The sequence below is a fragment of the Budorcas taxicolor genome, chromosome 2 (assembly GCF_023091745.1).
Source record: "Budorcas taxicolor isolate Tak-1 chromosome 2, Takin1.1, whole genome shotgun sequence".
NCBI lineage: Eukaryota > Metazoa > Chordata > Mammalia > Artiodactyla > Bovidae > Budorcas > Budorcas taxicolor.
The window spans coordinates 49,641,848-49,783,392 of NC_068911.1; the positions used below are offsets into that span (position 1 = coordinate 49,641,848).

The window sequence follows — 141,545 nt, forward strand, 5'->3', positions numbered from 1 at the left end:
AGGGCTGAGCAGGGCCACGGGGAGCTCACTTCTCCAAGGATCAGCTCCTTTCCTCTCTGGGGAATCCCATGAGCAGCCCTCAGGACCTTGGAGAGCAGCCTCCTCCTGCCCCAGGAAACCAGCCCTCCTCCATGCCTCCCCCAGAAGACCCTTGCCCCTGCTGGGGTCCCAGTTCCTTAACAGTGCAAGGATCGCCCAGTGGATGAATGAGGTGATGTTTGTGAGGCTTCCTAGGGTAGGACTTCAGGCCTGAGCCATGAAGGAGGGTTCCAGGAACGAGGCCAAGCTGAGACTAGTCTCACCAGCACACGGGGGTCCTGAAGAAAGCTTTCAGGACCAGAGGATATGTGTCATTGGAGCCGACCTTTTCTCCAAAGTCTCAAAAAGCTACCGCTTAAACTTTGGGCCACAAATCCAACGTCAGCGGATTCTTCAATCCCAATCAATACGAAAATTTTTATTATTATAAGCGGTTTGTAATAAAAATGGAGACTGGCTGAAGGTCTCAGAGGGGTTGTAGTGTGGATGCCCAGGGCTGCTGAAGCACAGCTTTGGTGTGTTTGGAGAGCATTACAGACTGTGGGGTGCACTGGGAGGCTGCGAGCAGAGCCGGGCAGGAACTGCAGGTGGTCTGATCACCACCCAGGCCCTGTCCCAGAGGCCATCTGGATGCCCACAGCCACCGTCTCTGTACCCTTGGGTCCTCTGCTGAAAGGATGATCCCACCAGCATGGTGACTTGGGCAGGAACACCTAATCAGCCAAGCTGAGTCTTGTAACCTCCCTTGGCCACCAGGAGTAGGAAAGGAGAGGGCTTGGCTCCCTCTTAGCACATGGTGGGAGGCAAAGCCTGGCTCCCACCAGAGAGATGGGAAAAGAGCTCTCCTGCTTGGGTAGCATCAAATATTGGGTGTCTTTATAGTGGCCAAGAAGCTGTGGTCTTTTCTCCATGTATTTGAAATTGTAAAAGAACTCTGTATTTTATATATATATATATATATATATATATATATATATATATACACATACATACATATATATATACAATGTTTTTATTTTGATTTGGTTTTGTTTTGGCCCCTCTGCAGGGCATGTGGGATCTTAGTTCCCTGACCAGGGATCAAACCTGCCTCACTTGCTTTGGATGTGTGGAATCTTAACCACTGGACTTCCAGGGAAGTCCTATAATATGTTTATTGAACTTAGTCTTTCAGGAGAAGGGGACAACAGAGGATGAGATGGTTGGACGGTGTCCGCAACTCAATGGACATGAGTCTGAGCAAGCTTTAGTATGGACAGGGAGGCCTGGTGTGCTGCAGTCCATGGGGTCACAAAGAGTCAGACACGACTGAGTGACTGAATTGAACTGAACTCACTCTGGTGGGGTTATGACTGAGCTATTCGGCCCACCGTTGGGATAGTTGGATACATAAGAATGCAGACCATTCATTTCAGCCCCATATTTGCACCTGTTTTAAGGTCTGTGCCAGGCACAGCTGACAGAAATGAGTGCTAACTTGGTTCTGTACCCAGGGAGGTAACAGTCGGTGGAGGAGACAACACAGAATTAGAATGTTTTAATGAGCTGTACTTCTTAGGAGTGTGTTGGTAGGTGTGAAATCCCAGAATAAACTCAGGGTATCTTTCTTGAGAGTTGATTTCATTCTACAGGAAATAATTTAAAATCAAATAAAGTTATAATAAAAACAGTTGGGGAGAAAACCCACTTGGATATATTGCAGGGTAGAACGTAAAATATGAAGTGGAAATTGGCAGATATTGACAAAATTCTGAAATTTCTCTCTGTAAGAGCAATGAGAAAATTGACCCCCAAAAGCCAGAATCAACCTTCTAGAAATTAGCCGCAGGTTTGCAGAAATCTGGGAAATACTTATTTTAAAAAATGGCTGAATCTTGGAAGGATAATGGACTTTGTGGCAGTTTTATTCTGTCCTAGTCCTATCCCTTATGATAGTCTTGAAAAATAGCTGCCCCATTTGAAGTGAATATCAGCAGCCTGGCAGCCACCTAAGGGAGCAGAATTGACCTGGAGCTCTTTCAAAATCCCATTATCAGAGAACTGTCATCATTTGACCTGCTGGTGGTACCCTGGAGACCCCTCTTTATAAAGCTATCTGTTTTTGACCAGACTTTGAGCACATACAGTGTGAAGAGCCTTTCCCCCAGGAACCTTCATTGAAAACAACTACAGGCAACTGATAACAGTTGGATTAAATAATAGACTAATAAAAAAATCCTAATAGGAAAATCCGGGAATGAAATGTCCATGGTAGTATTCAAACGCTCTAAAATATTCCTGGAAATCTAGAAGGCCACCTTCATGTGCTGGACTATGAGCATGGCCAGACCTGTATGCAGACTCAAGGAAGACCTGCGAAGGTTCTAAGCTCTCAACTCTGGCTGACCTTGAGGCTCTGTTAAAGTAGAAAGTGAAGGCTGTAAGAGTTGTAAGCTGCCTGACTGAGTGTGAAGGCCTATCCAACACACACACACACACACACACACACACACACACACACACACACACACACGCAGCCCCTCATCACAGACTGGCAGACTTACTGGTTCTAGGTGTTCAAGAAAGTCTCTGTCCAATCAATAAGAATCACTAGGTTAACTAAGCAGAAACTTCAGCAACCACATATAACAAAGGATCCTTACTATGCAGAACTTTTAGTCCCATAAAAGGCACTAAACAACGAAAGAAAAACTCAGCTATAACAAACAGCAGAAACAACAAATCCAGGAGACAGGGAGAACCTGTTTTTCAGAATTTCCATGGTATATTATTTGAAATGTCATTTTCCTCAAAAAATTATGAAACATGAAAAGGCAGAAAGTATAACCCGTTCATAGGAAAAAAAGCAATCAATAAAAACCGTCCCTGAGGAAATGTAGGTGATGGACTTGCTACATAAAGACTTTAAATTGGCTATTTTAACTATGCTGAAAGAACTAAAGAAAACCATATCATACTAAAAGAAAACATACGTTTAAATTATATATAATTTTTTATCTTTTTATTGATGCAGTATGCATATTATGAAATCATTCTCATACTTTCCTTTAGTATGACTTGTAGATAACTGTGGGCCTATATATGTGTATGTGTGTGTATATATATACAATAACCAATATGAAAACTTCACCAGAAGGGCTCAACAGTGTATTTGAGCAGAAGGAAGAAAAAAGTCAATGAATCTGAAGTAGATCAATTGAGATTATCCAGTCAGAGAAGTGAATTAAGCAGAAAGAAAAAAAAATGAAGAAGAAAACGAACAGAGCCTCAGAGACTATGGGCACAATCACATATACCAGCATATATATTAGATGAAAATGTCCCAAATTTGATGAAAAAATATCATATATATGCTTAACTAACTTCCAAGTGTTCAAAAACTTCAAATAGGGTAAATTCAAAGATATCCACACCTAGACCCATCATAATCAAACTCTCAAAAGACAAAGAATCTTGAAAACAGTGAGAGAAATGATTCATTATGTGCAAATGATCCTCAATAAGATTAAAAGCTGATTTTCAATTAGAAACAGTGGAAACCATGAAGCAGTGGATGATATATTCAAAGTGGTGGGAAAACCCTTCAAATAATTCTATATTCATCAAATTGTCCTTCAAAAATGAAGAATAGATTAAGATATTCCCATATAATCAAACACTGAGAGAATTTGTCGCTAGGAGACCTGTTTTAAAAGAAATTTAACATTAAGTCCTTTAGGCTAAAAGAAAAGACACACTGCAAGTAACCTGAAGCCAGTGAAGAAATTAAAAACACTGGTAAAATAACTACAGGGCTTCCCTGGTGGTTCAGTGGTAACGAATCTGCCTGCCAAAGCAGGAGATGCGGGTTTGATCTCTGCGTTGGTAAGATCCTCTGGAGAAGGAAATGGCAACCCACACCAGTTGGGAAATCCTATGGTCAGAGGAGCCTGGAGGGCTACAGTCCATGGGGTTGTAAAAAAGCCAGACATGACTTAGTGATTAAACAACAAAAGTAACTACATAGTTAGATATTAAAAAACAGTATAAATGTATGCCGGGGTCCAGCCCCGGTGGATCCAGGGAATCTGAAGCAGGGATGGAGTCGGCGAGGAAAAACTTATTTATTTAGAAATATAAAGAGAGATTAGAAAAGAATAGTGTAGTAGGAAAATTAGTGGAGAAAAGAGGCTGAATAACTTGGTTTACGCGGAGAACCAATAAAGTTCCAAGACAAGGAACTTGCACTGTCTACGTAGGCCACCGGCACCTGCTTGAATAGCGGAGGGTGCCCCCCACCCCGCCCGGTGCCCCCCCCCCGCCCCCGCCTTGGGCTCCCTCTCACGTGGGTCTTAGAAGCCAGGGCAAATAAGTAGACTCAGTGAGCCTCCACACTCCAGATGGGAATTCAGCCAGAAAAATGAGAAAAGAATGACATGGGGGAGCCAAGCATCGGTGCCAGACCCACAACTTTATTTTTAAAAGCAGCTTATATGCCCCAAGTTGTACATAAAGAAATAATGGAATATGCAGAGTTATGCAGGGGCAGCAGTCCTGACCCTTATTGAGACCAGGCTTTCTTTTTGCATACCTTTCCGTATACAAAAGGTCTCAGGTGGTTTACATTATCTTCTGGCCAAGAGGCCTATTAACATTTTTATGGCTATCTTCCTAGATAAATGTCTATCAACCAGAAAACTCTTTTTCCCTTGAGTGTTTTTTCTTTAATCTGCATCACCCTCAAAGTACTAAACAAAGCTACATTCCTGTAGAACAAAGGTGCAGTGGGTTATAACAAAGAAAGTGCTTAATTCAAAGATCTAACGTTGCTAATGCCAGGGCAACCACCTGTTTTTTTCTATATACCAACTATATCTATAAATAAAAGACATGAAAACTTGGCAGCAAGTATTGGCTCAACAAATGAAACCCTTAATCAGTCCTATTCTAATGATTTTGACTCCTCGGAAGCCCCTACATTCCTAGGATGTTTTAAGCTTCCCGTGCCTCTCGCGGTTGGGAGGCCACAAACAATCACATGTGCAGCTGTAAGAGTCTGGCAGGCAGGCTAGAAAGCCATCAGAGGGGTTTTTGGATTGAAACACTCTTATTATGCCCAGGAGACTTATTATCTAAAAGCTCTAAATTAACTTTTTCCAGAAAAAGGTGGTGGGGGAGACAGCCCCCTGTTAATGTCAGAAGAGTAGGTGGAAAGCATAACACAGTAAAGCAGGCAGACTCTGATTTTGGGGGTAGATGCTCGAGAATTTCCAGGGGGACCCCTGAGGCTCAATCCTGCCTTTGTGTATGCCGAACCTCCTTCCTCATGACCTTTGCCACAGGTGGGGTTCCTCACGCTGGCTCCCGGCAAATGTATATTGTTAGTAACTCTTTTCTCCCCATCTGAAATAAAAGACAATTGCATAAAGCAATAATTAGAAATATCTGTTAATGGTTACAAAACATATAAAGATGTAACTTGTATGAATATAGCACCACAAAGTAGAGGGGAGGGAATGGAGTTTTACTGGAAGAAAGTTTTGTGTAAGATTGAAACTACGTGCATGCTAAGTCACGTTAGTCATGTCCAACTCTTTGCGACCCCATGGACTGTAGCCAGCCGGCTCCTTTGCTCATGGGTTTATCCAGGCAAGAAAACTAGAGTGGATTGTCATGCCCTCCTCCAGGGGATTGTCCTGACCCAGGGATCGAACCTGCATCTCTTACATCTCCTGCATTGGCAGGTGGGGTTCTTTTCCACTAGAGCCACCTGGGAAGCCCCATGATTAAAACTATGTTGGTATTAATCTGACCTAGACTGATATAATGGAGAAGGAAATGGCAACCCACTCCAGTGTTCTTGCCTGGGAATCCCAGGGACGAGGGAGCCTGGTGGGCTGCCGTCTCTGGGGTCGCACAGAGTCGGACACGATTGAAGCGACTTAGCAGCAGCAGCAGCAGCAGCAGACTGATATAAATTAAGATGTTAATTCTAATCCCAAAGTAACCATTAAGAAAAAAATTTTTTGAAAATACATAGTAAAATAAACACTAAGCAAATAAAAATGTTACACTTAGGAAGTACCTATTTAATACCAAAGAAGGCAGTAGCGGAGGAACAGAGAAAAAAAATATATGAAATATAGAAAGCAAGAAATGAAAGGGCAGATGTAATTCCAACCATATCAATGATAATATTAAATGTAAATAGATCAAGTAATCCAATCAAAAGGCAGAATTATCAGACTGGATTGATAAAAAAATGAAACCCAACTACATGCTGTCTACAGGAGACATGCTTTAGATTCAAAGATACAAACTGACTAAAAGTAAAAGGGTGAAAAGAAAGTGATAGAAATAATAAAGAAAAGAAAGACAGAGTGACTATATATGGAACAAAATAAATTTAAAAAATGACACTGTAGAGATATTTTTACAATGATGAAAGTGTCAATTTATCAGCAAGGTGCACCACTTATAAACATATACGTGCCTAACAGGAGAGCCTCAAAATACATGCAGCATGACATGCATAGAGGGAGAAACAGACAATGCAACAGCAATCGTTGGATACTTCGTATGCCATATTCAGTGATGGACAGAACCAGACAAAAAAATCAACAAATAGAAGACTTGAATGTCACTATAAATCAACTGGAATTAATAGACATCTATAGAACTTTCCCCCCAACAATGGTAGAATATACATTCTTCTCAAGTGCACCTGTAGCATTCAGAAGAACAGACCATGAACTAGGCCATAAAATAAACCTAAACACATTTTATTAATAAAAGACAGAAATAATGCAAAGCATGTCTTCTGATCACAATAATTGAAATTGCCAATCAAGAACTGATGGCAATGTGAAAAACTCACAGATGTGGAAATTAACAACATACTTAATTACCCAATAGATAAAAAAAGAAATCACAAAGGAAATTGGAAAATACTTTGGGATAAATGAAGTGAAGATACAGTATATCAAACTTATAGGGTGTAAGTAAAGCAGAGTTTAGGAGAAATTGATAGTTGTCAATACCTATGTTAAAAAACAAGAAAGATCTAAAATCAGAGGCCTAAACTTCCACTTTAAGACACTAGAAAAAGAATAAACTAAACCTAAGGTAAGCAAAAGGAAGGGAATAATAAATGTTTAAATGGTATAAATGAATAGAGAATGGAAAAAATATTAGAGAAAAATCGATAAAACCAAAGGGAAAAGGGAAGTCACTCAGTCGTGTCCAACTCTTTGCGACCCCATGGACTGTGGCCTACCAGATCTAACTACTTTGACAAAGAAGAAACTCCAATAACTAAAATCATAAATTAAGTAGAGGATATTACTACTGATTTTATAGAAATAAAAAGGATTATAAAGGAGTACTATGAACAATGAATGAAGATAGATTAGGTAACAGATGAAATGGATACATTTTTAGGAAGACATAAACCATCAAAACTGACTCAAAAATAAATAGAGAATCTGAATATACTTAAAATAAGAAGAGATTGAATTAGTAGTCAAAAAACTATCCACAAAGAAAAACCCAGGCCCAGATGGCTTTATTGGTAAATTTCACCAAATGTCTAAGGGAAAAATAAAGCAAATTCTTCACAAACCTTTCCAAAAAATGGAAGAGGAAGGGCTGCTCAAATCATTCTGTAAGGCCGCTATTATCTGTGATATCAAAACAAGACAAGGAGATCACTAAAAAGAGAAAACTGCAATGTCTCTTATGAATGTGAATGCGAAAATTGTTAACAAAACGCTAACAAATCAAGTCCAGCAACACACGAACAGACTTATACACTGCAACCAAGTGAAATTAATTCCACAAACGCAAGATTGATTTATTATTCCAAAACAATTATTGTAATACACTATGTCAATATATTAAAAGCAAAACCCACATGGTTATCTTGGTAGAAAAGACAATACGAAAAACCATTTAACAAAATCCAGCATGCTTTCATGATAAGACACTCGTAAAAGTAGGAGCAGAAGGGAACTTCCTCAGCCTAATAAAGAACATCTACAAGAACACAACAAAAGCAACAACAGAAGCAAAACCCTAAACCCACAGTAACATCACGCTCAACAGTCAAAGAAGGTGCATTTCTCTTGAGACCAGGAACAAGATACGGCTGTCTGCTCTCACTATTTATTTTTTAATTAAATTTATTTATTTTAATTGAAGGATAATTGCTTCACAGTATTGTGTTTGTTTCTGCCAAACATCAACATGAATCTGTCACAGGTATGCATATGTCCCCTCCCTCTTGAACATCCCGCCCACCTCCCTCCCCATCCCACCCCTCTGGGCTGTTACAGAGCTCCGGTGGTTTGAGTTCCGAGTCATACAGCAAATTCCCAGTGGCTATCTATTTTACATATGACAATGTATAGTTAGTGTTAGTTGCTCAGTCGTTCCAACTCTGTGTGACCCCATGGACTGTCGTCTGCCAGGCTCCCCTGTCCATGGGATGCTCAAGGCAAGAACACTGGAGTGGGTTGCCGTGTCCTGCTCCAGGGCATGGTAATGTGTTTTTCGATGGTACCCACTCCATACATTCCTTCCTCTCCTTCCTCCCTCTGCTTTCACTATTCCTGTTCAACATTGTCCTGGAGGTGGTAGCCAGGGCAATTGGGCAAGAAAAGGAAATAAATGAAACCCAAATTGGAGAGAAAGGAGTAAAACTTGCTCAAGTTCACAGATGACATGGCCTTTTGAATAGAAAAATTCTAAGGAATCCACAAAAATTTATTAGAACTAATAAAGAAGTTCAGTAAAGTGGCAGGGTACAAGCTCAATACAAAAAAAATCAGTTGCATTTCTATACCTTAGGAACGAAAAATACAAAAATCAATTAAAACAATTCCACTTATAACAGCTTGAGGCAATGAAACACTGTAGAATAAATTTAACAAAAGATATATAATCCTTACACTTAGAAAACCACAAAATTGAGAAAAATTAAACTTAAATAAATAAGAAGACATGCCTTGTTTGTGGATTAGAAGACTTAGTGTTGTAAAGATGGCAATACTCCCAAAACAGATCTACAAATTCAATACAACCCTATAGGAATCTGAGCTGACTTCTTTGTAAAAATTAACAAGTTGATTGTAAAATTCATATGGAAACCCACAAAACCCAGAATAGCCAAAATAATCTTCAAGAAAATAATGTCAGACTACTGACAATTCCCAATTTCAAAACTTACTGCAAAGCTATGGTAATCAAGACAGTGTGTTACTGGCAAAAGGACAGGGATGTGGATGAATGGACTGGATGAAAATTTGGAAATAAACTGTCTCATTTATAGCCAATTGATTGTTGACAAAGGTGTCAAACCAACTCAGTGGGCAAAATACAGTCCTTTTGTCAAAAAGTGCCAGGAAAACTGGATCTCCACAGGCAAAAAGAATTTAGATCCCTACCTCACACTATATATAAAATTTAACTCAAAATACATGAAAGGTTAAAGGAAGAGTTAATGCTATACAAATTTTAGGAGAAGATAAAGGAGTGACCTTTTAACTTTGGATTTGATAATGGTTTCTTAAGTATGACATCAAAAGCACAAGAAACAAAATAAAAAGTAAGTAAAGTGAACTTCATCACAACTGAATAATTCTGTGCTTCAAAGGGAACTTTGAAGGCAAAGTCCAACCCACAAAATGAGAGAAAACATTTGCAAGTCACATATGTAGCAAGAGACTAGCATCTAGAATCTATCAATCAGAATTGAACAACTCAGTGATAAAGACATCATCCAACTAGAAATGGGCAGAGGATCTTAATAGATATTTTCCAGACAGCCAAATAGCCAAGAGGCGCATGAAGAGATATTCATCATCATTATAATAAGAAAGGCAGAAAACACCAAGTGTTGGTGAGGATGTGGAGAAACTGGGATCCTTACACACTGCTGGTGAGAATGTAAGATGGGGCAGCCTCTGGGAGAGACTCTGGCAGCTCAGGTGATTCAGGTGACCCCTCTGAACTAATCACTGGGGCTGAGAGAGGTCAGCGGAAGAGCAAATCCTTCAAAGAAGAAGGTGCCTTTCTTGGAGGAATGGAAGCAACATTGAGTAGAAGCACAAATGATGTCCATTCCATGGACCTTATTGGATTCTTTGATGCTGAAGCTGCTCCTGATGATAAATCCTGGAATAGTTGACAAGATTACCATTTTAGCCAACAATTTCATTACTAGGAATACATCCAAGAGAAATGAAAACATATGTCCAGATAAGGCTTGTACATAAATGTTCAGAGCAACAGGATGTATAGTATCTGAAAAGTAGAAACAACCCAAACATCTGTCAATGGTTGAATGAGATAAAATGTGGTATATTCATACAATGGAATATTGTCAGCCTTAAAAATGTACTGATTCATGCTATAAGATGGATGAGCCTTGAAAACATTCTCGGTGAAAGAAGACAGTTACAAAAGGGAACATATTGTACAATTCCATTTGTAGGAATAGAATGCCCAGCATAGTCAAACCTGTAGAGACCGAAAATAAATCAGGGCTGCCAGGGATGGGGCAGCTGGTGAGGGTCACAGCTTAAAAGGTGCAGTGTTGCTTTAGGGGACGATGGAAATGTTCTAAAATGGATTGTGGGGATGGTTGCACAATTATGTGACTATATAAAAACTACTGGGTAAATAGTGTGCTATGGGAAATGCATCTTAATAAGGCTGTTGAAAATGCATATGCATGTTTTAGGAGAAAACTTGAGACTCCAGGAAATCATGCCCTTGTGGAGTACTCTGTCAATCTACATTTCCTGGGCCTTTCAGCAGAGACTTTTGAGAATCTCTGTGAGTCCTGTAACCCTCACTGGAAGAGCGGTGCATCCAGGATCCCAGGTAAGGTTAGTGCGATGCTAGTGTTGATCAGCCCATGGGATCGGGGGTCCCTCCTAGCTGTCAGGAAGCAAGATCCCTTGGGCTTTACGAGACTTGTCAGATGGACACAGTGGACACACTTCCCACACAGGCGCTCTCAAGAGAGGTATCCCAGAGCCCTTGGCTCTCACCCCGCTTCAGCGTGAATCAAGTTCCCTCTGCTGAGCTCAGACGCCGAGTGGGGCAGCACAGCTGAGTGCCAGCTCATCTTTCCCCTAGGACGTGCAGCCGCAGGGCTTCTGAGCCCTTTCTGAACCACGGCAGGCTGCTAAGAATAGTGAGAGTGGAGCATGTGTGCTTCTGCGGTGGGCAGTATTTACAGCCGTTCCTGGAATAGAGATCTTCAGCCTGCAGAGCTGCTTTGAGAGTGACCTGTTGCTCTCTCAGTCAAAATCCAGCCTTAGATTTCTCTCCTTCAGAAAGCATATCTTACCAAACTTTGCGGGTTGAATTTCTCAAATGACTAAACTTGAATTTGGCTGAGGGATGGATCATGAGTAGGTGACATCTGTAGGGCTTTTTGAGGGACGACTCTGGCCCCGGCATTTTCTTTGGGGCCTCTTTATCTTCTTTGTGGATAAACTGATATATAGCATGAATGTTAGTTATAACTCTTTTTTAGGAGAGGGGCTGTGTAGCAAAGTCTGCAGAATTTTAGTTTCCCCACCAGGGCTTGCCTCAAGAGCACAGCGGTGGAAGTGCAGAGTCCTAAGCACCGGACCATCAGGGAATTCCCAGTTATAACTCTTTGATTGCAAGTGACAGAAACCCAGCCCAAACTTGGGTAATAGCTGGGGTGATGGAAACAGAAACAGCGCTCCTAGGGGAGGGGCAATCCTCAAATGAAGGAAGTGCCTTTTTTAGAGGAAGCAGTACTGGGCAGACAATGTCTGTTACACGATGCTAACTGGGTTAGCATGCTGATGATAAATGGCTGGGATAGACAGCAGACGGGACATTTGCCATTTTCTGCCTGCCCAGCACTCACTCCCCTTTTCCATGAAAGACTCCAGTTTCCTTTGTGGAATCACCCCACTCCTGCTCTCAGCCCATGTGCTGGGATGAAACTGAACGCTAGCTAGGACAGGGGCACGAGACCTAGACTGGTCAGTCACAGAGTCCATCGCCTGCAGCCCCCCTGATGGTCTGGGCACCTGACGGCAGCAGTTTCCCAACCTGGCTGATACACAGAACACCCAGGGGCCCCTCCCTAGATATACTGAACCTGCAGATCTGGGGCTGGTCCGGACCATCTATGTTTTTAATAAGTTCCCTAGGGAATGTGGATGATTAGGTTTAGGAATCACTGCCCCACTGTGTCTGTATACGGTAGGTGCTTTAGAGCCGCTGGTGTCATGGAAAGGGTGGGAGTCCATTTTCCGGTTGTGATCATACCAGCTGGCTTTGAGCTGCCCCTGGAAGTAGAGCAGCCAGGACTGTGTGTGCGGAGGTGGTCCTGCCGCTTTCAGATGGTGATCCTCGTCCTCCCTGTTTGGCGTGATGGCCCTTGCTAATGGGAACAAGGCCTGCCATTCCAGGAGCTGGCAGAGCTCTGGGGGTGAGACAGCTGAGAAGACAGCTTGAAACGGGTTCCTCCGACCAGTTCCAATCAGGCCACCTCAGGATGACTCAGACTGTCAGGCCTTCTAAAATTAATCTGTGTCCACATCTAAAATCAGCACCTTGCTTAGAGTTACTGGCTCCTCCTTGCCCCACTGAGGGTTTGTGACTCGGGGGGAGCTGGGGCTGGACCCAGACATTTTTCTGCCCCTCAGACATTTGTCTGAATTTAGACTTGCTAACAGACAGCTTTCCTTCTGCTTTTCTTTCTAAATTCTCTCTCCCCTAACTGCAAGCAAAGACTATTTTTATGACCAGGGGTTTCATTTGAGAAATGAAAGGAGGATGACAGTCGGCAAATCTTTTAGTATGTGTCCTTAGTTCATACTAATGCAATTTAGGTGCAAATTTAATCCAAAATATTCAGAGCTCTTCATTGTTAGAAAATTGTTTTCTGATTAAAAGGATTGAATATGATCATTGTAAAAATTTCAGCTAATACACAAAGTTCTGAAGAAGAAAGCAATAACTACTGGAAATCCCTCATCCACAGAGAAACACTTGGTGCTTTTACTACTAATGTCTTTTTAAAACAAATCTCTAAATCCCATGGAGTAAAACAAACTGAAATGCATAATTTACATATATGGAAATAAATATTAAGTCCAAGAAAGTCTGTGGATTCTTTGTGCAAGGCAGTCTCCTGGAGGGAAGAAATCAGATATTTGGAGTCCCAACATTCAGAAAACGAAGATCATGGCATCTGGTCCCATCACTTCATGGGAAATAGATGGGGAAACAGTGGAAACAGTGGCTGACTTTATTTTTGGGGGCTCCAAAATCACTGCAGATGGTGATTGCAGCCATGAAATTAAAAGACGCTTACTCCTTGGAAGAAAAGTTATGACCAACCTAGATAACATATTAAAAAACAGAGACATTACTTTGCCAACAAAGGTCCGTCTAGTCAAGGCTATGGTTTTTCCTGTGGTCACGTATGGATGTGAGAGTTGGACTGTGAAGAAAGCTGAGTGCCGAAGAATTGATGCTTTTGAACTGTGGTGTTGGAGAAGATTCTTGAGAGTCCCTTGGACTGCAAGGAGATCCAACCAGTCCATTCTGAAGGAGATCAGCCCTGGGATTTCTTTGGAAGGAGTGATGCTAAAGCTGAAACTCCAGTACTTTGGCCACCTTATGTGAAGAGTTGACTCATTGGAAAAGACTCTGATGCTGGGAGGGATTGAGGGCAGGAGGAGAAGGGGATGACAGAGGATGAGATGGCTGGATGGCATCACTGACTCGATGGACGTGAGTCTGAGTGAACTCCGGGAGTTGGTGATGGACAGGGAGGCCTGGCGTGCTGCGATTCATGGGGTTGCAAAGAGTCGGACACGACTGAGCGACTGAACTGAACTGAACTGAACTGAACTGAACTGACATTACTGTTAAATTGTCTTTCACTCTCACAATCTGTTGGTTAGATTACAAATGAAAAACTTCTGGAAGGCAATTTGGATTTATGGATGACAAACCAAGGGCTTCCCAGGTGGCCCTAGTGGTAAAAAACCCGCCTTCCAATGCCGGAGACAGAGGAGATGTGAGTTTGATCCCTGGGTCGGGAAGATCCCTTGGAGGAGGGCATGGCAACCCGCTCCATTTTCTTGCCTGGAGAATCCCATGGACAGAGGGGCCTGGCAGGGCTCAGGGTCCATAGGGTCACAAAGAGTTGGACATGATTGACTCGACTTAGCATGCAAACACGGCAAACCAAACCTGCTTATTTTTCCCCCTCTTGCCTACCTTTTGACATAACAAATGCAATTATAGGAATTTATTTTAGAGCAGAGCTTCCCAAACTTTCTCACTTCTTGGTCCTTTCAGTGTCTCAGAAATTCTTTCACAGCTCCTTCTAGGCCAAAAGAAGCACCTGATAGTTAGGTCCAAATAACTTGAGTACTTTCATCTTAACAATTGACACATGATTTGAAAAAAAAATTAAATTTCAGATGGAAGTAACATCAGACAGCAACATTGGTAAGTAGAAGACAGCAAAGGAACAATGTCTTCAAAATTCTGGGGGAAAATAATTTGCAACCTGGAATTCTGTGTCTTGTCTGGTTCATCTCTATTAGATTCTCACTGAGTCTGTACTGAATAAATGAATGAACGAGGAAATGAATGAATGAATTTATAGGCCCTGCCAGTTTCCAAGTTTTCTTCAAAGTCCTTGGAGATAAAGGAATCTATCACTGAAGTCCAAGCCTTAGAAAGGTGAGTGGACGTCAGAGGCCAGGTGGAGGGGATGTGGGGGAGAAGATATGCAGACAGCCCAGGATGTGCCCTATGACCCTAGGGGAGGGGGCGAGGGGAAGGAGGGGGCCGATGGCACAGGTATAGGAAACCAGCTGCTCTTTGCTTTCAAAGCCTGATTTAGAAGAGAGCATGATTCAGTGGGGGCTTCCCTGGTAGCTCAGCTGGTAAAGAATCTGCCTGCAATGCAGGAGGCCCCCAGGTTTGATTCCTAGGTCTGGAAGATCCCCTGGAGAAGGGATAGGCGACACACTCTGGTATTCTTGGGTTTCCCTGGTAGCTCAGACGATAAAGAATCTGCCTGCAATGTGGGAGACCTGGGTTCAATCCCTGGGTTGGGAAGATCCCCTGGAGGAGGGCATGGCAACCCACTCCAGTATTCTTGCCTGGAGAACCCCCATGGACAGAGCAGCCTGGTGGGCCACAGTCCACGGGGTTGCAGAGTTGGACACGACTGACAGACTAACCACAGAACAGCACAGCACGATTCCACAGACGCAAGAGACTAACAGACCCAGCGTCAGAGCCTCCCTCACTGGCTCAGTTAAATCCTCTGCAACACAAGATTATTAGTAGTTATTTTCATAATCAGAATTAAATGAATTCAGTAGCATTGTGAAATATGATTAACCCTCCATAAATAACAGCTGTTAGCATCAGTGGTTACTCTCTTAGAACCACTTTCTCGACTCTAACATGGAATTATTGTCTGGTTGATAGCGAGGATGAGACCCTGGGGGAAGGGCAGGCTCCGGGCTCACTGTTGTCCCCAGGGGAGAGCAAGCGTGTGCCCGCACACCAGTCTGTTGTGGGAGCCTTGGTGTGTTCCCCTTTTGCTCCTTCTCGTCCCTTCCCTATCTCCTTTCTTACTTTCTCTCCCAACCCTCCTACTTTCCACACCAAAGAGGAACGGGAAGTGAAAGCAATAAAAGTAGAAAAAGAAAAGGACCTTTTCCTGTAAATTACGGATGTTTCCTCCCACTGTGGGGTTCCTCAGTCCTAATCTCAAATTTGGGCTCTTTGAGGGCAGCCATCAGGCCTTTCTGTGAATTCCATGTAGAATTATTGGGATGATGCTAAGCTAAGTCACTTCAGTCGTGTCCGACTCTGTGCGACCCCATAGACGGCAGCCCACCAGGCTCCCCCGTCCCTGGGATTCTCCAGACAAGAACACTGGAGTGGGTTGCCATTTCCTTCTCCAATGCATGAAAGTGAAAAGTGAAAGTGAAGTTGCTCAGTCGTGTCCGACCCTCAGCGACCCCATGGACTGCAGCCTACCAGGCTCCTCCGTCCATGGAATTTTCCAGGCAGCAGTACTGGAGTGGGGTGCCATTAGGCTTAAGCTAATTCTCGCAAGATTCTGGTCCCTGTCAGCCGTGTTCACTCTGGTGCGGAGGAGTCTGACTCTCCCTCTCCCTCCAACACCCCACTCTGCTCACTCCTGGAAATCTCACCTGTCCAGGCGTCCTCTAGCGGTGGGAGGGCTTTGGGAGGACCTCAGGGATGGTAACGGGAGAGCTAGCGACCGTGGATTCCAACTAGCGTGGAGCTGGCTCTATTTTGGGACATCCTCTGGACGCTGGGCTCAGACAGACTGGTTCCTTTAGGGAATGCTTGAAGTGGACCAAGGGTTCCCTTCATACTAAGCAGGACTCCTAGGAGAGAAAGCAGTGAATGATAAACAGCATGCAGCTGCTGTGAATTTAGCACCTACTGTGAACGAAGAACCGTACCTGGCTTTTTCTGTACCTTATCTCATTAATAACTAAAAATACCGAGTGCAATATATGTCATGTAATTCACTCTGCAAATGAGGAAACTGAGACTCAAAGCAGTTAACATTTGTCCAAGGTGGCAAAACTAACATTAGCACAGTCTGGCTGGCTTGAGGATTAGTATCATGAGATATGAGAATATTAATTGGAGGGCTGGTGTATGATTGTGAAAAACTGGAAATCAGCCTTGATTTCCAGCAAGAAAATGGCAATTAAATAACGTGTAATACATCTATAAAAATGGTTAAGATTGATGTTATAGTATTCATTGACTTGGGAGTATTTGCATATATGTATATTCTTAAAAAGGCATAGTCTATATAATGTGTTAACTCTTTTAAGATAAAGCAAAAGTTGTAGGACCTCACAAACATTGTTAAGAAAAAATTATGTATACCTAGATGTATGTCTAGAATGATACCAGCCAATGTCTTGGGCTTTTGCAAGGTGAGATTATGGGTGATTTTCACTCCCTTCTTGATTGCTGACTTGAATTTTCTACTTTTCCACAATGTATTACTTACTTTAAAAGTGCAGAGGAAAGGGGGTGCTGGTCTGGGAGTAAGGAAGTCCTCTAATGCCAGCCCTGCCTCTGACTTGTGACCTTGGGCAAATTCTTTTCCTTCCAGGTTTTGACATCTTTATCTGTAACATGAGCTATTTGCCTAGTAGACAGAAAGGCTTGTGAAGGTTGAGACCATGCCTAGCTTGTTTCAGAAGTGTCTGTACTCAGTAAATAGTGAATTAATGAATAAATAAATGAGGGGTAAAGATTCAAGATTAGGACTTGTGGTGGGTGGTAGAGTTTCAGAGACATGACCTATAGCAGTGGTCTTCAAATGGGGTCCAGAAGCAGAAAACCTGGAGGCCATGGACCTTTTATGGATACTATGACTGATCATGAGACTAGTCTCTTGTTCTGTTCAGCTCACCAGCACTGGAAGCTGGTTTATAACCCTGGGCTTAGCGTTGAACAGACTTGGATTACAGTCACAATGTTGCTCTTTGCCAGTTGTGAAATCTTGAGCAAATTATATGTTTTTTCTAAGCTTGTTTTCTCACCTGTAAAATGAGAATAACATTTGAACAATCTGTTTAGAAATTAGTTCAAAATGGTAGACTGGATTTCATGCAAAGATGGGCACAATAAAGGACAGAAATGGTATGGACCTAACAGAAGCAGAAGATATTAAGAAGAGGTGGCAAGAATACACAGAAAAACTATACAGAAAAGATCTTCATGACCCAGATAACCACAATGATGTGATCACTCACCCAGACCCAGACATCCTGGAATGCCTTAGGAAGCATCACTACAAACAAAGCTAGTGGAGGTAGTATAATTCCAGTTGAGCTATTTCAAATCCTAAAAGATGACGCTGTGAAAGTGCTGCACTCAATATGCCAGCAAATCTAGAAAACTCAGCAGTGGCCACAGGACTGGAAAAGGTCAGTTTTCATTCTAATCTCAAAGAAAGGCAATGCCAAAGAATGCTCAAACTACCGCACAATTGCACTCGTCTCACACGCTAGTAAAGTAATGCTCAAAATTGTCCAAGCCAGGCTTCAGCAATATGTGAACCGTGAACTTCCTGATGTTCAAGCTGGTTTTAGAAAAGGCATAGGAACCAGAGATCAAATTGCCAACATCCGCTGGATCATGGAAAAAGCAAGAGAGTTTCAGAAAAACATCTACTTCTGCTTCATTGACTATACCAAAGCCTTTGACTGTGTGGATCACAATAAACTGTGGAAAATTCTGAAAGAGATGGGAATACCAGACCACCTGTGCCTCTTGAGAAACCTATATGCAGGTCAGGAAGCAACAGTTAGAACTGGACATGGAACAACAGACCGGTTCCAAATAGGAAAAGGAGTACTTCAAGGCTGTATATTGTCACCCTGCTTATTTAACTTAATATGCAGAGTACATCATGTGAAATGTTGGGCTGGATGAAGCACAAGCTTGAATCAAGATTGCCAGAAGAAATATCAATAACCTCAGGTATGCAGATGATACCACCCTTATGGCAGAAAGTGAAGAAGAACTAAAGAGTCTCTTGATGAAAGTGAAAGAGGAGAGTGAAAAAGTTGGCTTAAAACTCAACATGCAGAAAATGAAGATCATGACATCTGGTCCCATCACTTCACGGCAAATTGATGGGGAAACAGGGACAGCCTATGTTGGGGGGCTCCAAAATCACTGCAGCCATGAAATTGAAAGACACTTGCTCCTTGGAAGAAAAGCTATGACCAACCTGCTGCTGCTGCTGCTGCTGCTGCTAAGTCGCTTCAGTCGTGTCCGACTCTGTGCGACCCCATAGACGGCAGCCCACTAGGCTCCTCCATCCCTGGGATTCTCCAGGCAAGAACACTGGAGTGGGTTGCCGTTGTCTTCTCCAATGCATGAAAGTGAAAAGTGAAAGTGAAGTCGCTCAGTCGTGTCCGACTCTTAGTGACCCCACGGACTGCAGCCCACCAGGCTCCTCCATCCAAGGGATTTTCCAGGCAAGAGTACTGGAGTGGGGTGCCACTGCCTTGACAGCATATTAAAAAGCAGTGACATTGCTTTGCCAACAAAGGTCCATCTAGCAAGGCAATGGTTTTTCCAGTAGTCGTGTATGGATGTGAGAGTTGGAGTATAAAGAAAGCCGAGCAACAAAGAATTGATGCTTTTTAACTGTGGTGTTGGAGACTCTTGAGAGTCCTTTGGACTTCAAGGAGATCCAACCAGTCCATCCTAAAGGAAATCAGTCCTGAATATTCACTGGAAGGACTGATGCTGAAGCTGAAACTCCAGTACTTTGGCCACCTGATTGATGTGAAGAACTGACCCATTTGAACCCTGATGCTGGGAAAGAGTGACGGTGGGAGAAGAGGGGGATGACAGAGGATGAGATGGCTGGATGGCATCACCAATGCAATAGACATGAGTTTGAGTGAACTCCAGGAGTTGGTGATGGACAGGGAGGCCTGGCTTGCTGCAGTCCATGGGGTGAAAAGAGTCAGACACGACTAAGTGACTGAACTGAACTGAAGCTTGTTTTCTCACCTGTAAAATGAGAATAACATTTGAACAATCTGTTTAGAAATTAGTTCAAAATGGTAGACTGAATTCCAGCCACTTTTCCCTATCCCAAATCTTTAGAAACATCAGAAAAGATCATTACATATAATCCATAAGTGTTCTGGCAAACAAGAAGCAGTAACCTCAGTGGATTTGAAACTGTAGGGAATTCCTGAAAGAAGAGCGATAGTGGAGTTGGAAGAAAGAAACTATTGCCTAAAATGTGGGTAGGAGAGACCTACTAACAACGTGTGATGGCTTTGAAGGTGTTTCAAGCTTGAAAACAGTGGATGGGGCTGGTGGTAACTGATAGGGTAATGGCTTAAGACGTTGCAGTCGGGAAAACCAAGAAAACCAGCAACCTACTCCTCCCAGCCCATCTTCCCCTTAGCCAAGCAGCAGCAGAAATGTCTCCCTCCAGCATGCAGACATGGGCACTTGGGCTAGAGAGACAAGGCAACAGGAATTGGGTAAGGGCACACTTCCCATCAGCTTTTTCTCTACCCACTGTCATGCCTCCCACACCATGCTGGGAAACATTATCCATAAACTGGGTAAAAGGTACCCCAAATTCAAGATAAGCACACAACCAAGAGTCATTAAACATGGAGGAAAAACACAACCGTGAAAGCGGCACAGAGCAGAATGAACAGAAGAATTGACACTCGAAGAAACAGAGCTTAACAGAGCAGACGGAGTAAACGTTTAGAATAAGCATGAATGTCCTCAGAAAGTTATGAGAAGAAACAGTCTGAGAACCCAGAAATAAAAAGTGACTTAAAAACATATTCAATAAATGGGCTGCAAAGAGGTTGGATACATATGAGTAACAGCATATAAATGAGCTGGAAAATCAAGTTGAGAACTTCTAGGATGCAGTGGAGAGAATGAGAGAAGAAGAGAAAAACAAGTTAGGACATATGAACGATAGATTTAGAAAGCCAGTGTCCATGAAGCAGAAGTTTCAGAAAGAGGGACTACAGAAAGTGGAAATGAAGAGTACTGGAATAAATACAGGAGGAAATTTCCCAAATTAATGAAGACAAAAGTTCTCATAAGGAAAGGGCCCATCACATGACCACAGAACAGAAAATAAGATAACAAATAGGTATGTCATGATGACATTTAGAACATGAAGGACAGAAAGGAGGAAAGCGGATTAATATCGGATTCAACGGCAACACTGCATGATGGCTTAGCTTTAGAAGTCCGAGGGACATTTACTTGAACCAGTCAAGCTATCATTCAAGAGTAAGGGCAAAATATATAAAGACAATTTCAGGCATCCAAGAACGATAATGGGAAATCCCATGGACAGAGGGGTCTGGCGGGCTACAGTCCATGGAGGGGCAAAAGAGTTGGATATGAACAACAACATGTCTTGACTATTGTAAACAGTGCTGCTATGAACATTGGGGAGCATGTATCTTTTTGAATTAAAGTTCAAGACAAAACTGTTGTTGGCAGATAGTACAACCTTCTACCTAGGTAACCCAAGAGAGTTATTTGGCAAATGATTAAAATCCAGCAAGCTAGCCAGATTATAATATCTTTAAGTAACATAGACCTTCCCTGTGTGCCATCAATAATCAAGTTGAAAATGCCACCACCACCACTGCACCATCACAAAACATTGTTAGTGATTTTATGTTCTTCACACGCTGCCCTTTTAAAAGTAAAGCCTCCAGGAAAGCCATCTTTAATCCCTAACCTCTCAAGTTGAATGTCTTTTCTGCAGAGTAGAGGTAGCAGATGGGAAGAAGGGTGCAAACAGCAAAGAGGCAAACGTGACACCGCCTGGAATCTTCTTTTTTCTGGAAGAACTGCTATTTCAGGCAAGGCCAGAACTGGCAGAACAAAAGAGCACTTGGCCAGCAGTAAGAGGGCTGGGAAGCCAGAGAGAGAAAGTGATGAGATTAAATAGTGACCAGCGGAGGTGCAGTCAGAGACCAGGCCCCTTGGACCAGGTTTCCATGGGGGGAAGCACCTCTCCTCTGGACCTCTGCCTCCAGGGCTCACATTCCTAGAAGGCTCACAGCCCAGCATAGGGCAAAGTCTGAGGAACAGAAGGGTTAATGCCTAAGCCAGTGGTTCTCAACCTTTGGTACTCCCAGAACCACTGGGTGTAGAGGAACACCAAATGCAGGTGCCAGAGCACCCCGCTTTCTGGAGCCCACCTCAGGGAGCTCCCGGGGGGGCTCGCTGTGCAGCAAAGCAAGGAAACACTGCCCCAGAGTAATGCGCAAGCAGGGCCTGAGCTCCTGCTGCTGCTCTCAGGAAAGGGCTGGCAGCTGCCCTGACCACGGCAGGGTCCTGCTGCTTGACCTACAGACTGGGAAATGTGTGACGTCATCTCCCCACTCCCGGCCCCCATCGTCTGCCTCCTGCACCCATCTCCTGACTTGTTTTTTCATCATCTTCTCATTTTCACCATTAATGATGATAACAATCAATTTTCAATTGCCCCCACCAGCAGCCCAGGCCAATTAAATAGAAATATCTGGGGCATGACCCTGGGCTCAGGGTTTCCTGAGGCTCCCCAGGTGGCCCAATGTGCAGCCCAGACAGCCACCATCTAAGGGTGACCCATCGGCCTTGCCAGTGATTGGTTCAGAGACAGGCACGTGACCCAGTTCTGCCCAGTGAGATGCAAGAAGTCCTGGGGGTGAGGCTTTTGAAATTCTGTCAGTTCTGGAGGATTCTTAAGTCCCAACTGATCCATGATACAACATGGACACACCCAAAAAATATGACTCAGAGTTTAAAAAGCTGGTCAAAAAGAAAACATTCTGTATTATTCTATGCACATGAAATGTCCAGAAGTGGTAAACCTATAGGAACAGAAAGCAGATGCGTGGTTACCTAAGCTTGGGGAGAGGAAGAGCGTGGGGGAGTGACTGCTCGGTGGTTACGGGGTCTCCTGGGCTGATGGCACTGATGTGAAACTGGGGCCCGATGGTGGTTGCATAGTGTTGTGTGTGAGATGCTACTGAGGATAATCATTGTGTGTCTTCTACCACAGAGATACAAAGTATAGCTCTCCTCTGAGAGAATTCCTGGGAGAGACGGCACCTCTCCATATCAGGGGAAGCCGAGGTGAATCCCCAGATCCTGCAAGCAGTCTGATCCTTTGAGAGGGACCCCTGTACTCCAGACGCTTCCCATAGGTGGCCAGCACTGTGGGACCACCTGGAGAAAGTGTGTGTCGCCAGAGGCATGGTCAGAAAGGGGAGATCAGCCATCAGGCTCTGGCCTGGGGTCATGGGGAGCCTTGGCCTACAAGCCTGCCCTCCTGGTCCTTGTGGCAGGGCCACACTCGAGAGGGGAACCCGGTGATACAAGGATGGGGCCCATTGAATTTGGCCAGCCATTTCCCTTTGCACTAAGCCAGTGTCACCCAGAACTTCTGGGAAGACCGTGGGCTTCCCACAGCAATGCCCCTATCAGGCGGGGAAGTGCCAGCCTCAGGGAGGGGTGCTGAGGCTCTTGGCAGCTGTTTTCACTGTCAGTTCAAGCACTGGTGTCTGTGACGGCTCCACTGGGCCTGTCCCCAGTGTTGACTGACAGGAAAACGCATGTGTAAAAATGGTGAGTTTTGAGTTTAATTTGGGGAACTTACTGAGGACTACAGCCTGGGAGACAGCTCTCAGCATCTCTGAGGACCTGCTCCCAAGAGGCAAGGGAGGAGCCAGGATATGGATGAACTTTTTCTGCTGGGGAGACATGTAGTCAACAAAAGATTACTGCTAATCACCAAGAACAGACATCTTAAGGTGATGACTTTAGCCCTTTTCTTTGTATGAAAAGGGCTTCCCGTACAGAGAAAGTGGCTCAGTGGTAAAGAATCCGCGGCCAAAGCAGGAAACGCAGGAGACGTGGGTGTGATCCTCACGCTGGACAGAGGAGCCCGGCAGGCGGCAGTCCCTGGGGTCGCAGAGCTGGACATGACTGAGCGACTGAGCACGCACGCACGCATCTCAACTGTCGAGGAGTCAGTATAACTGAAGCGGGGAAAGTTCCCCTTTTTCTCCATCCTGAGTCCCCCTCAGGGCATGCTGTAGGTGGGCAGCTGCAGTGGCTGATGACCTCATCCCTCTAGGACTGGAATGGCTGGCAACATTTTTTCCTTGCACTTGGGACTGGGTGACACTGGGTGGCCTCTAGGCCACCTGGCTGAGACCACGTCCACACGGTGTGTTCACCAGCTCCCCGGCCACTCGAGCCCTTCCAGCTCCCTAAGGCTCAGGTCTCTGTTCTACAAGAGCTCTGCAAAAGGATCATTCATCTTTGGCCCTTGAACCGAGGGGCAGGTGCCTTCTCAAACTGCCTCTTGTTTTTCTGGAAGGAGAGCAGCCTCAGTCTGATTCTGCAGGAAGAGGTGATACATCCAAGACCAAAGGGAAAATTGCCTCAGGACTATCTTCCATTCAAACTGAGCCTCGCGAGTGAGCCAGGCATTCAGGGAGATGCAAGGTGGCTTCCGGGCATTGCCAACACCGTCAGAGCTTTCAGACCAGGGGAGCTACCGGGCTCATCCTGGCAGTTAGCTATGCCCACCCCCTGGCAGGTGACATCTTTCAACCTTCTGCCTCCCACTCCCCTCCACACTGGGTGAGCAGTGCCCAAACCCTGCCAGGCTCCTCTCTGCCTATCTTCCCCAACAAGCCTTCTCCCTCCCCTGGGGGTGCTAACACGCCCCCTCCTCTCAGTTCCTGTTCTCTTGCTAAGATGTGCCTACACCATTAACCTTGGGTTAACTTCCGTCCCTTCCTCCCCACAATGGATGGATCTCAAGGCTCCAGCTCCCAGCCCTGCGTCACCCCTCCCCCACCTCTCTGCACAGAGTCCATCAGATCCCCTTTCAGGCCCTTTCTCCTCCTTCCTCATCCATTCCCCTCACCTCTCCTCCTCCACTGCTCCTCTCCTCCCAAGGCCCCTTCCTCTCTCTGTCTACCCTGTTTTCCAAACTCAAGCCCTTCTCTGTTCACTGACACCTTGGTCGCTCTGGTTAAACCTGTGCCAACACGGGGGACACGTCAGGGATCTGCTCACCTCACCATTCTGGACTCCCCACCTTCTGGGGCTGACTTGTAACTGGGCAATGGGCAGGGCCAGGCACCTGCCTGCCTTATCTCACCTTATCGTCACAACAGACTCACGAGCGGGTGCTGTTTGTCTGTGTGCTCGCACAACTGCATGTGTGAACGCACATCTGCCTTCCTGTGGGTCTGGGCTGCTCCAGGGCGTCTGCCCAGGCTCTGGCACACAGTGAGGCTGCCGCAGGAACGCCCGGAAGAGGGGCACACCATTCCATGGTAGTGGGACGATTAGTGCCTGGGTTTCAGGGAAGAGGGGATGAAAACACAGGCTGACTTGTTATGACAAACCTTCTGGGTGGGGGGAAGTGGTTGACAGGATGCTGGGCCATTGTCCATGGATACTTTTTGGGCAGGCAGCTCAGAGGCACTGAGACCTTCCCTTCTCTCTCCCTCCCTCCCTCCCTCCGTCCATCAATCACTCCCTCCCTCCGTCATCCATCCCTCCTTCCCTCTAACCATCCATCCACCCCTCCATCCCTCCATCCCTCCATCCATCCATCAATCCCTCCTTCCCTCTAACCATCCATCCATCCCTCCATCCCTCCATCCCTCCATCCCTCCTTCCCTCTAACCATCCGTCCCTCCATCCATCCTTCCTTCCTTCTGTCCATCCACCCATGTAGCTTGCTGTAGCTGTCCACAGGACATGTAGTGGAACAGATCAGGAGGAGGACCATGGGCTTTGATGAGGATTGAGCGAATATAGGCAGCAGGATCTGATACAGAAGAGTCAGCTCAGCCAATTATTGCCACGGGGAAATGTGGTCCTGGGGTGGGTGAGATATCCTAATTTTTCTAGAGAACCCAGAAATGTGAGTTTTTAAATAAACTTTCCTGATTATTAAATGTTGACAACTAATCACATTTAAAACACTGTGCAGGCCCCAGTTGTGTGAGTCAAACAAAATGTATACAGGCTGGAATCAGCCCAGGGGGCCACCAGTGTGCAGCTTCTGACATGGGGTCCAAAACACAGACTTTGGATTCAGATGTAGAGCCTGCTCTTCCACTGGCTGAGATGTGGGGCAAGGCACTCAACCACTCGGAACCTCAGTCTCCCTCTTTATAAACTGGGGTGAGATCTACTTACCTTGCAGGGATGGTATGAGGCTTAAACAGACAGCTCACGGCAAGGACCCTGCATGGTGGCTCTTTGCAGCCCCTGCTCAAAATGATGGCTTTGTCTCATCACAGTGCTGGATGTCTGCTCTGGGCCTGGGCTGGGGGCAGCGCGGCAGTGAGGACCCCCCCAACCCTGCCCCAGGAGCAGCCTCTGCAGCCTCGCTGGTGCTGTCTCTGTAGGGGGTGGCTCCCTCAGGCCCCGAGGACCACGAGGAGGACGAGGGGCTCCCAGCCAGGACACAGACTTCCTCTTCCCTTCCCTTCTCCTTTCTCCTTCCTCTTGCATTCTTCCCTAGCCCTCTTCTGCTGAAATCAAAAAGAGGAAAAGGGGATTTTTAAAAAGCAGAACAGAGGTCTTGGTTATATTTTGTGTTTGTTGCTTTTCCAGCCTATTTGAAGTCCCAGTTTTCAAAAGAGTCAGTGTAGGTCATGAGGTAAGTGCAGGGATGGGGATCAGAGCCTGGGGTACTGGGTCCTGGGGAGCCCTAGTCTCAGAGGTTTCCTCCTCCAGGTCCTTGCTCAATGAGTGTTCTAGGGAGTGAGGGGCTGCGGTGAGGAGTCAGGGGGTTGGGGGGGGGGGTGAGCGCAGGGGCAGGAGGGCCCCTTGATTCCCAGTTGTAGGCATCATGGACTCTCCTGGTTTGCTTGAGCTGCCCTCAGCTCATTTGTGTTATTTGAATCTGGGATGGAGTTGCTTGGGTTTCAGGGAGCAGTGCCTGGCCCATGTTCCTACAGACTGAAAAGGGGTTCACCGTGGGCTCCTGGTGACTCTGCCCTGGGTCTAAGCCCAGGTCTCTTTTGGCCTCCTACCGTCACTACAGCTCCTGCCTCCTCTGTGACCGTTGTCTGTCCAGCTGCCCCTTGCCAGAGCCAGTGGGCAGGAGTGGGGCTTGGGTCCCTGGGGCTGGCCCCATCCTCGCATAAGTGCTTTCCGTCCTCACTCACCTCCTTTCCTTTAATCTCTTTCTCAGTGTCTCAGTGTCTTAGTCTCTGTCTCTCTCTGCTTCCCATATGTTATCTCATTCCTGGAGGTTCTCCACCTCACAACTTTTCACTTCAGCATTCCTTGCTGACCAGCTGATCTTGTCTGGGTTTTCCAATTCAAATAAAAAAGAACCCTGGAGGCAGGGGTCTGAGCACCCTTCTCGCTGCATGCATTGACGGTCATTGTCCATCAGGTCTTTGCTTGCTGGCCTGCTGGTGGATTAAGTGCCACAGGGGCCAGGTGTTTTCCCTCCAAGTGCTTTGTGACCCTGAGCAAATTCCTGCAACCTCTCTGAACCTCTGTTCATCCCACCTGCCAAGAGCAGACTTGAGTGTTTATCTTACAGAATTATGTGAAGAGCAGAAGTATAATCTCAGTGCTGTGAACTCTCTGAGGTCAGGAGCAGTGTCTTATCCTCATCTAGATCCTTAGATTCAGATCCATGATAAGTGCTCAGTAAATATCTGTTGGATTTAATTGTTTGTAAGTGCTTTATTTATGTGTGAATTAAGCATGCATTTTGCTATAAATAACAGAAAATTCTCTTTATAGAGGCCTAGTCATACAGCAAGATTCTTCAGGTCAGGTAACTGCTTATGTTGGTTTAGCCACTCCTGATGTCTGTGCAGGCTTATCAGCAACTCTCTTGCTTATTGTCTAATGACTACAACAGAGCTGCTGTGGCTCCAGACATTTCGTGTTCAAGGCAGCGTGAAGGAGGAAAAGCTGCATGTTTCCATTTCAAAAGAACCCACACATTTGTCATTTATTTTTAGTTTTGGCTGTGCTGGGTCTTCACTATTGTGTGCAGGCTTTCTCTAGTCGCAGAGTGTGGAGGCTACTCTCTAATTGCAGTGTGAGGGCTTCTCATGGTGACTTCTCTCGTGGAGCACAGGTTCTAGGGCATGCATACGGGCTTCAGTAGTTGTGCTGAGTTGTGCAAATTTTCCTGAGGAATGTGGGATCTTCCCAGATCAGGGATCGAACTGGTGTCCCTTGCATTGCAAGGTGGATTCTTAACCGCTGGACCACCAGGAAAGCCCTGCATATGTGTGCTTAGTAGCTCAGTCGTGTCCGACTCTCGCGACTCATAGACTGTAGCCTGCCAGGCTCCCCTGTCCATGGCATTCTCCAGGCAAGAATACTGGAGTGGGTTGCCATCCCCTTCTCCAGGGCATCTTCCTGACCCAGAAATCGAACCCAGGTCTCCTGCATTGCTGTCAGACTCTTACCAGCTGAGGTATGAGGGAAGCCCTTTAATCAAGAAAAGCAGAAACCTTACCAACGTTTCACTTACGTCCCATTTCTAAGTCCAATGTCCACTCAGTTGGAGGGGTAAAGTAAGAATTTAACTCTCTCAGGCTCTGTATGGGAGGCAGCAAGAAGCAAGGGGAAAAACCCTAATGGGAGAGGCAGCGGCAACCCACCCCAGTCCTGCCCCTCCTGCTCTCCTCCTTCTGACGGAATTGTGAGACAGAGGCCTTTTGTGAGGACTGTGCCTGGAGTACGTCAGAGGGAAGGTCAGGAGCAGGATTCAGGCCTGAGGACAGTAGGTTTGTGTGACTGGAAGAGTGGCTGTTGGCTAGCCCATGGCCCTCTCTGGACTGGGGCTCCCAGGCTGCTCGTGAGGTGGCTGGACACGGTGGTGTCTGAGGGCCTTATAGCTCTCGTGATCTATCTTCGTGAGGTCATCGTGTGAAGGTCAGAGGGGAAGGAAGCACGTGGGGGGAATCAAAGTTAGAAACAAACATGTGTGTATAGGTGTGCAGAACTGTAGACATGTCTGTAGGGGACGGGGACCAAAATGCTGGATTGAAGTATCCCCTGCACTGGGCCAGCCAAGGAAGAGGTGAGAAAGTGCTCTATTGTGTGCGACAGTACCCCCAGGTGGGCAGTACACCCTGCTGGTAGTGCTCTCCAGCTGGGCAGTACTTTCTCCATGGGCAGTACCCTGAGGTGGGCAGTGCCCTCGGGTGGGCAGTACCCACAGGTGAGCAGTACCTCCTGGTGGGCAGTACACCAAGGCAGGTGGTACCTGGGCCTCAGAGATGGTTCCAGCTCCCTAGCTGGACCGAAGCATGGGGCAGAGAAGGCGGCATGGGTCAGCCCTTCATTTTCTGTCCCGAGGATGAGTCAGGGGGTCTGGACTCCCCCCTCCAGCCCCTTTATGCTAGGCAGGCACTCACTTATCATTAACTCTAAAGCAATAGGGGCATCTACTCTTTATGGAGCTCATCTGCATTTTCTCCCTTTTCTAAAAACCAAATTGGGGCTTACAGCAGGATTTGCCATCTTTCAAAGGAAGGAATTCTCCCTTACCTCAGGCATAAGACTAAATTTTAAAAAATAACTTTGTTTTTTATGCCTCATTTTTTTAGCTTGTGAGAATGACATAGGCTTATAAAAAAGTGACTCATTATGGAAAAGTATAAAAACTGAATTTTTGCTATTTTTCAGTGACTTTGTGCGTGCTTATTCCCAGTCACTTAGTCATGTCCAACTCTTTGCAACCCCATGGACTGTAGCCCACCAGACTCCTCTGTCCATGGGATTTTCCCCAGGCAATAATACTGGGGTGGGTTGCCATTTCTTCCTCTGGGGATCTTCCTGATCATGGGATCAAATCAGCATTGTTTGCAATTCAAAAAAGAAGAGCCTACAACTGACTTCATTATAAGACTTTAGTTAAAACGAAGGACTAGCTTGTTTTCAGAATAGTGTTTCATAAATAGACACAAATATAAAATTAAGCATAAACTTCTTACACTGATAACTCTTATACTATTATGAAACCAAAACAAATGTGGACATCAAATATAAACATCACAAAACCAATAAAATTAAAAATACCATTAATTTAACATAAGGGATGATAATGTTTTCCTGAAAATTAATAAAAATGACAATCGGACTGGGGGACATTTGGCTTTATTTTGTTTTTTCTTTTGTCTCATTCAGCATGCCTACACTTCTAACAACAAAGGAATTGAAAACAAATCTTAAACTCTGTTTAATAGTTTTAGTCATCCAAGTACTACTAATAATGTGATTTTGAAATTATCTGATGCATTTTATAGGAGAAAGTAAGTAAATACACTAAATAAAATAAAAATTTCAGTTTAAGGGGAAAAGATACAAATTTAAAACAAAGAGGGAGGAAAAACCCTCTAAAATTAAATTTGAATTGAAAATATCAATAAGAACATATGCTTTTTAAAAAATGTGAATTTTCTAGCTCTGCCCACTGACAGGGCCAAGGAGCAGTCATATCTCAGTAGCAATGAACACACCCAGCACTCAGATTTTGGATTCTAATACCATTTCCCATGGAAAGAAATTAGAACTTTCAGAGAAATGACTGACTCTAGGAATGGAGTGAGAAAATACAAGGTGAGCTTGGAATTTCTTATGTGAGAAAGAAAGTCTTTTGTGATGGTAAATTTTATATGTCAACTTGGCTAGACTATGGCGCCCAATTGTTTGGTCAAATGTTAATCTAGATGTTACTGTGAAATTGTCTTGTAGATGTATAATAATTACATCTACAATCAATTCACTTTAACTAAAGGAGCTTACCCTCAATAATGTGGGTAACCTCATCCTACCAGTTGAAGGCCATAAGAACAAAAAATGGATCAGAAGGCATTCCACCTGCTTGACTGTAGCATAAAAATTCTGCCTGAGTTTTCAGCCTGCTCTCCTATCCTACAGATTACAAACTTGTATGTCCCCACAACTATGTGAACTAATTCCTTAAAATAAATCAGACATATACATAATTAATTCTGTTTCTCAGGATAACCCTTACTGATACACCTGGAAAGACTAATAGAGGATGTCGAAAGAACAAAGAGTCAGCTAAAAAGGACTCCCACTGGACAAATTTGGGACAATTTGAGTGTCAAAAAGAATAAAAAATGAATTGGTTAAAAACATCTAATAAATAAAAACCCATGAGCCCATGGGCTTCCAGCATGACTTATTGGTAAAGAATCTACCGGTCAATGCAGGAGATGCGGGTTCGATCTCTGGGGAGGGAAGATCCCCTGTGGTAGGAAATGGCAACCCACTTGAATATTCTTGCCTGGAAAGCTCCAGAGACAGAGGGTCTTGGTGGGTTACATTCCATAGGATTGCAAAGAGTAGGACACAGCTGAGTGACTGAGCATGCGTAAGCCCATAGCAATGTTTAAAAAGGAGGAAAAAAACCCACCTCTTTTGCTACCATTTATGACTATTCTTGGGCTTCCCTGGTGGCTCAGACGGGAAAGTGTCTGCCTGCAATGTGGGAGACCCGGGTTTGATTCCTGGGTTGGGAAGATGCCCTGGAGAAGAAAATGGCGATCCACTCCAGCACTGTTGCCTGGAAAATCCCGTGGACGCGGGAGCCTAATAGGCTATGGTCCATGGGGTCGCAAAGAGTCAGAGTGACTTCACTATGACTATTCCACCAATACCTTATTCTGGAAATAAAGGGAAAGAATTAAACATTTATACTATTTATTTAGCAGGAAATATAAGAAGAATGTTAAAGAACAATTATTTTGCAATCCCCAGTGAAAAAATTGATTTGGGAATGGGTCATCAATAGATGCTAAACCTCTATTAATTGACTTGCATGGAGACAAACTACCATCTTACCTCTCATCTGCTAATTGCAAGACAAAAACATACCTTCACATTAGGAAGAGCAGGCTGTCTGTACCTTAGCCAAACCAGTGGGATCAGCTGATATTTTAGGCGCCTCCTGTAGTGGTGTGCCTTACAAATAGCTGTGAAAAGAAGAGAAGGAAAAAGCAAAGGAGAAAAGGAAAGGTATAAGCATCTGAATGCAGAGTCCCAAAGAATAGCAACAAGAGATAAGAAAGCCTTCTTCAGTGATCAGTGCAAAGAAATAGAGGAAAACAACAGAATGGGAAAGACTAGAGATCTCTTCAAGAAAATTAGAGACACCAGGGAAACATTTCATGCAAAGGTGGGCTCAATAAAGGACAGAAATGGTATGGACCTAACAGAAGCAGAAGATATTAAGAAGAGGTGGCAAGAATACACAGAAGAACTGTACAAAACAGATCATGATCCAGATAACCATGATGGTGTGATCACTCACCTAGAGCCAGACATCCTGGAATGGGAAGTCAAGTGGGCCTTAGAAAGCATCACTACGAACAAAGCTAGTGGAGATGATGGAATTCTTATTGAGCTATTTCAAATCCTGAAAGATGATGCTGTGAAAGTGCTGCACTCAATATGCCAGCAAATTTGGAAAACTCAGCAGTGACCACAGGACTGGAAAAGGTCAATTTTCATTCCAATCCCAAAGAAAGGCAGTGCCAAAGAATGCTCAAACTACCACACAATTGCACTCATCTCACATGCTAATAAAGTCATGCTCAAAATTCTCCAAGCCAGCCTTCAGCGATACGTGAACCATGAACTTCCAGATGTTCAAGCTGGTTTTAGAAAAGGCAGAGGAACCAGAGATCAAATTGCCAACATCCGCTGGATCATGGAAAAAGCAAGAGAGTTCCAGAAAAACATCTATTTCTGCTTTATTGACTATGCCAAAGCCTTTGACTATGTGGATCCCAAGAAACTGTGGAAAATTCTGAAAGAGATGGAAATACCAGACCACCTGACCTGCCTCTTGAGAAATCTATATGCAGGTCAGGAAGCAACAGTTAGAACTGGGCATGGAACAACAGACTGGTTCCAAATAGGAAAAGGAGTACGTCAAGGCTGTATATTGTCACCCTGCTTATTTAACTTCTATGCAGAGTACATCAGGAGAAACGCTGGGCTGGAAGAAACACAAGCTGGAATCAAGATTGCTGGGAGAAATATCAATAACCTCAGATATGCAGATGACACCACCCTTATGGCAGAAAGTGAAGAGGAGCTAAAGAGCCTCTTGATGAAAGTGAGAGAGGAGAGTGAAAAAGTTGGCCTAAAGCTCAACATTCAGAAAACGAAGATCATGGCATCCGGTCCCATCACTTCATGGGAAATAGATGGGGAAACAGTGGAAACAGTGTCAGACTTTATTTTTTTGGACTCCAAAATCACTGCAGATGGTGATTTCAGCCATGAAATTAAAAGACGCTTACTCCTTGGAAGGAAAGTTATGACCAACCTAGATAGCATATTCAAAAGCAGAGACATTACTTTGCTGACTAAGGTCCGTCTAGTCAAGGCTATGGTTTTTCCTGTGGTCATGTATGGATGTAAGAGTTGGACTGTGCAGAAGGCTGAGCGCCGAAGAATTGATGCTTTTGAACTGTGGTGTTGGAGAAGACTGTTGAGAGTCCCTTGGACTGCAAGGAGATCCAACCAGTCCATTCTGAAGGAGATCAGCCCTGAGTGTTCATTGGAAGGACTGATGTTGAAGCTGAAATGCCAATACTTTGGCATCTGATGTGGAGAGCTGACTCATTTGAAAAGACCCTGATGCTGGGAAAGATTGCGGGCAGAAGCAGAAGGGGATGACAAAGGTTGAGATGGCTGGATGGTATCACCGACTCAATGGACATGGATTTGGACAGACTCCAGAAGTTGGTGATGAACAGGGAGGCCTGGAGTGCTGCAGTTCATGGGGTTGCAAAGAGTTGGACATGACTGAGTGACTGAACTGAATATATAATTTCATATATAATGTGTATAATATTATGTACATGGTTTATATGTAAAATTCATATATGATATATATATTATATCCATACAATGCATATATAATTTTTTCACTACATATATATGTGGCAAAGAATTCACAATTCTTTCACTGAGGTGATGGGTATATGAGGATCTGTGGTATTATTCTTCCCATTTTTCTTTGTTTTTGAAACTGTCCATTAAGAAAAGTTGGAAAAACTGTAAAATCAAAGTAACAGTGTAAACGGACAATGTGATGAGTGATGTTCATACCTTGCAGGGTAGCACTTGGTAGCACTCTTGCTGCTATATTAATATTGGGTGCTGCATGTCCATGGAACAGTGTCATGAGAAGGTTCAATTGTCCAAGTACTTTCCCTACTCAAGCCATCGTTAAACCATTTTACACGGCGTTATGCAGTTGTTGGGAGAAGGCAATGGCACCCCACTCCAGTACTCTTGCCTGGAAAATCCCATGGACAGAGGAGCCTGGTGAGCTGCAGTCCATGGGGTCGCTAAGAGTCGGACACGACTTTCATTTTTCACTTTCATGCATTGGAGAAGGAAACGGCAACCCACTCCAGTGTTCTTGCCTGGAGAATCCCAGGGACGGGGGAGCCTGGTGGGCTGCTGTCTATGGGGTCACACAGAGTCGGACACGACTGAAGTGACTTAGTAGCAGCAGCATGCAGTTATTTGGCTTTCTCTTGACCTGATGCTCACAGTGATGCATAAAATCTTTTCTGTTTACCATGAGATACAGTCCTTGGTGACAGGATGACCCTAAATGGGAACACAGCTTCCAGCCTGCTGTGGCTGGCAGGCATAAGTGGCCAGGTGGCATGCAGATAATACAGGCACCAACACACGTGGCTTGCCCAGTGGGCCTCATTCTATCAACATACTCATTACAGCACTGGGTCAGTTTGAATATGCACTTTCCCAAATTCCCTGTTGGTGAGCACGTGTGACTCAGTTCTGGCCAATGGGATTAAAGTAAGATGATTCACTGGGTGGGGTTTCTGGATAACATTTGCACGAGGGACATACTTGGGGGGCATGCAGCCTTTACTGTTTGCTCTTCCCATTGTCCCCAACTAAAACTGGAGGTGTAACAGCCAGAATATACTGATGCTAAATGTACAGATTATCACATGTGCCATGATGTAGATGCAAAGGTTTTTAACAAAATATTAGCAAATAGAACTCAGCAATATATAAAAAGGATTATACACCATGATCAACTGTAATTTGTTCCAAGGGTGCAAAACTGGCTCAATATTAAAAAAAAAGTCAATCAACAGTCTTAATCATATTAATAACCTAAAGGAGAAAAAGTATATGATTGTATCAATTACAGTAGAAAAAGGCATTTGACAAAATTCAACATCCAGTCACAATTAAAAAAAAAAACCCTTTCAGAAAACTAGGAATAGAGGAAACTTCCTTAATTTGATAAAGAACATCTAAAAGAAACCTACAACTACCATCATACTTAATCAGCTCAGTTCAGTTCAGTTGCTCAGTCGAGTCTGACTCTATGCGACCCCATGAACCACAGCCTGCCAGGCCTCCCTGTCCATCACCAACTCCTGGAGGCTACCCAAACCCATGTCCATTGAGTCGGTGATGGCATCCAACCATCTCATCCTCTGTTGTCCCCTTCTGCTCCTGCCCCCAATCCCTCCCAGCATCAGGGTCTTTTCAAATGAGTCAGCTCTCCACATCAGGTGGCCAAAGTACTGGAGTTTCATCTTCAACATCAGTCCTTCCAATGAACACTCAGGGCTGATCTCCTTCAGAATGGACTGGTTGGATCTCCTTGCAGTCCAAGGGACTCTCAAGAGTCTTCTCCAACACCACAGTTCAAAAGCATCAATTCTTCAGCGCTCAGCCTTCTGCACAGTCCAACTCTCACATCCATACATGACCACTGGAAAAACCATAGCCTTGACTAGACGGACCTTAGTCGGCAAAGTAATGTCTCTGCTTTTGAATATGCTATCTAGGTTGGTCATAACTTTCCTTCCAAGGAGTAAGCGTCTTTTAATTTCATGGCTGAAATCACCATCTGCAGTGATTTTGGAGTCCAAAAAAATAAAGTCTGACACTGTTTCCACTGTTTCCCCATCTATTTCCCATGAAGTGATGGGACCGGATGCCGTGATCTTCGTTTTCTGAATGTTGAGCTTTAGGCCAACTTTTTCACTCTCCTCTCTCACTTTCATCAAGAGGCTTTTTAGTTCCTCTTCACTTTCTGCCATAAGAGTGGTGTCATCTGCATATCTGAGGTTATTGATATTTCTCCCGGCAATCTTGATCCAGCTTGTGCTTTTTCCAGCCCAGCGTTTCTCCTGATGTACTCTGCATAGAAGTTAAATAAGCAGGGTGACAATATACAGCCTTGACGTACTCCTTTTCCTATTTGGAACCGATCTGTTGTTTCATGTCCAGTTCTAACTGTTGCCTCCTGACCTGCATATAGATTTCTCAAGAGGCAGGTCAGGTGGTCTGGTATTTCCATCTCTTTCAGAATTTTCCACAGTTTCTTGGGATCCACATAGTCAAAGGCTTTGGCATAGTCAATAAAGCAGAAATAGGTGTTTTTCTGGAACTCTCTTGCTTTTTCCATGATCCAGCGGATGTTGGCAACTTGATCTCTGGTTCCTCTGCCTTTTATAAAACCAGCTTGAACATCTGGAAGTTCACGGCTCACGTACTGCTGAAGGCTGGCTTGGAGAATTTTGAGCATGACTTTACTAGAGTGTGAGATGAGTGCAATTGTGCGGTAGTTTGAACAATCTTTGGCATTGCCTTTCTTTGGGATTGGAATGAAAATTGACCTTTTCCAGTCCTGTGGCCACTACTGAGTTTTCCAAATTTGCTGGCATACTGAGTGCAGCACTTTCATAGCATCATCTTTCAGGATTTGAAATAGCCCAACTGGAATTCCATCACCTCCACTAGCTTTGTTCGTAGTGATGCTTTCTAAGGCCCACTTGACTCTGCATTCCAGGATGTCTGGCTCTAGGTGAGTGATCACACTATCATGGTTATCTGGGTCGTGAAGATCTTTTTTGTACAGTTCTTCTGTGTATTCTTGCCACCTCTTCTTAATATCTTCTGCTTCTGTTAGGTCCATACCATTTCTGTCCTTTATTGAGCCCACCTTTGCATGAAATGTTTCCCTGGTGTCTCTAATTTTCTTGAAGAGATCTCTAGTCTTTCCCATTCTGTTGTTTTCCTCTATTTCTTTGCTTTGATTGCTGAGGAAGTCTTTCTCTTCTCTCCTTAATGGTGAAAGACAATGCTTTCCTCCCAGTATTAGGATATAAGGAACAAGTCAAGGATATCCATCTTTACCACTGCTGCTCAGCATAGAACTAGAAGATCTAGCCAAGGGAACATGCCAAAAAAAAAAGAGCATTACACCACTGTGCTGGAGTAATGGGATATCAATATCAATGCAACAGTTCACGTTTTTTGCAAAAATTAACTTAAAATGGATTGTAGATTTAAACATAAAGCTATCACTTTTTAGAAGATGATATAGGGGGATATATTCGAGACTAAGGTTTTGGTGAAGAGTAGTTAAATATAACACCAAAAATGTAATTTCTGAAAGAAAAAAAGTATAAATTTAACTTCAAAATTAAAAGTCTTTGTTAAGGGACTTTCTTGGTGATCCAGTGGTTTAGAATCTGCCTTTGAATTCAAGGGGCTGGAGTTCAATCCCTGGTCAGGGAACTAAGATCACACATGCGTGTGTGCTAAGTTGGTTTAGTCAGGTCTGACTCTTTGCAACCCTGTGGATGGTAGCCCACCAGGCTCCTCTGTCCATGGAATTCTCCAGGAATCCTGGAGTGGGTTGCCATGCCCTTTTCCAGAGGATCTTCCCGAGCCAGGGATCGCACCTGCATCTCTGAAGCCTCCTGCATTGCAGGTGGATTCTCTACCACTAGTGACACCTGGGACGCCCCTAAGATCTCACACACACAGCTAAGCTTGTGCACCACAGCTGCTGAGCCGGTGCTCTCTAGAGCGTGAGTGCCACAGCTAGAGAGAAGCACACAGACTACAGACAGAGGAGCCTGCGCACCACAACGAACGCCCCGGGTGCTGCAGCCAAGGCCTGACACAGCCAAACAAACACATATGAAAGACTTAACAAAAACCCTTTACGTGGAGGAAAAGACAGACTGGACCGTGGGAAACATTTACTGACCACATGTCCGACAACAGACAGTGATCCAGAACACATACAAAGCTCTCAAAAGTCAACAGTATAAAAATACGCAATCTGGTTAGAAAACAGGTAGATGTCAAGAGATGTTCCACGGAAGGGGATATACAGATGGTTGAGAAACACTGAAAAGATGTTAACATGTTTAGCCATCAGGCAGACGCGAATGAAGACTGTGATGAGCTATTTAGTTGCTTAGTTCAGTCGCTCAGTCGTGTCTGACTCTTTACAACCTCCATGGACTGCAGCATGCCAGACTTCCCTGTCCGTCACCAACTTCCGAAGCTTGTTCAAAGTCATGTCCATCGAGTCGGTGATGCCATCCAACCATCTCATCCTCTGTCGTCCCCTTCTCCTCCTGCCTTCAGTCTTAGCATCAGGGTCTTTTCCAAAGAGTCAGTTTTTCCCATCAGTTGGCCAAAGTATTGGAGCTTTTAGTATACTCCAATCAGAATGTCTAAAATGCAAAAACAGGACTTTGCTGGTGCTACAGTAGATAAGAATCCATCTGCCAATGCAGGGGACACGAGTTTAATCCCTGGTCTGGAAAGACCCCACCTGCTCCAGAGCAACTAAGCCAAGCCCAGGTGCCACAGCTACTGAGTCTGGCAGCCTCAAGTCCACGCTCTGCCACAAGGGAAGCCCCGCAGTGAGAAGCCCGTGCACCGGAATTAGAGAGGAGCACCTACTCTCCACAACTGAAAAAGCCTGCACACAGCAGGGAAGACCCAGTGCAGCTAAAAATGAAATAATTAATTAATTAATTAAAAAAAGAAAAATAATAACACCAAATGCTGGCAAAGGTGCAGAAAGCCTTGATCTTGCATACTTTGTTGGTAGGCAGGTACAATGGAACAGCTACTCTGGAAAATAGTTTGGTGTTTTCTAAAAAACCACAAATATTCTTATCATATGACTTGTCAATTGCACACCTAGCTATCAACACTTTGGGATAAATACCAGAAAAATAAAATTTATGTTCATGCGAAAACATGTACACAATTGTTCATAGCAGCTTATTTGTAGTCGTCACAAACTGGAGTCAACCCAGATGGCCCTTAATAAGAGAAACCCTAAGAGAGGTGTGGTATGTCCATCCGCATCATGGAATACTCCTTGGTAACACCGAAGAATGATGGAGGTAATAAGCCCATCTCAACACATCACATCCTCTGTAATTCCATTTATATAGCATTCTTGAAATGACAATATCATGAAACTGGATGATGGTTAGTGGTTGCCAGAGTGGAGGAGTGTGATGGGAGGGTGTGATCAGGATGGGACAGAATCAGGGAGGACTCTGTGGGCTGGAATCATCCTGCATCCTGACCACGGTGATAGTTACTGTGAATCTACATGTGTGATGAAATGGCAGAGAACGATACCCATATATACAGACTCTTGAGAGTCCCTTGGAGATCAAACCAGCCAATTCTAAAGGAAATCAGGCCTGAATATTCATCAGAAGTACTGATGGTGAAGCTAAAGCTCCAATACTTTGGCCACCTTATGTGAAGAACTGACTCATTGTAAAAGACCCTGGTGCTGGGAAAGATTGAAGGCAGGAGGAGAAGGGGATGACAGAGGAGGAGATGGTTGGATGGCATCACCGACTTGAAGGGCATGAGCTTGAACAAGCTCTGGGAGTTGGTGATGGACAGGGAAGCCTGGCGTGCTGCAGTCCATGGGGTCGCAAAGAGTCGGACACGACTGAGTGACTCAACTGAACTGAGCTGATACACGTATATTGGACCAAAGGCAGATTCCTGGTTTCATAGTGGATCACAGTTAGATATCACTGGGGGGAAATGGGGTGAAGGGCACATGGGATCTCAGCTACTTTGTCACTTTCTGTGAAGTTGTTATTGTTTCAAAATTAAAAGTAAAGAGTAATGGCCTAGGGGCTTCCCTGATGGTTCAGTAGTGAAGAATCTGCTTGTCAATGCAGGAAACAGGGGTTTAATCCCTGGTCGGGGAAGATCCCACACGCTGTGGAACAGCTAAAGCCATGGGCCACAACTACTGAGCCTGTGCTCTGGAGCCTGGGGGCTGCGACTCCTGAGCCCACGTGCTGCACCTTCTGAAGCCTGCACATCCTAAATCTCCTGCTCCGCAACGAGAGAAGCCCGAGGACCTCAACTAGAGGGTAATCCCCATTCGCCACGACTAGAGAAAAGTACACACAGCGATGAAAACCCAGCACAGCCCAAAATAAATAAGCAAATTTTAAAAATGGTTTTCTGAAAAACAGTAGTGACCGGTAGGGAAAACAAATCTCAAACACAGCTGACATATATATATATAAGTGTGCATATATAAATATGTATGTATATTACTGATTCACTCTGCTACCTGAAACTAATACACATTGTAAAGCAAAAGTATACTCTGATAAAAAATTTTTTTAATTAAGGAAAAAAATAAAAGTAAAGAAAAAATGATGGTAAAATAAAATCTTCAGAAAAAAGTTGTTAGGATGGAACGTATTAGGGCCCACCACCCCAAAGGGAGGATCGCGGAGATGGAGTGGCGGGGCTGGGATAGTCTCAGTGGGCGCAGGCACAGTGTGGTTGCCTGGCGGGCGCACTGATGCAGTCAACCGTGCTCGCCCCAAGGGAGAGTACCATCTTGACAAAAGAGTCTGGGTAATATAACACCCTGTCTTCTGCCTCCCAGTCTGCTCTGCTTCTCCCAAGCACGGAGTGCACCAGTGCTGTTGGACACGGTGATGAATAAGGCGGAGGCCTCCTCCTCAGAGGGACCGATAAGACGGCGGAAGAAGAGCTATGGAGCATCAGAACGCAGATGCTGGCCCAGCTGGCAGACCTGGGGAGGCATCCTGGGTGGCAGGAGTCTTGAATTGGCTCTAGAACGATGAGCTGGAACCAGTGAGGCAAAGAAGGGGCTTCTGGTTAGAAAGGACAGCTGGGGCCGAGCCCTGGAGGTGAGAGTTGGTGGAAAGGGCTGGGCATGCAGGAAAAGAAGGTGCGGAGGCAGGTGGGGGCTGAGCCTCCAGGGCGCTGTGTATTAATCTAAGGGATTTGCAATTTATTCTGCAGTCTCTGGGGAGGCAGTAAAGGACAGGAGAATGGCACGATCTTATGAATAATTCAGAAAACAATCTCCCTGGGCAGTGGAGAGCGCAGCCTGGAGGGCGGAAAGGCCAAGCCAGAGGACAGTGCAGGTGAAAGGTGGGGACCCTGGAGGAGGGCAGGCTATGGGCACCAGGTGGAGGGATCAAAGGGAGACAGACCTAGGGGCTGCGTAGATGCAACGTAGATACCATGGTTCCAGAGCCCAGGCCAGGCCCCCTCCAAGAATGCCTGGAACTCAGCTTCCTCAGGTCTGCCAAACTGTCCCCGCCTGGACCCTGGGGCAGGGTGGACCCAGCCCTGGGCTACCTCATAGCCTCCTCTGAGCTGCTGGGCCAGGAGTCTGCTCACTGCTTGGGAATGTCTTAGTTTCTGCAGATGACTTGCACGGGGTCAGAGCTTTTAGAGTGGATCCAGCAAGATGCTTGCTGCTGGGACTTCCACTCCCGCGCCTCTAGGAACTACAGTGCTTCCAAGGGTGTGTGTACTCTTGTTAGGGTTTCTTTCCCACCTGTAGCAATTTTGGCAACAGTCCTTTATAATGTCACAGATGATCGTCTCCTGTGGGTACTTTATAGGGTGTGGTTTGTCTCCTTCCAGCCTGAAGATTCCCTGTGGGCAGGGACCTGTGGGCAGGGACCTGTGGGCAGGATTCTCCTCTCTGTGAACCCCTAGCAACCAGGGCCTGCTGGCTCAGTGTTGGCTGAGCACTGACTGGAGATTTCACTGCTTGGGAGGCTGAACCCTCTGTCAGCAGCCTTTGTTTCTACACTTAGAGGTAGGCTGTGCTGCGGCCGTATTAGGCTATAAAAAACACCTCCCAGCTTCATGTTTACAGTGGGGCTCATGTAAACTGTATTATATGTGTGTGTGTGTGTGTGTGTGTGTATACACACAGGATAGTGTTTGGAACGCTAACCATTGCTTCTTTCATCAACAATTTCTGTTACCCGCTACCTTCCCTGGTTCAAACGGATGAGTTTTCATCGCCTTAAGGAATGGATCAAACTCTTCGCTTTTGACTTTTACTAAAAAAAATTATTTATTTTGTTGAAGTGTAGTTGATTTACAAATATTATGTTAATTTCTGTTGTATTAATGCCACAAAGTGATTCAGTTATACATATAAATAGATTCTTTTTCACGTTCCTTCCCATTATGGTTTATCACAGGATATTGAATACAGTTCGCTGTGCAATGCAGCAGGACCTTGTTGATTAGTATTCTCTCTATATAATAGCTTCCATCTGCTGATTCCAAACGCCCACTCCATCCTTCCACCCCTTGACAGCCGCAAGCCTGTTCTCTGTGTCTGTGTCTGTCTCTGTGTCATGGATAAACTCATTTGTGTCACTTCTTAGACTCCATATGGTCTGAGGGACGTCGTAAGGCATTTGTCTCTTTTGTTCTTATTTCATTTAGTATGGTAATCTCCAGGTCCACCCGTGTTGCTACAAATGGCATTATTCCATTCTTTTTTACGCCTGGCTAGTATTCCATTGCATATCTTCTTTATCCATTCATCTGTTGATGAACATTTAGGCTGTTGGCTTTTGACTTTTAAAAGTCTGGACCTGTTTATAAGCCAGTAGACTTGGAATGGTACCGGATGAAATAGGCTAGAGCAAGCGTTCCTCCTGTCAGATCAGAGAGCTAATCTGAAGGTGAGATTGTGGAGGATCAGAGGAGAACATGGCTGCATCTAGGTTCTGAAAGAGGCCCTGACCCTGCTGCCAGGACCCATCTGCGGGGACAGTGAAGCTGACAGAAAGCCACGTTCGGGAGAATCGAGAGCAGAAGACACCTTGCCCAGAGTCCCTCAGCTGTCACACGTAAGGCAGGAGAAACCTGCGCGTCCTGTCTGGGCAGCGGGCCCCAGGGAAGCTTCGGAAGGTTCTGCATGGCCCCAGCATGGAGGAAGAGGCAAAGCAAATCCTTAGGTCTGCCCCAGAGGTTGCCAAAGCCAGGCATCCTGAAATCCAGTCACAAGAGGAGGGGGCTGCTTCTCTCATGCCCTGGAACAGACCCATGATGCAGGTGGGTGGGCGCCACAAGGACCCCCAGCTGGAGAGAAGGGAAGGAACGCCATGCTAGGGTGTGGAAGCAGCCGTAGGACATGTGTGAGGACCAGAGCTTCGTGTATCTGGAGACTGGCCAGGGAACGTGCCGGGGAAAGAAGGGTTGGGAGAGAAGAGTAAAGGATGTTGGTTCTTTCTTGCACATCCAGGACTGTGGATGAAAATCTGTCCCTACTACCTTTGAATGCACTTCTTTTCTGGCATTTTTTAATTTAAGAAAGCATTGTTGTGTTTGGGGGGCAGAACCCATTGAATTGGACATTGTCAGATGTTTACTTAGAATGAACAAAAACTATTATTATGTTCTGTGTCCTATTCTGTAAAATATAAAATGCAAGAAACATGATTTCATTGCAAGAGTGGCGCCGGCCACCTGCATCCTCTGAATGTGCATCACTGTCTGTCCACCACACCCCTACCCCCAGAGGTCCACCAGTGAGAGCTCGGCCGTGTCCCCGGTGCTTCCACCAGCTCCCGGGGGCCAGGAACCAGGCTGCAGTGGTAGAAGCTGGCTTTAGAAGCAATACAGATCAGGAGGAAATAAGTCACTTACACACAGTCAAAGACGTATAACCAAAAGCAAATGCGACGTACTTAATGAAGCAAAGGTCAGTAAGGGAAAGAGAGGAGGTGACAAGGGCGGGGCATATGTTGAAAGACAAAAAAAGTAGAGGACTTTGAATAAATGCTGCCTGCCCACTGATGAGCCATCAGCTCCAGGTAGGTCTCTGCCCTTCGGTGCTAAGCACCTTTCCTGAACTTGGGGATAGGGGGATGGTGCCCAGGGCCAACTGCAGTGGCCACATCCCGGTTATATATGCTGAGTGACTGATCTGTACTCTGCTGATGGAGGGCATTGGAGGTCAGAGCTCCTTAAATCTAGTCTCAGGAATCTCAGTTGGAGGCCATGGTTCTCAGCCTGGGCATCAGGTCCACTCAAAGGCAACCACAATTCACGCAGGCGTTGTCACTTCTTGGTGTTTGAGCAAGAAATGATTCTTCCCTCCAAAGAACATAACCTCTTCTAGCTCTGGTCAGCACCATGACCAGGAGGAGCACAGTGGATGTTAACTGTGTTAGTGAAGAGTCAGGTCCCAGAGAGCCTTTCATTCACTATTACAGAAAGACATTTTGGGGGTGGGGTGGGTGCCCAGGTGGTGCTAGTGGTGTAGAACCTGCCTGCCAGCGCAGGAAACATAAGAGATGCAGGTTCGATCCCTGGGCTGGGAAAATTATTTGGAGGAGGGCATGGCAACCCACTGCAGTATTCTTGCCTGGAGAATCCCATGGACACAGAGCCTGGCAGGCTACAGTCCATGGGGTTGCAAAGAATCGGACATGACTGAAGTGACTTAGCACGCATGCATGCTAGGTGTGTGGGGAAGGCAAGCACAGGATTCTGGGGAGTTTGGAGGCAAGTCACTTAACCTTGCCTGGGTTCAACGGGTGGAAGAAGGCTCCCTGGAGGAGGTGACATATGAGCTGGTACTGAAGGGTGAAGAGGGGTTGTCAGGTAGCCAGGTGAGGAAACGAGGGCAGCAGTATTGGGTCTGTGAGTACAGGTCCTCAGGAAGGACACATTCAGAGCCCCAGGGCATGTTGGAGCTTGCATGGGCATAGTTGGGTGAGCAGGGCAACTGCTCTCCACGCAGGTGTTTGCATCCAGGACTCACAGGGTGAACCACGCAGCTGTGCCCACAATTAGCTTTCAGGCATAAACAATGAACCTGAGTAGAAGAAGAGGTAGGAGGAAAAGAAAGGAAGAGAAAGGAAAATTCGCTATGAGAAAAGGAGGAGAAATCTGATACGAGGGAAGAAATGGTTCTGGGGAGAGTTCCGGATGCCTCACTTTCTCATGAACGTTTGGTGTTGTCAGTCATTTTAGTTTTAGCCATTTTGGGGAGTGCGTAGTGTTAGCTTATTATGGTTTTAATTTGCATTTCCCTAAGGACTAATGCAGGCTTCCCTGGTGGCTCAGATGGTAAAGCATCCGCCTGCAATGCAGGAGACCTGGGTTTGATCCCTGGGTTGGGAAGATCCCCTGGAGAAGGGCATGACAACCCACTCCAGCATTCTTGCCTGGAGAATCCCCATGGACAGAGGAGCCTAGTGGGCTATAGTCTATGGGGTTGCAAAGAGTCAGACATGACTGAGCGACTAAGCATGGCCCACAGCAAGGACTAATGAGGCTTAGCATCTTCTCTTGTGCCCATTGCCACCTTCTGTAGCCAAAGATTTCTTCAAATCATTTGCCCTTTTCTCTATGGTTTTTATTTTTTTTAATAAAATGGATTGTTTGTCTTCTTGTCATTGAGTTACAATAATTATTTATATATTCTGGATCCAAGTCCTTTGTTAGATATATGTATCACGAGTAGCTTTATCGGAGGAGATTACTTCTTCATTTTCATAATGGTATCTTTAGAAGAAAATACTTTTTAAATTTTGAAGAAATTCTATTTATCAATTTTTAATGGTAGCTTAATATTCAAAATATACTGCAATTTTAGAAATTAACTTATTTAACCAACCCACATTTGGACATTTAGGCTGGCTCTAACTTTTCACGATTTTTCTTGTAAGGAATGTCATTATATGTATAACTGTTCCAAGGGTAGTGCAGATGCATTTTCTGGTGCCAGCTTCTGTGAGGTTTCTGTTACACACTACTGAAGGGTTCCTCGTATGCTGTCAGTGAAGCCCAGTTTCGAGGAACTGTCCCGTCTTCTTAGTATTCCTTCCCATAGCATGCTAGCTTGTTTATCGATAAATGAATCTTTAGAAATGCTTAAAAACATACATGTGCAATCTTGTCACAACACTTTGTCTAGTAAAACTCTTTCCCACCAAAGACAATTATAACAAATTTCCAATAAATATTTCCAAAGGCTAGTATCTTACTTTTAAAGGAACTCAGCCATGATTCACTGAAGTATTGCTGGGCCAAGGGCTGTTTGCTTTCCTGCACCTCGCTTACCCATCTGTAAAGCTGGCAAAAGTCAGCCGACTGTGTGTCACTAGCAAGAAAGAAAGAAAAGAAAGTGAAGTTGCTCAGTCATGTCCGACTCTTTGCAACCCCATAGGCTGTAGCCTACCAGGCTCCTCCGTCCATGGGATTTTCCAGGCAAGAGTACTGGAGTGGGTTGCCATTTCCTTCTCCAGAGGATCTTCCCGACCCAGGGATCAAACCCGGGTCTCCCACATTGTAGACAGACGCTTTACCATCTGAGCCACCAGGGAAGCCTGTTACTAACAAAGAGGGCCCCAAACCAGAGCCCCTGTTCCTGACCCTCAGGACAGGATGTCATGACAGTAACCACTGGCCGAGGCCACTAAGTCTTGGGCAGGGACAGCTAATCCTCAGCAATGACCTTGCCTCTTGCTATTTTTGTTTCATTTATTTATTTAAAAATTTTTTATTATTTATTTGGCTCTGCTGGGTCTTAGTTGCAGCATGCAGGATCTTTAGTGTGGCATGTGGGGTCTAGCTAATTGAACCTGGGTCCCCTGCATTGGGAGCATGGAGTCTTAGCCTCTGGACCACCAGGGAAGTCCCTATTGCTTCGTTTAAAAGGAGCAGGCTCAAGGTCAGTCACACCACTAATAGTAACAGAGCTGGGTCTTCTGGCCCCGAAGCCTATGCTGTTTGCCATCATCTTCTTAGGCTCTTTATTACCTTCAGCCACACCAAAGGCCACAGGCGGTCAACAAAAGTTTCAAGACACTGGGGAGGAACACAAAGAAGTCAGTTATCTTAAAGTTTTTTTTTCTCTTGGAGACTTCATTTGCCTGTGGCCAAAGGGAGTGAGCATTTTTGCTGGAAGTCTTGAAGAGATCCTTGGGTTGGTGGGTGGCTTGATGACTGACCTGCTCCCCAGCCCCTCCTGCAGGCCCTGGTTGGACCGGATGAAGAACTAGATCTGACCATCTGGGTCAGTAGGTTTGGAAGCCAGGACGTTGGGCCTGAAGACAGCTCTCCTTTCAGAAGGCCCCCTGGAGGGCTGCCCTCCCATCTGTGTAAAAGTCTCCTGCAAGACCCGTCCATTCTCCTGCACCCATCCACCACCCAGGAAGGGACATTTGTAGAGAAGGGAGGAATGAAAGGGCATGAGCACTGAGGACCAGCATGTGAATGGCACGTCCTGAGCCTCTTGCCACCTGTATTCTGAAAGTCTACCCTGTAACTTGGGCTTCCCTTGTGGCTCAGCTGGTAAAGAATCCGCCTGCAATGTGGGAGACCTGGGTTTGATCCCTGGGTTGGGAGGATCCCCTGGAGAAGGGAAAGGTACCCACTCCAGTACTCTGGTCTGGAGAATTCCATGGATTGTATAATCCATGGGGTCACAAAGAGCTGGACACGACTGAGCGACTTTCACTTTCACCTTGTAACGAGGAACGTGGACATCCCAATTTGCCCAGGACAGTCCTGGTTTAGGCCTAATGCCATTTAGGCCAGTGTCATTATTTTTTTTCCCCACTTTCACTCAAAACTATACAAGTTTGGTCATTTCATCTTAATTCAGATGAGCTCAAGGGAAACTCTACATCCAGGATACTTATAGCATTAGGGACTCATTGGGTTGTCTCTCAGAAGGATATTATTTTGATAACAATATATCAGTCATGACAGTTCCAGGTGCCTTCATGTTGGCTTTAGCAAGAAAAAAGTGCATTGGTTTGCTTAGTTGGACAGTGGGAGGTGGGAGTGGGCAGGATTGAAGCCATGTACTCCAACAATATTGGTATATCTGTCTCTCTGTCTCTGCTTCTCTGTCTCCATCTCTCCAGTTCTCAACTCTTGACTATATTTCCTAGGCTGGCTCTTTCACACGGTGAGCAAGCTGACTTCTGGAAGCTCCACACTCATGCCTCGTGTCTTCTTAGCAAAACCAGCAGAAAGAGGAACTTCTGTGTCTTACAGGGATACACACCGATGAGGCCAGGGAAGACTCTTGCTGGCTCTGCTGGGCTCATGTGCTCATGTCTGAGCCAATCGTGTGGCCTGGGTGAATGGCCCGTTTGGAGTATGTACTCATCCTGGTACAAGGGACAAGACAGCATCAAGCCACACCAAACAAGGAAGGACATCCTAAGGATGAAGGACAATAGCCAGGCAGAGTAAATTTACAGCATCTGCTAGTCACTACATAGAATCACCATTTACAGAGTTGCTTCTCACACTCCAGGGGCTTTATATCTATTGTTCTCTGTTTGTACAATAATCTACAGAGTGTAATATACCTCCCATAATGCAGATAGCATTGGAACAGTGTATATGACATACCCAAGAGGTGAACTGTGGAGCTGACCTCCGACTCCAGGGCTGACCAGCCCTCCCACCACATCATGGTGACATTGTATATGTGAGAAGGGGTGAGGATAATTTGAGTCAGGGGACCCTTCTTGGACACTATGTCACATATATGCTGTCCAGAAATAATGCTTCTGGAAATACGTATCCCCTCTGGTTCTGCCTGTAGACTCTTCTGCATGCTCCCTGTCTCTCTAAAAGATGAAGCTTGCTGTTCCAGGAAGAAGTAAGAAGATGTTTTGTTCCCAGTTCTGAAGAAGGCCAGGTGCCAGGTGATCCCAGCACAGGACCCAGCAACCATGTGCCTTCAGGCGAAGCTGTCTTCTCCAGGCCTCCACCTGAAAGGGAACAGCGAAAAGTCCTACTGCTGTTGAACACAGGATTCCTGTAACAGTCAAATGAGTCTAAACAACAAGTCTTGCTTTGTAAGACAGAACGATGCTGGTGATGACGACAGTCACAGTGCCAGCTCAAGCCTCTTACTTGATTTTTGGAGGATAGAAGGAAAATATCTCGTGGTGCTTTTTCTCCAAGGGACAGGAGGACTGACCTTTGCCCCAGTTTGAGTCTTTCATGGTTTAAAAAATAATTTCCCCAGGTATCACCATTCAGCCATGCAGACCAGCAGGTATGGAACACATTCCACAACATTGTGGTTTCCCAACCAGGGAACACTGTCCTCATTTCAATTTGTGTTTTTAATAGCATTTCTTCACGATTGTGAAAGTCGCTCATTCATGTCTGATTCTCTGCAACTCTTGAATTCTCCATGCCAGAATACTGGAATGGCTAGCCTTTCCCTTCTCCAAGGGATTTCCCAAGCCAGGGATCGAACCCAGGTCTCCCACATTGCAGGCAGATTCTTTACTGTCTGAGCCACTAGGGAAGCCCAGGAATACTGGAGTGGGTAGCCTATCCTTTCTCCAGCGGATTTTCCTGACCCAGGAATCGAACAAGGGTCTCCTGCATTGCAGGGACGTAACTCATTTACCAACTGAGTTATCAGCTATCCCTGATGATTTTGATGATTACAATAATAGTACATGAACAAAATTTGCAAAATAAAAAAGGAAGAAGAGAGAGAGAGAAAAAAAGACCAAACCCACCTTTTACCACTCCACCCGGAGAGATACCAGCCACATTTGAATATCCATTGGCACTATACCAGTGTACACGTTCATATCCTGCATTATTCTATTAACAACACATTATAGCATTTCCCCATCACAAAGACGTACGAGTGTTATTGTTTTGGTAAACATTTCATGTTTGGCTGTTCTATAGCTTAATCACATCTGGTTAAAGGACTTTGTGCAGAGGCCTGGGGTTGGGTTGTGGAGAGCTGGAGGGGCGCAGGGACTGGGAGACCTGGATGCTGAGAGGACAGAAGGAAAGGCAGACCAGTGACATGCTGGCCACTTGTTTGTCTGTCCCTTTATTCCTGCCTCCGCACTGGAGGGCTTTGCTGGGCAGCACGCTTCCCTCCCTGTTCTCCTGTCAGTGCTTCCAGTGGTCAACATCACTCCCTCAGAGAGCCTCCCAGCCCTCCCGGGCCCCATCTAGCCCCCACATAGTGAATTCCTGAGGGAGGGGATTCACTGCGTGCACCACTGGCAGAGCTAAGCCCAGGACTGGTACTCAGTAAGCAGGGGCTTCCCACGTGACTTTACTGGTAAAGAACCTGCCTGCCAGTGCAGGAGATATGAGAGATGCTGGTTCGATCCCTGGGTTGGGAAGACCCCTTGGAGGAGGGCATGGCAACCCACCCCAGTATTCTTGCCTGGAGAATCCCATGGACAGAGGAACCTAGTGGGTTATAGCTCATACGGTCACAAAGAGTCAGATATAACTGAAATGCAAGTCAAGAGACTGAAGGAGTGGGGGAATATGTATATTAGTATAGTAGTAACAAAGACAATAATAATAGCCAACGTACTGTCAATTTTGTATTATTATAATGGGATGAATATCTGTGTGATTAAACTTTGCTAAAATTTTGAGATGTTTCTTATACTTGGGATTCTAGGATTGAAGAGTATTTTGATAATTCTTAATACATATTGCAAGATTGCTTTCCAGAAACCCTGTATCTGTTATATTCTCAGAAGTAGTATGTGTCTGCCTCTCTGGTTTTAAATAACATAATTTTTAAAACGACTTGCTGATTTGGTGAAAGTGAGGGCAGGAATGGTATCTCATTGATTTAAGAAGCAATTTTGTTTTTCTGGTAAGACTGAACTCTTAATACTCATGTATTGATCATTTGAATCTCCAATTTTGTGAACTGTCCATTTTTACCATTTGGCCATTTATTTGTGAAAATCTTAGTGTTTCTCTTATGAATTATGAGAGCTTTATTTTCAAAAATATTCCCCTAACTTCTTACACTTTAATTTTTTATGTCAACTTTCTTTTCAAAATGTAAATAATCTTTTTTCCTGATAGTAAAAACAATGGACTGTCCTGCTAAAAAAATCAGACACTATAGAAAACCATAAACAAAGTAAAAATCCCCTATATTCCTAGCCTTTGGCCTTATAATAACATGTTGGGAGCATTTCCTTCCAGATTTTGTCCTATGAGTCAATGGTACTCATTGAGGTTTAAAAAAATTGAATTTTTACATACCCCCAAACAAGTATTTTTTATTTCAAAACTTCCTCCAATGGTTTTGTGCTTAAAAAAGTATTTCCAAATTAGAGATCAGATCAAAGAATTGTCTTCTTTAAAGATAAAAGTCATGTGTGTTTCTGAAGGCAACACAGTGTATTATAGAATATTTAGGAAGTTAAGGGGAAAAAGGCTTCCCAGGTGGTGCTGGTTGTAAAGAACCTGCCTGCCAATGCAGGAGACATGGGTTCAATCCCTGGGTTGGGGAGATCCCCTGGAAAAGGGAAGGGCAACCCACTCCAGTAATTTTGCCTGGAAAGCCCCATGGACAAAGGAGCCTGGTGGGCTAGTCAATGGGGTTGCAGAGAGTTGGATGTGACTGAAGCGCCTTAGCACACAAGGGGAAAAAAGTCAGCCATGATGCCTTGACCTTAAAACATCTATTTCCTTGTGCATGGTTTGTTTCAGTCTTTGATCATGAGCATTTATATTTATTTTTATGTGGTTGCGAAGGCAGTACATGCGAAATTTCCTATCTTCTCCTTTTCACTCATAATTATACCTAAGCATTATTTCATGTTGCTACACAGTCTCCTTAATTGTTTAAAATGATTCCCTTAATGGTCTCTCTGGTTGCTTTGCTGTCTAGCTGACCCTGTCCTATTGATAACCATTCAAGTTGCTTCCGATTTTTCTGTCAAGTGACCCAAGTCCAGCGAAGCAGAATCTCCCACTCTCCCTGCGGGCTGACTGTAATCTGATTTGACTTTTGCACATTTTCTCCTTTCGTCAGAGGAGGGCTGGAAGAAATCGCTCTTTAGAGAATGGTTAGAAAAGCGCCATGCATAAAATTAGAAGAACGACTATAAGGTGAAAGCTGATGAGGATTTAGGAGAAAGCTGCCTGAGCAACTGCACTACTTTGGTTTTGTTTTTGCAATTCAGGAATCAAGCATGAATTTATAATAATAATTTTGACAAAATGCTTTCTGCTCTTGTGTGCTTGGTGCTTTTCCTCGAAAGCAGGTCCATATACTAGCTGAGGGCTCTGGTGCAGGAGGGTCTAGGTCTGAATCTCTGCTTATCTCTTTGACCTTCAGCAGCTGCAGTTCCTCAGTCTGTCTGTCTGCAAAATAGGAATAAGAATAGGCTGGGAGGACTGAGGTGCCGAGCAGTCTTGCAGGAAAAAGTGGAGGAGAAGCCAGGCTCTAGAGAGTAACTTGTTCCCAGGGATCCCAGGAGGAACCTTCTATTGCTGGGTCTCAGCTTGGTGGATGATCTGCCAAAGCCTTTGCTACTCTTCCTGGAAGCTTGCCAGTGCCCTCTACCCTGGCTCCTGTGGGGTGCTGGACATGTCCAGGCCTCCTCAGGAGGGCTTCCAGAACTCCTCTGTCTACTCAGTTCAGCCTACATCCCTGGGACAGGCACTGGCCTCCGGGGCAACAAAATGCTGTAGCATCCTTCCAAGCCCCTGGCATGACTTTGGGGAGCCGTGGGGGTGGGATCAGTAAACCCAATGCATATTTATTAATTTCGAATAAGTGTCATTGGTCTGTTGGCACAGTTGTCATTGGTAGGTTAACCTTCTTTCCTTTGAATAATGACCATTCATCTTTCTTCTAGCACGGAATAGGAGACCGACCACCCAGGATAGAGTGTTTGGAAAGCCTGGGGTGTGGAGTCAGAGGTCTGGTTCCAGGCCTCTGTGTCTCACTTGTAAAAGGTGAAAAATAATGGCTCTACTTCACAGGGCTGTTGCCAAGGGGGCACTTAACAGAGTGCCAGGCACTCCTCAGCGCTCAGTACGGTTCGGCTGTTGTTATCATAATAATTATCCTCAGATTAGAAGACCCAGCGTCTGGTTAGCAAGTGACTAGGCAAGAGAAACAGTTCCCCGGTGGCGTCCCGAGAACCCCGGTCGAGAAGGGTGAACCTAGAGGCCAAGAAGAGGCCGAGCGTCAAGAAGGGGACCCTCGGTGAGCGCGCTCCTGCGCAGGCTCCCGGATTCCCGGGGCGCTCAGCAATCGCCACCCGCTTTATCTTCGGTTTGTGAAAGGACTTTTCTCCTCCATCTGGCCTCTTTTCCTGGGCCGCGGGAGGTATCTACCGGGTTGAAAGAAGGGCTCGCGGCGGCGTCGGACCCGGGGCGACCGTACTAGTTCCCGCCCCGGGGCGGTGTCAGCGAAGTGTCCTGGGAGTCCGGCCAGCCGCTGCGGCCGCGGCGACGGTGGGCGCCGCCCCCTCCCCGCCGGCGGACCGGTTCTGGCCTCCGGGGTGGCCCTTTAAAAGGCAGGGTCTCGGCCGGCGGGGGCGGGCGGGGGGCGCTGACCGGCACCCGAGGCCCGGCCCCTCCTCTCTCCCTCCGCCTCCCTCCGTCCGTCCGGCCCTCCCTCGGTCCCCGCGTCGCTCGCTCGCTCGCTCGCTCGCCGGGCGCACGCTCCGCCTCCGCCAGTCGGCTCGGCGGTCTAGTGCGCGGCGTGGAGCGGGAGCCCGGGGCCGGGGCTGGGGGCTGGGAGATCCGCCCCGCCACCCGGCGAGCCTGAGCCGCAATGGCTGAGATGGGCAGCAAGGGGGTGACGGCGGGGAAGATCGCCAGCAACGTGCAGAAGAAGCTCACCCGGGCGCAGGAGAAGGTGAGGGAGCCCGAGCCCCTGCCCCCGCGCCGTCTGGACACCTGTCCCCTACCCCCGCGCCAGGGGCTGGTCCTCGTCCGCGGCCGGGCGCTGTCACCTCTAGACGAGGGCTGCCGAGGACCTTGGGGGGTCCACAGGCTGCGCCCCGCGGCGCTCTGGGTGTCCCCCCGCGTCCGCGTCCTCCGTCTCTTCACCCCCGGCGGGGGCAGGAGAGGGCGCAGCTGTCTCTTCCCCCTCCCCCCTCCCCTCCACCCGCAGCTCCAGCCGCTTTGTATCTTTGCTGCTTGTCTGCAGCGGAGAGGCGGCCCCGGCTCTCGGGGCGCGAGGTCCAGGCTAACCCCGCCTGGAGGCCGAGGCCGGGAGGCTGGGAGGCGAGGTGGCGCTCCTAGCCCTCCCTGCGGGCGGGGCCGGCGCTAGCCGGGAGGGTGTCGGCCCCTTGTCCCCAGGGCCGCTTAGATCCGGGATTCCCGAGACTGTCGCTCTGCTCGCGAGTGCCGGCGCGGCGGCTCCAGGCCTCTGAGCGTTTCCTGCGCCCGCCGTGCCCTCCTCTCCACCCGCCTCTCCACCTTCTGTCCCCGCGGGCTGAGGGAGCGGTCAGGTTTCCTTTCACCAGGGGTGCCCGCGGCCTGGAAGCTCCGGTCCGGCTCCCGCGGGAGGGGAGAGCTGCGGGCCCCTGGGGAAGTGCCCTCGCCCGAGAAGGGGCTTCGCATTTCCGGCGCCCGTGGTGAGGGTGTCGGCTTTGGCTTTGGGAGCCCGCGGCCGGGTGAGGAGCCAGCCGGAGCGGAGAAGGCGCGGCAGGCCGCCGCAGGAAACACGACCCCTCGGCCGGGAGAGCCCCTGGTCGTAGGCTGGGGGATGGAGCCGGGGCTTCCCGTGGCAACCTCACTGTGCAGGAAATGCAGGGTTTGGGGGCGGGGGTCCGCGCGCGCCGGCTTTCCATCCCCAGCCAGCTCTGGTTTATTGAATTGGATCGCGCCAGTTGCTGACGCCACTTCCCCTGCCGACTCCGACTCTGAAATCTGAGATCGCAGAATCTGTGATCCTACCAGGGTGGCCCCCCCCCCAGCAACCCCCGGCCGGGTCTGTCCCCTCTCCCGCCCGACGCACGGCCGGTGGGAACCCGGAGACCGGCCGGCCTCCCCCCTCCGGGCTGTGGCTGTTTATAAACAATGACTTTTGCAGCTGAGACCTGCGGGCTCCCTAAGGATGCAGCCACGTGATCGTCGTGGGTGGGGGGCGGCGGCGGCCGCTGGAGCTTCCCCCGCGCTTCCCTCAGAGTCTGCCTCTCATCCCCGTGGTCCCGGACTAAGGAGGTGGTGGGTCGAGTAGAGGGAAGGGCCCTCAACCAGACTCCAGATCTGGCCTGCCCCAGCTGTCCTCCTCCCCTCCCCAGGGCGGGCGGAGGGATTAGAGCCCCACAGATAGCTGGCTGGAGGCTGGGACGGCTTCAGTTGCCCAGATTGGGGGGGTGGGGCAGATGCGGCTGCTCTTGCTCCCTCCTTCCCACCCCCCTCCCCCCATGACTGGCTAATCCGTTTAGGTGCCTGGGTCTAAGCCTGCTTCCTGCACCTAAGGGGCTGAGGAAGATGAATGAGAAGCCGAACGAGGCTGAGGCCATTTCCTTGCCTCCGTTCCAGTGATATCCCAGCCCTCCCTTTGCTCTTGCTGTGTCCCCCTTGCCCTACTTGCCTTGTTTCTGCAGCAGCATCTTTCAGGGATTTCAGGGGTGGCAGGCCTGGGCCGTCCACATCCCTTGCGGGTGTGTGGTGACATGTTTCCACTGACTCCCCTGAGCTGCTGCCCCTCCGTCTTTAGCCTCTGTTCTGTGGCCTTGGGCCGTTGGCTGACAGCTGCTCAGCTGTAGATACTGGCCTTGGCCAAGGGCTGGCCCTGCCCGAGCCTGGGCCTGGTGGGACTGGAGTTGCTTAGCGCTGTGGCCGTTCTCTGCCCCATGGGCTCTGGTTGGGGAGACCCTCCCCTCCAGAAGTCAGAGCGGCAGCACAGGCCACCTGGCTGAGTCTGGAAAAGTAGCCTCCCCTGTTGGTCCAGGAAGCCGGGTGCCTCGACCCACACCAGTCTCTCCCCTCTGCCCTTCAGCGGCTCAGTCTGTGTCGAAGCCTGGCTGCTGCTGGCCTGGCTGCCTCCTCAGCATCTTCCGGCGGCCTTCAGGACCACATGTAACTCGCATTGTCAGTGGTCTCATGGGCACCCCGCCCCCCCACCTTGCCTTGGGCAATTCCAGTTGTCCCGTTGCCATGTCAGGGTATTTCCTGACCAGGGACAAGCAGGAGCTTGGCTGGAGGGCCTAGGTAACATCCGTGTAGGAAGAAGGGCCCCATCTCTCCTTTTCCTCGCCCCATCTCCTCTCAACCCAGTCCACCAGGATTCAGAAGGGGACTGAGCGGGGGAGGAAAGCTTGCTCACTGGCGCCTTTGGAACCAGCTATCCTATCCCCTAGTCCAGTGAGTCCCTCAGGGGGCTTGCCACTGCTCCTCCACCTGCCAGCTTCCACCGCTGGTCTGGGTGCTCCCGGGGGGTTGGGCAGATCTGTGTGCGTACCCCACATTCACCTGGCCCAGCCAGTGCTGAGCGATGGTTAGGAACAAACAGGGGTGTTTGGGGTCTTGGTGTGGGAGCCCTGATGCTGGGTGGGTGATTTGACCAGAGTGCTCCTCAGCCTTCCCTCATTCAGCAAATCCCACCAGGACTTGTGTGGAGTGCCTGGGCCTGACTGGGTCCAGGGTGCCGAGGGGAGCAGGGTGCACGTGGCTCTGGCCAGCAGGGAGCTAATTGTTGCTGTAAGGGCCTGTGGCCTCTGGCCCTGGTGTGAAGCGCTCACAAGACCACACTGGGGGACTCCCTGGGGTCTGCCAGCCCAGCATGGCACTGTCACAGCTCACCTCCCAGCCCCCAGCTGCCCGCAGGGTGCTCAGTACCCTGAGGTCATCTTCCCTTCGCGCATTTGGCTTGTTGGACCCTCTATAAATGACTCTCTCCATTTTTGGGCCTCAGTAGGTGGCTGGGCAGAGTCAAGCTGGGGTGGAGCCTGGGTCAGATGACAGAGAGGATTAGGGATTGGCGGGCTGGGTCTTGGTGGGGACGGGATGGGACAGTTGGGGAGACGGGACAGCTGGGGTGGGGGTAGAATCTGGCCCGCTTGCCCCTGAGTTCCACTGCTCAGAAGTCCTCATGGGGCGTGTGTGAGGGAGGCCAGCCTGTGCTGGAGGAGCCGGACCCATGAAGGGCGCAGGAAAGGAGACTGTGCACCCCACCACCCCTCACTGCCGGCCCTGAATTGCTGGGAGTGGGGAGGACCAGCTTGGAGGCTTAGGGCCCAGGGCTGTCTGTGGACAGAATAGCACTGGCGGGTCACAGCTGATGCCCCCTAGAGGGAAGGTGCAATGGCAGTTATCTGTAGGAACCCAACACGTGGCCGTGATGGTGCCACGCTCGTTTGGATGGCCAAGGTCTCCCACGCTGTGGCCACGGACCTCCTCAGTAGGAGCCAGGCCTTATGCTCAGAGTGGCCTTGAGAGGAGCCCGGCCACACGGAAGGGTGGGGGGCAGGGAGCCCACCCAGGTCTGAGGCCCCAGGCTGCAGTCAGTGACTCTCTTCCCCTCAGATTCCCCGCTGCTCTCCCCGTCGGGGTGCCTCTCTCTCACCCCCGAGTGTCCTCTCTTGTGTCCACCCCCACATCGGCTTTGCCTCCATCTCTCTGCCTCGCTGCTCTTGTCTCTTTCCTCTGATCCTGCACACGCTTTTCTGCACCTCTCCAGGCTCGGATCAGCTTCTCTCTGAACCCGAGTTATTTACGTTGTTGGTTCCTCTTGCCAGTGCTGGAGGGAAGGCTCTCCAGCCAGGCGTCATCTCTGGGTGGGGTGTTTCTGGGGGCTCAGTGGACATTTGGCTGAGGTCCGTGGGTGTGGGGAAGTTGCAAGCATGGCCTCCAAACTTCCTGGGCCCCAACAGGCTGGGTTGGGCTGAGCCCAGGCAGAGCTGAGGCCCTCCTCTGTCGACGCTGTTGGTTCATGCAGGGCCCAAAGCAGGCAGAGGCTGTTTTGCCCAGTTTGGCTCATGGGGCTGCCTGGGGCCTGGGGACGGTGTTGGGGTGGGGGTGGGGGTGGGGGACAGCTGTGGGCCAGGGAGTGTGTGTGGAGTGGAAGAGTGAGCTGCTGGTCACTAATGGAAGGTATGGGGTGTGTCAAGAGGTGGCTGGGGGGTAGATTTGGGCTGGCTTTGCTTGAATCTTGGACGCCGGTGGGATCTGTGAATTCCATGGCTTCTCAGAGAGGCTGAGGCCTCGACTCTTCACCTCTGTCTTCTCAGATGACCCCGCTGGGTCCCCTTCTCACCTCCCCTCTCTGGCGTTGCCCAGGCTCCTGGCCCTCCGCTCAGCTCGGCCCGCACAACTTGTGCCTCTGATCCTCCTGCCTGCCTTAGCCTGGCCTTGCCTGTACTTTTCCCCTGAGGTTCTAGAACCTCTGTGTCCTTCCCCCCTGGGTCTTGGGGTGGGTATGTCCGAGGCAGAGCCCAGGCATGGGCTGGGGAGGCAGGCAGCAGTGGCGCAGGGCTCCGGGCTCCTCCGACCAGCTGGGACCTTGGGCAAGTTTCAGGACCCTCCTGAGGCCGGTTTCTTCTGTGTGAGAAGGTGATAACAATGGTCCCCTCCCCACACCTGTTGTGGAGAGGAGGGCCTTGGACAACAGTCAGTCACAGACCAAGTCTCAGTGGGCAGAGCCACACCGTGGCCCGAGCCGCACCGTGGCCCAGAGGCCTGCCTTCCCCCGGCCCTCCTCCTTGCCCTTCTCCCTGCAGTGTCCATTACAGGGCCCTGCAGACAGCTAATCCCTGCTGAGCGCTGGATGGATCAGCCCAGGGTGGAGTGTGTGCATGTGTGGGTGCCCATGTCTGTGTGTGTGTGTGCAGAGGGGCAGCATGTGATGGGGAAGGGCATCGCAGTTTTCCGGGTCGGGGTGGGAGTGGGAATCTGAACTCATGTACGTGTAAATCCTGTGGCCCTGGGTAAGTGTTCCACCCCCCCCGCCCCCCAGGCTTCCCTCTGACCATCAGTAAAGTGACCACGGGGTTTACTTCTTCATTTACTCTGAAAACAGATACTAAACACCCACTGTGCGCTAGGCGCTATGTGGCGAGGGGGATACAGGGCTGAACAAAGCCAAGTCCTCACCACCTGGAGCGGATGCTCTCCCCTCCTCCCAGGGGGTAGGCAGTCTCGAAACGAAACGTATGGTGGCAGGTAGATACAGGGCAGGGTAGCCTTTCCACAGTGGAATTTGATGGTTCAGGGCAGTCTTTCCCGAGCACCCCAGGGCCAGTGCTCACATGGTGTAAGGGATTGGTGAGGGTGTGTGTGCGTGCAGGTGTGTGGGTGTGTGCTAAGCCGCTTCACTCATGTCTGACTCTGTGTGACCCCATGGACTGTAGCACTAGGCGCCTCTGTTCATGGGTTTCTCCAGGCAAGAATACTGGAATGGGTTGCAGTGCCCTCCTCCAGGGAATCTTCCTGACTCGGGATTTGAACCTGCGTCTCCTGCAGCTGCTGCATTGCAGGCAGACTCTTTACTGCTGAGCCACCAGGGAAGCCTCTGGTTGTGGAGAAGCTGGGCCAAAGCTTCTGGTCTCCAGGTGAGAGAGCACTTGGGGGACCAGGGCTTCCTGTTGGATGTCACCCTGGTAGGTCACCCATACGTAAGCTCCTTTTTTGGCAAGTCTCCCTTTGGGATTAAAAGTGCAAAGAAAAGGGCACTCATGCTGAAACCACCCTGCAGGGCATTGACGGTGCAGGCCAGGGCAGCTTGGTGGTTGTAAGAAGGGAGGTTGGAGGGGACACTAAAAGGGAAGGGGCAGGCACTGAAGACGGCCCAGCCTGTGGAGGACCGTTTGCAAAATTTCCACATCAAGCAGCAACGCGAGGTAGTGACGCAAGGTAGTGACAACCATTCGGTTTCTAGAGAGCTGGGCTTGAATCCCGCTCCACCAGTTACCTCCCTGGGCAGGTTGCGATGAGCGCTCTGAGCCTCACTTTCCTCACCTGAAGTCAGTGGAGTGAGCCGCAGAGGATGCTGTGAGACTAACTGGACACACAAGCGAGGGGCAGGGCTGGTGGTTCCTGTGCCGGGAGCTGGCTGGCACCCTGGGCTCCTGGGGCCTCCCCAGAGAGGTTGCCAGCTCCCAGAGAGGCAGTGAAGCTGGCTCAGTGCCAAGGGCTGGCAGGGGTCAGGGCTGGGGAATTGAGAGAAGAAAGACAGGCTCTTCCTGCTCCTAGGGAAGCCTTTGTCAAATATTAACTTAAAAATAGCCTGATTTTGTTGCAGACCTGCTGAGTGCCAGGTGGTTGGTGAGAATTCTCATCCCCCTTGCAGCCTGGGAGGTCATCATGATTCCCACTTGGCAGATGAAGAAACTGAGGCTCAGAGCAGTGGTGTCACTTGCCCATGGGCTGTTCTGGTCCACTGTCTAAGAGGTTGCGTCTCCCTTGGTGACTAGGCCCTCAGGCTGGGGGAACGCCCGAGACACGCACTGCAAATAAGACGTGGGTCTCCACCCAGGAGGTGGCGCGAGCAGTGTCAGCTGATCGATTTGGGTCCCAAGACCTTCTCCCCCGTTAAATGAGGTCTGAGGCTGCTTGTGTGTCCCCGGGTCCCCACCTGGCATCTAAGTTTATACTTCAGAGTGTGGTCTTTCTGTTTGGACGTATTTGGTAGGCCTTGGGTGCTAGTGGTGGAGAATCTGCCTGCCAGACATAAGAGACATGGGTTTGATCCCTGATTCAGGAAGAGCCCCTGGAGAAGGAAATGGCAACCCACTCCAGATTTCCTGCCTGGAGAGTCCCATGGACAGAGGAGCCTGGCAGGCTATGGTCCACAGGGTCACGAAGAGTCAGATATGACTAAAGGGACTTAGGACAGATGGACGAGGTGAGGGGACAGCCTGGGGTTTCGTGGGGCAAGTCTAGGGACAGGAGTTCCTGCAAGGGGGGACAAATGGTGGGGGGTATGTGTGTGTTTTCCCAGATATGAAGGCTGTCTACTTTGCTCAATATAAAGGAGCACACTTTATCCTGAGGTTGTACCTACTTTTGTTGATATTTTTGCAGCAGTGTTTCTCTCAAGAAATGATGGTACTACTAGCTGTTTCCTATGTTCTTGGGGAGGAAATAGTCACAGTGTTGATTCCTGCCCCCCCCAAGCTGAGAAGATTTTCCTGGGGTGGAATCTAAATGTCTGGGGGCCTCTTGCCCTGGGGCAGTTTGCTGCCTACCCTGTGAACTGGCTGCCAGGAGTTGGGGTGGGTTGGCTGTTCTCCTGGTCCGCGCTTGAAGCTCGGCGGTGGCTCGGCAAGCCCCTGGAACATCTGCTCCGCGCGGCTGGGTGCTGTCTGCTGCAGTCACTACGGTGCCCCCAGCTGTGTGTGCAGTAGGCGCTCAGTGCATCCGTGTTGCCTGATGCCTGGATTCTTCAGGGGGATGGAGAAAGGCAGATGGCTGGCAGAGGTCCTGGAGGTCATGGGTTCCGGGTGTGGGTTGGGAGGGGTAGGGGCAGTGTGGCTGCAGGATTTCACGCCTCCAGCGAGCACAAGGGGTGTCAGAGCCCAGGTCTTGGGGTCAGGTTCGGGGGCGGGTGGGTGTATGATGGCCCTGGCACAGGCCATCCCCAGGGGCCTGGGCATCACACACAGAACTTCCTCCCACAGTAGTCTCAGGGCTGTGATGATGCTGCCCTGAGCCACGGGTTGCAGGGCTTGGGCCCAGATGCTGGCCTTCTTAGGAGTGGGCTGGGCCCTGCTGGGGAGCCCTCCTTGGCTTTGGGCCAGTTGCCAAAGATACGTTGGCCTGGGTCATCTCTTCCAATATGAGAAAGCTTTGGGGTGACCGGGGTCTTGGGGCTTACGGACCTGAGGGTCTCTGTGATTTGCCAGCCCCAAGACTCACGGCCGCACTCAGACCCCTCGGCCTCCTGGACCTCACCTTCAGGCCCAGGCTGTGACCCAGGGCCCAGGGCCACCCCAGATGGGGTAGGAGCGAGCCCACAGCTTGGATGGACGGTGGGGGTTGGAGCCTGGTGCTGGGGTTTGACCTTGGTGCTGCGCACGGTGCCCTTGGGCGGGGGCATGTGTGTCCCCCTATGCTGTGCCCGGGGGCTTTCCTGGTGGCTCAGACAGCAACGGATCTGCCTGCAATGCGGGAGACCCAGGTTTGATCCCTGGTTTGGGACAATCCCCTGGAGAAGGGCGTGGCAACTCACTCAAGTATTTCTGCCTGGAGAATCCTATGGACCGAGGAGCCTGGTGGCTACAGTCCATGGGGCTGCAAAGAGTTGGACACGACTGACTGACTGCCATATGCTGTGCCCAAGCCTGTGGTGATGGGCTGGGTCCCTGCTGCTGGCCCTGCTCAGTGGACGAGGGGCTCGGTGGATGGGTGGCGAGTTGGAGACACGCCTGCCTGTGCAGTGTGAAGGCTGCAGCAGGGTGGGAGCTGAGCCCCAGCGGCTGGGGAGTGAGTGGGTGGCAGCCGGCGGCAGGCAGCAGCCACCCGCCGCCGCAGTGCTGGGGGCAGGGACTCGCCACTGTTGTCACTGCTGGGCTGGGCTGGGGCTCTCCGGGCCCCTGCAGGCTGCCCCCCGATCCTGGAGCCCCCGGGCACCTTCCTAGGGACACTCGAGCTGCTCCTTGCTTCAGCTCCTGGCATCCTGTCGCCTCTCTTCCCCTTGCCATTCTCTGGTTCTGAGGGCACTCAGAGGAGGAGAACGGGCCCTGCCCTCAAGGAGCTCCCAGCCCCACACTCCGTGCCCATCGCAGCACTGGGGAGAGCTGGGGGAAGGGCACCGGCACCTTCCATAAGGCCTGGGCAGTCAGGAAAGACGGCTTGGAGGAAGTGGCCTGCCCTCCTGAGGCAGCCAGAATCCAGCTGTGACCAGGAAGGCAGGGCTGGCGTCCTGGAGTCCTCAACGTCAGGGCTGGGGTCGTGGCCTTCCCGGAAGGCTGCTGTACATCCTGCATCCCCTCCCACTGCATGCAGGCCTGCCCTTCTGTGTTTCAAGGCCCCAGGGTGGCACCGTGGAGGGGAAGACGCTGCTAAGCTGGCAGAGCTGGACAGCTGCGAGGGGTCAGTGGGTCAGCTCAACCCCGGGGCCAGGTACCCCGTTGCACTCGCCTTTTGAGACCAGACCAGATGGCCAAATGGAGGCCCCCTTGGTCCTGGATCAGAGCCGGGCTGGGTCCTCAGAGGGTGAGGGGTCATGCCAGCTGGTTGGGATCCTGGCTCTGAGCGCAGATGGCCGGGTGAGGAGTGGACGAGGCTCAGGGCGAGCAGCTGGCTGGTGAGGGGTCTGGGTTCCCACCCAGGCCTGTGCCTGAGGAGCTTTGCAGAGACTATGGAGCCGGAAGGGGGCTGGAGTGAGCGGAGAGCCTTGCCAGCCCTTTTTCCAACAGCTGCTGCTACTTTCTTTGGACCCTTGCTCAGCTCAGCCTCTCCCTGGGACTGCAGCCAACACACTGGAGCCCTGGGCGGGCCGAGGCCTGGCACTGGGCACTGAGGTCAGACCTGGCCCCAGGGGGCGGGGCTGCAGAGACCCCTCTAGGGGACCCCTGTTGCTCCCTCTCCACCCCCATGTGGCCCCCCATCCCCTTATCTGCTCGAGGCAGCACCACCTCTCTCAAGACATGCCGTCCAGCCTATCAACAACTACCTTGGGACCAGATGTAGGTGATAAGGTGGACGAAGATGGTGACCTGGGTTGGGCCCCTGGCATGTGGGCAAGAGTCAGGGAGAGAGATGGAACAAGGAAAGAGGAAGAAGGAGGTTGATCGCAGGAACTACCCGCCTGCTCTGGGGTCCTGGGCAAGTCATGGCTTCTCTGAGCCTGCCTTTCCTCCTCTGTAAATGGGAACGGGGGTTCCTGCCCATGGACTTGTGGTGAGAGTCCAGGAGGAGGTGATATGATCAGGGCTTGCTGGGGGGGAAACGCCGGTTCTGTTCCAGGGGACATCTTGGGGAACCCCTGGGAACCCACAGGTAGGGACTGTTCTGGCTTTTGTGTTTTGAGCTGTTTCTCTTTGCTGATGACCAGATTCTTGAAGTGAACTGCAGTGCAGTTTCTGTTCCCTTTTTCCCCATATAGTCTGAAAACGCTAAATTGGGAAGGGTGGTATCGTTTCCCACAGGAGGGAAGTCAAAGCGCCCCCTGAGCCAGAGCTTGATTGAGTGGGTTGGGGCAGGGGAGGGCAAATGGTTCCAGGTGGGCTGGGTCGAGGGGCCTCCCATCCCTCATTCACTCATTCATTTGAGGAGTCAGAGGTGCAGTTAAAGGAGGACCAGAGCTTAGAGACCTGGGTGGAAGCCTGGCTTGGCCGCCGAGCCTCAGTTGCTCATCTGGGAACGGGGAAGCATGAAATTCCCCTGGCAGAACAGAGTTCTACTGGGTCCAGCTGGGTTTGGATGATTCTGGAAGGGAGTACGGGTGAGCATCTCTGCGGCATTTCGTGGGTTTACTCAGAGCCCTCCCACCTGCCATTTTTCGTTTGTTCTTCTCAGTGACCAGTGCGGTCGGCATGACTGGATTATGGTACCACTGGGGAGATGAGAACGCTGGAGCTCAAGGAAGCCCTGGGATCCCCCCGCCCCCTGTTCTCCGACTTGGCTCCAGGCTGGCCTTTCCTGGGAGCTACCACCCCCATCCCTGAATGGGGGAGAAGGTGGTTGGATGGTGCTGGAAATAGACTATTGTAGTGCAAATATGAATGCCTAAGTGTTTTCAAATGAAAGCCAGCATGTCGGGGCTGCCTTTGTGGGGCAAACACCTGGGGGAAGGGGTGTGTGTGTGTGTGGGGAGGAGGTTGGGGAGGAGGCTGACACACTGGAGGAGAAGGTGACCCTGCAGAAAAGCCACCTTGGAGCTTTTCACATGGCCCCTGGTTCTCCTATGGCTCCACCATGGTGGGGGGGGAACCTGGCTTCACAGAGGAGTCACGGGGACCCCAGAAGGTCAACGTCGGATGAGGACAGGACTGGCCTGACACAGCGCTCCTTAGGGGGCCTCAGTAGAAAGAGTCCCAGATGCCAACGCTGTGTGGGGAGACGGGGGTGTGTGTGTGGGGGTGGGGAAACAGTTGGGGAGGGTGCGGGAGTGCGGGTGGGGGCCCAGGGCGGGGGAGGGGAGGGACACTTGAAGAGGAATTAATGGTCAGAAATACAAGTTGAATCTTGATCTAAACTGAGAGACCGAATCCACAATTAATTGGCTGCATTTGCTGAACCTGGGACAAGATGAAAATGTTTTCCTGAAATATAACTTAAGCCAGGAGGGTGTGTGTGTGTGTGTGTGTGTGTGTGTGTGTGTGCCTGTGTGTGCGTGTATCCCCACCATGGACTCTGTGGAGCAGTCTGCTCTGGAAGTGGGCCTGGCTGAGCTGGAATGTCACCGTCTTCCCAGGTTTACCAGCCCAGGCCTCCTGCTGGAGGGGACCTTGGGCCTGGAGCAGGCCACCGCTGAGAGGGGTCAGGGCCCTTCCTGTGGGCTGGGGGTGGTGCTGCCCTGGAGCTGGTGGGCCAGCTGGGGGCCGGCCTGGTGCCAGAGCAGGGGCGCTGCCCCGAGGTGTGGGTGCTGGGCTGCCTGGCCTACGGGAGAGCTGAGTCAGCCCCGCAGGAAGCCCGTGGTCAGCAGCGGGCAGAAGCCGGTGCCTGCGTCCTGACTTAAGTCACTGCAGTCTCAGGTCACCCTGTCCTGCTGCGTGCGCTGAGAGACCAGGGCAGGCCTCCCCACAGCCTGCAGCCAGCACAGGGCTCTTCGGAGCCCGGTGGTTGGTGAGGGGCCAGGGTGTGGGGCGGCTCTCGGCACACGTCGCTTCTGATCCCCTCCTCTCCCCTCCACTGGGGACTTGGGTCACTTACTTGACCTCCTCATTTCGACTTGCTTCTCCATAAAACGGGGTGACAGTGCCCCCTGCTAGGCCCAAGCCTTGGATGGTGGAGTCTGTGACCCTGCACCGAAGTGTGCATAGTAGGCCCTTAGCGCAGTCAGTTGGGGTGAGGGGCTTCTGTGCCCCAGGAACGGGAAAGTCTTAGCAGAGTATCTCTCACAGTGTGGCGGGTGGAAAGCCCACGTTCAGATCCCAGCTCTGCTCCTCCCAAGGCCTTGACCTTGGGCAAGTTACCTGTCCGCTCTGAGCCTCGGTGCTCTTGTGTGTGAGGGTTTAATGGGGGACACATGCTTCCATTTCACGCCGTAGGACACTGGAGTTTGGGGTGGGGGTGTAAGGTGCCTTAGCGGGCATGGGGCGTTCTGCTTGCGGGTCCTGTTGGACATTCCTGCCCAAGTCCGGACCAGCCTTGGCCCAGCAGTGGCGGAGGTGTGCTGGCTCAGCTTGGGATCCAGATGGTGAGGCCATGGGGGAAGAAGAGAGAGGGAGGGCCAGAGGGGGCCTGGCAGGGGCCAGGTGACACCTGGACCCCTTCCCATTGTGCTCAGCGCCTCCCCCCACCTGACCCGGGCTCCTTGTAGGTAGCAGGAGTCCCTTCCAGCTTTCAGCTGCTCCGTAAGTGTCCAGAGTCATACCATGGCCTGGCCAGGGATCTACCCCTGGATGTTCACCTCAAGCCATGCCCTGCTCCACTCTTTTCTGTTCTTTGACACTTTCCTGTGATTTTGTCTTTTTTTTTTTAATTGGTGACTCTGGCAGCTCAGCTTCCCCTTCCTGTTGAATCGCGTTTCTTTTGGGAAGGAGGGCCCTTGGGGAGGAAAGGGCCAGGTAAGCTGCCTCAGCTCCTCTCAGGGAGGGATGTGGTCTCGCCCCGAGGACCTCTCTAGACCGCAAGATAGACTCCAGGGCTGATGCTCGGCCTGTGTCCTGATAAGTCAGAGATGTAGGGGCCCTTTGCGTCCACCTGATCCTCACCTCTCCACTGGGAGGGTAGAGATGGGACCCTGAGTGGTGACTGTCCAGGCTTCTGGCAGCCCCCTCATTGTCCCTTGTGGTCTCAGGCTGGGAGGGAAGGCCCCAGCTCCTGATTTCCTGCGTCTGCTGGGCTGGGAGGACCAGGACCTTCCCCTCAGGCCTCGCCTTGCCCACCATGTTTCTCTGCTCCACGCCAGCCCAAGAATAGCAGTACAGGCTTAGCAGGAGAGAGCCTGGGAAAGCCCTCCTGGTGTCCTGAACAGTCACCGCATCTGCAAGGGGCAGGGGCACCGCCCAGCTTCCCATCCCTTCTTGGCCATTCTTGTTTCCTGTGCTCACCTTCACCCTTGCTTGGTCTGTGCTCCCTCCCAGCCCCTTCCCAGCCTTCTTCCAGCTCCGCCACCCCCAACCAGGGGAAAGCAGTGGGCCTGGGCCTGGGCTGGGAGAGGACCACCTTGTTCTGAACCGGCGAGAACCTGTGAGTCCCCACCCTTTGACCCACCACATCTGCGAAGTGGAGCGTCCTCACAGGTGCTGGGGACTTGGAATCAGTCCACGGGCAGAGGTAGGGGAGCCCCTGGGGCTGCCCCCTGGGCAGCCGGGGGCCTGGGAGTGACCGCGGGACTGAGGGTGGGGAGGGGTGGTGGCCCTCCCCACTGCAGTGTGGTGGGTGGGGTGTGTGCCTGCGCTTTTGCTTGGCAGGACCGGGTGGAACTATTTAAAGCTGACTCTGGGCATCAGCTCCTGTGAATGACACAATAATAAGAAAGCAATACTGTGTTGGGGAAAAAATACCACGGCTTATGTCCTTTAGGTACTTGTTAATCATTCCCGGTTCACAGATGTGGCTATGGACGATTCCGAGTGGTAAAATGAAGGAATAGCCTGGTCGCACATTAGGTTGAACAGACATAGGCAAAGGGCTGAGGGCATTTACAGGACTGAGTGAGTTCATGTACCTGAGGTGAGATCAGGAAAGGCTGCCTGGAGGAGGTGACATGGAGGAGGTGACTTGGCCTGGCATCAGTGGGGAAGAGATTTCTTAATGAATATTGCGGGGGTGCCCGTGGTCCCTCCCGGGTCAGACTTGGCCCCAGGCGGGTGCGTGGAGGCAGGACCTTCCGCTGCCCGCCCCGGGCTCTGGCTCCGTGCTCTGTTGACCTGGGGGTGGGCTCCTGCTTTGCTGCTGCTCTACAAGGGCTGTCCCCTCACCCAGCCCAGGAAGCAGCTGATGAGGGGTGGTGGGAGCTGGCCGGGCTCGAGGGGCGGATTCCACCCCTCTGCTGATGGCCGGCGTCCTGGCGCCTGCCTGGAGCTGAGAATAGCACCCACACTTGCACGGAGGGGACAGGTGGGCGGGCGGTGGCTCTGGTGGGGGGGCGCGGTGCTGACATCTCTGAACAGGTGGCCTGGAGGGCTGGGCCCAGGGCAGGGCTGCGGCGTCCTCACCCAGCCCCACCCAGCCCCTCCTCAAGCGGCCAGAGGGTGGGCTTGTGGCACTGCTATCCAGGGTGCCCTGGCTGGGAGCCCTCCCTGGCTCCTCTGTAGCGTGGGCTGTGTCCGGGCTCAGCGTGGGAGGTTAGGGATCAGGGCGCCCCAGGGCCACGCGTGGTGGCTGCTGCAGGGCATCAGAGGCCAGAACTTCCAGCTGCTGTTTGGGCTCAGGAGCAGGGTTATGGTGGTGGGGCTGCTGGCAGGGTCCCGGCAGAGCCAGGGGGGTCAGGGGGAGTCTGCTGAGGGAGGTGGGGCCAGGAGCGGGAGGTAGGGCGCGGTGGGGCGAGTTGTCTCCTTGTAAGCCTGGGTGAGTCATGGGGAGCTCGGGGCACCAGGCACCAGCGCAGAAAGGCATGTGTGGGCTGGGCTGGGGAGGGACAGGGGTTAGAGAGAGCGGACTGGCTTGGGTGGGCACAGTCCTAGGTCACCAGGGGTCAAGGGGCGGCGGGGGGTGGGGGGAGGCCAGCGCCCCGCTCTGTGCTAGACCCTCTGACCTACGCAGCCCGAGTTCATCCTCACACTTCCCTGAGGGAGAGGTCTTGGCTCAGTTTTACTGATGAGACTCAGGGCTCCAAAAGATGAAATTCCTTGTGCAGGGATACACAGCCTGGACCTGCTCCTTATGTCTCCCGCCCCGCCTTCGACTCTCCGCATCAGAAGGGGTCCAGAGGGCCCTCCTTTCTTTCCTTTCTCTTAGTCACCGGCCAGACCAGACTTGGAGCTGGTTGCCAGGGGTGGGAGCCACTGGGGGGCCATGCGTGAGGAGGGGGGCCTCAGGAGCCCAGCGGTGGGCCTGCCTTGGCCGCCCGTCCCCACCTCTCTGCCCAACATCTCTGGGGACATCCAGCTCACAGTGACCCGCAGGTTCCTTTCCTCTCGTTGCTCACTTTTGCTGTCCCCCTCACTTTTCTCCCTGTCACCCCATCCTTCACCCCTCCTCACCTTGCTCCAGCCCGCTCTGAGGTCTGGGCAGCCTGGGACTTTAAAACTGTGAGTCAGAGCACAGCTCTCCAGACTTCCTCCTCCTCGCTGGAGTCTCAAAGCCCCATGGCCCTGCCCTGGCTGCAAGGCAGTTCATACAGTGCTTACAGCCTCTGCAGCCAGGCTCCCTGGCTGTGTGACCCCGTGGAGTTTTTAAGGCAGTGCCTCAGTTTCCACATCTGCAAAGTGGGGTAATAGTAGTACTTGCTTTGTGAGGTTATAGAGGGGATTGCTTGAGGAATCGTGCAAGGGCCTCAACTCCTGCGTTCCAGGGCATCTTCCTCCTCCGCCCACCCTCCTGTCCTCTTTCACACGCTAGCCTTGCTCTTCCCACCCCAGGGCCTTTGCACATGCTGTGGCCCCTGCCTGGCATGCTCTCTCTCCTTCATCAGGTCACTTTCCTGAGCCCCACCCTTTCCGTGCCCTGCACTGTTTTTGTTCGATTGCCACTGGACATGCCTCCGTTGGAACACTGACCCCTCCAGGGCAGAGATATTGCTCTGCTCACTGTAGAGCACAGCTGGGCAGCTGGGGGAGGGCATCGCAGACCACCAAGCCTCAGCTCCAGTCCCAGCCCTAGGTGCCTAGGGGCCAAGTCCACTTCCCCTTCTCTGTGAGGGCCAAACCCATGGGGGATGGTGGGGGGTGAGCGGGCAGTGAGGAGCGGGCAGCCTGGGCCCACCCTGAGAAGTTGGTGAAAAGTTCCTTTGTTGCCCTGGAGTGTGGGTCAGGTGGGGTGAAGGCTGGAAGGGTGGGGTCTGGACGGCAGGGTGGTGCCTGAGTGCTGAAGGAGGTGGCTTTCCCCTCTGGGTGGCCCTGGCCCTTCCAGAAGCCCTCCTATCCTCATGGAGGCCTCTCCTGGAGGTTCTGGATCTGTTGACATCTAGGAATGCACTCAGCCTGATGGGTGGTCCCAAGGGGAGAAGGCAAGTCATGGCCAAGCCTGGGCCGCTCCTGCACCCTCTCGGGGCTCTAGGGCACCCCTTGTGGCCTGACCCCCCTCCCCAGGCTCCCACACATGGAAGGGGGCTCCTTTTGCGCCAGTGGGTTTGGGGACCGATGGCTGTGTTCAGATTCTAGATCCTGTTTACTTACCCCGGGACCAGGGATGCTAGGCCTCAAGTCTCCTCATCTGAACACCTCCCTCTCTGAGAGAGCGCTTGGCAGCCGCTGGGGACACCTGTGGATTAACGACTCCTTCTGCCTCGTGGGTGCCGCCTCACCCCACTGGCCCAGCCCAGCCCCCTCCTGGAACTCCCAACCCCTTCCCCACTTTGGCCCCTGCCCCTCTGCTCCCCTGCCTCTGTTCTCAGCTGTTCCAGCCTCCCCCACCCACCGCAGCCCACCCTAGCTTCCTCTGGGGTCTGGTGGCCTTGCTCTGGCTGCTGGCCACTAGCTTATCTGCTGAACAGGCTGGAATGTCAGGCTTCCTGGGAAGGGGAGCGGGGAGAAAGGAGAGGAGGGCAGGGTTTCTCAGCTGGAATCATTTGGAAACTTCTTACCTGGGGTCAGAGCCCTTCCCTTCCATCTGGCAGTGGGTGTGCAGGAGGAGACCCCCCACCCCACCCAACCCAGTCCCTACCTTTCCCAGGGGCCTAGCTGGGAGGCTGGGAGAGGCTGGTTTTGACCAGACAGTTGTATTTCAAGGCATTGTTGTGGGACTGACATACACGGCAGCCAAGTCTTTATGTACCAGTTAAGGACGTAAAAAAAGAACACCAAACATCACTTTTTACTCTCACCAGTATTTCAAAAGGAAAGGGAAAATCACTAAAAGAGGAAGGAGATAATTTTAGAGTGACAGTCTCCCAAGAAAGGCCCTTTGGCTTCCTCAGTAGGTCAGCCGTTCTTAACCAGGGGCCCACGGAAAGGATGATGAATCTCTGTGGACTGGTGTCAGAGGACAACGACTTCCAGAACATGAGGACTTGTGAAAAAAAAAAAAAAGATTACTGTGGGATGAGGCCTTGGAGATTCAGGGTGGGTGGGACTTGGAAACATTTTTTTTTTGTTTTATATTTCATTGCAAAAATCCTTGCAAACTTTGCATTCTGATACACAGTCTTTGTTGCTTATGACACAAAAGTGGTTTCTTCACCAGTTAAATCTTTGGAACACAGGTGGGGCAGGAATGTTTGAGTGGGCAGACATGCTGCCTGTCATCCCCGTTTAAGAATCAAAATTCGAGGGAATTCCCTGGCACTCCCGTGGTTAAGATTGTCACTGCTCTGAGGGGCTGGGTTCGATCCCTGGTTAGGGAACTAAGATACCACAAACTGCGAGCTGCAGCCCCTGGCAGAAGAAAAGAATCATCAGTCGGGTCTGGGCGTTGAAATCCATCCTGCCTGGGGTCCTTGTTCTGCCGCTCTTTAGCTGAGCGATCTCTCTGAACCTGTTTTTTCATCTGTAAAATAAGACCCAAAGTCACACCTTTGGATGTCCTGGTGATACGAGCCCACCTGTAAGGGAGTGTCAAGGGTGCTGAGCCCCCTCAAGGTGAATCCTTGGTGCAAGCTCCCTGGGGTTGTGCCTTGCAGTGTGTTTTTTTGTGGAGCTTTGAAGGAGGAGCAGCTGCAATCCAAGGGGAGCTTTCCCTGGCAGGTGGGTGGCTGAGAGGTGACATCTCATGGTGAGGGGTCCCCTCAAGAGTGTGAGCTGAGCTCAGAGCACTTCCCCAAGAGGAAGGTGGGATGACAGTCACCACCTTCTAGCCACCAGCCTGGGAAGATGGAGGTCCAAGGATGGGGGTGCAGAGGAATCAGGGGAGGGGTCTCTCTCTTGGGGACAGCCTTGTGTGTGTACTGGATTAGGGAGAAGGATCTGAGTCAGAAGGTCCCCGTCTCCTCTGAGATGCTCTTGCCCGGAGCCGGCCCTTCCCGGGCCATGACCCCGGTTGGTTCCCCTGGGAGCCTGTTGCTTTCTCTTTCTCTGGTTTTCTCTCCAGCTCCCTTCTGCATTCTGGATTCTTCTTCCACAATGTCTGCTGGCCCCTACTCAGCTTCTCGCCTGGCTCTGTGGCTTCTGGATGGTTCCTGCCACCTTCTCACTGTGCCTGGAGTCGACCGAAGGGTCATGGGCAGGAGCCGTGTCAGGGAGCGTGTGTGTGTCTGTGCAGACAGGTCGGTGAGCACCAGCGTGTGGACACGTGAGGGTGCAGACGGGCCCACTTGGGGGGCCTACGTTGGGGGACATTCTTGCCTCCTGGGGGTGGAATGCTGTTCCTGGCTTTTGCCCAAGGCCAGCATTTTAACATTTATCTTTCTTAAAAAGTCACTGCCCTTTTGGGAAGTCGACAGGCTGAGTCTGACACCGCAGGAGGGCTGAGGCGTCTTATCGGCCAGGCCTCTTGCTGTGCCTTCTGGAAGCCCTGTGTTCTGGGCTCTGCTCCCGGGCAGAAGAAGCCTGAGCTGCTTCTCCCCACTGTCGTTCACAACTGGGCCAGGGAGGCCAGGCCCCTCAATCTAGCCCCTCTCTGCCCGGTCCTCTCTCAACGCCAGGGCACAGCGACAGCTCCCAGGCTGCAAACTGTGTCCCCCTGGCCAGCAGATCGCCAGTCTCAGGCGTAAGTACTGTGGCTCTGGTGGCAGAGACGTCCAGCATGTCCATGTGCGTGAGCTCGTGGGCCCTCAGAGGGAGAGGCAGAGTTTTCCTTGCTGGATGACAAGGTGAAGCTGCCCCCCGGTGCAGTGACTAGCCAGGCTGCGGGCAACAGCTGTACCCCAAGAATGGCATTCAGTGAAAAGGGCCTCGGAGCCAGGAGCCCTGCATCCAGTCCTGGCCTGTCCACAGCCTCTTCACTCGAAATGGGGGTGCCAAGGCCTGCTGGAGGAAGAGGCCCAGGGACCCAGACTGCAGCTTAGTGCCCAGAGGGGGTCAGCCAGGCCAGCCGCCTGGGCCAGAGGCGCCTCTGCATCCCCAGGGATCAGTCAGCGGGCGGTGTGGCCTCAACCGTGACCCAGTGACAGACCCAGCGGGCAGCTGCTAGGGCCCTGAGTCCAGCCCACTTGCCACAGCAGACGAGATCTGAGCCACACTTGCTCGGCGACCACAAAGCTACCAGACTCTCCTGGGGTCGAGCTGTGGCCAAATTCCTTCCTTTTCTCATCTCTAAAGTAGGGGTGAGAATACTCAGAGGAGGCCAGGCATAAAAACGGCAAGAAAGGACTAGGACTGGGACGCCCAGGAGCAGTGAGCACACCTCTCCTTGAAGGGAACCCGAGCTTCTTTGGGAAAGGGCTGATTGTAGGCCCAGGGCAGGGACATACCCCCCTGAGCCTGGAACATCTCGCAGTGTGAGGAAACAAGGACATGCCCAAAGACTAGTGGAGGCACGTCCTCAGGCTCCCACTGGCCAAATTTAGGACAGTTTGAACATCAAAATGAATAATGATAGTAATAGGCTATAAAACATTGAATGCAAAATGGAGGCAAGAGTCCGTAATGATGTCCCTATAAAGACATGACCTGTATAAACACCAGGTAATACAGAGGAGGGTAGAGGCCCTCAATAACAGTTAGTCCCGGCAGAGATGAGAGATGCGGAGCCTCTCAGACTTTCATTTGCACACAGGGCATAAGGGGTCTTGTCAAAATGCATTGTCAAATCCAACAGTTCCAGGGCGGAGCCTGAAATTCTGCATTTCTACCAGATGACCAACGGGCTGTGATGCTGTTGGTTCATGGACCCCACTTTGCGTAGTAGAGTATTAAATGGACATAAAAGCATCAGGTAAAAAGTTACTGGCTGTAAACATTCATGCAGGGATGATGTATCGACCCTCAGATGACTAGTTAATTACCTAGAGGAAAGTCACCTTAGTCACACCAGAGGTCTGGCAAACACTGCCCAACCTGTGCATGTGGTCAAGCTGAGCGCCGGAAGCAGGAGACGCCCCGAGGTGATGCTGTTGAAGGACACGTTGCCTCTGTAGTATGCTTGCCAAAACAATGTTTAATCTGGACTCAATCACGAGGAAGTGAGCAGATGAACCTAGAGTGTAGGTCATGCTCCACGGGACTGGTTTGCATGCTTAAAAAAATGTCTGTTTGGCACAGGGTCCGATACTCAGTATTTTGTAATAACCTATAAGGAAAAGAATCTGAGAAAGAATATATATATATATATCTTACAACTGAATCACTTTGCTGTACACCTGAAACTAACGCAACATTGTAAGTCAACTTTGCTCCAGTAAAAAACTGTCAATACAGTGAAAGAGAACCAAAATGTACAGTGAATAGGTGTGGGGAAGTATTCTGGATTGAAGGAGACAGGAGACACGACGACAACCCAGTGCAGTGCGTATGCCAAGTGAAGGAAGTCAGAAAGGAAGGTGAATACCGTGTGACATCACCCACATGGGATTTGAAATACGGCACAAACGAACCCACCTGTGAAACAGAAACAGGCTCAGAGAACAAACTCGTGGCTGCCGAGGGCGAGGGGCACGAGGGGGCGGTCCACCGGGAGTTCGGGGTTAGCAGACCAACTCTAAGTAAACAATAAGATCCTACTGTATAGCGGAGGGCCATCCCTCAATGGGTGGAGAATCTGCCTGTCATGGGGGAGCCACGAAAGACGCAGGTTTATCCCTGGGTTGGGACGATTGCCTGGAGAAGGACATGGCAACCCACTCCAGTATTCTTGCCTGGAGAATCCCATGGATGGAGGAGCCTGGTGGGCTACAGTCCACGGGGTAACACAGAGGCAGACACGACTGAAGAGACTGGTCATGCATCCATGCACGTATAGCACAAGGAACTCTACACAGTATGTCGTGATAGACCGTGATGGAAAACAGTATGAAAAGGAATGTGTGGGTGTATGTATATATATATATCGAATCATATATATATACACTGAATCATATATATGTATGTATAACTGAACCACTTTACAGCAGAAACTAACTCAACATTGTAAATCAACCATTCTTGTTGTTCAGTAGCTCAGTCCTGTCCAACTCTTTGCAACCCTATGGACTGCAGCACGCCAGGCTCCTGTCCTTCACCATCTCCCGGAGCTTGTTCAAACTCATGTGCATTGAATCAGTGATGCCATCCAACCATCTCGTCCTCTGTCGTCTCCTCCTCCTCCTCCCTTCAATCTCTCCCAGCATCAGAGTCTTTTCTAATGAGTCGGCTCTTTGCATCAGGTGGCCAAAGTATTGGAGCTACAGCTTCAGCATCAGTCTTTCAACTGAAAATCCAGGATTGATTTCCTTTAGGATTGAAGCAACTATATTTCAATTCAAAAAGCAGTGTGTGAACCACATTTGGATCCCAGATCAAAAAACAAATAACGCAAACATAAGGGAGATGGAGGGGACAAGTAGGCGTGTTTGCACGTGGACGTGTGCTGGATAATAGTAACAAGAGTAAACACTGGGTGTTCTCTGGTATTACGGGGGTTTAGGAGAATATTCTTATTCTTTGGAAATGTGCCAAAGTAGTTAGGCGTGAAGGACTGGGTTAAAGGTCATGATGTCTGCAGCTCCTTTCCAGGGGTTGGGCTCACAAATAAACAAACGAACCAGGCTATTTAAATAGAGAGAAAGAAAAGGTGGCCCCTGGTGACAGTTGGTGAGTTGAGGGCAGGACAGATGGCAGTCTATCATACTATTCTTCCAACTTCTTTTGCGGTTTATAGGGTTTATATTTGAGACTAGAAGTTGGGGAGGGGGCCTATGGAATGTGGCAGTACCTGGTGGGCTGGGGCTTAACTCTCCCTACTCTCTCCTGGCTCTGCTGAGGCCCTGCCCGATTGGCTCCTGGGTTATTGGGAAGCTGGGAGGAGTGTGGGACTGAGTGTCCATCATGGGGGCCAGGTGCCTGGGCACCATATGGGCAGGAGGACCGTGAGGCCAGTTGTGAGCATAGCTCTCGGGCAAGGCTGATACTCCGTGTGTGGGCGGGAGGGCCGAGCAGGTGGGCAGGAGACAGGGGGACCCCTCAGATGTCAGGCAGTGAGCCGGAGACCCTGAGGCCGTGGGCACTTGGGGCAGAGTGTCTTACCCTGGCATGTCTACCAGGGGAGGGGACAGCTCCAGTCACCAGCTGGCCTTTGGTCCAATTCTCATGGCCCCTTCTTGCCTCTTGAGGTGTCTCCCTCCAAATGTATCCCAGCTGTGTGACCCATGGGAAAGGCTAGCCTTCCACCTGCCCACCCATCACCCAGACAGTCTGTGTGTCTGTCCATGCACCCCTGCCCACCTGGGAGCCTCTGTGAGCCTGTGAGGGCGTGCATCCTGTTGCTGTGGTCCCGACCGCAGGCTTTGCCGGCGGGGGAGGAGGAAGTACGATAGTGACGCCCAGCCGCCCGGCACAGCTCATTCTGCGACCAACCTCGACTGAGGCCGTGGCCTTGGAGTGCTGGGAGATGATGAGGAAGGTGAAGGCCCCCTGGGGTCTCAGCCGCTGGGTGATGGGTGCCAGGGGAGCTGTCTGTGTATGTGTGAGAAAGAGTGTGGACGGGGGTGCTGGGGATGCTCTGGATGGGGGGTGGTCCTTCATCTCTGCTGGTCGCTAGAAGAGCTTTTCCTGTCTGGCCCAGAGCCTGGGGACCGGGGCTTCCCTCCTGGGCCTCCAGGCTCAGCTCTTTTCCCCAACCTTGGCTTCTAGAAAGTGCTTATTCTTACCTTGTGCCACATGCCCAGATGTGGGCATGTGTTCCCACACAGGTAGGGGGCTGCCATGCTCTGAGGGCAAAGAGGGGTCCCAGAGGGCTCCTGGGGTCAGCCTAGGGTTGAGGGCCTGTGGGCGTGCTCCCCTGCCCTTGCTGGCCCAGCTGGGGTGGCGTGGAGAGGGCCAGGTCTGCTGGGTGCCCCCCCACCTCCAGTTTGGGTGCGCTTCTTCCAGTCTGGAGCTTGGGAGAAGCCCTTTGCCTGCTCCTGAGTGTGAGGCCCTAGGTGTCCTGATTTGCCTGTCGTCTGTCCCACGAAGGTAGAGACCGTAGCTGGGAGGAGGGGTGTGTGGGGTCTGTAAAGTGCTGTGCTGGGTGAGCAGTGAGTGATAACTTGCTCCTGTTTCGAAGGACACTAGCCCTGGGCGCCCTTTCTGGGTTTGGTGGCCGGGTGCGCAGCACAGCTGTGTGGAAGCTGTCCCCATGGGTGGCCTGCCCTCTGGCTCACTGGCTGGCCAGGAGCAGAGGAGCGGGCCTGGAAAGGCCCCGCAGCCGAGGCCTGTGGGCTGTGAGAGAGGCTGGGGAGGGGCACGCAGGAAGCTGTCCCTGAGCCCTGGTACTCAGAGGCGCTCAGCCGTGCCCTGTGGGCCTCCTGCCCTGCCCCGGGAGGGCCCCCCGGCCCTGAGTCACAGCCCAGCCTCTGACAGGCCGGCCCGCAGATGTTGTCAGGAGGAGGCTCATTCTGCCACCAACTCCCCTCACTCGGCGCTGCTGGGGATTGGTCACACCGAGGTTTTCAGCCCCTCTCGGCCGTGGTTGCACTGAGGATGTGGTGATAGGAGCAGGGCCACCAATAAGGCTTCCTGGACTGCGCTGGGCTGGGGCTGAGCAGCTCCCACCTCGGTGTGGTGGGGCTGTGACCCGTCCCCTGTCACACTGTCCCTTTGTTTATTACGAGGGAGACAAGCGAGACTAGTGTGACTTAGGGGTGTTTGCCTCACCCCCACGGATCTCTGTAGCCTCAGGCAGGGATCGGGAAGCCTACTGCCTCCAGGCCCCTCCTCACCTGACTCCTGCCCGGCCTCCGATACGTGGCTCAGCCGCCAGGCATCCCCTGAGCCCCGGCGGCCCGCCTGCTGCCCGCAGTGGCTGGCCGAGCCCCACGCAGGGTGGCCCCACGCACGGAGCATGGCCTCTGTGTCCCCCAGGCCTGTGGCCAGGGCCCCTCTTGGCGTGGCGAGGGCTCTGAGCGTGTGTGTGTGTCCCAGGTGAGGGCCCTGGTGGCGGCTGGACAGAGCTGCCCTGGGGCCTGTGAGTGTGGGGACAGATCGTGCAGGGCTCAGCAGCTGTTAGGTGGCAGGGCAGGATAGGGTGTGGTCCGGGTGCCCCCGGGGCCAGTGGGAAAGGCCTCTTTCCCAGTGTCTGGGGTGCAGCAGGGGCCGCGCTCTGGAGGGTGGGAAACACGCAGCCGTCGGGGCTGTGGGGCTTCACTGCACCAAGTTTAGTCCCGGTCTTTGTCCTGGGGTGGGTGGTGCCCAGCTTGTGTCTCCCCGTAGCCGCACTGGGAGCTTCCCCGAGGACAGGGCCGCAGGGTGTGTGCCCTCCTCCTTTCTGTGGCGTGAGGCAGGTACAGTGAGGAGGAAACAAGACACACGCACTGAGCCTCCCCGTGCTGCGGGCACAGTGGTCACTCCCGTGTCACGGGCGGGCACTGAGCTATCAGAGGCGAGGTGAGCAGCTGGCTGGAGCTCACGCAGAGCCGTGCTGGTCCTCCCCCTCTGCAGCATCCTGCAGGCCCAGTGGGACCCACTAGAGCCAACTGATTCCTCGAGACCAGGCCTCAGATTCGTGTGAATGCCAGGTCTAACCCCTGATCCTAATGGCTACCTTCGTGGTGAGCTCTCTGCGTGTCAGGTCGAGTGTTCTCCATATAGAGCCTCTCATCTTACGTAACAGGAAACCGAGAGACGGGCTCTTTTGTTCTAGGTCGTGACTCTGACCTCAAAGTTCACAGCTCAGATGAGAACGTGTTGTGTGTCGGCCTGTTGGTGAGCTGGGGATGCAGGAAGGCTGGACACTGGCCTCGACCTCAGGCTGTGCAGGCTTGGGTGGGGCTAGAGGCAGACCCCCAGGCAATGAGGAGAGCTGGACCCAGGCCCTAAGTGGTAGAGTGGGGGGAGGAGGGGGAGGGCAGCTTCACAGAGGACGTGTCGCCTGAGCGAGGTTTTGAAGGATGAACAGGAGTCGGCTGTGTGCACCTGCCTGCCTGTGTATTTGAGTACAGAGTGTGCGTACTTGCCTTCTGTCTGGCATCTTGGGGTGCCATCCGTCTGGACTAGGAGGGTGGGTTCATGTCAGGCCCAGCACTCAGCTGTGTAGAGACAGCTCTGAAAGCCCTGTACTTGAGTACCTGTTATAGGCTAGATATGGAGACGTGTTTCACGTGAGCCTTAAGGTGGGTGCTAATGTTCTATTTCTTGACAAGATGCTTGAGATTCAGAGAGACGGTAAGAGTCCCTTTTCTCAGGGTTCTTCTAACTGCCTGTCACCATGGCTGGCCTCTTTCTCGAGGCCTGAAGGTCTCACTGGTGGCTACAGCTGGCTGGTGAACCACGCGGCTGTGTTTGATGCCTGGAGCCAGGTGTGGACACCTGGGGCCTTGGCCTCCTCGGCACCCCGATGGCAGGGAGGGGACTGGCAGTTCCTCTGATCGCGAGCATCTCCGCAGGGAGAAGGAGAGGCAGTGGGCAGGTAGTGTCACCTCCCAGTCCTCCTGCCTGAGGGCCGGCCAGGCTCTGGTCCTGCTCCCTGGGAGCCTCTGGTTTGCTCCGGTGGGCCGTGCTGGCTTTTGGAAGTTCTTTCTTTCCCACCTGGCGGTCCATTTCTCTCCTTGGCGTGGATGGGGGTGAGCCACCTGCCCGTGCTCAGGGTCAAGTGGGCCAGGCACCCCCGAAGCTCCACCCTGTTCCCATGGGGCTGCCAAGGAAGGGGGAGCCTGGATTGAGGGAAGGGCCCGTCTTCTTGCTCGTGGTTTGGTTTTGCTTTTCTCCTCAGCTCACTGTCACACTTGGCATCCGGTTGCCCTTGCCTGATGGACAGTGTCCTGGCAGAGTTACTGGGGGCCGCTCCCCAATGTGCACCGCTCCACCGCCTTTCCTCTCCATCCTTTGCGACCTCTGGCCACCTTGAGCATCTTGAAATTCCCTGACGATGGACCTCATCTTTCTGGTCCTCCTGCAGCCAGCGCTCCTCTCAGTCTGAGCTGCCACTTCTCCCAGGAAGTTTTCCTTGATTACCCAGGCTGGATACGATCTCATGTACTTCCCTCTGTCTTGGGAATGGACCCTTGTCTGATTGATCTGCTTCCCCAGCAGAGATGCCCAGGGCACAGAGCAAGTGCCTGGCAAGAGATGGCCGAATTCATTACATGATGAGAGAGAGGGTCAGAGAGCTGACTGGCCCACTGTGGCTCTGGGCAGGTGCGGGAAGGGGAGCAGAGCAGCGCAGGCCATCTTAGGGTCAGTCGGGGTTTGGGAGGGTCCTGGCTCTGTTTTGAGACTGGGCATTCCTCGGTCCAGGATCCTGACCTGGTGTTCCAACCCCGTCTGAGCTCACCCCTGCTGGGGGCTCACCTGTTTCTCTCCTCCACCTGCCGCCCCTGACCAGAGCCACCTCTTCCTTCTTACTTTTGTTGGTTGGGTCACTCTGTGCTGACCTTCATCTCCATGTTGTCCCTTCTGCTTCCTGTGGACGTGCCTGCCCAGGCCTGTGGAGGGGAGCCTCTGCCCCCCTCTCTCCCGGCACACTTCACCCTCTCTCTGCCTAATCTGTGCCCCATCTCTTATTTTTCTCTGCTCTTCCCCTGTTGCCCTCACCCATCCTTGCTTCTTGAATTCCCTCTCTCTCTGACCATAGAGAACTCTGGAGTTGGAGACAGCGGGAGCTGGGAGCTGGGAGTCTGGGAGAACCTGGTGGGCCAGCCCTTCTGCTCGGGGCTTTCAGGCTCCCTGTCCACCTTCTTTTTTTTCTAGACCTTTCTCCCTCTCCAGACTCTGGGTCTCTCTCTGCCTTCACCCACTCATCTCCCACCTGTGCCTGCCACGTCCTCTGTTTGACCCCGCCAAGAAGGGACAGCTGTGACTCACCAAGGGGAGAGTCAGCCTCTGAGATGTCGGGAATAGGGTGTGTGTCTGTGAGCCCGTGTGTACGTGCTCTTGGGTGCCTCTGTGTGCGTGAATGTGTGTGTGCTGGTGTGAGTGCCAGGGGGTGGGAGGGCGTCTAGATACGGGCTAGAATGGGTCTCAGCTGGAAATCTAGGCGGATTGGAAGCTGACTGCTAGTGACCCTCCGCCAGCCCTCCCTCCCCTCCTAGTCCTGGAGTGATTACCTCCCTCTGGGATTCGCTAGCAGTGGGCCCAAGAAATGGAGTCTTGTGGGGAGGTGGGGCCACCCCTGCCAGCCCCCTGGTGTTTGGCTCACTTTTCAGTTGCCAGGTTGGGGTGTAGCAGCCAGGGCTATGGTGTGTTACCAGCTGGGAGGGGCACCCAACCCCTCGTACTCCTGGTTTCCGTCACTACAGCAAGCCTGTCCTGCATGCCCCCTCTTAACAGATGGGTGAGCCCTGAGGAGAGGAGGGAGAGATCTCAGTGCTGCCCTTGGGGGTCACAGCAACCACAAGCCCTCTGGTGGTCCCAGTGGCCTGGGCTGGGTGATCCTGGCCGTGGGCCTCCCAGAACCCCGCTGGGGTGGAGAGGAGTCTGTGGTGTTGGTGACCTGGTGCTCTTGGTTTGGCCACTTTCCTTCTCAGTGTAACATTCTTCCCTTCTCCCTCTGCCTTGGAAGGTCCTCCAGAAACTGGGCAAGGCGGATGAGACGAAGGATGAGCAGTTTGAACAGTGTGTCCAGAATTTCAACAAGCAGCTGGTGAGTATGGGTGGCCCTTGGCCTTCGGGAGCTTGTGAAGATGGAACTGTGGCTGCCAGGTGGGAAATGTCAAGAGATGCATTTGTGGAGTAGAGGAGCTTGAGAGGGGATCAGTGCGGGCTGGTGAGTCATGGAAGACTTCTTGGAGGAGGGGGCACTGGCGCTGGCTATGGACTAGGGGAAGGGGGGAGTGTGGGGGTTTACTTTAGGTAAGATGTAAGGTTGGGGCGGGGTGGGAGTGGGAGCAAGCGTCAGATCATGGCCAGATTCTGGACAACCTTGAATGTCCAGGCAGGTGGGCTCTCTAGAAGTGTCCTGTGAGGAGAGTGGCATCTGCAAGGTTTAACACGGGAGCGGAGCAGACTGGGTTTCATTGGGCACCTGCTGAGTGTCGACTGTGCTTGGCCGAGTGGCAGGTTCCAGGCCGGGCCATTTGTAGATGGCTTGCGGATCCCTCTGACACCCCTGTAAGTCAACTGGCACCACTGTTTCCCTTTCATAGATGAAGCAGTTGAGGCTTAGAGAAGTTGGTTAATCTGCCCAAGGCCTTGCAGCTTTGGGAGTGGATTCAGACTCATACTTCTCTGGTTCTAAAAACTGCAAGTGAGTTAAAGAGCATTTGTAGCATTTCCTTTTATAGACGAAGGGCTGGTGACAGAAGGGCCTTAATTATGTGGACAGCCTGGGGGCAGTGGTTATATCCAAGGGAGGACATCCTGACCCCAAAGGGCCCTAAATACCTTGACTGGGGGTTGTACCCGAGACATTCCCCCCTCAGATGTGCTAAGTCTAGAATAAGCCATTTTGCTGACTGTATCTGAAGATAGTAGAAGTTGGGAGTGAAATGACTCTGGTGATTCTCTCCTCCCGGGGAAAGGCCAAGGAAGCAGGGACAGAGAGCTGGGCCATGGCTCTGTGGCTTCTGCAGACCAGTCCCAGTGAGTGAAAGACAGGCATGGAGGCCAGAAGAGGCCACAGGAATGGGCATGGGTGTTGGCAGTGAGGTCAAGATCTAAGCTTTGCTAGGAAAGGGGCTGGTGGGCCTACACTGGGGGCTGGGAGGGACCAGGCCTCTTCCTACTCCTGGTCCACATCTGAGGCCTCAGAAAGCACAGAAGATACCCACCAATGCTTCTGTGGCTGGAAGGGAACCCCTGGGAGAAGGGGCCTCCTTTGAAAAACTCTGACAGCCCACTGGCCCGTGGCTGGGAGCAGCTAGGAGAGGACCGGAGAGCATGATGGTAGGAAGGCTGGGGAGCATGCTGAGAGAGGGCCGGGGAGTATGCTAGGAGAAGGCCGGGAGCATGCTAGGAGAGGGCCGGAGAGCATGCTGGGAGAAGGCCAGGGAGCATGCTGGGAGAAGGCCGGGGAGCATGCTGGGAGAAGGCTGGGGAGCATGCTGGGAGAGGGCCGGGGAGCATGCTAGGAGAAGGCCGGGAGCATGCTAGGAGAGGGCCGGGGAGCATGCTGGGAGAAGGCCAGGGAGCATGCTGGGAGAAGGCCGGGGAGCATGCTGGGAGAAGGCTGGGGAGCATGCTGGGAGAGGGCCGGGAAGCATGCTGGGGGAAGGCCGGGGAGCATGCTGGGAGAGGGCCGGGGAGCATGCTGGGAGAGGACCGGGGAGCATGCTGGGAGAAGGCCGGGGAGCATGCTGGGAGAAGGCCGGGGAGCATGCTGGGAGAAGGCCGGGGAGCCTACTGGGAGAGGATCAGAGGGCATGCTGGGATAGGGCAAGTGTGCATGCTGGGAGAGGGTAGGGGAACATGCTGGGAGAGGGCCCAGGGCCAAGTTGCCCTCACCTGCCAGAGAAGCTCAACTGAGGGGTTCCTCAGAGCAGGGTTGGAAGCCCCCACGGCTACTTGTCCCCCAAGGCCAGTAATGGGAGGTGTTTCAAAGCCCGTAGCAGAGACTGCTTGTTTGGCTCTGGGTGACCGCTCTCCCCTTGGGCCTCAGTTTTCTCACCTTCAAAGTGGAGGCTTGAAGAAGAACACCGAAGTCCCCTCTAGCTCCCTGGCTTTTGGCAGGCAGTCACTGATCCTTGCCCAGAGCGGCTGGGGAGTGAAGCTAGGGCTAAAGATAGCCAGTGCTTTGGGCTCACTGGCTGTGGATACGGTAGTCATTTGAGCTGGTGCTCTGGGTGGTGTGGTCAGCTTCTCAGGGGCCGAGGGCAGAAGCAGGAGTGGGCAAATATGAGGTCTCGTTTGAGGTTCAGGGTAACCCTCCCTTAGGAGTTAGGGCAACTGGATGGTTCTGGATTTGGTTGGTGTGTGGGGGTGTCTGGGGCCTGGGGTGAGGTTCAGGATTTAGAAAGGGTCGCTAAGTGAGGATCACTCTTCTCAGGGAAGTGAATTCAGAAAGCTGCGGGGCGTGGGGAGCCCTGGGAGAGGCGAGGTGAGCTTGGGCATGGGGAGCCCTGCTCTTCATCTGGAAACACCAAGCCTAGTGGGCCAGCGCGAGTCGGGGCCAGGGATGGCGGGAGTTTGGGCTTCAAGGACACGCGTCCCCCAGCCCTTCTTCTGGGGGTGGGCCCTAGGAGAGGAGGTGGGTCGCCTTGCTGTTGCCTGCTTTCACAGGGACCCAGTTTCATAGCCCCTCTGAGCCCACTCAACTTCAGGTTTGGCATCCCTGGCCCTGTCCTCTCTGTGAAGCCCTGGAGGGCTCACTCACACTCTCACCTACCCAAGTGCTTTAAATCCAGCTCAGATTCTTGGGAGCCATTCTGGGTCCTCCAGATGGCCCAGCCTCTTCCTCCTAGGGGACCGCCTGGACCTGGCTCCCCAGGGCTCAGAGTTGCTATTTGTCAATGAGATAGGGCAGGTCTGGTTCCTTCTCATTCTTCAGGGCCCACCCAGGGCTCTCCTCCAAGTGGGCATCCCCGGCTGTCACGTAGAGATCCTCTGGCACTGACTACGGAGGTGCAGGAGTCTGGCTGGAGCCAGAGGGGTCCATGCAGGGAGCGCTTCCCTGGAAGATGGGGGCTGATGTCAGGAAGTTGGGGGACAGCCTTTGGAGGGGTGTGGGGAGTGTGGAGTGCCTGCTGGCCGGCTTGTGGGGCCACACCTGGTGTTAGTCCTGGGCTGCCAGGAGAGCAGGCTGAGGGCAGTGGCTCCAGAACTTTCTCCTTCCCCCAGCTGCTCTGCAGGGCATATGGTTAGAGCTCAGGGATCTCCGGAGAGATGTTTCTCAGAGCCAGGGTGGAGGGTAGCCTGCCGCCAGGGCCGCCTGAGGAAGCAGCTGGCTGGGGGCCCCGGCGGGGGGGACGTCGACATTAGGGACCAGCTGCAGTTGGCACAGGGGCGGCAGGGCTCCGGGCGTCCCTTGCACATCTGTGCCCAGTGTGCCTGCTCACAGCATGGCCTTGTTTGGGAAGCACAAGGGGCCCTGGTACAGCCTGAAGCCTGGGCAAGCACAGCAACCCACCCTGTGGGTGACCCCTTTCTCTGGGTGCCTTGTAGACAGATGTTGGGGGACAGTGGGGAGGGGAGCAAGCTGATGAGGCTTGGTGGGAAGAGAAGCTGGGTCTGGAAGATTCTGACATCGGATGAATACAAGAACATAGCATCATAGGTACACTTAAATCCTCGTCTCTACCACCACAGCACTTAATTGCTAAGACTGGGGAGGCTACATGGGTTGTGGGGTAGACCCTTCCTCTTGCCCCCGTCTCGGGCCCACGCGTGACCCCGATGGGCTTCCAGGGAGGTGTGAGTGCTTGTGGGCTGGCCTTGATTTCCTACTCTAATCAGCATTGAACTTGGATGTTCGGGAGATTCCTACATGGCCAGCGTTGTATACTCCATGGGGACTGAAGGAGTTTGGGAGAGGGTCTCCGTTTTTAGTGTGATGCCCTGCAACCCTCTCTGTGTGGTGTCCCACGGCTGCATTCGTTGTAACGAATAGGCAGCTGCCTGTGTTCCTGGCCCTTTCAAGACCGATTCAGCAAACTGCGGCCCACGTGCCCGGGCCTTGGAGGTCCTCACCAGCTCTGCCTGCACCAGCGTGCCCCTGGGCAAGTCTCGGAGCCTCTCAGCTTCCTTTTCCTCAGGTGGCGCCTGGTATCGAGAGGCTATGTGTGGGATGTTCTGGCCCCAGTGAGGAACTGTTGCCCCAGTTCTGAGGACTTCAGGGCAGGAGAGGGCTCTGGCCAGGAGGAGGGGCCCTGTTTGCAGGGGGGCAGGAGAGATTTGAGGGTGCTGCGGTGGGCCCATGCCTGGGGCCCGCATCCTGGCCTGCTCTCGGCAGGGGCATTGTTTGACTGACCGGGGTGGAGACCACTTTTGTCTCAGGCAGGAGCTCCAGGCTGGCAGGTGGAGCTCTGCAGGGGCGCAGGTCTCCTGGGACTACGGCTTGCTGCCGTGGTCTGTTTAGGCCTCCCTCAGAGAGCGGGACTTCCAAACAAGGTGTCCCTGAGGCATGGGCTGGCAGGGGCCCGGGAGGTCAGCCCCAGGCTCAGCCATTCACGGCCCTCCAGAGGGCTGGCTCCCTTGTGTGCCCCTCCGCACCCATCTGGTGCCCAGTGTAGAGCCCACCCCCCGAGGCTGCTCTCCATGGCCACAGTGAAGCCACTTCCGGCGCCTGCGATGTGCCGGGCGCCCTGCAGCTGCTCCGTGCACATGTGCCTGCGGTCTCCCGGGCCAGGGTCATTTGACCTGGTTGACAGATGAGGAGACTGAGGCTCTCAGGGGTTCAGGAACTTTTTTAGGGTTACATGTCTAGTATGTAGAAGGAAATGGCAACCCACTCCAGTATTCTTGCCTGGAGAATTCCATTGACAGAGGAGTCTGGCGGGCTACAGTCCATGGGGTCGCACAGAGTTGGACACGACTGAAATGCCTGGACACACATGTGGCTAGTAAGGGACAGAGCTGGGTCTCCACAGCCCCACAGCCTGTGTGTGCTTTCTCCTGCATTCCACATGGCTTCTGGAAACTTCAGCATCTCCCTGGCGGGAGTCTCAGACTTTCCTTGCTGGCCTCAACCAGCTCACCCGTCCTCACACCTGGAGCTCAGCTTTCCCGCTCCTGCCTCGTGCTGATGCCAGAGGGAGTTGGGGCTGTGCCTGTGGTTTCACCGCTCTGCTGGCCCTACTGCTCCAGGAAGCCCCTGGGGCTGCCCTCCCAGCTCCGAGGGCTTCACTCCCTGGGCCACTCCCCGCTTCCCCTTTCCCCTGCGTCTTCCCTCTCAACAGGGCCGGTGTCCTGCGAGGCCTGGTCACGACCCCACCCTTCTCTGCACTCCTTTCAAAGGCCTCCCCTTCTGGATCTCTCCTCTCCCCACCAGTTCGTCCTCTGTCCATCAGAACCCTCCTGACCCTGTAAAGGCCTGCCCCCGGCCCCCTGTCTCTGGTGGGATGCGGTGGAAGCCAACTGGCCTCAGGCAGAACCCAAGCTTTCAGGACCAGGTGCTGGGTGGTCCCTGTACCCCCATCATCTTCCTGTGCTCATGGTTGCCCGAGGGCAGGCTTGCCACCCGCCGGTCCCATCATACACACAGGCTGTGCTCCAGTGTCTCATCCAGGGTGGAGAGTCCCTGTCTTGCTGCCTTCCTTCCAGGGCTGAGAATAGTGCCTGGGAGAGAAGGTGAATGTCCCTTCAGGCACAGGGCTCCCCGGGTGGGAGCTCAGTGTGTGTCTGTGGCCAGAGAGGCAGTATCCGCTGTACCCCAAACCCAGGGTGTTTTCCTATGTGGTCTCCTGTAGGCCCCTGATGCTTTGCAGTGGGCAGCCCCTCCGTGGCAGGTGTCCCCAGGGTGTGGGAGGCAGAGGGCAGGTGTGGGCTGTGCTCCAGGCCCTCCCCTTCTCCTCTTCTTTCTCTTTGTAGACCGAGGGCACCCGCCTGCAGAAGGACCTCCGAACTTACCTGGCCTCGGTCAAAGGTAAGGGGCAGACCCGGCCTGGATGGGTGGGCTTCCTGGGACACAGAGAGGGGCCTTCCCCTCGTGGAGCTGATGGGTGCAGAGCTGGGAAGGGGAGCAGGGCTGCCAGGTATGTCCACATACCTCCTGGGCCTTTAGGGGTGGGGGCAAGGGTACCCCCTGCCCCCCCACCCCCCGCCACCAGCCCTGCCTGCAGTGTGGCCTGTCTGCCCACTAGCCATGCATGAGGCCTCCAAGAAGCTGAACGAGTGTCTGCAGGAGGTGTACGAGCCCGACTGGCCTGGCAGGGATGAAGCAAGCAAAATCGCTGAGGTGAGTGTGGGCCCAGCGGCCTTGGTCCTTGCCCTGAGGGGCCTCTGACCTCAACTGGCCGCCAGTCGCACCCTGCACCCTCTGGGAACAGCCCTTCCGGTTCCCACGTGCCGGGTGCCCTTGGGCAAGTCCCCTCCCCTCTCTGGGGGTCATTTTCTCCTCTGACACACCGTCACGCTGAGATGCGTTTCCTGTGGTGTCTGGAGGCATCTCTCCTCTCTGAGTGGTACTGCCTGGCTCAGGAAGCCTCCCTCCCTGGCCCCACCAGCCCTGGGCGTATCTCATCCTCAAGGTCACCTTGTGAAAAGGCAGGACTTGTGACCCCGTTTTATAGATGAGGTTGGGCTTCGCTCATCGCTCAGTTGGTAAAGAATCTGCCTGCGATGCAGGAGACCCGGGTTCGATTCCTGGGTCTGGAAGACCCCCTGGAGAAGGGAATGGCTACCCACTCCAGTATTTTTGCCTGGAGGATCCCATGGACAGGGGAGCCTGGCAGGCTATAGTCCATGGGGTTGCAAGAGTCTCACATGACTTAGCAACTAAGCCACCACCGCTACCACCAGTCTGAGGTTCTGAGGCACCACCCAGCTGTGGGGCGATGGCCCCTGGGTCCCTGGGAGGGGGAGCTGGCCCTGCTGCAGCCCAGCACCCCGGTGTGCACGCCTGTGCTCTCGCCTTCTGCAGAACAATGACCTGCTCTGGATGGATTACCACCAGAAGCTGGTGGACCAGGCGCTGCTGACCATGGACACGTACCTGGGCCAGTTCCCTGACATCAAGGTGAGCAGTGCTCTGGCCCTCCGCCCTGCTGTGGCCTGGCAGCCTGTGTCGGGGGGCGGGAGTGGGAGAGGGGTGCAGGGGCGTGTGGGCAGCCCAGGGCTGGAGGCAGGCCTCCCCTTCGCCTCCCAGTTCATCCTCCGGAGCTGCTCCCTCTGAGGCTAGCCTTCCAGTCCCCAGGCCTGGGCCTTTCTGAGCTGGAAACCCTGTACCTGTGTGTCTCCGGACTATGGAAGGAGACCTCGTGGAGCATGTGCGTGTGGGGCCGTGTAACTGTGGAGTGGCTCTGGGGCTGATGAAGTGTATTAAGGGGCTGGAAGGCCTGGGCGTTGTATGCCCTGTATGAGACTCTGTGTGCTTGGAAGGGAAGGTATGTATCATTGTGTGTGTCGCCTCTTATCTGGATGTATCTGTGTGACTGCGTGTGTTCAAAACGCCAGCTGCCCTTGCTGGGCCCAGGTAAGTTAGGACTAGTCGGTGTGTCAGGATCTCCACGGAGGCAGCTGGGACCCCAGGTGCTCCCGACACACAGGCAGAGCTGTCTAGAGCTCAGGTAGTGACCGTGGTGCTGGGCCCCATCCTCTGGAGGGGCCACAGTCCGTGCTGGGCCCTGGCCACACAGTGCAAAGGTTCCTGAAGGAGTTTTACAAGGAGTGCAGGAGGGAGGCTGGTGGGGTGGCTCAGGAGGAGAGAAGCCTTGAAGGGGTGAGCTCTTTGCTGCCAGAAATGTTCACACGAGTGTCTCAGGCAACTGTGAGACAGACTTGCTGAGCCTGGGGTCGGCTCAGGGGTCAGCTCAGGGGTCGGCGGCCCTGAGCCCTCTGGGTTCATCCAGGCCCCCTTGCCTGGGTCAGCATCTCAGCATGGGCTCCAGGCCCTGTTCAGCCGCCTCCTCCTTCCATACTTCAGTCACGTATCGCCAAGCGCGGGCGGAAGCTGGTGGACTACGACAGTGCCCGGCACCATTACGAGTCCCTTCAAACTGCCAAAAAGAAGGATGAAGCCAAAATTGCTAAGGTAAGGCTGGCCGTGGTGGCTGCTGGGGGAGAATCTTTGGGAGTCTCCGCAGGGGGCCTTCCTCCTGTGCTCCACCACCCCCTCTGCAGGCTTGTCACTGCGCCCTGGCGGGCAGGGGTCCTTGGCCCCCTTTGCAGAGGGATTCACAGCCAGTGACTAGTTCCGAGTCACAGGTCACAGGGCGAGTGAGTGGGAGCCCTCTTGGGCCTGATGGGTGGGGCCCCCGCCTGGCCTGTCCCCTGGCCCCTCCGCCTGTCCTGAGGCCGCTTTCCAGGATGAGAGCAGGCCTGGCTTGGGTTTCACTGGCCCAGCCCCTCCTGGCCTGGTGTGCTCCGAGTGGAATTCCATCACCAGATCCAATGTGAACCTGTCTCAGCTGGAACAAGCCGGGCCGGGTGGGGGTGGGGGGGTGCACCCACATTTCCACTGCAGTGAGCGCCCCCAGGGCAGGACCTGCTTGCTGAGTCCGTCTGCCCTTGCTAACGATTTTCATATTCTGCTTTGCAGCTGGAGTTCACCCACTTCCTCCGGGCTCCCCTTAATTCTCTCAGCCTCAGGGGCCTTTACCTGCTGTGGGGGGCTGGCCCTCTGGAGGGTGGCAGGGCTCCGTCACTGCCCTGGAGACGTTTGGATGTGGTGTTTAATGTCTGTGTCGTTTCTCTCTCCCCGTCTCCCTCCTCTCTCTCTACTCTCCTTGGCCTTGACCTCCCCTCCCAACCCCTAGCCTGTCTCGCTGCTTGAGAAAGCCGCCCCCCAGTGGTGCCAAGGCAAACTGCAGGCTCATCTCGTAGCTCAAACTAACCTGCTCCGAAATCAGGTGACACTGGCTTCTAACCTTGCACGTGCTGGCGCCTTCTGGTCTGTTGTCCTGCCCTTGGTGCTGGGTGGTGCTGGGTGCCCGTCTGCCCAGCCCCACGGGGGGGGTGGGGGGAGGGCTCGACTCTTTCCCTGGTTGGGAGGCAGGGCTGTTTTCAAATGTCTCTGCTGGGAGAACTCCTGCTTCAGAGAGCTGAGGTTGAAAGGAGGATGCGGATGGGGGCTGGGGCTCCGGTTAACCAGGGATGGCCCCTCTCTGTCCTAGCACCTGGACCTCTGGTCATCCCGGCTCCAACTCTGAAATCCTAGCCTCCAGGAGCCCAGGAAAGCCTCAGACTCTGTCCTCTGTGAGGGCTCTTGCAGGGACAGGTGTGGTGTCTTTAACGCATTGTCCTTCAAACCTCATAAGAACTGTGAGGTTAACCTGGGTTTGCTGAGGAGACAAACCCGTTCAGAGAGGCAGAATCCCCTGCCCAGTTCCCAGAGCCGTTTAGTGATTGAGTTGGGGCTCGCCCACCTCAAGCCCTGGGTCATTCTCCTAGCTCCCTGGACTGGGGGTCCCTGTGGGTGGTCCTGCCACAGTTGGCCAGAGTCATGGTGACCCTTGGACCTATAGGCCCCAGGGTGCCCCTGGGGGGACGCTGAGAAGGCTCTTCAGTCTGGCTGGGATACTGAGACCTGGGGCCGAAAGGACTCGCTCTTTGGGAATTCCACGGAGGGCAAACAGTCTATATCACAGTGGTCCTGGAGGGCTTCCTGGAGGAGGCTCTTTGCACAAAAGTGATACTACTATCCTGGCAATACTTGGGAGTGGGCTGGGTCCTGGTAAGCACCATGAAGCAGTGTCCTGGGAGAGGTAGCCTCATGGTTCTCAGTCAGTGACACTGACTTGACTGTAGCAACACTTTGTGGTCCTGGGAGGGGGCAGGAGACAGGCCCCACTCAGGAGGTTGGGTTTCTATCCGGGTAGCTGCCCCGTGTTTTCTGGGCCACTTCTGATTTCATCATCTTCAGCTCACATGTATTGAATACCTGTGATGTGGAGAGCGCTGGGTTTAGCATGGGCTCGTGGCCCAATTTCTTATTCACCCTGCTGCCTGATTTCTCTTAGGCCAGAGCTGTGGGCTGACTTTAGAGGCTCTGAGTGGCAGCTCCACCTCTTTTGGTTCTGGAGGAGATGGTCTGGGTTAGGTCAGCCTGCGGGAGACTGGCCTGGCCCGCCTGTAGAGTTCAGGACTTCGGGCTGGAGGGGGAATAATGGGGCCACTGACCCAGGGCCAGGATTTCTGCATCATGTTCCCTGAAATGGGCTTGGGAGGATGCCAGGTGAACATTTTAGTCCAGTGGGATAAGCTCCTGGGAGACTGTGGGGCCAGGGGTGGTGGCCGTGGCTGATTTGGGGCTCCTGAGATGGGTGTGGTTGGGGATCCAGCTGGGAGGGTCCCATACCCCCCCTTCACCCCCCACCCTGGGGGATTGGCAGGAGAGGCCAGGGGATCTTGTCTCTGGATGTTGGACGGCAGATGTTTTGCCTTTTGGCCAAATTGACATTCCCATTTGGATCCAGTTTTCATCTGAGCCTCTCTTCTCTCTTCCTCACCCTGCCTCACCCCTGGCTGGGGGCTGGGGAGCCTTCAGGCCACTGGCTGGCAGGGAGCTGGGGTACTTGGGGCCCTGTGCCGCCCTTGCTGGCTGACTTGACTTTGGAGGGACAGCACCAGCTCCGGAGCCTGTGTTCTCCTGAGCTGGCCAGCTCTGGGTGTTCCCTGGTCTGGTTCCGAGCTGCTCTCCACACGTCACGGTCTCTTGAAAGCTGCCTGCAGGACCCTGGTGACAGGCTGCATGGCAAGGGTGTCACTGTCTCGCTGCTCTCCGTGTGCGGAGGCGTGTGTTGGAGCCACGGAGGCTGCAAGGTCCCCCCAGCAAGGGGCAGCTCTCCCCCCGCCTCCTGCCGCCCCTAGTGTTTCTGAAAGAGCCAGAATATGAAGCATGTGACTCAAAGGAAATAAAGGACAGGCCCTGACTTCTAGGAACTCTCAAGCGAAGCCACCCTGCCCTTTGCAGCATTGCTGAGCTCTGTGAACAGGGCTTGGTGTCCAGCTATGAACTGCTGGGCCGTCCGCACCGTCTTAGCCATGCTTGTCCACTCGGGGAGTTGGGACCAGCATCGTGGGGCCCAGAGGGGTGGTCTCTGTGGGTACGGAAGCCAGGGAGGTCAGTGTCCTGGAGGAGGTGGGACTTGAACCAGCCAGCAGGCACTTGAATGGGAAGTGCACGTGACGTGTGAGGCTCTGGCGTTTGGAAGTGTGGGAGTCACTGCTTTGAGGGTGGTAGCCCCCATCAGGCACGGGGGTTCTCAGAGAATTAAGGCAGGGATAATCTGGCTCCTGGCCTGGAGGGCACCCCAGGTCTGATCCATTCTAGGTGTGGCCGGAGGCATGCATATTTAGAGACATTTCTTTGATTTCTTATACTCCCTTTAACTTTTAAATGAGATTTTAAAGAAGTTAGATGAGATGCTCATGCTCCGTCTAGCAAGTTCCAACAACCTGAAGGTGACGGAGTCAGGAGCCTAGTGGCCCCCTCCCCTCCAGTTCCCTAGTCATCCTGGCTGGGCCAGACACAGAAGGAACAGGATGTGACTTGGGCTGATCCTGGTGCCTGAAGCTGCGTGGACAGCTGGGTGGGCTTCAGTGGGACGGGCAGCTCTGGTGTGTTCTGCAGCAGTTTGGCGTTCAGGCCAGCTGGCCTGAGCACATGAGGCTGCTGGAGGGAAGTTTTCTCCTGGGCGAGGCCACCACGTTCCTGGGCTGTGACTCAGACCCCGAATCCAAGTCACCCCCCTGAGTCACCGTTTCCTGCAGCGCTCTCCAGAATGAGCCAGCAGAGCCCTTTCTGGGGCCGAGGTCTGTGACTCACCTCCGCCCTCCGCCCAGCTCCCGCCTTTCTAGGATTCTGCCATGGGGCCTTAGTGCCACCAACTGGTGTGTGTGTGCAGGCATGCAGGGCGCAGGCCGGCCTGGGAGGGGGCACAGGCGCCCTGCCCAGCAGCCCAGCCCCCTCCTCGCCTGCCCTCTCCCCTGCTCTCCGCATGTCCCCAAGCTCCTGCCTCTGTTGGGGAAGTGTCAGAGGAGAGAGGGGTCAGAGGAGAGAGGGGCCAGAGGAGAGGGTCGGAAAGCTTCTCCCATGCAGGTGAAGTCAGCCTGGGGGTGAAGGCCGGCCCTGGGAAAGGGGAAGGGGGAGTCAGAGGGCCGGCATGGGCCAGGGCCAGAGAGCTGGGCAGCAGGCAGACCCTTAGCCTGAGAGGGGCTCCAGTGTGAGGGGACAGGGTCCCAGCTGGCTGGGTCTGGGCCTCGTGGCCAGCCTGGGCCTCAGCCCCCTTGTTCCCTTGGCCGGCGCCTTCTCGTGTGCTCCATTCCTTCCTCCGGTCCCCCCTGGGGCACCTGGACCAGACGGGGGTTCTCTCCTTGGCCGTGGCTGCTGACCGGCCCCTGCCCGGCGCGCCCCCGGGATGCGGGGGAGGAGCTCGGGGAGGTCTGCCCAGGCATCCATGGCAGGTTCAGCCTGTCTTGCCCGGAGCCCTGGTTCCAGTGCGCTGGGGAGAGTAGGTCTTGGTGGGGGCCTGGCCTAGCCTGGGCTGGCTGGGACTCAGGCCCCGCAGAGGGGAGTGACCCATCCCACCCCCCAGGCCGAGGAGGAGCTCATCAAAGCCCAGAAGGTGTTTGAGGAGATGAATGTGGATCTTCAGGAGGAGCTGCCATCCCTGTGGAACAGGTGAGGGGCTGGAGGGGGCGGGCAGAGCCTCGGCCACCCTCTGGAGGCTGCGGGGCTGTGCTGCTCTGTTCCACGCCCTCCCGGGGCTGGGGCTGGTGAGGGTGGAGGTGCGGCCGCCCGCGTGGCTCTCCCGGGCTGTCCACCCTGACCTGCAATCCACCTGGCCCTTCTTCCCTCTGTCCTGCAGCCGTGTGGGTTTCTATGTCAACACATTTCAGAGCATTGCGGGCCTGGAGGAAAACTTCCACAAGGAAATGAGTAAGGTAGGTCCCTTTCCTCCCCTGCAGACCCCACCCCCTCCCCCGGGGCCATGCTACACCTGCCGAGGGTCAGGGTCAGAGGCACAGGGTGGCCCGGCTCCCTCTTCCCTGCCGGGGTTAGAGACACAGGCCACCGCAGCGCCCCCTCTCCGAGCCCCTGCCCTTGAGGAACAGGGTCAAGGCCCAGCAGGAGCTGCTGGGTGCACTGGGAGGCTGCAAGCCAGCCCCACGGGTCTAGCCCTAGCCCCTGCCCTGTTCCCAGTTCTCTTCTCATTGCTTGGGCAGGGCCAATGGCCCTCAAACTGGAGAAATGTGCTCAGGCAGCCTTGGCCCAAGGAGCTCAGTGTTAGAAAATGGTGGTGGTTTCCCAATTTGTAGGCTGAAGATAAATAAATTAGTAAAATTTTTCCAATTAAAAAAATTTTTAAATATTCCTTAAGACATGAAAGCAGATTTGCCTTACCTACTGGAATCTGATGTAAGACGGGGTCAGATTAGCTTAAATTCCTATGTTGTTGTATTTTCATTTTGATGAAAACCGCAGTTAAACTGCAAAGCTGAGGTGTAAAAACTTCATGTTGGCAACTTCCTCCTTCCCTGTGCCGTGGGTGGGCCTGACTGTCCCCAGGGCCCAGGAGAATGAGGCTATAGACCATGGGGGATTCCAGGCCCAGGACAGGAAAAGAGCTTTGGCCACCTTGGGGCCTGTCCTGAGGGACCACCCTGAGCATTGTTTTCTGCCTGATTTTTCCTGTGTCCCCTTTTCCTTCCTACTTTTCCTTCTTCCCTTCAGTATGAGACAACTTGTGAAAAATTAAAAGAAAAAAGCAGAGATGTGTTTTGGGAAGAAAATATTTGTAAAGTCTGGAGGAAAATTCAGCTCTGGGCTTCCTAGTGGCTGAAGGAGAAGGAAGTATTTTCAGTAAGCAGAACCACAAGATGCATGGGGTCAGTCCCTCATCATGCTGGTGCTTTTGGTGAAATCTCTGTCAGCTGTAACGTGGCCTAAAAGCATCTTGGCAAACGCCTTCAGCAATTAGGATCAACAGTTCATTTGCAAAGTTGGAAAAAAAAAAAAGAACAAGCAAAAAGCAACAGTACAAGCTTTATGTGGTATTTTAGGAAGTGCCTTTGAGCAGAAAGAAGAGAAAGATGGTCCCCGGAGACCGTGACTGCTCAGCAGCGCAGCCCACTTCCTCCTCCTCCTTGGTTTTCTTTCTGGGGTTGGTGTGCTGGCTTCCAGCTCCCACTGATGGAGAGAGACGAGCCTGTTCTGGTCCAGGCAGAGGCACAGGGCAGGGCTAGGCTAGAAGAGAAGCAGGGATGTCGCTGGGAGGTGGAGCTGGCTGGCGGCCCCCACCCAACCTGCTTGCTGCCCCTCCTGCAGCTCAACCAGAACCTCAACGATGTGCTCGTCAGTCTGGAGAAGCAGCATGGGAGCAACACGTTCACAGTCAAGGCCCAGCCGAGGTGTGTGAGTCCCCTGAGGGCGCTGGGGGCTGAGGGAGGTGTCGGCTGGGGCAAGGCGTCTTTTTGCGGTCCCCTGTGGGTTTGGCCTTTCTGGCTTGGCCTCCCTGTGCTCAGGGGAGCAGGCGAAGGCACCCCTTCTACTTGGCTGTGTCCCATCTGAGAAGGAGCGACCCTGGGCAGTCTGTGGCTCCCCCAGTGCAGGCCTGGCTTCCTCCGCTGTGGAGCCCAGAAGCAGTGCCTCCACTGCTTTGCAGGCAGGGCTGGGACTGAAGGATTCAGGGGATCCTCGCAGCGGGGAGCCCCCTTCCACCACTCACTGCACGGAGGAGAGCCCTGCTTCCTGAGGGGTAAACCTCGAGGGAGGAGGGGATGTGCCTGGCCCGCAGCCCCCAGGAAACCACAGCGAGCCTGGGGCTTCCCTTCATCTCTGTCCTTGAGGTGCCGTGCGTCACAGCATGGGGTGGAGCTGCGGTGCGCCTCGCTCTCCTTATCGACCACGCAGGGTGGTTGCATCGGGTTCTTGGGGTAACTGGGGAGGAGGAAGGCAGTCAGTATTCCGTGACTGCCACTGCCCCACTTCTCCCTGAATATAGTGCGGGAGCAGCCCACAGGCTGCCCTGCAGGAAATGAAGGCCCCAGGGTGTCGGTTTCACAGGTCACCTTCCTGCCTGGAGATCAAGGCGGCACACACAGGGTGGTTGAGGAGGGGGGCCGTGCAGGCAGTGGGGGCCAGGCTGCCCTTGGGAAACAGCTGGTCTGAGAGGAAAGGACGGGCTGCGGAGGAGGCTCGTGAGACTCCTTTACTCCAGAGTGGCCCCCAGGGCAGCCCAGTGGCCTTTTCCCAGGGCCCAGTGCTGGTCCGCTGACCCGGCTCCTTCCCGGGTCCTGAGCTCCTGTGGCTGGACCCCGGGCAGGGAGGGCTGCTGGCGCTATCCCGCCAAGAGCCACCCACCAGGTTCTGCTTCAGGGGACATCTGCTGCTCGTTCTGCCAACACCGCCTCGGGGGCGCCTGGCCAGATGCCAACGCCTTGGCCCTGGACAGCAGGGATCGTGGGCAGGCCTGGGGCCTCTTCACCCCCAGGGAGTCGGGGGTGCTTCAGCCCTTAGTCCTCCTCCGAGCACAGAGGGGCTGCCGGCGAGGGAAGGGGTCAGGCCAGTCCCACATCCTCATTCCCCCAAATGAAGGCCTCCACGTCCCATCCACCCCAACAGAAAGAAAACTAAACTGTTCTCCCGGCTGCGCAGAAAGAAGAACAGGTACCAGTAGGGAGTGCTGTGCTGTGGGGGCCTCTGAGGACAGCCCCCAGACCCCCATGCATGCGCCTGGCCCAGCCGAGGGCGCCACTAACCCCTAACCCGCCTTCCCTCGTGTGGTGTGTGTTGGGGTGGCAGAGGGCAGAGAGGTGTCGGTGGGAATCGGGGGTGGCGGGGAGGGTGGGCAGACCACCTGAGCACGTTCCTCTCGGGCTGCAGCCCGAACAGGAGTGCAGGATCCGCTGGAAGGGAGGCCTGGGAGGCTCGGGGAGAGAGTCGCTGCAGCATGCCAAGTTGTAGGAATTCTGTGTGCGTGTGTGCGTGTTCGTATACTGGGTGTATATGCAGTCATTAAGGAGGCAAAGAACCCCCAGGCAGGCGACAGGGTTCCTAGTTTCTGTCTGTCCTTCTGGACTTGCCCCATCCAACACTGTGTCTGTCCACCCCATGTGTCCGGGGAGCAATTAAAATGTAGCCTGTGTGACTGAGGAGCTGCATTTTTATTTCATATAAACATAAAATATGGGCTTCCCTGATAGCTCAGTTGGTAAAGAATCCACCTGCAATGCAGGAGGCCCCGGTTCGATTCCTGGGTTGGGAAGATCCCCTGGAGAAGGGATAGGCTACCGACTCCAGTATTCTTGGGCTTCCCTTGTGGCTCAGCTGGTAAAGAATCCACCTGCAATTCCAGAGACCCTGGTTCAATTCCTGGACCAGGAAGTTCCCCTGGAGAAGGGATAGGCTACCCACTCCAGTATTCTTGGGCTTCCCTTGTGGCTCAGCTGGTAAAGAATCTGCCTGCAGTGCAGAAGATCTGGGTTCGACCCCTGGGTTGGGAAGCTCCCCCGGAGAAGGGAAAGGCTGCCCACTCCTGTATTCTGGCCTGGAGAATCCCGTGGACTGTATAGTCCATGGGGTCGCAAAGAGTCAGACACGGCTGAGCGACTTTCGCTTTCACTTTTCAAACATAAATGTGAGCAGACCCCTGTAGGTCAGTCTCGGTCAGCACTGTTCTAGAGTCTCTCCAGGCAAGTACAACATACATTTTTATTTCTGCCCGCTTTGCGCCCAAGTGGTGGGCTGTGCATGCCGTTTGTCCTTGTCAGTAGTGAGACTTGACATGGCTTCTCCCTCTTCATCCAGGCTCTGAGACACCCCCTTTATCTAGCCCCTCTGCCTGTGGCCTCTGCTGGTCACCCAGGATACCTGGGAGGACCCGCAGGAGCAAAAGCTCGGAGCCAGCCCCTCTGGTGTGGTGGGCAGCCAGGCCCTGGAGGTGGGGCTGGCTGGGGTGAGGGGCGGATGGCAGGCAGCCTGGCCCAGAGGCCCCTGGGGCCAGGCTGAGGAGCAGGCTCGCCCTGAGCACAGGGGCTGCTGCGCGCCGTGCCGGATGATACTCTTCTTGCCTCTATGATGTTTGGCTTTCTCCTGCTGTGGGCTCAGCGCCCCTGCACGAGGCTGGGGATCCCGCCTGGCGATGCCTCCCGGGGACCCGCCCTGCTCCTCCAGCTGGGGTGGGGTTGTCACTGTGTCCAGGGCAGGCCCTGCTGCAGACGTCTGCGTGTCCCCAGTGCTCATGCCTGTGTTGCCTCATTTCCACCTGTTCTCGTGCACATTCACACATGGATGCGTGGGGACACGCACTCAAGCACACACGGGTGTCATATTTTCACAGTGAGTCTGTGGACACACGAGCACCCTCAGTCTCCCAGGATCTACATGGACACACACACATGTGCGCGCACATTTCCATACGCGGGTCCCCAGGGCATTGGTGGGTGCACACAACCTGTCACACACACACACGCTTCCTCTCTCTCTCGGACACCTCCACCTCCCTCCATCGGGCTCTCTCTCCCTCCTCTCTCTCTGCAGTGACAGTGCGCCTGCAAAAGGGAACAAGAGCCCCTCACCGCCGCCTGACGGCTCTCCTGCTGCCACGCCCGAGATCAGAGTCAACCATGAGCCCGAGCCGGCTGGCGCAGCCACCCCCGGGGCTGCCCTCCCCAAGTCCCCGTCTCAGGTAGGTGCCTGTCTTGGTGGCCTGTCCCCTCCCTTGCTTCTTCCTGCTCTGCCGTCATCCCGGCTCCTTCCAGTCCCTGTCCCTGTGGGCCCAGGCTCCTCTCTGTGGTCCCGGCCCCTCCCAGGGGCCTCTGTGATAGTCTGGCGCCCCCACCCTGCTGCAGCACCCCTTCTTCCCTCTCCCTGGCCTCTGGGCTGCTGAACTCTCTCCATCTTTCTTTCTTGCGGAGACACAGGCTCCAGGGCCCTCAGCCCCCAGAGCATCCGGGTCTGCCGAGGTGGCTGCCTCTTCCTCTGCCTCACCTCCTTTCTTGCGGGGGTAGGGGGCACCCAGGACCCTGAAAGGGCCGGCGAGAGGAGGGGCTTGGTGAGGGCCCTCCCCCAACCCAGTTTCTTCCAGGTTTCCGCAGCGTCCCCAGGAGCCGGAAAGGGAGAAAGGAGGAGTGGGGTCCACTGTGCAGCCCCATCTGAGCCCTGACGGGCTGACTGCCACCCCCCCCCCCCCCCCCCCCGCCACCTGCAGCCAGCCACTAGGCTCCCGGCCGCAGCTCTGCGGTTGCAGGCCCGCTTCACAGCTGATTAGGAGAGCGATGCTATGCTAAGAGGGTGATGAGAGCCCACACTCAGACACTTACTCTGGGCCGCACCCCGCGCCAGCCTTTCTGTATCTTCATTCATTGTCCTCACACTAGCCTGTGAGGTGGATACTCTTATCGCCTCAACTTGACGAGTGAGGAAACCCAGGCTTGGTGGGCAGGTGTGTGGCCCTCGGTGGGGCCCTGGCTGCATGCTGCCTCCACGGCGGCCTCCCGAGTCTGGACTTCAGCTCCTCCGGGGGCGGGGGCAGGAGGCTGGGCAGAGGGCAGGGGGCCTGGGTGCCGGCTCTCTCGCAGCGCCCGTTCCTCTCCTCGGCTTCCCCACCAAGGGCAGCGAGAGCCGGACCCTCCGACGCAGCCCCTGGCAGCCTGGCAGGCCCGTCCTGCCTTCTTTTCTGCCTTGCTCCCCCGTTCTTCTCTCGTGCACTGCCTTGCCCTCCAACCCGCCTCTCTCTCTGCAGGCTTCCTGACCGCCGGGCCTCGGCTGCTCCCGGGGCCCTTGTGGTCTCTGTGTCGGCGTTCTGGGGGCAGTGACTTTCCTCGTCCGTGTTCCTCGGTTGCTGGCGGGGCCGTGGCCGGGAGCTGACTAACCGTGGCTTTGTCTCTGTCTGTCTCCCCCACCCCCACGCTCCGCCGCGCCTTTCCACGCGGCCCCCTCACCTGCTGCCGACCCACAGCTTCGGAAAGGCCCACCAGTCCCTCCGCCTCCCAAACACACCCCGTCCAAGGAGGTCAAGCAGGAGCAGATTCTCAGCTTGTTTGACGACACGTTTGTCCCCGAGATCAGCGTGACCACCCCTTCCCAGGTCAGCCGCGGCCACCGCGGCCCAGCTCTCCACCTTCTCTTGCTCTTTCGGGGTGTGCATGGCCTTCCCCTCCATCCCATGCCCTGTGCCTCCGCCTCAGGAGCCAGGAGGCCGACTGCAGGGATTGGTTCTGAGCCTCCTTCTCGCACATCCGCCCACTCCCCCGCCCATCATTCTTCATTTCTCTCTGAGCATGTGGCTAATGGAGGGACACGGGCAAATGGTCCTCATAGAGACGGCTGACTCAACAGTGGCCTCCAGTGTCCGTTGACATTGTGGCCCAGAGGGGTGGGCGGCTCAGAGGACCTGGGCCAATCAGGGAAGACTTCCTGGAGCAGGTGAAGTTTGCCAAGTGGCTAAGAGCAGACGCAGTGTGTAGCCAGAGGTGGCCGCTCGTATGTAGGCTGGGAGGGGTGGGAGGCAGGCTCAGGAAGGGCATGAGGTCAGCGTCAGGTGAGGAGGCCACCGGACCAGTGCACAGCTCAGGAGCCCTCCAAGGCACCAAGACTCCAGCTTCCAGAAGTGCCGTCACCGCATGGGGGTGCGGCGGTGGCCGAGTCACAGAGCAGGGAGGCTGCTGTAGCCGCCCTCGGAGGCGTGCAACGCCCATTCCCAGAAGGTGAAGGGAGGGCGGAGCAGGGAAGGTCGCTGTGGTGGCAGAGGAGGTGGGCTGCCCGCAGTCAGATCAGCTCACAGAGGCCGCAGTGCGCCAACCTCTCTGAGCCTGGCCTCCAGGCCTCCCTGTCTGTGCCGTGCTCACCTTTTGTGTAGGCCAGCCAGTCCCAAGCTGCGCTGGGCCCCGCGTTGCGGTGCTCCTGTGGGCTTTCCCTGCCAGGGGTCTTCCTCTGCACAAGCTCAGAGGCCTGGAGGGGAGGGGCAGGACAGGAGGGTGTGCATGTGGCCAAAGAGGCCTTTGGGAGCACAGGACAGCGTTTCCTGCTACAAGGGGCCGTGGCCGAGTGGGCTTCAAGCCCCCGCAGGAGGACTTCGGATTAAGCTTGGAACTTTCGGTACAGATGGCTGGGGGCAGGCGGGTGATGCCCTGGCTTGGGGACCTGGGAGGGAGCCCCTCTGCAGAGCGTAGCTGAGGCTGGCTCAAGGTGCTCCTGGGCTCTTGGGGAAACCACGACCTCTGGGCAGATTGCAGCTGGGGTGCTCACCGCCTGGAGCCCGCCTCCGCCTCAGGGGCACGTAAGGGCTGGTAGACACTGCACGGGGAGTGCAGCCAGCCGCTGACCCTCTGGCCCGGCTTAGTGTTCAGTCCTCCCTGGGAGGGGTTGTTCCCACTGAACTGGTGAGGAACTGCGGGCCTCAGCTGCAGCCTGGCAGTCTGCCCTGCCCTGCTCCCTGCATGCCTCTCCTGCTGTCTCTCTGCCCACTCCTGGGAGCTGAGGCCCTGCCTGGTGGGTTGGGCAGTGCCCCATGGGTTCTGTTACCTGGGGCGGGGGTGGACTGGTCCGTCCATGACGCTGTGCTGACCGGGCTGCTCTGCTGGCCAGGGCTGAGTAGCCTGTGTCCCTACGCTCAGGGGACAGCTCCTGGCCTGAGTGGGGGGAGGCTGAACTGCTGGGAGGTGGGGCAGAGGACGCAGCCTGCCCTCGGCCTGGTGACCCTGTCCACTTGGAATCTGAGGGGCCCTCTGTCTGGGCTTGGCTGACTTCTGAGAGAGGGTGTGCGGTGGGGCGACCTTGGGGAGAGAAATGCTACCTGTCCCTGGGTGGAGGGCACTCAGAGCTCAGCCTCCACAGTCCTGGACTGATGCCGGAGAGACAGTGGTGACCTTCCTCCCGGGCTCACTGGACAAAGCTTGACCTAAAGGGGAGTCTGTGGCTGGGGGTGACCACGGGGCGGGAGTGAGTCCGCTCGGTCTGGGGTTTCTGAGCTCAGCCCCTTGTCTCCTGAGCTGTGGGTTGGCAACTCCAGTCCTTCTCAGGACCCTGGTCTTGGCCTCCCTGGACAAGCCACAGCTCAGCTGGGAAGGCCCTCCAGGAGTGCCCTGCCCATGCTCCCAGGTCTTGGGCCCTTCTAAATGGAGGCTCTCGGGTGCCTTGGGCTGGAGGGCGAGTCCTATCAGTTCTGGGCACCATCAGAGGGGTAGGGAGGGAGCTGGCTGCCCTGGGCTTGTGGGGCTGTGGCCCCTTCAGCTCTGCTTTAGGGACAGCACCCTGGGCCAAGGCAGGGCAGGCAGAGTACTCCCGGTCCCGGGAAGCCCCTTGTATGAGACGGGGATGCAGTTGAGCAAGCCATCCTCGTAGGGAGGCGGTGCGTCCACTGGACTGGGGCCGGCTCTGGGAAGACGTCTTCCGTGGTCGTCTGGCCCCGCTTACTAAGCTGCTGGCTTCTCACAGTGTGGGTAGTGCCACCGCGCTGCAGTCTCCTGGGGACCGTGCCTGCTCCAAACACATCCCCGGGCTGTGCTCAGCCCTGCTGAAGGGACTGTGGGTGGCTGGAGAGGGCCCTGCACTGTGGACACGGTGCTCCCGTGTTGGGGATCCCCGTGTTTACGATGGGGCTCCCGGGCACTGTGTGCTGGCTCGGTCTGCCCTGAACTGGCTGGGGGTAGGGGTCACTGGGGGACCACCTGTCCATCTGGGACAGCCCATGCCTGTGTAAAGCTCCTCTGAGCCAGAGGGGCTGCGTGGTCTTGTCCAGGCCGGAGTGTGGCTGGGCCACTGCTGGAAGGAGCACGAGATCAGGGGAGTTGTTGGGCGCGCGCACTGGGACATCTCCTCGGCCTGTGGGCATTGGTCTGGGGGTAGCTGCCCAGCTGAGGGCGAGCTGGCCCCAGGTGTGTCCTTGTGAGGGTGGGCTGGTGCCAGGCGTGTGGGACGGGCCTGTCCTTGTGTCGGTGGGTGTGTCTGGGAGAGGAGCCTGCTGTGCGCGCCCCGGCTGAGCGCTTGCTGCCCGTCACTAACTGCCTTCTTCTCTGCCGCTGCTGCCAAGTTTGAGGCCCCGGGGCCTTTCTCGGAGCAGGCCAGTCTGCTGGACCTGGACTTTGACCCCCTCCCGCCTGTGGCAAGCCCTGTGAAAGCGCCCACGCCCTCCGGTCAGGTTGGTGCGAGCCCACCACCGCCCATGGGCCCACTGGCCTCTGGGCACCGGGGCCTGGGTTCATGTCTGCCCACCAACCTCCTTTGGGGGTTTTGGGGTCCCTGGGCTCTCCTCCCACTCACCGCCCTTCCCCTGGAGTCCTGGTCCCCGCTCTTGTCACCTCCCTTGGTCCTGACAACAGGTCAGTAAGAGGCCCCTCAGGAGGTCAGCTACGTACCCGCCTGGCAGCTCACACAGTCCGTCCGCCTGGGCGCCCCGTTCCTCTCCCGGCGGCAGCCCTGGGTGTGGGCGCGCCCTGGCCTGTGGCCGCCGTCTCCCTGAAGGTGTCCAGGACTCGGTCCTCTGGAGGCCTCAGAGCCTAGCGCTGCTCTGCCCCACACCTACCGGCTCGAGGGCCCTGGGGTGGGCCTGGGGTGGGGTCCCTGGGGACTGCTTGCCCGCCTGTCTCTAACCTCCGTGCTAACTGTCCTTCTCCCCTCTCTGCGCTCAGTCGATTCCATGGGACCTCTGGGAGGTAAGCTGTGCCGGCTCTGTGCCCGCCCCGCAGCGGAGCCGCTGCGCCGCGTGCGGCCCCGTGCCGCCTCGTGCCGCACTGTTCATAGGTGCACGCGCACGCACGGCCGCGCCGCCCGCCCTTAGGGACCCTGCGCCTTCAGCCAGGCCCTTTGGGAAAGGGCCCCTCAGTTCAGCCTCTGAAGAGTTCCCCAGGGTGCAGCCCAGTTTTCAGGGGCTGTGAATGGCCCTAGATAGTCACCAGCTGGTCCCCAGGGTGGATGGGGTGGCCCCGTACTGGGCCCAGGACTGGGGTGCAGGGGGTCTCGGGGTGGAGGGGTTTTCTGTCAGCAGAGGCCCTGCAGGGCAGTGGGACTAGCGAGCTGGTGGGACACAGGAGAGAGGGGAGGCGACTCGAGGAGCAGGACAGGCGGCCTGAGGCCGGACGGGGCCCGCCGTCACCTGGGGCTCAGGGACGGAGGCTCGGGGGGCAGGGGATGCCCCGCAGCCGGCGATGGAGCTCCTGCAGGAGCAGGAGGGGCTGGCGTGAAAGTGCCGGCAGCCCATGCCCGGGGCTCGCGAAGCTCCGCTGGAGGAGGCCCGCGGAAGTCTGGCGCCGGCGGGCAGTGCCGCTTGCCTGGCAGGGGCTGCGCTCCTGCGGCACACCCACACCTCCCTGCCCTCTGGGCACTCAGCTGGCCCACGCTGGCCGCTCACCGCCTTCTTCTCTTGTCTCCCACCCCGCCTGACACCCGCCACCCCTGTCGGCCCCGGCCCTCCCTCCCCGTTCCCCCCGCTGGCCCGTCACTAGTCCACAGAGAGTCCAGCCGGCAGCCTGCCTTCCAAGGAGCCCAGCGCTGCCGAGGGCACCTTTGCTGTGGCCTGGCCCAGCCAGACGGCCGAGCCGGGGCCTGCCCAAGTAAGTGCCCTGTCAGCGCCCCTCCCCTCCCCTGCCTCTTGGGGGTGTAGCATGGAGGAAGAGGCCGGAGGAAGGGGCGCAGGAGGGACCGCGGTGGGACTGAGGGTGAGCCTTTAGCGAGGAGGCCCCTGGACAGGGCTTGTCTGTCACTGGTGCTGGAGGGGTGCAGATCCGGTCAGCCCCTCCTCTGCTGGCCAGCACCAGCCTCCTAGCTCAGGCCCCCCGCAGAGGGAAGGAGGTGTGTTGAGATGGCCTCCTGGTTTACAGTGGGCACTTTCCAGAATTCTCCTTTAATCTTCAGTCTAACCTAGACATTTCCTCCTGGGGGCCAGGTGGGTTGAGTGATTGTTCCCAGAACTCAGACATGGCCGAGTCTCAGGGCAGACCCAGGTCGGCCTGACTGCAGCCAGGCAGCGTCCACGGTGCCCTGCCTGGGCCTTCACCATAGGGGCCACCTGAGAGGGGCCAGTGGGGCTGGGCAGGTGGGAAGAAGGAAGCCGAGGCTTGACCAGGGTTTGGGCTTAGAAGGCAGAGCCTGTGAGGGGGCCCAGGGGCTTGTGCTGGGCTTCTCAGCAGCTCGTCACTTGGGGTCCGGGGTCTGTGTGCCTGCCAGCGCCTTCTCCAGCTGCTTCCCATGCCCAGGGCCTTTCCTTCAGGGGCTCCCTGTACTGGACAGAGGCACTGGCCCTCTGCAACGTCTCCTTGTTCTGGCCGGCACGCCCTGTCTTGCGTCTGACCCCACGTGGCATTTATGTTGCAGCCAGCGGAGGCCTCGGAGGCGGCTGGAGCCCAGGAGCCCGGGGAGACGACCGCAAGTGAAGCAGCCTCCGTAAGATGCCAGGGACCCAGGCCCTGTGATTCCTCCCTGCCGCTCGCGGCTCCCTAGCCCGTGTCTTGCTCTGTGCTGGTCCAGGTCACAGTTCCTGTCGAGGAACCTGGAGGCCCGCTGGTCTGGCGTCAGGCGCAGACACCCCCCTCCTCTGCTGGCGCGGCCCGCCCTCTGGGACCCCCTCCCCGCCGTCACTGACCTGCTCTCCTCCCCCGCCAGAGCTCTCTCCCTGCGGTGGTCGTGGAGACCTTCTCGGCAACTGTGAATGGCACGGTGGAGAGCAGCAGCGGGGCAGGACGTCTGGACCTGCCCCCGGGGTTCATGTTCAAGGTGAGTCTGGCCTGCTGACCTGCAGTCTCCTTGGGCCCTCGGCTATGGGGTGGCCCGCACCCATCCCACGCATCCCCCCCCCCCGCCACCCCGTTCCCCAGTTGTGAGGTGGTGCCCCAGCCCTGTTCCTGCTGCGTTCACTTGCTCCCGGCGCCCATGGGACTGCAGAGGGGACAAAGGTCGCCGAGGGAGGGGGTGTCAGCTCTCCCCCACCCTCTGCAGGTGCAGGCCCAACACGACTACACGGCCACTGACACGGACGAGCTGCAGCTCAAGGCTGGGGATGTGGTGCTGGTGATCCCCTTCCAGAACCCGGAGGAGCAGGTGAGGCTGGCTCTGTGGGAGGCACGGCGGCCAGCAGGGGGCAGCAGAGCCCCGCCAGCCAACCTGTGGCCTCTGCCCACCACCGAGCATCTCCTTCCCTTCCAGCCCCCCTGGGCTGTTCACCCTCTTCTTCCCACCTCGGTCTCTTGCCTCCTGCTTCCTCCTCTCCTCCTGCTCCGTCTGCCTTCCTTTGGGCTCTCTGCATCTCAGTTCCTTCGTCATCTTCTCCCTTCCCTGCCCCTCCGCGGTCACCCTCCTCCAAGACAGGACCCCTGGCTGCCTCTCCATGGGCCTCCCCCACCCCCCAGCCTGCGCTGCAGCCTGCCGCTGCCCCTGCCCCATCCACAAGGACCGCACACGTCCCTGCCCACAGGGAGAGACCCCTGAGTCTCCAGCCCTGTCCCCAGCTGGTCCTCACCCCGAAGCATCCCAGACCCTTCTCCTCCTGCGGCCTTGCTTTGTTAGTGAATGTCCTCAGAGTGGGTCCCACCGATCCTGGGAGGCTCAGTGTGGGATAGAACTGCCCCCGCTAGGTTCCAGGCAGGCTGCTTAGTTCAGATTGCCGTGGCCCCTCAGCAGGAGCCCTTGATTGTGGGGCATTGATGGTGCGTGGGGGTGCCCATGTGGATATCCAGGTGGCAGCTATGGTGCGGAGCAGACCTGGCGGGACTCCTGAGCTTTTAGTCATCAACACATCTGTGTGATCTAATTACCAGAGTGACTGAGTCGGGGAGGAGGGCCGGCTGTGGAGTGAGGCCAACCTGGCTGGGGCGTCCTGGGCTGGAACTTGAGGCTACTGGGTACTTTTTGAGCCCACCTTGGGCTGGGAGGTTTGAATAAGAAGGCTTTCCTGGGCCTGGTGCTGAATTAGTTACTTCTCCTAAAGCCCCAGGTCTCTGCTGATCTCCCTGGTGGGCCAGCCCTGGGCTAGGAGGGGTTCTCAGGAGCAGAGTCCTGGTCCCCCAGCACACAGTGAGAGCCATCTGTGATGGGTAGACGGGGCTCACGTAGGACCCACGTAGGGTGTAGGACAAGGCAGGTAACCATGTGCGTAGGTCCCAGGGATGGCCCAGCTGCAAGGGCAGCAATGGGCTTGGCTTCAGGCAGGGTGTGTGGCCACCGCAGGCCCAGGGTCAAGGCTTGTCAGGGCTTGAATGGATGATCCCTGTGAGGGGTCAGGATTAAGGCAAAGGTCAGATTCAGCTTGGAGGGCTTGGTGGAACACCTCAGGTCACTCTGGAAGCTTTTAAGCAGTCAATGCACTGTTTGTAGAGGGCTAGGAGGACAGCTGATCGCTCCGTCCTCTGTGGGCACCAGCCAGTGAGAAGCTCTTTGGTGGGGACTGAGGGAGTTGTTTAGAGGTGTTTGGACCAGCGCGACAGTCAAGCCGTCTTTCTGCAGTGAGGAGGACTCACCAAACAACAAAGGCTTAAATCTGCCTGCTGAAGGCTGGGATGGCTCCTGGGGGTAGGGGGTGTCAGTTTGGGTCCTGAGAGGAAAAGCAGGAAGCGCTGCTTGGCAGAGGCGTCCTAAGGCGGGTCTGACAGCCTAGGAGAAATGAGCCGGCTGAAGGAGGGCCCAGCCTGTAGGTGTGTGTGCCCTCCTCCCCATGCAACCTTGCTCGCTTCCCCTTAGGATGAAGGCTGGCTCATGGGAGTGAAGGAGAGTGACTGGAATCAGCACAAGGAGCTGGAGAAATGCCGGGGCGTCTTCCCCGAGAACTTTACCGAGCGAGTACAGTGAGAGTGCAGCTGGCGGAGCTCTGGGCGCGTGAAGAACAGCACCTTCTCCCGAAAAATGTGTGTTTTCTTTCTTTTTTTGTTTTTGTTTTTGTTTTTAAATTTTTGAGAAGTAAAGGGAAATTGAGAGGAGAGACCTAAGCCAGGAGGTGTTCTCCCAAAGATGAGGTTGTTTTCCAAAGAGCCTGGTTTCGGCGAGTCTGGCAGAGTCACCAGTGTTCCTCAAGCTGCTGTGTTCCCTAGTTGAGCTCCTGGCCGCCTCCCCCGCCCTTGCCCACGGGGTGTCACCGCCGCCACAGCGTGTGTACCCGGCCACGGGGCGGGGCCTGGGGGCCACCGAGCCACCACGCTTGCCTGAAGCTTGGGCCGTGCCGCCTGGGCCAGAGTCTCCTTTCCTGGCAGCTGCCGTGGGTGGGTTCCAGAGTCTCCAGAGACTTCAGGCCCAGTCACCAGCCTGGCCCGGCCCAGCCCCGCAGGTGTCTGTGTGCTGTTTGAAAATAAATCTTAGTGTTCAAAACAAAACGAAACCAACAGAAACTGACAGAAGCGCTCAGAAAGCGTGTGTTTATTTTCTTTCCCCTCCATTTCCGTCCGCCAAGTGGGCTTCCCTTGTGGCTCAGCTGGTGAAGAATCCACCTGCAGTGCGGGAGACCTGGGTTTGATCGCTGGGTTGGGAAGATCCCCTGGAGAAGGGAAAGGCTACCCACTCCAGTGTTCTGGCCTAGAGAATTCCATGGACTGTATAGTCCATGGGGTCACAAAGAGTCGGACACGACTGAGCAACTTTCACTTTCCGTCTGGCATGCAGTGGAGCTGTGATTATCTGTGCTTTTGTCCTGGGACGGCCCACCCGGCAGGCCCTATGTCTTGCACAGCCCCCCACCGGCGTGTGACCTCCACTTCCTTTTGAGTTCCCCTGGGCTTCGGCCCCATTCACTGATGTTTTCACTGGTGTTTGGCTGGGGTACAGGGCATGGGGACCAGCTGACAGGAAGGGCAGATAAGGGTGCCAAGGAGGCTGTTGGGTGCTGTCCTTAGTAACATTATTTAACAGGGAGAACTCGGGAGGCAGTCCCAGGACTGCATTTCACAGATGTGGTATCAGGCTCAAGGAGGGGTGGGGGTAAACCTGGACAGTTGGCCCCCAGGCGCAAGAAGGCCTGGGCGTGGTGGGCAGCCTTCCCTCTCTCCCCACCTGCCTGCCTTTCCAGCAGCAGGGCCTGCGCTGCATGTAGCCCGGGCCTCCAGCGCCATCGGGGCACCTGGGCTACACACACAGCAGCGGCCTGGGTCCTTTCTGGGGGTCATGGAGTTGTGCTCTTGGGCCCGGGGGCCAGCCTGGGCTTCCAGTGGCAGGGATTTATGTCTGCACAGATGTGTTCTATGGGAAAAGCAGGTGAAGGGGATGCCTGTCAGAAGCTTAGTTTTATTTTTGGGTAAAACTCCTGAGCTTTGTTTCGGGTGGCAGCATTGTCACTGCTGGAGGTCTGCCTTGTCCTGTGGCCGACAGTGTTGGCTCTGTCAGCCAGGATTCCTGGGAGCAGAGCAGTGAGGAAAGGGGGCGTGGGGAGCTCATTTCTAGGTGTCCCTGTTAGAAAACTTAGCTTTTCCCTTCCTCCCTCCCTCCCTCCCTCTCTTCCTTCCTTCTTTCCACATTGCCAGGGTAATTTTCTTGCCCAAGGCCACACAGCTCATTGGTGGTGGAATCAAGCTTGAAGCCCAGACCTAGCAATCTCCACTGAGCTTCCAAAAACCTGGGGTGCCGTGCCCTGGGGCATGTGGGGGATCTGCCTCCAAGGTGCCAACATGAGAGTCTTCACTTTTATGTCGTGATGAGAAATTTTTATTCAGTAGGAAATATTCACATTAGGTTCCTCACAAGATGAGATTCAAAGATGTGTCAGCTGGTGGGGTACTGTGCCTGGAAGAGCCCTGCTCTGTCAGGTGGGGCCTGCGGGGAGCATCTTGTGGGAGGGGGGTGGGAGCCGGCTCTGCAGAGAGAGCTCCAGGGGTAGGACCTGGTAACTGAGTAAGCAGCAGGTTAGAGGTCTGAGCTGCACCTAGTGTCTGGGAGCTGGTGCATCTCCAGGTGTGTGTCAGTCCAAGAGAGCTAAGAGTCTGCAGGTCACACTTGTTGGCCTTCTCTCTCCATTCCCAGGGCCACAGATGCCCCTGGCCCATCTCAGGGCCTCCCCTAGCCACACTTCCCTCCAGCCAGCTGCCAGGCCTTCCACAGTGACTTGGACACTGTCCAGCTTACTGGCCCCCTTCTCTTCATTCTTGGCTGGATTTGGTAACCACACTGGCCTTACTCCCCTTGGTTCCACTGGCCTGCAGAGCCTTGGCTCTGCCCCTGGAACTTTTAAGTATTCACACCTCTAGCCTCCCCCACCACTAACACCAGGCTCTAACTATGCAGGGATGTTGTGACCGAACTTCGGGTTTGTTGGCTCAGCAAGCCTCGACTGGCTGTCTTCAGTGTCTGAGGTGGGTGGGCACTTGGGCTGCAGCTCAGGCCCTCTGAGATGCTCTTGGGGGAACTTCCTTCCCTGAAGCCCCCAGCAAATCTCCTTTGTCTCATTGGCCTGAATTGGGTCAGGTCCCCAGTGCTGAACCAGGGGGTGGGACCTCTGGGGTGGACCACTTCCATGGCCTGGACATGGAAATGGGGCTGGGCTAGGGGAGATAGGACACTTGAATAAAAATCTGGATATAGCTTCCAAGAAGAGGGATGGATTTGGGGAGCTCAAACCACTGACTGTGCACTCTGTGATGGCTTCCCCTGAGACCCAGGAAACGTGCCTGGATGGAGACCACAGGTGTGTGTGTGTGAATGTGTGTGTGTGAGAATGTGTGTGTGTGAATGTGTGTAAATCTGTGTGACTCTGTGTGTGTGTGTGAATGTGTGTGAGTGTGCATGTGAATGTTGTGAATGTGTGTGTGTGTGTGAATGTGTGTGTGAATGTGTGTAAATCTGTGTGTGACTGTGTGTGTGAGTGTGTGTGTATGGATGTGTGTGTGTGTGAATGTGTGTGAGTGTACGTGTGAGTGTTGTGAATGTGTGTGTATGTGTGAATGTGAATGTGTGTGAGTGTGTGTGAATGTGTGTGTAAATCTGTGACTGAATGTGTGTGTGTGAATGTGTGTGTGTGAATGTGTGTGTGTGAATGTGTGTAAGTCTGTGTGACTGAATGTGTGTGTGTGTATGTATGTGTGTGTGAATGTGTGTGTGTGAGTGTTGTGAATGTGTGTGTATGTGTGTGAACATGTGTGAATGTGTGTGTGAATGTGGGTAAATCTGTGTGCGACTCTGAATGTGTGTGTGTGAGTGTGTGTGTGTGTTTGTGTGAGAGAGAGTTATTGACACTTGGGAGATCCTGGCTTTTATTCACCCCATCCAATCTGTCTCGGGCTGATCTCAATGAGGTCAGCATGTGACTGGCAAACACAACCCATGAAAGGCTGTTCTTCGTATTCAAGGTGTAATGTTCACCTGACCCTCCCCTGCAGCCCCAGAGATAGGACCTGTCCCGCCACTGGAGACAGTGGGTACTGTGACCTTCTCCAGCCATTTGGAGACTTGAGGCTGGGGGTCTGCACCACCTGGCTTCACATGGGAAGGGGCATCTTTGTTGGAGGTCCCTGGGAGCTGAGGCACCTGAGGCCCACTTCAGACGGAAGCAGGTGGAAGCGTAGGTGAGTCTAGGGGGTCAGATCAGTGGGATTGGAGGGGCCTGGAGCCCAGGAGAGAGGCCAGACTGAGGGGCAGGGGGTGGAGATGGGCCAAGGACGAGAAGAGGGCACCTGGGAGAGGGGAGAGCCCTGGGGCGGGGCGGTCCAACCACAGCATCCAGTGGAGGGGGGATGAGGAGGTGTTGGGAATGGGATGCTGAGGAGTTGGGAAATGCCTTCCTGTAAGAAGGAACGTCTGTTTAGGTCTTGTGCCCTTTTTTTTTTTTTTTTTTGATGGGGCTATTTGTTGTTTTGATACTGAGCTGCATGAGCTGTTTGTATATTTTGGAGATTAATCCTTTGTCAGTTGCTTCATTTGCAAATATTTTCCCCCATTCTGAGGGTTGTCTTTTTGTCTTGTTTATGGTTTCCTCTGCTGTGCAGAAGCTCTTAAATTTAACTAGGTCCCTATTAGCAGGGCAGAAATAGAGACGCAGACGTAGAGTGGGCCTGTGGACTTGGGGTGCGGGGAAGAGGGGGTGAGGTGAATTGAGAGATTAGGATTGACATATATACACTGCTGCTGCTGCTAAGTCACTTCAGTCGTGTCCGACCCTGTGTGACCCCACAGAGGCAGCCCAGCAGGCGTCCCCGTCCCTGGGATTCTCCGGCAAGAACACTGCAGTAGGTTGCCATTTCCTTCTCCAATGCATGAAAGTGAAAAGTGAAAGTAAAGTCGCTCAGTCGTGTCCGACTCTTAGCGTGGCCTGCAGCCTACCAGGCTCCTCTGTCCATGGGGTTTGCCAGGCAAGAGTACTGGAGTGGGGTGCCATTGCCTTCTCCATATATATACACTACTATCTGTAAAACAGACAGTGGGAAGCTGCTGTATAGCACAGCTTGGTGCTCTGGGATGACCTGGATGAGGGGGATGTGGGGGAGGGAGGTGCTAGAGGGAGGGAATATGTGTATACATCTGGCTGATTCACTTCCTTGTACAGCAGAAACTAATGCCACATTGTAAAGCAATTAGTTAAAAAGAAAAAAAGAAAGCTTGTGGCTGGTGAGGCCGGAGACGATGGAAAGAGCAGGCAAGAGGGCCTGGCCTGGCCTGGCTTGCCCTTGGATCCCTGGGGTTCCCGGGAGCAACTGCTGTGGGCCTGCCTGAGAGCACAGGCGGGCCACTGCTGCCTCTCCAGGCCTGGCTCTGGCTGTGCAGATGCTCCAATCACTGAGGAAGGCCCTTCTCAGTAAAACTGGCAAGGGTAACTAACAGTGAGCCCGGAAGCCGCCTTCCTGGACACCCCTGATTAGAGATGAACATCCTGACTGCTGGCAGGGAGAAGTGGGGAAGAGGCCTCCCTGGCACCTGGCCGGCCAAGGTCAGCTCACCCTGGGCAGATATGGGTGCCAGGCCTTGGAGTCTCAGGGTGGGCAGAGGCTCTGTCAACTCACATCCCTGTGCCTTGCCTTGTGTGAACTGCTGGGGTGACGAGGAAAGGGGCCCAGCTCTTCCCACAAGGAGGTGATAAGCCCGTGGTGGGTCAAGGTTCACACACACAGACCATCGGAGAGCCAAGGCAGTGGGATTCCTCTTTTGGAAGCCTGATAGGATGATTCTTACTCTGGCTATAGGATGATAGCCTGATTCTTACTCTGGTGGGTCTACAGGGCAGAATGGGCTGGGAAGCTTATAGAAGGTCATCCTTCATTGTGAGCTGGCAAACCCAACTCTGTACCCAAACTTCAGGTGTGGATGTCTAACTGCCCATCTTCTCGATGGCCATGCATCTCTAAACTGGGCTGGGCCAACCCCAGACGCTGCAGGGTCCTCCCCCGATACTCTGCTGCTCTTCCTCCCCAGCTGAACTCTGATTGTGTTCAGGGTACCAGTCAACTCCCCTGAAGCCACTCAGTGTTCCTCACAGCTATGGGTGGCCTTTCAACATAGTTTTGGCCAACGAGATGAGGGAGGGCATCTTTTCTCCCCAAAGTCAAAGCCTTCTTAAGAGAAGGACGCTTGGGAATTCCCTGGTGGGCCAGTGGTTAGAATTTGGCAATCTTACTGGGCTCAATCCCTGGTCAGGGAACGAGGGTCCTGCAAGCTACAGGCACAGCCGAAAAAAAAAAAATTAGAGAAGGGCCCTTGCCTCTCTCCTTGCTTGGAATGAAGCAAGCCCATCACGTTGGTGGGGTTTCTGTTACTAGAATGGTGTTGGTGGCTTGGTGCTCCTATGTCTGTGACCAAGTCCTCTGCAGGCATCTTAAAGAGCCCTAAACCCCTTTCCTCCCTACCCTGCCCCCAGTTCAGGCCTGTCGCCTCCTCCTGCAGGAATGTGACAGGTAGCGTCCTGGCCCACCTTGCTGCCTTTAGTTGATGCCTGAAGCAGACCAGGGCTGCCAGTGCGATTTTTCAGGAGCTCGTTTCTGATCAAATCACTCTCCTGTTTAAAGTCCCTGGTGATCTCCATTTTTCCCACATACCCAATCCCTCACCCAGGCCCTTAGGGTCTGGTTCCTGGCTATCTCTCCACCCCATCTTCTTCAGCTCCCTGCTTTGAATTTGCTGTCCCTGGAACACAGGGAAACTGCCTGGCCTCTCCGGCTGTTAACTCCGCTCCGCTCTGCTGTGCCCTAGTGTCCTGCAGAGATGTGCTGTCCCGCTCCACTGCCGCTGAGCCTGTAGCATCTGCGTGTCTAGTCCTAGGTGCTGGCTGCCTCCTCTGAGCTTCGCCCCCCGCTCCCCGGTCCATCTGTCTGTCAGGGCCCTTGGTGCTTGCACCATGAGTAGGGGTGGAACTGTCCGCTCCTCTGCCCGAGGCTTCGCCTGAGGTCTAGGCTGGGGCGTTCAGAGTGCTGGGCTTCCCCACTCTCGGCTCAGTGCCTGCCAAGCACCTGCCAGGTCTGCTATTGCAGAAGCCACAGCCCATTGTCTAGTAAACCTGGAATGGATGAGCCATACTCTCACCCCCTGGCTCGGCCACCTGCTTCATTTTTGCCTGTTTTGATCTGTGGTTTTTAAAACTCCAGAGCAGGCTGGTGATCCTTTTGGCCACACTTCCCCGTGGCCTCGATCACCCTGCCTGAGGTGTCTCAGCACTCGGTGGGCTCTGACCCAGCCATGGCTGTCTTCCGTCCATGTCAGTCTGTGTCCTAACGTGAGTGATGCCTGGCACCTGGGGCGATGGAAGCAACTCCCGATCTGCTCAGACCCCTCAGGGGACCTCCCCTCGTCTGCTTAAAAGCTTTGAAGCCAGCTTCTCCATATTTAAGTTAGGAGATTGTGATAAAATTTCTGAACCCCACCAGTCCATCCTAAAAGAAATCAACCCTGAATATTCACTGGAAGGACTGATGCTGAAGCTGAAGCTCCAATACTTTGGCCACCTGATGTAAAGAACTGACTCATTGGAAAAGACCCTGATGCTGGGAAAGATTGAAGGCAGGAGAAGGGGATGACAGAGGATGAGATGGTTGGATGGCATCACCCACTCAATGGACATGAGTTTGAGTAAGCTCCAGGAGTTGGTGAAGGACAGGGAAGCCTGGCATGCTGCAGTCCATGAGGTCACAGAAAGTCAGACCAACTTAACAAATGACCAACAGCAAAAACAAAGCCAGCTGCCTGCAGAGCTCCACGCTCCTCAGATGGTCTCCTCTGGAAGACTGGCTTCCCCTCTTTGACGCCCCCCTTTCATCTGCTAATCTTTCGCTATTTTGTTCACAAGGATTCTTGAGAGCTCATGAGATCCTAAGGCAAAGATTGACTTTTATGTGTCCATAATTTTTTCAGCCAACAGTTCATCCAAGTGAACATTTATCTTTGAAAATAGGGCGTTTTGCAGAATCAGACTCATGGATGCAGAGAACAGACCTGTGGTTTTGCCAAGGGGGAGGGGGAGGAAGGATGGATTGGGAAGTTGGGATTAGCAGATGCAAGCTATAATATATAGAAAAGATTAACAGCAAGGTCCTACTGTAGAGCACAGGGAGCTATATTCAGTATTCTGTGATAAACCATGAAGGAAAATAATGTAGAAAGGAATGTGTATATGTATAATGAACCACTGCTGTACAGTAGAAACTCACGCACATTGCGGACAACCGTACTGCAGTGAAAAAAAAACTAGTGTATTTGGTGTGTGTGTCCTTATTCCAACAAAAGACTACACTTGTTCAGCACGTTCTGGGATTTCCTCCCGGGGAGCATGTTCAGACCACAGAAGCCTGAGTGGAAGTTTTTTGTGTTGGAAGATGGTCCTCTTCTGTTGGGGAATTTCAGGTTTTGTGTGATAGGGAGAAGACAGTTTCCAGCAGAAAAGTCGTCTACAGTCAGCAATTGGAAAGGATTCAACTAAGAGAAAGCAAAACGTTCCTCCGAATGAGCAAAAAGGTCCCTTGTTGGAAAAAGCAACTTTAGATCATGTTTGGTTTGCTTGGGTCTAACCACGGTTTCTCCCCTCACTCACAGGCTGAAGGAAAGAGACAAAGAGGTGAATTGTTCTGTACAAGGAAGTACTTTTGCTCTGCTTGTGGGGGAGGGGGATGGGGGTGGGGCTTTCAGGAGGGGATGGTGGAGAGAGGGTGGGGAGGGGTCTGCAGGGAGAGGGGCCTGAGGATGGAGGGCAGTCAGGCCCAAGAACCAGCGGCAAGAACATTCTTGGCAGCGAATCCTGCATCTGTGACACTGAAAACTAGCATTCAGTTTGTTTCTAACTCTGTGTGTGCTGTCAGTCGTGTGTGCTCGTGCCACCCCAACGGACTGCAGCTCCTCGGTCCATGGAATTTCCCAGCAGGAATACCGGAATGGGTTGGCGTTTCCTCCTTTAGGGGGTCTTCCTGATCCAGGAATCAAACCGGCATCTCCTTTGTCTTCTGCATTGGCAGGCAGATTCTTTTTTTATTTTTATTTTTTTAAATTTTTTTACTTTAAAGTACATAGCTATTCGTTTAGCTGTGTGGGGTGTTTTTTTTTTGTTTGTTTGTTTTTTTACAATACTGTATTGGTTTTGCCATACATCAACATGAATCCGCCACGGGTGTACATAAGTTCCCACTCCTGAACCCCCCTCCCACCTCCCTCCCCATACCATCCCCCTAGGTTATCCCAGTGCACCAGCCCCAAGCATCCTGCAGATTCTCTACCACTGAGCCACCTTGGAAGTCCTTCTAGTTCTGTGCGCTGGGCTGAAAATCCTGCCTTTCATTCTGAACCTTTTGTGTGTCAAGTCTGCTTTGAGAAAATCCAGGAGCAAGAGATCCTGAGAACAGTGCTTGGAGGAAAGGGCCCTCTCCCCTCAAGTCCTCAGCCCTGTGAAGGTGAGGCAGGGTCTGAAATGTTCAAAATATGTAGGAAGGAACAGAGGGCCATTCCACTTGGGAGCAGAGGAAAGGATGGTTCCAGAAGGGGCAGGGGCCCAGGGCATTGACAAGGCAGATGTCTGGGTGGCATTCAGGCCCCCACAAGCTGGTGCCAGGCTGTTCCCAGCCTGGCTCTGGGCTCCAAGCCTGTGGCCTTGATGGAAGGACATTGCCTTGGGCCTCAGATTGTTTCCTGTGAAATAATGATGACAATACTTAATTGGCAGGGTTGTTGCATGAAATAAGAAGTGTTATAGAATATTTTTTAAGAGGTAAAATCATATCAGTTCAGTCCAGTTCAGTCGCTCAGTCGTGTCCGACTCTTTGCGACCCCATGAATCACAGCACGCCAGGCCTCCCTGTCCATCACCAACTCCCGGAGTTCACTCAGATTTACGTCCATTGAGTCCGTGATGCCATCCAGCCATCTCATCCTCTGTCATCCCCTTCTCCTCCTGCCCCCAATCCCTCCCAGCATCAGAGTCTTTTCCAATGAGTCAACTCTTCATATCAAACAAATAAAAAGCAACACAGTTTATGTAATCAGTTAATAAGGAACTGGTGAGATGCTACCAGGTAGCTTCAATGGGCACTAAATTCACAGAGATTCAGTCTCTCCTGGACAAAATTCTCGTGCCCTGGGACCAGGAATCACATGTACCTCTGTTTGTCCTGTACAAGCTGACTCAGTCTCCCCAGAACAGCAGCCACAGTCAGCCACAGGCATGCAACCCCTTACAAGCAGACAACCCCCTGGGTGACACCCATAATTCCATCAGTAATTATTTCTTTGTGCAATAAAGTTTCTGGCAATTTTTTAAATGGTCTTGTCTTCTCCTCTAGGACCATAATCATCACCCCCAGCTCCCCTTGATCACAAAACTACGGCCTCATTCAGTTTGACCTGATTATTTATATAGGTGCAGTAAGAAAGTTTGTTAATTTACAGGCCTCCTTAAGTTTTTCCTGTGCCATCACCAAGGCCCTGGAATTAGCTTCTGTGGGAAGTCTTCACAATGAGTCTCAGCCTGGATTTTTTTTTTTTTTCATTGAAGTATCATTGATTTATAATGCTGTGCTAATTACTGTTGTACGGCAGAGTGATTCAGGCATACGTTCATACATGCTTTTTTTGTATCATTTTGCCATTGTGGTTTATCACAGGATATTGAGTATAGTTCCCTGTGCTCTACAGTAGGACCTTGTTCTTTGTCCATTCTACATGTAACTGTTTGCATCTGCTAACCCCAAACCTCTGACTCATCCCTCCCCATACCTCTCACCCCCTTGGCAACGACCAGTCTGTTCTCTGTGTCTGTGAGTCTGCTTCTGTTTCATAGATAAGTTTATTGCATTGTATTTCAGATTCCATGGATAAGTGATATCATATTTGTCTTTCTCCTTCTGACTTGCTTCACTTGGTGCACAAACCTCTAGCTCCATCCTTGTTGCTACAAGCTGCATTATGTCATTCTTTTTTTATGACTGAGTAGTATTCTAAAACCACAGGAAACTAACCAAACTGATCACAAGGATCACAGCCTTGTCTAACTCAATGAAACTATGAACCATGCCGTGTAGGGCCACACAAGTCGGACAGGTCATGGTGGAGTGTTCTGACAAAACATGGTCCACTGGAGAAGGGAATGATACACCACTTCAGTATTCTTGCCTTGAGAACCCCATGAACAGTATGAAAAGGCAAAATGATATGACAATGAAAGATGAACTCCCCAGGCCAGTAGGTGCCCAATATGCTGTTGGAGAAGAGTAGAGCAATAGCCCCAGCAAGAACGAAGGGGCTGAGCCAAAGCAGAAACAGCACCCAGCTGTGGATGTGTCTGGTGGTGAAGGTAAAGTCCAATGCGGTAAAGAACAATGTTGCATAGGAACCTGGAACGTTGCGTCCACGAATCAAGGCAAATTGAAAGTAGTTGAACAGGAGATGGCAAGAGTGAACATCGACATTTTAGGAATCAGTGAACTAAAATAGACTGGATTGGGTGAATTTAATTCAGATGACCATTATATCTACTACTGTGGGCAAGAATCCCTTAGAGGAAATGGACTAGCCCTCATAGTCAACAAAAGAGTCCAAAATTAAGTACTTGGGTGCAATCTCAAAAATGACAGAATGATCTCGATTCGTTTCCAAGGCAAGCCATTCAGTATCACAGAAATCCAACCCTATGCCCCAACCACTAATGCTGAAGAAGCTGAAGCTGAATGTTTCTATGATGACCTACAAGACCTTCTAGAACTAACACCCAAAAAAGATGTTCTTTTCATCACAGGGGACTGGAATGCAAAAGTAGGAAGTCAAGAGATACCTGGAGTAATGGGCAAGTTTGGCCTTGGAGTACAAAATGAAGCAGGGCAAAGGCTAAAGAGTTTCATCGAGAGAACACGCTGGATATAGCAAACGCCCTCTTCCAACAACACAAGAGACAACTCTACACACGGAAATCACCAGACAGTCAATACCAAAATCAGACTGATTATGTTCTTTGCAGCCGAGGATGGAGAATACAGTCAGCAAATAAAAGACTGGGAGTTGACTGTGGCTCAGATCATGAACTCCTTATTGCAAAATTCAGACTTAAATTGAAGAAAGTAGGGAAACATACTAGCCCATTCAGGTATCACCTAAATCAAATCCCTTACAATTATACAATGAAAGTGCCAAATAGATTCAAGGGATTGGATCTGATAAACAGAGTCCTTGAAGTACTATGGACAGAGGTTTGTAACATTGTACAGGAGGCGGTGATCAAAACCATCCCCAAGGAAAAAAAGTGCAAAAAGGCAAAATGATTGTCTGAGGAGGTATTACAAATAGCTGAGAAAAGAAAAGTGAAAGGCAAAGGAGAAAAGGAAAGATACACCCATCTGAATGCAGAGTTCCAAAGAATAGCAAGGAGAGATAAGAAAACCTTTCTAAGTGAACAATGCAAAGAAATAGAGGAAAACAGTAGAATGGGAAAGCTTAGAGAGGGTTTCCACAATAAAGTATAGAAATGGTATGGGCCTAACAGAAGCAGAAGATATTAAGAAGTGGCAACAATACACAGAACTATACAAAAAAAATCTTCATGACCCAGATAACCACGATGGTGTGATCACTCAGAGCCAGACATCCTGGAGTGTGAAGTCAAGTAGGCCTTAGGAAGCATCATTAAGAGCAAAGCTAGTGGAGGTGATGGAATTCCAGTTGAGCTGTTTCAAATCCTGAAAGATGATGCTGTGAAAGTGCTACACTCAATATGCCAGCAAATTTGGAAAACTCAGCAATGGCCACAGGACTGGAAAAGGTCAGTTTTCATTCCAGTCCCAAAGAAAGGCAATGCCAAAGAATGTTCAAACTACCACACAATTGCACTCATCTCACATGCTAGTAAAGTCATGCTCAAAATTCTCCAAGCTAGGTTTCAACAGTATATAAACCATGAACTTCCAAATGTTCAAGCTGGATTTAGAAAAGGTATAGGAACCAGAGATCAAATTGCCAACATCCACTGGATCATAGAAAAAGCAAGAGAATTCCAGAAAAACAACTACTTCTGCCTCACTGCCTATGCTAAAATTTTTAACTATGTGGATCACAACAACCTGGAAAATTCTTAAAGAGATGGGAATACCAGACTATCTGACCTGCCTCCTGTGAAACCTGTATGCAGGTCAAGAAGCAACAGTTAGAACTGGACATGGAACAAGGAACTGGTTCCAAATAGGAAAAGGAGTACATCAGTCTGTATGTTGTTACCCTGCTTGTTTAACTTATATACAGAGTGCATCATGCGAAATGCCAGGCTGGATGAAGCACAAGCTGGAATCAAGATTGCTGGGAGGAATATCAATAACCTCAGATACAGGTATCAATACTCTCTGATACAATAATATCAGATACACAGATGACACCACCCTTACGGCAGAAAGCAAAGAGGAACTAAAAAGCCTCTTGATGAAGGTGAAAGAGGAGAGTGAAAAAGTTGGCTTAAAACTCAACATTCAAAAAACTAAGACCATGGCCTCTGGTCCCATCACTTCCTGGCAGATAGATGGAGAAACAATGGAAACAGTAACAAACTTTATTATCTTGGGCTCCAAAATCACTGCAGATGGTGACTACAGCCATGAAATTAAGACACTTGCTCCTTGGAAGAAAAGCTATAGGAAACCTAGATAGCACATTGAAAAGCCAAGATGCTACTTTGCCAACAACGGTCGGTATAGTCCAAGCCATGTTTTTCCCAGTGGTCGTGTATGAGTGTGAGAGCTGGACCATAAAGCAAGCTGAGCACCGAAGAATTGCTGCTCTTGAACTATGGTGTTGCAGAAGACTCTTGAGAGTCCCTTGGACTGCAAGGAGACTAAACCAATCAATCTTAAGAAATCAACCCTGAATATTCATTAGAAGGACTGATGCTGAAGCTGAAGCTCCGATGCTTTGGCCCCCTGGTACGAAGAGCCAATTCATTGGAAAAGACCCTAATGCTGGGAAAGGTTGAAGGCAGACAGAGAAGGGGTCGACGAGGATGAGATGGTTGGATGGCATCACCGACTCAATGGGCATGAGTTTGAGCAAGCTCCAGGAGACGGTGAAGGACCGTGAAGTCTGGCGTGCTGCAGTCCATGGGATCGCAAAGAGTTGGACACCACTGAACAGTACAAAAGTTTATCACAAAGATATTAAATATAGTTTCCTGTGGTATACAGTAGGATCTTGTTGTTTGTTTTATATATACTAGCAGGCATCTGCTAATCCCAAATGCCCAATTTATCTCCCCCAACCCCTGTCCCCTTTGATAGCCATGTTTCTTTTCTATGTCTGTGAGTCTATTTGTGTGTTCTTAATAAGTTCATTTGTATCATTTATAAGATTCCACATGGAAGTGATAGCATATGATATTTGGCCTTCTCTTTCCGATTTATTCACTTAGCGTGATCATCTCTAGTCCCATCCTTATTGCTGCAAATGGCACTTTTCATTCTATTTTATGGCTGAGTAATATTCCGTTATATATATGTAACACATCTTCTTTATCCGTTCATCTAGTGATGGTTATTTAAGTTGCTTCTATGTCTTGGCTATTGTGAATAGTGCTGCTGTGAACACTAGGGTGCATGCATCTATTCAAATTAGAGTTTTCTTCAGGTATATGCTCAGGAGTGGGGTTGCTAGATCATATGGTAGTTCTATTGTTTAGTTTTTCCCTTGTTTTCTGTTACAAGATGACTCAGTCTCACTTTTTACATGTTGAGTCCTAGACCTGTAATTGGTCAATACCCCTAGTAAATGCTGTCTGGAGAGCACGACCTAGGTAGAAGTGTGCTCCGTGCAGTGCCCTCCTCCAGGGGATCTTCCCAACCCAGAGATCGAACCCAGGTCTCCCCCATTGCAGGCAGATTCTTTACTGACTGAGCCACCAGAGGACTCCAAGAATACTGGAGTGGGTAGCCTATCCCTTCTCCAGGGGATCTTCCTGACCCAGGAATCGAATCGGGGTCTCCTACATTGCAGGCAGACTCGTGACCAGCTGAGCTACAAGGGAAGCCCCATAAGTGTGCTCACTAATAGTGTATGGGCATTTCTTCTAGACCTTTTTAGTGGATGGAGCTAGGAAACAGATACTTTTTAAGAGAAAAATATGATTTCCTACTGCTATTTCTGATGTATTTTTAAATTAATTTAACTGTAGAATAAATGCTTTACAATATTGTGATGGTTTTTGCCATACACCAACATGCATTGACCCCAGGTATACAAGTGTCCCCCCCATCCTGAAGTCCCTCCCACTTCCCTTCCCACCCTATCCCTCTGGGTTGTCCCAGCGCACTTGCTTTGGGTGCCTGGGATTTTTGCCTAACTTCCTTGGTTTTATTTTTATTTTTTATCTTTTTATTGGTTTTATACTGTATCATTTTTATGGTGAAAATCATGGTTCCTGATGATGGCAACATAATCACTTAATAAAAACATTAATACTATTGGATGCAGCCTATAATTTCCCTTTTTATTATCCATAGAATATTTCCTTCTTGGGATGTATAGCAAAAATGCTGTGTTTTAAATCCACTTCAAGTAACTGTTTTCTTTATGTGGTTAAGCCACACTTCATATGCAGTCAGTCTAATTCATTTTGGTTTACTTTCAAATTTTAAGAGAAATTTTCTTTTGTGACTACAATATTTAAAATTATATAGAATATTTAAAGTTCAAAGAAAAAACTATTTAACAAGCTGCACTCACAGAAGTCTTGCTTCCATTGCTTTTGTTCAGTCATTTCTGATCACTAAGTCATTTCTGATTCTTTTCCACCCCGAGCACGCCAGGCTTTCCTATCCTTCACCATCTCCTGGAGCTTGCTCAAACTCATGCCCATTGAGTTGGTGATGCCATCCAACCATCTCATTCTCTGTCATCTCCTCCTCCTCCTGTCCTCAATCTTTTCCACCATTAGGGTCTTTTCCAATGAGCTGGCTCTTTTCATCATGTGGCCAAAGTATTGGAGTTTCAGCTTCAGCATCAATCTTCCCAATGAATATTCAGTATTGATTTCCTTTAGGGTTGACTAGTTTGATCTCCTTGCAGTCCAAGGGACTCTCAAGAGTCTTCTCCAGCACCACAGTTTGAAAGCATCAATTCTTCAGTGCTCAGCCTTCTTTATGGTCCAATTCTCCTATCTGCACATGACTACTAGAAAAACCATAGCTTTCATTATATGGACTTTTTTTGACAATGTGTTATCTGCTTTTTAATAGGTTGTCTATATTTGTCATACTTTTTCTTCCAAGGAGTAAGCATCTCTTAGTTTTGTGGCTGAAGTCACTGTCTGCAGTGGTTTTGGAGCCCAAGCAAATAATATCTTTATTTTCCCTTTACTCTGTTTCTTTTTTTCCCAAATAGATAACCATAAAAAAAAAAAAATGGATAGGTATTTCGGCTGTGTAAATAGAGCAAGAAAATAGTGCCTGTAAGAGTTGTAACCGTGGATTCACAGTGTGAAATTCTGAGCACTTTCACTTGAGTCAGAATGATTAAAAACTGGTTTGATGATAATTATTAAGGAGAAGGAAATGGCAACCCATTCCAACTGGTTTGATGATAATTATTAGCCCACTGTAAATTCTCTAAAACCAAGTTAGAGTCCCACAGTTTCTTCTTGTACTTGATGATTTGCACAGAAAAAAAAATCCCATATATGATAACATGACCTCACCAATACCATTGTACCATATGCAATGCAAATGGAGGCGATTAGAGAAAGTGGAGGTGACTGATTTTTGGGGAGTGGAGTTCATTGCTTCCAAGTGGAGTTATGAAGGCAGTCTTGGTCTTGCCATCCTTCTTGAGGTTCACTTTCTTTGGGATAGGAAGCCTTCCCTGAAGAGCACACAGTCAGAAAAACACACAAAAAAGACACAGTCAGGCTTCTAAAATCATTTGAAAAATTTTGCTCCTCCCCCCTGCCTTTTAGGCTTCCCACGCAGGGCAGTAGTGGAGAACTCACCTGCCAATGCAGGAGACACAGCTCAGTCCCTGGGTCAGGAAGACGTGCTGCAGAAGGAAATGGCAACCCACTTCAATATTTTTGCTTGGAGAATCCCCTGGACAGATGAGCCTGGCAGGCTATATCCATGGGGTCCCAGAGAGTTGGATGCAACTGAAGCCACTGAGCATGCACTCATGCAGAAGATACAGAATTTCATAGATGTGACTCTGGAAGATTTTATACACGGGACTTTGGAAAGTTCCTACGTACAGTAAGTAGAACAATTTGAATATCAAAACCATGACTCTAGGAGAGTGTATGATTGTACGGGACAAGTTCAGTGTGAAGAAAAGTGTGCCTAGTCACACGGAAATAGTGTCAGCACACACTTTGTAGATGAATCACCCCCATCTCCACCCTGCTGATTCCAAGAATTAAATTTAACTGAGCTCTTAGCTCTAACTTGTAGTTTATAGGCAAAACGGGGCAGAGGAACGAATTAAATGACACCACAAAGCACAAGACAGCTCTGAAAGGTGGGTCATCTATGTCCCAATATGGGTCAATATAACATATAAAAAGATAACAGAGAGAGCAAGGGGGATGTTCTAGACCAGCAGGGCCCAGTAGAAATTTCTGTGATGATGGGAATGTTCTCTCACATAGATGTGACTATTGAGCACTGGACTGAGGAGCTGCGTTTTTAATATTATTTCATTGTTATTCTTTATTTTCAATTAATTCAGAGAGCCACATGTAGCCAGTGTTTACCATTTTAGACAGGGCAACATCTAGATTACGAGATACCTAGAAGTCATTGCAGCTACATGTGATGAGTGATTCTTCTTTTTAAAATTAATTTATTTTTTAATTGAAGGATAATTGCTTTACAGAATTTTGTTGTTTTCTGTCAATTCCCAACATGAATCAGCCATAGGTATACATATATCCCCTGCCTTTTGAACCTCCCTCCCATCTCCTGCCACATCCCACCCCTCGAGATTGATACAGAGCCCCTGTTTGAGTTTCCTGAGTCATACAGCACATTCCCATTGGCTGTCTATTTTGCATATGGTAATGTAAGTTTCCATGTTCCCCTTTCCATACATCTCACCCTCTCCTCCCCTCTCCCCATGTCCGTAAGTCTGTTCTCTATGTCTGTTTCTCCACTGTCGCCCTGTTAATAAATTCTTCAGTACCATTTTTCTAGATTCCATATATATGTGTTAGAAGACGATATTTTTCTTTCTTTCTGACTCACTTCACTCTGTATGATAGGCTCTAGGTTCATCCACTTCATTAGAACTCCCTCAAATGTGTTCCTTTTATGGCTGAGTAGTATTCCATTGTGTGTATGTACCACAGCTTCTTTATCCATTCATCTGTTGATGGATATCTAAGTTGCTTCCATGTTCTAGCTATTGTAAATAGTGCTGCATTGAACAATGGGATACCTGTATCTTTTTCAATTTTGGTTTCCTCAGGGTATATGCCTAGGAGTGGGATGGCTAGGTCATATGGTGTTTTTATTCCTAGTTTGTTAAGGAATCTCCATACCATCTTTCATAGTGGCTGTATCCATTTACATTCCCACCAACAGTGCAAGAGTGTTCCTTTTTCTCCACACCCTCTCCAGCATTTATTGTTTGTAGACTTTTTGATGATGGCCATTCTGACTGGTGTGAGGTGATATCTCACTGTAGTTTTGGTTTGCATTTCTCTAATAATGAGCAATGTTGAGCATCTTTTCATACATTAGTTAGCCATCTGTATGTCTTCTTTGGAGAAAAGTCTGTTTAGGTCTTTTTCCCACTTTTTGATTGGGTTGTTTTTCTGGTATTGGGTTGTATGAGCTGCTTGTATATTTTGGAAATTAATCCTTTGTCAGTTATTTCATTTGCTATTATTTTCTCCTATTCTGAGGGCTGCCTTTTCACCTTGCTTATAGTTTCCTCTACTGTGTGAAAGCTTTTAAGTTTAATCAGGTCCCACTTGTTTACTTTTGTTTTTATTTCCATTACTCTAGGAAGTGGGTCGTAGAAGATCTTGCTTTGGTTTATGTCATCAAGCATTCTGCCTATGTTTTCCTCTAACAGTTTTATAGTTTCTGGTCTTACATTTAGGTCTTTAATCCATTTTGAGTTTATCTTCGTGTATGTTCTTAGGAAGTGTTCTGATTTCATTCTTTTACATGTAGCTGTCCAGTTTTCCCAGAACCAATTACTGAAGAGGCTTATTGAATTTGCCCCATTGTGTATTCCTGCCTTCTTTGTCAAAAATAAGGCACCCATGGTGCATGTGTTTATTTCTGGGCTTTCTATCTTTTTCAATGGAACTAAGGGTCTATATTTCTGTTTTTGTGCCAGTAGCACACTCTTTTGATGACTGTAGCTTTGTAGTGTAACCTAAAGTCAGGAAGGTTGATTCCTCCAGCTCCATTCTTCTTTCTTAACACTGCTTTGGCTCTTCAGGGTCTTTTGTGTTTCCACATGAATTATGAAATTTTTTGTTCTAGTTCTGTGGAAAATGCCATTGGTAATTTGATAGGGACTTAGGTAATTTGATAGGGCCTTAGGAAGCATCACTACAAACAGAGTTAGTGGAGGTGATGGAATTCCAGTGGAGCTCTTTCAAATCCTGAAAGATGATGCTATTAAAGTGCTACACTCAATATGCCAGCAAATTTGGAAAACTCAGTAGTGGCCACAGGACAGGAAAAGGTCAGTTTTCTTTCCAATCCCAAAGAAAGGCAATGCCAAAGAATGTTCAAACTACCGCACAATTGCACTCATCTTGCACTCTAGCAAAGTAATGCTTAAAATTCGCTAAGCCAGGCTTCAGCAATACGTGAACCATGAACTTCCAGACATTCAAGTTCATTTTAGGAAAAGCATAGGAACCAGAAATCAAATTGCCAACATCTGCTGGATCATCAAAAAAGCAGGAGAGTTCCAGAAAAACATCTTTTTCTGCTTTATTGACTATGCCAAAGCCTTTGACCGTGTGGATCACAATAAACTGTGGAAAATTCTTAAAGAGATGGGAATACCAGACTACCTGACCTGCCTCTTGAGAAGCCTGTATGCAGGTCAGGAAGCAACAGTTAGAACTGGACTTGGAATAATAGACTGGTTCTGAAGAGGAAAAAGTGTACCTCAAGGCTGTATATTGTCACCCTGCTTATTTAACTTCTATGCAGAGTACATCATGAGCAACGCCGGGCTGGAGGAAGTACAAGCTGGAATCAAGATTGCCGAGAGAAATATCAATAACCTCAGATATGCAGATGACACCACCCTTATGGCAGAAAGTGAAGAAGAACTAAAGAGCCTCTTGATGAAAGTGAAAGAGGAGAGTGGAAAAGTTGGCTTAAAGCTCAACATTCAGAAAACTAGGCCCATCACTTCATGGCAAATAGTGGGGAAACAGTGGAAACAGTGGAAACAGTGGCTGACTTTATTTTTCTGGGCTCCAAAATCATTGCAGATGGTGACTGCAGCCATGAAATGAAAAGATGCTTACTCCTTGGAAGGAAAGTTATGAGCAACCTAGACAACATATTAAAAAGCAGAGACATTACCTTGCCAACAAAGGTCTGTCTAGTCAAGGCTATGGTTTTTCCAGTAGTCATGTATGGATCTGAGAGTTGGACTATAAAGAAAGCTGAGCATGGAAGAACTGATGCTTTTGAACTGTGGTGTTGGAGAAGACTCTTGAGAGTCCCTTGGACTGCAAGGAGATCCAACCAGTCCATTCTGAAGGAGATCAACCCAGGGATTTCTTTGGAAGGAATGATGCTAAAGCTGAAACTCCAGTAATTTGGCCACCTCATGCAAAGAGTTGACCCATTGGAGAAGACTTTGATGCTGGAAGGGGTTGGGGGCAGAAGGAGAAGGGGATGACCCAGGATGAGATGGCTGGATGGCATCACTGACTCGATGGATGTGACTCTGAGTGAACTCCGGGAGCTGGTGATGTACAGGGAGGCCTGGTGTGCTGCGATTCATGGGGTTGCAAAGAGTCGGACACGACTGAGTGACTGAACTGAACTGAACTGAAACAGTGAATTTAGCAAAGTTGCAGGATATGAAATCAGTACACAGAAATCACTTGCATTTCCATGTACTAACAATGAAAAATCAGAAAGAGAAATTAAGGAATCAATCTCATTCACCATTGCAACAAAAAGAATTAAATATCTAGGAGTAAACTTATCTAAGGAGACAAAAGAACTGTACACAGAAAATTATAAGACACTAATGAAAGAAATCAAAGATGACATAAAGAGATGGAGTGATATTCCATGTTCCTGGGTCAGTTCAGTTCAGTTGCTCAGTCATGTCCGACTCTTTGCAACCCCATGGACTGCAGCACACCAGGCTCCCCTGTCCATCATCAACTCCCAGAGCTTACTCAAACTCATGTCCATTGAGTCGGTGATGCCATCCAACCATCAGGTGGCCAAATTATTGGAGTTTCAGCTTTAACATCAGTCCTTCCAATGAATATTCAGGGTTGATTTCCTTTAGGATGGACTGATTTGATCTCCTTGCAGTCCAAGGGACTCTCAAGAGTCTTCTCCAACATCAAAGTTCAAAAGCATCAATTCTTCAGTGCTCAGCTTTCTTTATAGTCCACTCTCACATCCATATGTGACTACTGGAAAACCATAGCCTTGACTAGGCGGACCTTTGTTGGCAAAGTAATGTCTCTGCTTTTTAATATAAATATAAATTCCAGTTCCCAGCGGCTGCACCTTCTAGGGGAACTGCATCCCTATCCCCGGCTGTGGCAAGGACTGTCTTATTTTCCGTCCATTTTGGTTGCCACAGATCAGCTGTTTCACTCTCAGCCTTATACATTTCTCCTCTGACTCAGACAATTGCCCCAATGTGGGGATTGGACCCCTGCTTCAGTTCCCCCACCAGCCGAGCGCAGGTCCAGTCCTACTAACGCTCCTGTCTCCCCCAAGTTCCTTCATCCTCCCAAGTTTTGCGTGGTTCCATATATTCTTTTCCTCTGGTCAGGCACTCCTGTCCGCTCTCAGCTGGTGTTCCGCATGCACTTCTGTGTCTGAAGGTGTGTTCCTGACGAATCCACGGAGAGAGATGTGTTCCATGTCCACCTGCTCCTCTGCCATCTTGTTCTCCTGTCTACAAGTGGTTCTTGGTTGGGTCTTTATTTCAACAAACCAACTGCAAGACATTTGGGGGAGGTATAAAAGGGAGGCATTTAAACGTGTTCTGGTTATAACATGATATTAGGAAATTTTTGTTGATTTTCTTAGGTTTGATGATGGCTTTGTGTCTATGTAGGTAGGTAGTCATTTTTAGAAAAGATTCACATCAAAATGTTACAATACCTGTAACTGACCTCAAAATACCTTTGCCAAAAAAAAGTAAACATAAAAAAATGTCAACCATGATTCAGTCTAGGGAATGGATACATGGAGTTTTTTTTATACCATTCTGTTTACTGTTCTGCTTGAAATTTTTCATAATAAAAAGTTAAAAAAAATCCTCAGAAGGGGCCATTATAATTGTAAACTAGGTTTTATTTGAGATAAAATGAAATAATTTTTTTTTATAATTTTCAGCTTTATTTTTCAAATTAAATCTAACTAGAAGATTTTCTTCCTAATACTTCCTCTAAATTTTAGTTTCTGTTTTAAGCAAGTTCACTTTTAGTGGACTTTTTTCCTTTTGGTGTCAGTATTTTTGAGTAACAGCTTGAGTGCTCACAACTTTACAAGCGAGAATTCTAAAAAACGCCCTTTGAAAATGAAAGTGGAAAAATTCCTTTTGAAAACAAAGCCAAGGTCTTACATTTTTGCTTCCTGGCTGCTGCCAAGTGGCTATCAAGGGCCATTTCTCCAAGATTCACTCATTTCCTGTCCAAGGTGCTGGGTCCCAGTGTGAGCTCTTTCCTTGCCAGCTGTGTCCCAGGGCAGTGCCTTGACTTCCTGTCTGTTAAATGAGGGTATTAGTGGTCTCCCAGGAGATAGCGAGGAGTGAATGAACTGATGCTGCAAACCCAAAGCGGTTGTAGGCTGGCCTGAGAGGCCCTGGGTGAAGGCTGTACCCTGAATGAGACATGCTGGGTGTGTACCCTGCTTCCAGATCTTCCTCAAGCTCCCAGCTTTACTGAAAGTGCTTATAAAACAGACTCTACTGAAGGAATTTCCAAAAGAGATAAAGTAGGGCTGGAGGGGTCTGGACAGCTCTCAGAGGTGTTGTGGAAATAGTTACTATAGCCCAGAAAGACTAAACAGTTTGAGCAAAGAGAGGGTATCTGAAGTGCGTGTTTTGGTGGGTACATTTTTTCAAAAAATTAATTTTATTGAATACAGTTGATTTACAATGTGTTAATTTCTGCTGTACAGCAAAGTGACTCAGTTATACACAGACACATTTGTTTCCATCTTCTTTTCCATTACGGTTCATCACAGGATGCTGAACACAGTTCCCTGTGCCACACAGTAGGACGCTGTTGTTGATCCATGCTGTATGTGAGCGTTTGCATCTGCTAACCCCCAAATCCCAGTCCCTCCCTCCTTCACCCTCTTCCCCACTGCCAGCAGTCTGCTCTCTATGTCTGTGAGTCTGTCTGTAAATTCATCTGTGTCAGATTTAGATTCCATATATAAATGATGTGGTATGGTATTTGTCTTTCTCCCTTCTGGGACTGCGCATGTAGCTGCAAATGGCATTATTTCATTCTTTTTAATGACTGAATACTATTCCACTGTATATGCACCATATCTTCTTTGTCCATTCATCTGTTAATGGATATTTAGGTTGCTTCCATGTCTTGTCTGGGCTTCCCTGGTGGCTCAGCTGGTAAAGAATCCGCCTGCAGTGCAGGAGATCTGGGTTCAATCCCTGGGTCAGGAAGATCCTTGGAGAAGGAGATGGCTGCCCACTCTAGTATTCTGGCTTGGAGAATGCCATGGACTGTATAGTCCATGGGATCACAAAGAGTCAGACACAGCTAGGTGACTTCCACTTTCATGTCTTGACTATTGTAAATAATGCTGCTATGAACAATTGGGGGTGCATGTATCTTTGAATTGTAATTTTCTCCAGATATACACCCAGGAGTGGGATTGCTAGATCATACAGCAACTCTATTTTCAGTTTTTTGAGGAACTTCCATACTGTTTTCCATAGTGGCTGCACCAGTTTACATTTTGGTGGGAAATTGTTTCTTTAAATTCCAAGCAATATTACACAATTCTTTGGGCAAAGGGGTCAGCATGACTCTAGTCTCAGTCCAGCCCCACTGGAGGCCATGGCCTTGAGTGAACTTGCACCCTGGGAGCTGCTACAGGCACAGTGACTATGCGGATGCAGATAAGTAGCCATTTCTTTTCACCTCCAGCATAAATGTGCCTACCTGATCTGCTGTTACGGATCTTTCAAAGGCACCTCAGACCGGACCCAGCACATATGACAAAATGCAGAGCTTGAGGCCCCCCAAAACCTGCTCCTCCTTCAAATATCCTCTCCATCCAGAAGGGGGACTCTAAAAATATTTTTACCTCCTTCTCCTCCCTGCCAGAGCCAGTGATAACCAAGTCTGATCAGTTTCCGCTCTATTGCCAGCCTGCCCTTTTGTTCCACTTCTGTCCCCTACAGGCTTCCAAAGCCACGGATCCCCTTACATCACCCCTCTGCGAACAGTTCCTCAGTAGCTGTCCATTGCTCTTGCCTTTAGGAACCATAGCTTCTGTCAAGTCCCTCAAGGTCTGTTGTGGTCTGACACTTGCCCACTGCTCCTGCCTTACCTTGTCCTATTCTCTGCACTGACTCTAGTTCCACTGAGTAAAATAGGCTTGGCCAAGAAGGGAGTTAATTAGTACCAGCCTAGAATACAAACTTTAGGAGAAAGAGAGTGTGTCTGGTTGATTATCACCAAACTAACTCTTGGAAAACAGGATGATTGCCATTTGTGGGAACATGGGATTCTGACAAACTAAATTGATGTCAGACTTTATTTTGGGGGGGGCTCCAAAATCACTGCAGATGGTGACGGCAGCCATGAAATTAAAAGACACTTACTCCTTGGAAGGAAAGTTATGACCAACATAGACAGCATATTAAAATGCAGAGACAGTGCCAACAAAGGTCCATCTAGTCAAGGCTATGGTTTTTCCAGTGGTCATGTATGGATGTGAGAGTTGGACTGTGAAGAAAGCTGAGTGCCGAAGAATTGATGCTTTTGAACTGTGGTGTTGGAGGAGACTCTTGAGAGTCCCTTGGACTGCAAGGAGATCCAACCAGTCCATTCTAAAGGAGATCAGTCCTGAGTGTTCTTTGGAAGGAATGGTGCTAAAGCTGAAACTCCAATACTTTGGCCACCTCATGCCAAGAATTGACTCATTGGAAAAGACTTCGATGCTGGGAGGGATTGAGGGCAGGAGGAGAAGGGGACGACAGAGGATGAGATGGGTTGATGGCATCACCGACTCGATGGACATGAGTTTGAGTGAACTCCGGGAGTTGGTGATGAACAGGGAGGCCTGGCGTGCTGCAATTCATGGGGTTGCAAAGAGTCAGATATGACTGAGCGACTAAACTGAGCTGAGCTACCATTGCTTCCTTTTTCTGATTTGCAAAGCTCAGGAGCCATACATGTCATTGGTACCTTAGGGTGTATTTCTGGATTGACATTTGTGACAGTTCTGATCTGGTTTTGAAGTTTCTTGGCTTTAAGTTGTTCTTTGAACCTGAATAGTAGTTGCCTGGTACAGTGGACCGATGTTCAAATACTGGCTCCTCTGCTTAACAGTCCTATGAGTAGGATCATAACCTCTCTGACCCTCAGTCTCTTCCTCTGTAAATAGAGATAATTCTACTTGTTCTGTTTGCCTCGAAGGGTTGCTTTGAGGCTCACAGAACTCATGCAGCCATTATGTATGGATAAGGTGACTCACATAGGTCATTGGTCCAAGCTGGGCCAGATTTAAGAGTGACAGGGTATGATATTTATAATTACAGAGGGACAGTAAGTCCAAATGGGACAATGCTGTGAAAACTAGAACACTTGGTGACCCTGAGCACAGAAGGCGACCTTTTTGCACACTATGGCTTTTGTTCTCCCAGCTGATGACAGTGGGGAAGGTGAGCAAGGCTTCCATGCTCAGAATTAGTTTTTATTTAAAACTTTTATATGTGATTTTGGCCTCATGGAGATCATTTCCACTCCTTAGGGCATCCAAGATGAACAGTGGGTTTGTTTTTGGAAGCTATTAAATTACTCACTGCGCCTGCCATTGTAGGAAATGAGGGTTCAATCCCTGGGTTGGAAAGATCCCCTGGTGTAGGAAATGGCAAGCCACTCCAGTATTCTTGACTGGAAAATCCCATGGACAGAAGAGCCTGGTGGGCTACAGTCCATGGTGTTGCAAGGAGTTGGACATGACTTAGTGGCTAAACAACAACAACAGATGTTCCTGTTACTGCATCTGGCTGATTGGGAAAGCCTTCATATCAGGGCAAGTCTGTACCGTGGGCGGGGAGTCCTTTGCATGAGTTTCTGACGTCATACGCTTGGCCCCAGTCTTTTCTCTTCTCTTTAATCTTTGCTTCTTCTTCACGTCTCTCTCTGTGTGTCTTTGTCTCTCTCTCTCTGATCTCCTCTCCCAAAACTGTCTTAATTGTTCATGGTTCAGGTTGATTTGTTATCCCTCTTGCACAAAACGTGGCAGGGAATGGCTTGGTCTAGAGCCCCCTTCATCAGAAGTTCCATGTTCGTTTGGGGGCAGGCCTGGCACTAGGGTGAGGCAATGGGGAGTTGCTTGGCGTGCAAAATTTAAAATGGCACCCCAAAACTCAGGAATCAAGATATGTATTATTTTAACGCAATGTTAAAAGTAATAAAAATTGAGGTCAAATTTCCAAGATGAACTAAAAAGATATTGAAGTTTTAAATAAAGACAAGATTAGTGCCAAATCATATTGGAGCTGAGGCAAAAAGAAAAATCAGTAATATTGATCCTGTCTTTAATGGAAATTTTTATATTTTGTGTATCACGGATTTTTTTGTTTGTTTGTTATTGTTTTGCATTAACTCTGTCACAGGATAAGGGGCCTCTTTAGAGCTGAAACACCACAGAGCCCCTCCTCCCTCCCCTTACTGTTGGAAGTGTCTCAGCGGAAGGCTGTGCTCATTTCATGCCACAAAGCCCAGAAGGAAAGCAAGGCCAAGGAGACAGGAGACAGGGCAGATGTAGGCAGAGGAGAGCCCAGAGCGCCTTCTGGGCTGTGTAAGAAGAAAGACGGCAGGTTGGCTGTGCAGAAACTTGGATTTCTCACAGTGAGCGTGGAGACTGAGGCCTCGAGGTGTTTGTTGGGTTGCCCACACTCCCTGGGAGTGTCCACACTCAGAGAAGGAGCGCCCCCAGGCCAGCTGCGGAGGCAGGGTCTGGAGAGACACCCACTCCACAGCCCCCTTGGGGGCATACAGAGCTGTCCTCTCACTTATACCCTCTCAAGCACTAAAACCTGTGCTGGAACTTTACCCAGGCCTGAGTCTGCCATGAATTCTGGACAGGCCCTGACCCAGGCCTCCCTCTCCAGGGCCTCTTCACCTGGCGGTCTTCCCCTCTGGGGTGGAGAGAGTCAGAACCTCAGCTGGCACACTTGATCTGTGAGTTAGAATGAGGTGCCCTGAAGAGGAGGGTGAGGGGACTGCAGGCTGGCTGACGTGGACAGAGTGGGGCCAGCCCCTACCCCTCAGAAAGCACTGTAAGAAGATAAGTTAGGGAGTCCCTGGAGAAAGAACAAGGCACAGCTTTCTTGACATGAAAGTGAAAGAAAGTGAAGTCGCTCAGTCGTGTCCGGCTCTTTGCGACCTCATGGACTGTAACCTATCAGGCTCCTCCGTCCATGGGATTTTCCAGGCAAGAATGCTGGAGTGGATTGCCATTTCCTTCTCCAGGGGATCTTCCCGACCCAGGAATCGAACCCGGGTATCACGCATTGCAGGCAGACACTTTACCATCTGAGCCACCAGGGAAGCCCCTTTCTTGACATAGGAGAAGCCATTTCGGAATCTAAGCCTGGTCACGATGCTTGACCTTGAACAGATCCTAGTAATCAACTCTCTTAAGAGAACAAAGAAATGCAGGAACAGAGAAAAGGCAGTCCAACAATAATGCAGCGATAAAGCAGTGTCCTAGTTCCTCCTTGCTGCTACTGCTAAGTCGCTTCAGTCGTGCCCGACTCTGGGTGACCCCATAGATGGAAGCCCACCAAATTCCCCGTCCCTGGGATTCCCCAGGCAAGAACACTGGTGTGGGTTGCCATTTCCTTCTCCTTAGGGCCTAATTTTGTTGTTCAGTCGCTGTGTCCGGCTATTTGCGACCCCACGGACTGCAGCACGTTAGGCTTCCTTGTCCTTCACTGTCTCCTGGAGTTTGCTCAGATTCATATCCATTGAGTTGAGGATGCCATCCAATCATCTTATCCTCTGTTGTTCTCCTGCCCTCAATCTTTCCCAGCATCAGGATCTTTTCCAACGAGTCGGCTCTTTGCATCAGGTGGCCAAAGTATTGGAGCTTCAGCTTCAGCATCAGTCCTTCCAGTGGATATTCAGGGTTGATTTCCTTTAGGATTGACTATACATAATGATACAGCTGGAGGGTGGAATAATGGTGTTGACCCTCCTGACTTAAATCAACTAAAGCTTGGACTCTGTTGACCTTTGCCCCAATTCTATGCTGAATTCTCCTCTGCTCAAGGCCCCCCTCTCCCCCGGCCATGAATATGCAAGGACCCTTAGCTTAAAACTTCCTCAATTTTGCTGTTAGGAAGACAGCAGATCTTTGGAGAAGATCTCCAGTGTTCTCCTAATTAGCTGCAAGTAAAAAAAAACCTTCCATCCTTCCTTCTCCCAGTCTTTGGCTTGGTTGTACCTATTGGTTTGACACTCATCAAGAGGCCAGCCCAGTTTTCAGGTAATAGCAACTTCGGGCAGAGTGTGGTCTGTACTGACCTGGGCTAGACAGTGTCCTGCAGATGGGTCAACCAAAGGTCCCAGGACATTAGGTGAGCAGGTCAAAACTCAAGCCTGGGGTGGCGCCCAACCCAATGGGCCCCCGGAGAGAGCAGCCTGCCAGGGGTGGGGGTCAGGATGCAGGGCCTCCTCATCCCTGTGTCCTTCCCCGGCCACCCCACAGGGACCGACTGTCCAGCCCCGCATGTCCACCAGAAGGGGCTGAGACCACCCCCACTGTGTTTGTGGCTCTCTCTAACGCTGCTCCACGGGCCTCCAGAACTCCCCCTCTTGGCTCTGGGAGCCCTCCTCCCCCTGCCCAGGACTGTCTTGTCCCCAGAAAGGCCACATTGCCATTCTCTGTCCATCCAGACTCTCATGGCATGGAGGTTGCCCCAGGCCTCGGGCTGCCCTGACATGGCCCCAAGCATGGCGCTGCAGAGTTGCCTCCAGCAGTGATGTGTGTGAAACAGACGCTGCAGGAATTTTATTTGGGAGGTGACCCCAAAGGGAAGCAGGAGAGAGGGATGAGGCAAACCAAGATTGGGAAGCAGACAAAGCCCACATCAGGTAGGATTTTGTGAGCAATGGGATCACTGCTAAGGATGGTCCATTGGGAGGTCAGGAGCTGAAGTATTGACTGCTCTCGACCCCCACGGGCTGGGGTGGTGCTTGGGACCATTAAGGACCTGGGCAAAGAGAGTCAGACACACAGGCTTCTCCTGTAGGCTCAGGCCTGGTACCCACTCTGCACGTGGAGCATCGTGACTGAGGGTGGATTTTGTACTTGAGCGCCTCTGGGCCGGACAACAGGACCTCCCCCCCGTCTTCCTCTGACTCCACTGTAGGTCTATGGTCTGGCGGTAGCTTGGCCCGCACCAGGCCCACAGGATCTGCTTTTGTTGATTGAAGTGTGACGCAGTCCTGGCACTAACCACTTGGACTTAGCACAGGCCTCACAGGCTGAGGGCACCCTCTTCCATGAGACTCCCCCTTCTTCAGACACCAGCCATAGGCTCTGGGGCTCCCAGGCCACTTGTGCTTCTGACCAACCAGCTGCAAATTCAGGAGGTCTCATGACTACCTCAGGGTCAATAGCTCACTAGAGCGGCCCATAGAATTAAAGAAAGTACTAGATTTATCAATACAGTTTTGTTTTAAATGGTACAATTCAGCCAAATGAAGACACGTGTAGGGTCAGGTCTGGGAGGGCCTCATGTGTGAAGCCTCTGCTCCCCCGGGCTGAGCCACCCTCCTGGCACATCAGTGTGTTCACCACGCAGTAAGTTTTTACTGAGATTTCATTATGTAGGCACAGCTGACTGAGTCCAGCCAAACCTGAGTCAAGGCTGAACTTGCTGCACATGGCCCCTTAATCACACAAGGCTCAGAACCCCACTCTCTAATCACAGGTTGGTCTCTCCCTCAACTTGAGCTATCTCAGGGCCCACGTGACTAACCTTTTAGCATAAACTACTGGACTCAGCATGAATAACCAAGATGCTCTTACTTCTCAGAAACTCCCGAGGATGTTACTTCCAAGACACCTAAGACAATGACCAGCCAACTTCTTGACTATACAATGTGTGCCCATTCTGATGTGTTAGCAGCTGCTTCCAAAACTGTGCCGAGAAAGTTTCCGAGGCTAGATTCAGGCTCAGTAGAGTGTGACAATGGGCGGAAGTGGGGACTGTGCTCTATGACATCCTTATACATTTAGAATTATCATAAAAAGAGGCAGTTTTGTAGATGCTGGAATATTTTTTTATCCAAAGACTCTGTTAGCATAGCCCAGCAAAAACAGTTGGAATATAGCTTTTTGTGACACAGCTAAGAAGTCCTTTTCAATGGTGGCTAGAACATTAATTACCATTTATTAAGGGCCTATTGGGTTCCAGAAACGGTACTGGGTACTTTATATTTGGAAAGTGAAAGTGAAGTCGCTCAGTCGTGTCTGACTCTTTGTGACCCGTGGACTGTAGCCCATCAAGCTCCTCCGTCCATGGGATTCTCCAGGCAAGAATACTGGAGTGGGTTGCCATTTTCTTCTCCAGGGGATCTTCCCGACCCAGGGATCGAACCCAGGTCTCCCACATTGCAGGCAGACACTTTAACCTCTGCATCCAATTCTCATAACGTCCCCCAAAGCCCATGTTATTATTCTTGTTTTTATTGACCACTAAACTGGGACTCAGAGACGTTGACTAATTGACTCAAGATCACACAGCCTCTGTTCTGGTCACGTCACTGCTCTGCCTTACTGGCAAACTTCCGAAAGCTGCAGGCACATCACTAGTTGACCTAAGGGGAGGATGTATGCTGTCATCGACAGTGATCTAAATATGGGGGAAATAACCTCAGATATGCAGAGGACACCACCCTTCTGGCAGAAAGTGAAGAAGAGCTAAAAAGCCTCTTGATGAAAGTGAAAAAGGAGAGCGAAAATGTTGGTTTAAAGCTCAACATTCAGAAAACGAAGATCATAGCATCCGGTCCCACCACTCCATGGGAAATAGATGGAGAAACAGTAGAAACAGTGTCAGACTTTATTTTTTTGGGCTCCAAAATCACTGCAGATGGTGATTGCAGCCATGAAATTAAAAGACGCCTACTCCTTGGAAGAAAAGCTAGGACCAACCTAGATAGTATATTCAAAAGCAGAGACATTACTTTGCCGACTAAGGTCCATCTAGTCAAGGCTAAGGTTTTTCCAATAGTCATGTATGGATGTGAGAGTTGGACTGTGAAGAAGGCTGAGTGCCGAAGAATTGATGCTTTTGAGCTGTGGTGTTGGAGAAGACTCTTGAGAGTCCCTTGGACTGCAAGGAGATCCAACCAGTCCGTTCTGAAGGAGATCAGCTCTGGGATTTCTTTGGAAGGAATGATGCTGAAGCTGAAACTCCAGTACTTTGGCCACCTCATGCGAAGAGCTGACTCATTGGAAAAGACTTTGATGCTGGGAGGGATTGAGGGCAGGAGGAGAAGGGGACGACAGAGGATGAGATGGCTGGATGGCATCACTGACTCGATGGACGTGAGTCTGAGTGAACTCTGGGAGATGGTGATGGACAGGGAGGCCTGGCATGCTGCAATTCATGGGGTCGCAAAGAGTCGGACACAACTGAGTGACTGAACTGAACTGAACTGGGGCCTGAGTCTAACAAAGAGAAAGGAGAGCTCAGGCTAAGCCCAGAGCACAGGGCCTTCTGGAGGAAGCAGGGCATGAGGCGGACCCTGAAAGGAGAAAGATGGTTGGTGTTTGGGAAGGAAGAAAGGAGGCGTGAGTGTTCTGGGAGGGGCCAGGCCTCGGGGAAGGGAGAGAGAGAGCTTGCAGGCAGTGGCGGGACCTGGGCTGAGTGTGGGGAGGATGCGTGTGTGTAACCATCTTGGGTGGCAGGGAGGGCCAGGTCAGGGGTGGCTCAAAATGTGGCGGAGGAGCTTAAACTGGAAGCACAGCTGATAGAGCAGAATGATAAAACTGTCCAATCAGTTCTAGGTTTGCCCCGCTGAGACCAGGCCCTATAGACTGCGGAGGTAATCTCAGCTCCTGCCCATGTCACAGGAGAGAAATGGAGGCTCACAGAAGGGCTCGGGCTTACCCCCGATCACCCAGGAGGAGAGGGAGGAGCCAGAACTGGGGACCGGGGTCTCTGAGCGCTGAGCTGCGGGGCGAGGCGTGTGAGAGATCCGGATGACCTACCCCGAGGCTGGGGGCTGGTGCGCCCGTCACAGGAGGCCTCCCACAGGGTGGGAGTGGGGGCAGTGTGCAGGCTGAGAGGCTGGAGGACGCAGGGAAGGGTCACCAGCTTGGCCCGTGGGGTGAGGAGGAGAGCAGCCGTGTGGAGGGCTTTCACGAGGAACCCATGCCCGCACGCGAGAAGCGCCCTCCAGGAACTGCCTGCCTGTGTCCCCATCCACTGCGCACCCGTGTCCTCTGGGCTGCACTTCTTGAACGGCAGGTTGTGGGGGTTACTTTGAGCTGCCTGCCTGTTAATTGGGATGGAGGCTAAGGAGGGCTGTTGTTTACACAGGATGTTATCAGAACAAATCCTGCGTGGGAGCCTGCGGTGTGGAGGATGAGAGAAGTCAGCAGGAGAAAGCACACCTTTGGGGGCCCCACAGGCGGACACGGTGGGCAACTCAGCCCCTCCCACCAGCTGTCAATCGCAACTTTAATAATAATTCCATATGCTTCTGGAGCGATTTCTTGCAGCCTTCATAGACAACTGCTTTCCTCTCCTGTCACAGAAGGGTCGTAGTCGCTAGAAGTGAAACTCCCATCTCCAGCAGTTTCCCCAGCGCAATGGGGTGACTTGTCCAGCGTCTGGCTCAGCTTGTCTTCACCGTTGTCTTGGCTCTGCCTTGCGGCAAGCCTGGGAGCTCCCTTCAGGCTGGGAGCACGTTTCAGCCTTCGTGTCTACACCTCACAGTGAACAGAGGAAGAGATATCATCTCATTCATTCATTCATTCATCCAACAAATATTTACTGGGTGCCTACTGCATGCATTTTACTGTTCTCCGGGCTGGAGTTAAACCAGGGGAACAAAAATCAAGTGGAGAACCTTGTCCAGGCGCCCATGTTCCAGCAGAGGGCGGTAGACAGTAACTGTAGTCAGTTTCTTTCAAAAATGTTAAAAGTGATAGGAATAAGGAGAGCGAGGGACTTCCCAGTGGCTGAGAGTCTGCACGCCCAATGCAGGAGACCCGGGTTCCATCCCTGGGGAACTAGATCCTGCGTGTCAAAACTAAAGATCTCCCATGCAGGGGAAGATCCTGACACAGCAAGGAGATGACAGGGTGCACGATCCAACTTGGTAATTGGGGCAGGCCTCATTGAGGAGTTTTCTGGAGGAAGAATGTTCCAGATCGAGAGCAGCTGGTGCAGAGACATGGAGGTGGGCGTGTTCCTGGGTGTCCCAGGAGCAGTGAGTCAGCCAGGTGGCTGCAGTG

The 141,545-nt window shown here is 51.6% G+C and overlaps 1 protein-coding gene across 4 annotated transcripts; it reads left to right on the top strand.

The window, feature by feature from the left end:
- Positions 1–53,246: 53,246 nt before the first annotated feature.
- Positions 53,247–108,608, top strand: BIN1 (bridging integrator 1). 4 transcript variants are annotated; one of them, XM_052663647.1, is made up of 20 exons: positions 53,247–53,473; positions 81,328–81,408; positions 87,228–87,282; positions 87,500–87,594; positions 88,279–88,374; positions 89,281–89,388; positions 90,113–90,205; positions 93,893–93,978; positions 94,166–94,241; positions 95,626–95,708; positions 96,922–96,966; positions 98,839–98,986; positions 100,259–100,387; positions 103,331–103,438; positions 103,929–103,952; positions 104,742–104,849; positions 105,610–105,678; positions 105,898–106,008; positions 106,231–106,332; positions 107,968–108,608. In XM_052663647.1, the coding sequence occupies exons 1-20, from the start codon at positions 53,390–53,392 to the stop codon at positions 108,073–108,075; spliced, it is 1,809 nt and encodes a 602-aa protein (XP_052519607.1). In that variant the 5' UTR covers positions 53,247–53,389; the 3' UTR covers positions 108,076–108,608. The 4 variants fall into 4 exon arrangements, with proteins under 4 accessions (XP_052519607.1, XP_052519616.1, XP_052519624.1 ...); XM_052663656.1 differs by lacking the exons at positions 90,113–90,205; positions 103,331–103,438; positions 103,929–103,952 and having other exon boundaries at positions 53,251–53,473; XM_052663664.1 differs by lacking the exons at positions 90,113–90,205; positions 100,259–100,387; positions 103,331–103,438; positions 103,929–103,952 and having other exon boundaries at positions 53,254–53,473.
- Positions 108,609–141,545: the final 32,937 nt, after the last annotated feature.

What these genes read in the sequence shown, in the direction of transcription:
- BIN1 (XM_052663647.1), top strand. Translation starts at nt 53,390, where the DNA reads ATGGCTGAGATGGGCAGCAAGGGGGTGACGGCGGGGAAGATCGCCAGC. An exon ending in AAGCAAGCAAAATCGCTGAG is followed by an intron (nt 87,595 to 88,278) that starts GTGAGTGTGGGC and finishes CGCCTTCTGCAG; the next exon opens with AACAATGACCTGCTCTGGAT. An exon ending in TCCCCAAGTCCCCGTCTCAG is followed by an intron (nt 98,987 to 100,258) that starts GTAGGTGCCTGT and finishes GCCGACCCACAG; the next exon opens with CTTCGGAAAGGCCCACCAGT.